Genomic DNA, 141,521 nt, shown 5'->3' with positions numbered 1-141,521 from the left:
CTGACCAACACGGTGAAATTTCTATTAAAAATAGAAACACTAGCCGGGCATGGTGACTTTTTTGTGCCTGTAATCACAGCTACTCGGAAGGCTGAAACAGTAGACTTGCTTGAACCCGGGAGGCGGAGGTTGCAGTGAGCTGAGATTACGCCAGTGCACTCCAGCCTGGGTGACAGAGTGAGACTGTCTCAGAGAGAGAGGAAAAAAAGCCAGACTAGTATGTATCATCACGCCATCCATATTTCCTGATAATTGATATGTAATAATTGTCTGAAAAGAGCTAGGAAAGAAAAATACAGGAAAGTATGGAAACATATAACTTGGAGTATTATATCCTAGAGCTGCAGTGACAAATTGCCCTCAACTGGGTGGCTTAAAGCAAGAGAATTTATTGTCTTCCAGTTCTAGATGGTAGAAGTCTGAAATCAAGGTGTCAGCAGGGCTGTGCTCTCTCTAAAGATCTAGGGGAGGATCCTTCTTTACCTCTGCCTAGCCTCTGGTGGCTACTGGCCATCCTTGGCCTTCCTCAGCTTGAAGATGCATCACTTTGGTCTCTGCCTCTGTTGTCACATGGTATTATCTCTGTGTGTCTGTGTCTCTGTCTCCAAGTTTCTCTCTTCCCATAAAGACACCAGCCATATTAGATTCAAGACTCACCCTAATCCAATGTGATCTTATGATCTCATATTAACTTGATTGTATTTGCAAAGACCCTGTTTCCAAATAAGGTCACATTCAGGGGTTCTGGGTGGACATGAATTTTTTGGGGGTGGTCACTATACAGCTTAGTAGATGAGAGGACCATCCTGGTCTGGGTCATCAGGGAAAGCTTCTTTGAGGTAATGATGTCTGAGGTCACACCTGCACAATGAATGGGAATTTATTAGAATGCTGGGCCTATATGAAGGAATGGTATTTCAGTCGGTGGAAACAGCAAAGAGGCTCTGAAGGGGCTCTTTCTCACTTGTTAATAAGAGAAACAAAAACTGGAGCTAGGCCAGGTGCAATGGCTCACGCCTGTAATTCCAACACTTTGGGAGGCTGAGGTGGGCGGATCACGAGGTCAGGAGATCGTGACTAACATCTGGCTAACACAGTGAAACCCCGTCTCTACTAAAAACACAAAAAATTAGCCGGGCATGGTGGTGGGTGCCTGTAGTCTCAGCTACTTGGGAGGCTGAGGCAGGAGAATGGCGAGAACCGGGGAGGCAGAGCTCGTGGTGAGCCGAGACCGCACCACTGCACTGTAGCCTGGGCCACAGAGCAAGACTCCATCTCAAAAAACCAAACCAAACCAAACCAAAACAAAACAAAACTGGGGCTAAAGGAGGGAACACTTACTAAGAACTTTATGTGCCAGGCATGGTTGTAAGAACATTAGAAAACACTGCATACTGAATAATAGTGAAACTACATCAAAATATGTGGAATGCAGTCAGAGCAGTCCTTAAAGAGAAATTTATAGCTTTAAAAGTTTATTTTAGTAAAGAAAAAAGGTTTGAAATCAATTGTCTTAAGTTTCCACCTTATGAAGTTAGAATAAGAAAGCAAATTAAAGCCGAAGTGAATAGGAGGAAAAAAAAATTAAAAATAATGTGAGACATTAACCAACTTACAAGTTGGTTCTTTGAAAATATTAACAAAATTGCTAAACTCCTAGTGAGACTGAACAGGAGAGAAAAACACTAATAACAAATATCAAGAATAAAAGAGGAACATCCCTACAGATATACAGAAATTGAAAATATAATAAGAAAACATTATGAATAACTTTATGCTGATGATTTCAATAATTTACATTCAATGGAAAAAGTCTTTGAAAAATACAGCTTCCCAAAACTGGCACAAGAAAAAATAGAACATTTGACTCACCCCATATCTTTAAGGTCCTAAAAAGAAAATTCCAGAGCAAGATGGTTTCACTAGTAAATGTTTATCAACCATTTAAGAAAGGTAATATTAATTTTATATAAACTCGTTTGAAAGAACAAAGGAAGAGAGAACACTTTTTAATTTATAAGTTCAGAATAATCCTGATACCAAGAAATAAAAAGGAAAGAAAATCACACACCTCTATTTCTTACATAGGTGCAAAAATTTTCAAGATGTCGGCAAATCAAGGTGGGGTGTAATGACTCATGCCTGTAATCCCAGCACTTTGGGAGGCTGAGGCAGGTGGATCACCTGAGGTCAGGAGTTTGAGACCAGCCTGGCCGACATGGTGAAACCCCGTCTCTACTAAAAATACAAAAATTAGCCGGGCAAGGTGGTGGGCACCTTTAATCCCAGCTACTCAGGAGGCTGAGGCAGGAGAATTGCTTGAACGTGGGAGGTGGAGGTGGCAGTGAGCTGAGATTGCGCCACTGCACCCAGCCTGGGTGACAGAGCCAGACTCCATCTCAAAAAAACAAAAACAAAAACAAAAACAAAATTGGCAAATCAAATCCAGCGACATCTGAAAAGAGCAAGAAGCATTACCAGGTGGGATTTTTTTCGAGGAATGCAAAGTTGGCTCAACATTTGAGTCAATCAGTGTCATTCACTACATAAACAGAATAAAGAAGAAAATTCATATGATTCATATGATCTCAGTCAATGTAAAAATAATTTGGCAAAATTCAACACCCATTCATGATTTTTTAAAGAAGCCTCTATCAACTGTAAAGGGAATGATTTTCCTCAGTTTGATGGAGCATCTACAAAAGAATACAGTTATCATGCTTGTAAAATCAAAGTAACTCATTACATGCATGGGACTTAAAAAGTGTTAAATGAAATACTGAAAAAATATGTGGAGATACGTGACCATTTTGCAACCATGGGACAACAGTCATGCTGGTAAGAGCCAACGATAAATACAATGGAACTGAAAGATAGAATTGCTTGGGTCCATGAAGGCATCATTAAGCCGCTGAACTAGTACCGGTGACTATGTCTACCCCCTGACTTCTTATTAGGAGAGAAAAATAAGCTCTTTATTTGTTTAAATTTCTTTTCGTTGGATATTCCATTACTTCTTCTTAGGTCTTTAAAAATGTTTATTGACTGGTTAGGTGACTTGCTCAAGGTCATAAAACTGAATGGGAGACAGGATGACTTAATGTAAAAAGTACCCAGTTGGGAGGCAGGAAACCTGAATCTTTATTCCGTTATGCTACCAATAGGCTGTGTAAGCTTGGAAACTTTAGTTTGCCTCACTGGTCCTCACCACCCATGTATAATTTTTAAAAGGAAAGGGGTTCGTGGAGATGGCTAGGCTGACCTTTAAGGTTCTTTCCAGGTCTAAAATCTATGATTTCTGAGAGGCAAAAGAGAAGACTAGAAGTAAGGTTTTCCGTTTCTCTCTTCTCCTTTCCCTCTCTGCTGTGGTCTGAATGTGCCCCCCAGTTTTCATGTGTTGAAACGTAATGGCCAACGTGATTAGTGTTAGGGGGTTCTGCCTCTCAGCATTAATTAAGTCATGAGGGTGGAGCCCTCAGGGGTAGGATTAGAGGCCTTATAAAAGGGCTTGAGGAAATGTGTTTACTCTCTTCTGCTCTTCTGCCTTGTAAGTACCTAGTACTGAATCCTTTCTGTCTTTCCATGCCTTCTATCAGATGAAGACATCTAGATGGCTCAGTCTTTGAGGAACAGGTTTTTACCAGATACAAAATGTGCTTTGGACTTCCCAGCCTCCAGAACTGTGAGAAAATAAATTTCTGTCCTTTATAAATTATCCATTCTATGGTACTTTGTTATAGTGGCACAAATGAACTAAGACAGTCTCTTCTTCTCTCTCTTCTTTCCCTTCCTTCTCTTTCTTCTTCTTCTTTTTTTTTCCTTTTCTCTTTTTTCTTTCTTTCTTTTTTTTTTTTTTTTGAGACAGAGTCTCACTCTGTCACCCAGGCTGGAGTGCAGTGGCGCCATCTCAGCTCACTGCAAGCTCTGCCTCCCAGGTTCACGACATTCTCCTATCTCAGCCTCCCAAGTAGCTGAGACTACAGGCGCCTGCCACCACGCCCAGCAATTTTTTTTTTTGTATTTTTAGTTGAGACGGGGTTTCACCGTTTTAACCAGGATGGTCTTGATCTCCTGACCTCGTGATCCACCTGCCTTGGCCTTGCAAAGTGCTAGGATTACAGGCGTGAGCCACTGCACCCGGCCTCTTTCTTCTTAAGAAATAAAACATAAGGGCCAGGCACAGGGGCTCATGCCTATAATTCCAGGGCTTTGGGAGGTGAAAGTGGGAGGATTGCTCGAGCCCAGGGGTTTGAAGCTGCAGTGAGCTGTGATTGCACCACTGCACTCCATCCTGGGTGACAGAGCAAGGTCCTGTCTCCAAAGAAAACTTAAAAAAAAAAATCAAACATAAGATAGAAGACCTCTTTCCTTCTTTTGTTGAACTTGAGATTTCTTTGTAACAGTGTATACGGGAATGTTGATGAATGGATTAGGGCAGATGAACAACAATCAATATCTAAAACTCAATTATGATTTCTCTTTAATTATCTTTCTAGAAAACCCTCCAACATGGCAATTGCTTGAAATTCTGCTCTCCAAATGTTTTAAACCATCATTCCAAGGAACCTAAATTGGCTCACCTGTCCCTCCTGGCTGTGTGTGGGTGTTGGGGGGAGGTAACCATGCTAGATGTCAGGAAACAAAGGAGTCCTGTGGCCCTTGGAAATGAGGAGTCCTCTTCCCTGGCCCTGTTTGCTTTCCAATACATTCATGCACAGGCTAGTCTTGAGTGACTTGGCTAATAATCCTATATATTTACACAGCCTTTGTCTTCAGGAGATCATGTCACTTTACAGGCGTGGTCTCATTTATGAGCCCAGCATTCCTAAGGCCAAGGGATTTTTATTTCATGGTGTTTTGTTGTGGAGAGAAATAGAAAGTGACTTGTTCAAAGCAACATCAAAATCCAGGGTTTCCTCTAAACTTTTCTCATCAAAGCAGAGTGATCAAACCATACCATAAAGGAGTCACATGGGAGACGAGTAACTGAACACACACACACACACACACACACACACGCGCGCGCACACGTAGGCAGCAGACATGGTTGCTTTTACTGCTCGGGACCCATGTCTCTAGTTTTGGTAACAGTACCTCAAATTTCTGAAGGAATATACTTAGGTCGTACTTGGTCCGTTTGCGTCAGAAATTATGACCCTGGCCTGGTTAATCAAGGTAATTTTGTCTCCTGGCACGATGATGGGCACATGAGTCAATGTTGTTCTGATCAGATATAAGCCCCATTTTTCAATATCAGCTTCATCTGTGATAAAGATGATACTTTGGTTTGTAAACCCAGAAAATCTGAGACAGGTCTCAGTTAATTTAGAAAATTTATTTTGCCAAGGTTGAGGATGTGTGCCCGTGACACACACTCAGAAAGTCCTGATGACATGTGCCCAAGGTGGTTGGGGTACTGCTTCGTTTTATACATTTTAGGGAGTCATGAGACATCAATCGATATATGTAAGAAGTACTTTGGTTCTGTCCAGAAAGGCGGGGACAACTCAAAGCAAGGAGGGAGCTTCCGATCACTGGTAGGTGAGAGGAAAATGGTTGCATTCTTTTGAGTTTCTGATAAACCTTTCTAAAGGAGGCAATCAGAATATGCATCTATGTCAGTGAGCAGAGGGATGACTTTGAGTAGATTGGGAGGCAGGTTTGCTCTGCGCAGTTTCCAGTTTGAATTTTCCCTTTGGCTTAGTGATTTTGGGGCCCCAAGATATTTTCCTTTCACAGGTTTTCGTACGGTTTTTGTTTCATTTCTAAAATTATTCAAACTTAAGCAGGAAGCAGTGATTAGTTTATTGGACCCCTTAAACCTCTAAACCTCTGTTCCTTCCTCACACCAGATAACATACCATTCTTCCTCTCAGCATCCTTCCCGAATGCACCATCATCTTTAGGTTAAGGTTGAAATTCCTGAGCAAATCAGCTGCAAATCAATGGGGTGATCAGCTGTCATGGACAGGATGGCTTCAGACTAGTCTCCTTAGCATGACATCCCAAGGCCATGGTTAAGTCGCTTTCAACTTTTAAGCCTGATGTCCAGACACTTCCCCGTATATATTTTCCCTGTGTTCTAACATATTTAGTGGACTATTTGCTTGTTTTCCGATTGTTCCCCTTCCCTTCCCTTCCCTTCCCTTCCCTTCCCTTCCCTTCCCTTCCCTTCCCTTCCCTTCCCTTCCCTTCCCTTCCCTTCCTTTCCCTTCCCTCCCCCCCCTCCCTCCCCTCCCTCCCCCTCCCCCTCCCCCTCCCTCCCCCTCCCTCCCCCTCCCCTCACCTACCCTCGCCTACCATCCCCTTCCCTTCCGTTGGAGTGCAGTGGCATGATCTTGGCTCACTGTAACCTCTGCCTCCCAGGTTCAAGCGATTCTTCTGCCTCAGCCTCCTGAGTAGCTGGGACTTCAGGCACGTGCCACTATGCCTGGCTAATTTTTGTATTTTTAGTAGCGATGGAGTTTCACCATGTTGGTCAGGCTGGTCTCAAACTCCTGACCTCATGTTCTGCCCAGTGAGCAGGGCTTTTCTAAGTGCCAGCCATCTGTGACTGACTGCACAGATCCCACGTCCTAGAAGCAGCTCTGTAGCTACCCCAGGAAAGTGTAGCCCTATGGCCTTGACTGTGGAAGCCTCTGCTGTTGCCCAAGGCTGTGGGCTGGCCTGAGCAGCTGGGAGGATGGGTGGGGAGTGTGGGGCTTCAGGGCAGAGCTTGAGCCTTGATACTTGCCTGACTTTCGGTCGTACAGAAACCACAGCATTACAGACTTTTCTATGTTGTTGTTACAAAGATATATAGATTTAATATATATATGTAAAAATAAATGCAAAAAAGTAAAAATTAAAGGGGCTGTAACATTTGATTTACTAGTTTATCTGAATTTATCATCTTAAACATCTTAAAACATGTGTGTGTCCTCTTAGCCTTGCCCCTCCAAATGTTTGTGGCAATCCCAGAGTGGAGAACGCAGAAGGAATGAATAAACCTCCTTGAAGAGGTGGCATGAGATGGGATTGAAGACACAAGGAGAACGATAAATGTGAAGAGGAGGAAGGATTCTTCTTTTGTGAAAAAGAATTGTGGTAAAATACACATAACATAAAATGTACCATCTTAAATTTATTTATTTATTTATTTACTTACTTACTTATTTATTTTTAGAGACAGTGTCTCTGTCACCCAGGCTGGAGTGCAGTGGCGCAATAGTAGCTCACTGTAACCTCAAACTCCTTGGCTCAAGTGATCCTCCTGCGTCAGCCTCCCAAAGTGCTGGGATTACAGGCATGAGCCACTGCACCCAGCCCATCTTGATCATTTTTAAGTGTACACTTCAGTAATGTTAAGTGTATTCATATTACTGTGCCACCAATCTCCAGAACTTTTTCATCTTGCACAACTGAAACTCTATACCTGTTAAACAACTCCCCATTCCTTTCTTTTCCATCCCCTGGCAACCCCCAGTCTGCTTTCTGCCTATAAATTTGACTACTCTAGACACCTCATATATGTGGAACCATACAGCATCGGTCTTTTTGTGACTGGCTTATTTCAGTTAGCATAAGGTTTTCAAGGTTCATCTGTGTTGCAGCATGTGTTGGAATGTCTCTCCTCTTTAAGACCAAATAATACTCCACTGTGTGGATATACTGCATTTTATTTATCCATTCATCTGTTGATGGACACGTGGGTAGCCTCCACCTTTGGGTATTGTAAATACTGCTGCTATGAACATGGGTATGCAAATGTGTCTTTGGGACTCTGCTTTTAATCCTTTGGATGTATACCCAGAAATGGGGGATGTCTTAGTCCATTTTGTGTTGCTCTAACAGAATACCACAAACTGGGTAATTTATAATGAAATTTAGATTTTAAAAGAAACAAATTTTTGGCCAGGCGAGGTGGCTCATACCTGTAATGTCAGCACTTTGGGAGGTTGAGGCGGGTGGATCACTTGAGGTCAGAGGTTCAAGACCAGCCTGGCCAACATGGTGAAACCCTGTCTCTACTAAAAATATAAAAATTAGCTGGGCGTGGCAGCATACATCTGTAGTCCCAGCTACTCAGGAGGCTGAGCCGGGAGAATCGCTGGAACCCAGGAGGTGGAGGTTGCAGTGAGCCAGATCGTACCACTGCACTCCAGCCTGGGTGACAGAGCAAGACTCTGTCTCAAAAAAAAAAAAAAAAAAAAAAAAAAAAAAGTATTATCTCATGGTCCCAGAGGCTGGGAGGTCCAAGACCAAGGGGCTGGCAGCAGGGACATCATGTGGGCAGCAATCACAGATCACAGAGACACAGATCACAGTAGGCTGGAGACTGGTTGGAGGTGGGGCAGTGGGAGGGCAGGGTGGCAGTTTCATGTGCTGGATTTGGAAGAACAAGTAGAAATAACCAGACACAAAGTTCCAATTGTAATGACAATACATGAAGTCCTCAATCTGGACTTCCAAGAACTGAACCGTTAGTCACTTATGAGACCTTGGGCAAGTTACTACTTTTTTTTTTTTTTTTGAGACAGAGTCTCATTCTGTCACCCAGCTGGAGTGCAGTGGCATAATCTTGGCTCACTGCAATCTCTGTCTCCCGTGTTTAAGCAATTCTCCTGCCTCAGCCTCCCAAGTAGCTGGGATTACAGGTGTGCACCACCACACTCAGCTAATGTTTGTATTTTTGGTAGAGATAGGGTTTCACCACATTGGCCAGGCTGGTCCCCAACTCCTGACCTCAAATGATCCATCCACCTTGGCCTCCCAAAGTGCTGGGATTACAGGTATGAGCCACTGTACCTGGCCACGTTATTACTTTTTTAAGCTCCCATTTTCTCAATGGTAAAATGGAGGTAACATTACCCAGCTGTTTAGATTGCTGTGAGAATTAAATGAAATAATCCAACTGAAGTGCTAAGTACAAAGCTTGACATATAATAATAATTGATACAAAGTCCACTGTGAATCATTATTAAATGGCACCTCCTAATTTGATAGTGGACGGTAAGTCAAGGGAGAAGAATACATCTCTATAAATGCCCTTCCTAATCAAACTATGCTACTTGTTGGAAAATTAATGTACATTGCTAACGAGTCTCTCTTTCACTCATATCATTTGCTCTGTAGTTGTTTGGTGATCCAAATGTTCTTCATGTCTGCACCATCCTAAAGGTGTCTTCAGATTAGAATCCAGTGGTCAGGGGCTCTGCCTACCTGGGTTTCCTCTTACTTGTCCTAGAGCCCCGGACAGCTCCCATAGCTGCAGTTTCAGAAGGCACTTTAGAAATGAACAAGCTCAGCCTGTAATCCCAGCACTTTGAGAGGCTGAGGCTGGTGGATCACCTGAGGTCAGGAGTTTAAGACCAGCCTGGTCAACGTGGTGAAACTCCGTCTCTACTAAAAAACACAGAAGTTAGCCAGGCGTGATGGTGGCTGCCTGTAATCCCAGCTACTTGAGAGGCTGAGATGGGAGAATCGCTTGAACCTGGGAGGCGGAGGTTGCAGGGAGCCAAGATCGTGCCACTGCACTGCAGCCTGGGCGACAGAGCGAGACTCTTGTCTCAAAAACAAAACCAACAAACAAAAAAGAAATGAACAAGCCCTGAGTCTCCTTGTCCACGAAGGGAGATGGAGGCCGGTGTATGTGACTTGCCCCACACCGACGGCAGCATAAAAACAGTGATGAGCAAAGCAACACATCTGCTTTCACAGTTCTCCTCTCAGCAGCTGGGGCACAGGTAGAGACAGGAGTTGCTGTCTTTCAGGGCCGTGCTTAGTCAGTCCTGTGAAAGTTTCCCAGATACGCATACACAGAGGGTGTCAGTTCAGGCTCAAAGGTGGCCTCCCAAAGCTGACCACCCTCCGGGAGTGACCTGTGTGTACAGCTGGCTTCCTGCTCCCCCGCTGGGGAAGAGGCTGTTGTTGTGTTTCTAAACAATGCTTTCAGGGCTGGCTTCCTCGGTGAGGAGTCCACTGCATCGGGACTTGGATCAAGAGGTCTACGTTTTCTTCCTGCCCTGTACTTTAATATAATTATCATAACTGAAAAGGTAATGTAAGAAGGTTAATCAGAATATTAACTATACTCTAACAAAACAACTTGCTTTTATTTTTTTTTTGGTGTGTCACCTGACACCTGATCACTTTACATTTTTGCCATCGTGGCATACTTCAATTTACAAGAGCAGTGACTACATTTATTTTGGTACCCTTTCATTACTTGGTGCTTGGTGCAATACTTGATACATAGCATGTGGCCAACAAATGATTTTTTTTTTTTTTTTTTTTTTTTTTTTTTGAGACGGAGTCTCGTTCTGTAGCCCAGGCTGGAGTGCAGTGGCCAGATCTCAGCTCACTGCAAGCTCCGCCTCCCGGGTTCACGCCATTCTCCGGCCTCAGCCTCCCGAGTAGCTGGGACTACAGGCGCTGCCACCTCGCCCGGCTATTTTTTGTATTTCTTAGTAGAGACGGGGTTTCACCGTGTTAGCCAGGATGGTCTCGATCTCCTGACCTCGTGATCCGCCCATCTCGGCCTCCCAAAGTGCTGGGATTACAGGCTTGAGCCACCGCGCCCGGCCAACAAATGATTATTGAATAAATACTTTTTTTTTTTTCGGGAGAGAGTCTCGCTCTGTTGCCCAGGCTGGAGTGCTGTGGCACGATCTTGGCTCACTGCAACCTTTGCTGCCTAGGGTTCAAGCGATTCTCATGCCTTGGCCTCCTGGAGTAGCTGGGCTTACAGGCACTTGACACCTTGCCTGGCTAATTTTTGTATTTTTAATAGAGACGGGGTTTCACCATGTTGGCCGGACTGGTCTTGAACTCCTGGCCTCAAGTGATCTACCCGCCTTGGCCTCCCAAAGTGCTGGGATTACAGGCGTGAGCCACCGCGCCTGGCCTGAATGCTGTTTTTTAATACACCGTTTTCATTGAGTGTAATAGGAACAATTCCCTATGCTTCTAGAGTATAAACAATTGTAATTTTTAATGTTTCCATACCAGCAGAGAATCATAATTTATTAAAGGTTTCATTTAGTTTGAATTTTGACTGTTTCCTTTGTTGTTTTTACTGTTGTACATATTATCATAAAAAGGTTCATGCACATTTTTTAGCACCTTTGGAATTAAATGCCTTAGAATCAATTCCCAAGAATGGAATTACTGCCTTTCGGAGGTGTGGACAATTTTATGGTTCAATGTGTGTTTCTTAAGGGTTTGCCCTCTCTACAGAACATATTCATGCATCTCTCTCTAAATATGTCCTAGTGAACCATGAAAGGCCCAGAGGCCATTTCCAAAAGCCCCTAACTGAGATCTCTTCGAAGGGTCTGAAGACATTCATTGGAGGCCAGGAGCACTAGGGGCCATCTCTGTTAGGTGGAACAGAGTAGATCTTCTGGTTTCTGAGTAATAACATGGATTATTAACAGAAATGATGCCGTTCCTCTTAGGTCCTGAAACAAAATCCAAAAATGTGCCCTACCGTAATGCAAACTCTCTGAGAGGCAGCATAGCTCCAGGCAGGTCTTGCTTTGATATTAAATGAAACTGTGTGATCATAAAGCCTACGTGAGAACTCTATTAATAGCTTTTATTGCTTCTCTAACAAACTGTCACAAACTTAGTGGCTAAAAACAATGCGAGTTTATTACCCTACAGTTAGGTTGACATGGGCCTACAAGGGTCTCACCAGCCACAAGGCTGCATGCTTTTCTGGAGGCTCTAGCGGGAATCTGCTTCCTTGCCACTTCCAACTTCCAGAGACCACCCTTGCCACTTCCAAATTCCAGAGATCTTTCCTTGGTTGCTGCTTGGGCCTCTTCCTCCATCTTCACAGTCAGCAACGATCAACTCTGTCTTCCCTAAGCCTGGAAAGTCTCTCTGATGTTAAAGGACTCATGTGATTACATTGGGCTCACCTGGGTAATCCAAGCTACTCTCCCATTTCAAGGTCCTTAATCAATCTGTAAAATCCCCTTTGTTATGTGAGGTAATGTATTATAGGTTCCAAGGATTAGATCAGGGACATGCGTGGGAGTGAGAGAGGTGGAGAGAGGGATTATTTTGGCTACTACAAGACCTAAAATGGGAATATATTTCTTTAATTAAAAATATATGCATCTTAAGAATGACATAATAGACTTCGGGGACTCAGGGGGAAAGGGTAGGAAGGGGGTGAGGGATAAAAGACTACAAATTGGGCTGAGTGTAGACTACTTGGGAAATGGGTGCACCAAAATTTCAAAAATCACCAATAAAGAACTTACTCATTTTACCAAGTACCACCTGTTCCCCCAAAACCTATGGAAATAAAAAAATTAAAAAAATATATATATATACGCATCCATGGAACATATAACATTATTTATCCACTTACATAACAAGTGACTAAATTGGGTGAGTCAAGCATAAAAATGAGCTCAGAGAACTCTTCATCCCCGGAGGCATTCAGAGAAAGCTCTCTGGGATACCACGCAGCCTGGCTGTCCATCGCCTGTGACCCCAGGGCGAGGCCTGCCTCCCTTCTTCAAGCTTGGCACAACTGCCTGCCATTGTGGGAAAGTGGGGCTAGGGCAGAGGCATGACCTGGCATGGCATCAGGCAGAGAGAGGGGGTGAGAGCAGGAGCGAGGCCCTCAAGGTGGACTTGCTGAGGATGTCTCCGGTTCCTAGGCTCTGTGTGCAGAGCTTCCTTTTGCAAGGACATCTTCCTCCTTGGTGGGCCTCATCCATCTGCTTCCCCAGGCTATTGGATTTTTCTCGCCTGGATCTTGTGTTTAGTAAAAGTTCCCCTAGAGAGGGTGCGTGATGAATGACTCTGCCACAGTTGTAGTGTGTGTGTGTGTGTGTGTGTGTGTGTGTGTGTGTGTGTGTGTGTGTGTCTTGGAGTTGCCAGACTTGAAAGCTGAGGCTTTTGTTTTTCACTTGTGACTAACATGAATGGAAGTGTAATACAAAGAAGGATAAGGAGAGCATCTTTCCCGGAAGCCTGGAAGTTGAGGGTATGGGTGGAGAGAAGCCACTGAGCTCCGGGATATGGAACTGAGCGCAAAACGGGCAGCAAGTGGCTTTCTTTTGGGATGCTATGATGTGTTCTGACCTGGGATTCAGGACCCACTGCATTTGACTCTGAATCCCAGCTCTTTGCGAATCCTGAACGCATGTTGGCACCAGATCCCCTTTGAGCCCTCCAGTGAAGCCTCGGATTTACCACTAGATGGCGTCCGAGCTCGCGCTCTCCACCGCGGCGCAGCAAGGCGGCAGGAAGCGATCCAGAGGTGCCTCAGTGGCCACGGACAGGGAGGTGACAAGAGTTCTATTCCATCAGACACAGCCACTCCTGCCCCTGGTTTTGCCTGATTCCCTAGGAGTATCCATCAAGACTAAACTAGGAAGTTTTTGCTCCTCCATTCCCTGGATCCAATCCTAGGGAAAATGTGGTCCTTTTGCTTCTGGGGACTCCCAAAATGAAACGTGCACCTTTTCCAGTAAAAACTAATTTGTTTTGTAATTTATTTTGTTTGTTTGTTTATAGGAAAAGGAGAGGCATACTAATTTGGGCTTGAGTTTTGGATCTTATTTTCTAGGCAAAGCCCTCTCCGGGCCTACATTTCTAGTTTATAAAATGAAACTAGAAATTCCTGCCTCATGAAACTGCCTGAGTAAAACACAATAATGCTGTGTCATGTGTGTGGCACAGTTTCTGGCACTCAGTAGGCGCTTTATATCTTACTTCTATTCCAGGTGGATTGGAGCTCTATTTATTCACCTTTACACGTTCTTGTCTATCACAGCGCCTGACATCCTCCATGCAGAGGAACAAACTCACAAATGGGATTTGCAAACATTGATCTTCATCAACTATTCTATTACTGAAACACTAAATTTTGTAGAGGATTCAGAAGATTATATTATGAAACTGTTGCCTACGGTGTCTAACAAAATGACCGGAGAAGACAAGATTAATGAAAACACATTTAACAGTGAACACAGAAGCTACTAAACGAAAAGTAATTAAAAATGTGTGATCGGCCATGTGTGGTGGCTCATGGTTGTAATCCCAGCACTTTGGGAGGCTGAGGCGGGCAGATCACTTGAGGTCAGGAGTTCAAGACCAGCCTGACCAACATGGTGGAACCCTGTCTCTACTAAAAATACAGAAATTAGCTGAGTGTGGTGGTGCATGCCTGTAATCCTAGCTACTCAGGAGGCTGAGGCTGGAGAATCACTTGAACCTGGAGGTGGAGGTTGCAGTGAGCCGAGATTGTACCATTGCACTCCAGCCTGGGCAACAGAGGGAGACTCTGTCTCAAAAAAATAAATTAATTAAATAAAAATGTATGATATTGGCTGTTTATAATTAAGTTTATAGCTCCTCAAACAGAGCTCAGTTTCTTGAATTCTGACATTCAAGAGGTGAGTTGACATCTGGATTATTTGTTGATTACAGGCTGTTTGTCAGATCCTAGAAATTTTATGGGAAGAAGACGACAAATTTTGCAACGGGGATATTGTTATGTCTAGAAGGCAACCCTGTGAGCAGGTAGACCTCATGAGAGCTTCAAGTTTCCAAGTATGAAATAGAGGTGCCTGGAGACAGGAAAAAGGAGCCCCAAAAGGGAAGTGAAAGGACACTGAAGACAACATTTAGCTACTGCACCATTTGGTGGATGATTTCTTCCTCATTCAGGGTGTGAATAACTCATGTAATTATAATCTGGAAGCTACCTTAAACGTGTTGTGGCTTGATCTTGCACCCAATATAGGAGATTTTATATCCTATCATTGACTAAAGACATCCCAATCACAGCTTAAATGCTTTCAGGGATGGGAATTCATTCCCTTGGAAGAAAGCCCACTTCTTCATTAGACAGTTCTAGTTGTCATCATTCACCCCAAATTTCCTGTAGCCCCCCTTAAGGGTACTAGTTCTGTGAGTTTCATCCCTCTCCCAGAGGTCAGTTCTTCAAATAGCCAAGAGCTGCCATTACATCTTCCCTAACTTTTTCTCTCCAAACGTCCCCCTGCCTTCGAATATTTGTCAAGCAGCTCCTTGCCCCTCGTAGACCACCCTGTTTGGAGCGAAAGGAACATCAAGGGGGCATCTAGCCCCTTGGCTTCCTGGCTACATCCTGACATGGCAGTAGATGGCGCTGTGACCACGGCCCCTCCTGGGTACTCCAGGTACTCAGGAGTGACTTGAGGGCTCCCCTAAGAAGCCAGTGCCAACCTCATCTTGCCTCATATCCCTGTCTTCCTCAGTGACCACTAGAAGTCCAAATCCAGCCTCTGGAGTGACTCAGTGTCACCTTCACTCTCGTTCCCGACCTCTGTGTCTGTCTGATGAGGGTATCTGAGGTTATGCCTATCCAGTACACTTCACTCCTTTCTTTTTGAAAAAGGGTCTCGCTCTGTCAACCAGATTGGAGTGCAGTGGCACAGTCACTGCAGCCTCGATCTCCCGGGCTCAAGAGAGCCTCCTGCCACAGGCATGTGCCACCACGCCCGGCTAATTAAAAAAATTGTTTTTTTGTAGAGACAGGGTCTCCCTATGTTGCCCAGGCTGGACTTCAACTCACAGGCTCAAGTGATCCTCTGCCTTGGACTTCCAAAGTGTTGGGATTACAGGCGTGAGCCACCATGCCTGGCCCTGCCCTCCTCCTGATGTCAGCAAAGCAGTTTTCCTTTGAAGGACCACTTCCCCACTTGCCAACATGTGATTCTCGTGGGTTCTGCCCTCTGAGTGGCTACTAGAGATGCAGCCTCACTAACCACCATGGATGGCTCAGGCTGAAATTTCCCTGGTGCCATAAGGGAGGTGCACACTTTCCAGGGTTGTTGGGCCACCATCTGCTGCTGCATGGGGAGAGGCTGCCTGGGAGCGTGGCCAACACAGAGGATGGCAGAGCAGGGAGACTGAAGGAGAGCCCCTCGAGGACGTGGCTTGGGTCCCTGTGATCAGCACTGAAGCCAGCAAGCAGCCCCACTACACTTCCAGTTATATGGATAAACACATTCTCTTCTCTTTTGCTGAATCTAGCTTGAGTTGGATTTCTGACATTTGAAAATGGAGAGTCCTAATATAATCCCTAACCTGACTCGAGCTCCCATGCCTCCTCTGGAGTGGAGGGTTGTACATTTTGTTACCCTCCCTTGGAGCACTTACGGAGTGATCAGCACATTGTCTGGTATTCTTTTTTTTCTTTAAAGAGACAAGGTCTCACCCTGTTGCCCAGGGGGCCGTGTGATCACAGCTCACTGCAGTGTCGACCTCCTGGACTCAAGCAATCCTTTTGTTTTAGCCTCCTGAGGAGCTGAGACAACAAGTGTGCACCCACCATGCCTGGCTAATTTTTAAATATTTTGTAGAGACAAGGGTTTCACTATGTTGCCTAAGTTGGTCTCGAACTCCTGGCCCTAAGCGATCCTCCCACCTCAGCCTCCCAAAGTACTGGGATGACAGGCATGAGTCACGTACCTGGCCTTGTAATCTCTCTTTCCTGCTACCTGCTTTTGTTACCTTAAATCTGGCTCCTTCCTTCAGGACACTGGTTCCCCTGTAACCCTCTCAGAGGGGTGGAGTTTTCCCCCTCACCTTCATGTACCTGAGGGCCAAGCTGCCGCCACCCGTCCTTGCTACTGTACCTAACAGTCTACTGGCAACTGCCCCGTGCTTACTGAAGACCTCAGCTCAAGACTCATTGACTTTCTCTCTGCCCAATCCTGCCACTGTACCCAGCTATTTCAACATCCACATGGATGATTCTTCCAATGCCCTGGTCTCCATCACTTTAGCCACCTTATACCTCATTATCACAGGTCACCACGTCACAATATCCAAAATCTCAAGTTCAAACATGCCACTTTGACCATCATCTTTTACGCTTACAGTTCACTGACTCTACCATCCACAGTGTCTTTGACCTTGAGACTGCCAATGTTATGGGGTCCCTGTATTCTTTTTTTTTTTTTTTTTTGAGATGGAGTCTTGCTCTGTCGCCCAGGCTGGAGTGCAGTGGCCCAATCTCGGCTCACTGCAAGCTCCGCCTCCCGGGTTCCCGCCATTCTCCTGCCTCAGCCTCCTGAGTAGCTGGGACTGCAGGTACCCGCCACTGCGCCCAGCTAATTTTTTGTATTTTTTTTAGTGGAGGCGGGGGTTTCACTTTGTTAGCTAGGATGGTCTCGATCTCCTGACCTCGTGTTCCGCCCACCTCGACCTCCCAAAGTGCTGGGATTACAGGCGTGAGCCATCGCGCCCGGCCTGGGTCCCTGTATTCTAGATTTTATGATCCCTTGTCATAATGTCACTCCCCTGAAAATACCCTGAATCCCTTTGTCTGTCTTTTCTTCCGTGATACTCACCATGCCATATTTTTCTATTGATGACTTCTTTACACTGGGAGCTGTTTCTCAGATCCCTTTCTCTGAAAGGTTCAGAGTGTTAGATTTGGCCAGCAGTGAAAATGTGCAAGATTTGGGAGTCAAGGTGAAACAGCAGCCATTATTCTGAAGGTTGTCATTGATTAGAGGTACACACCCAGGCTGGTGTTTGTCATTGGTTAGGGGTAGACACAGGGGTGCCAGAGATCCCAGCGTGCACTCCCTCTTTTCCTCGATGAGACTCTCTTCCCAACTGCTAGCTGTACTGACCAACAAGGACCTCAGGCCCATCTCCAGGTACTTTGATGGGAACTCACAGAGCAGCAGCACTCTTCTATGAACTTTGACACCATCCCCCTTTGCAGTCTGCTTTCAGCAACCGAATGTGGCTAGTTTCCACATAGCCTGCAGGTGCCCAGCCGTTCTCCGGTGCAGGCCTGGTTAGTGGCTTTTTTCCTGATCCTTCAGTTCCATATTTGGATTCTTACTTCCCTGGCTCCTCCTACAATTGTGTAAGTTCTCATTGCTAGAATAAGTTCCTTATTACACAATACTCACCTTGTTCAGTCTCACTGATTTGCTTTTCTTTGAGCTTGCCCCAGAGAGACTGAATATTGCTGGAGAAAACACACAACCCTAGTGACTGATTACACTTTAATTAATAACTGCATTGTAGTCATCCAGTTTTGTCTGTGTAGACCCTTTCCTTCTTCTGCAAGTAATAACAGCATGATGTTGCTGGAGGAAGTCTCCAGACCCCACTGAACACAGTCTGGGGGCTATTGCCCTTTGACTCAGTCTGGCCAATCAGTTGCTCTCTCCTTGGAATCAGGATGCAGAGCAATGGAACTCTTTCATCCCAACAGCTGCAATCCATGACTGCTGTCCATGAGTTCCTGCTACCGAGAACTCCGCTCCTTCAGCTTTTTCCTTGACCATGTGAACTACTCTTCATTCTTCCAATAGATTTGTTGTTGAACTTAGCCAGAGTCCGAGTCTAAGGCTTGCCTGCTTTATCCATTGTCATCCCAGTGCTGGACAGAATAGAGTCAAAGCTAGAGATCGGTGACACACCACGAAAGACCTTCCCTTTGCTCAGGCTGATACTGAATAAAAGATCAATCTTCTCCAGGCTCTCCTTACCATATCATCATGGTGTGCTTTCCTAGCTTTCACAATACTCAAGACCCAGAAATGTTTCAGAATAACAAGATCTCATTGAATCACCTGGGAAAGAGCCTTGGACCCAACACATTAGCTCTCCAGTTGTTTTCTTTGATACGTCCCAGATCTGTGAACTTGCACAAGCCACTCCCATTCTGCTTTTTTTTTTTTTTTGAGACAGAGTCTCACTCTGTCACCCAGGCTGGAGTGTGGTGGCGCAATCTCAGCTCACTGCAACCTTTGCCTCCCAGGTTCAAGCGGTTTTCCTGCCTCAGCTTCCTGAGTAGCTGGGATTACAGGCGCGTGCCACCACGCCCTGCTAATTTTTGTATTTTTAGTAGAGACAGGGTTTTGCCATGTTGGCCAGGCTGGTCTCAAACTCCTGACCTCTGGTGATTCGCCCGCCCAGGCCTCCCAAAGTGCTGGGGTTACAGGTGTGAGCCACCGTGCCCGGCCTCCACTCCCATTCTCTTAAGTGCAGGATACTACCTCTGTAAAATAAGTATATAGATACACTTGAGATTAGTTGCAGGGTCCTGGGTAAGCGAATTTCTCGAGGCGTACGAGTGCTCAAGATCTATAATTCTGACTTCCACTAAGGTCCTCATCATAAATGTGGTGACATTTTAGCATCTGCTTTAGTGTCATTTATAATACTGAAAAATTTGGGGAAAACACGAATAACCACCAATAAAGGATAAATTTGGATATACACACATAATGGGCCATTTGGTGGTAGCTAAAAATCATGTTTTAGAAGGATTCTTAATGATGTGGAGAAATAAGTTAAAATAAGAGAAAAATACAGTTTTTTATATACAAAGTGGTCCCAGAACAATGTGGGAAGAAGGGAATATATGAAAATATTAAGGTGATTATTTGGGAGTGGCAGGGTTGTTAATCATTTTTTCCATTACATATACTTGTCTCTGTGTTTTAACATTTTTACAATGAATATACTGTAAGAAAAAAACTGAAAAACATTTTGAGATACCTGATCTATATATTCTAAATTATGTGCCTTATACATGTTTATGCACTTTAACTATACAAATTTCATTTTGGAGATTTACTATCAGACAGTAATTCAAATTATAGAGTATGCTATAATATGCAGATGTTAATGTAACAGTCTGTGTAATAGTGTAAAATTGGAAACAGCCTAATAATGCAGGAATGCTCAGAAAAGGATACACCATCTAATTAAAATCAAAGGTGGACTTTTAAAATTGTGTATATGAAGTCTGTAATAACAAGGAAAGTTTATGAAGGAATGTTAAGTGAGAAACAATAAAATTATATTCTGATGATGTCTACGACATTTGAAACAAACAAAAATAATCCATTGAAATAATCTGGAATAAAGAAAGGTGATTATTTTGGGTGGTGAGACTTCAGGTAATTATAAAATATGACTTGGCTTTTCTACGTTTGCACCAACCTAATAAATAGTTACTTGTTATTTATGTAAACATGAAAAACGTGTAATTATTATTATTATTGTTTTTCTGCAGTGAAAACATTTATTTTACAACAGTAATCTTTATTTTAGGTCAACATTCAGACATACAAGACGGAGATCACCATGCAAAACCAGCCTGGCCCTTAGATGTGTGTGCTCGAGCCAGGATCAGTCAGAGTCTGACAGCACCTACACCCCAACACGGTTGGATTCCAGGATGCCAGTGACAAAACCAGAGAATGGACAACCAGCCTCCATGCATTTGCATTTAATTTTTTTTTTGAGACGGAGTCTCACTCTGTCGCCCAGCCTGGATTACAGTGGTCGGATCTCAGCTCACTGCAAGCTCCGCCTCCCGGGTTTACGCCATTCTCCTGCCTCAGCCTCCTGAGTAGCTGGGACTACAGGCGCCCACCACCTAGCCCGGCTAGTTTTTTGTATTTTTTAGTAGAGACGGGGTTTCACCGTGTTAGCCAGGATGGTCTCGATCTCCTGACCTCGTGATCTGCCTGCCTCAGCCTCCCAAAGTGCTGGGATTACAGGCTTGAGCCACCGCGCCCTGCCTGCATTTAATTTTTAAAAATACATATTTCAGTGTTAACTTCCTCCCCTCACCTGGCTTGAAACATTTTCCCCATTTTCCAGGGAAACAAAATCTACCAAAAGGTGCCGCCTGCAGGACCCTGGGCCCAGCCCCTTCTGGAGGGTGGAGATGTGTGGACTCCTCTGGGGCCAGGACAGGGCCCCTTTCTGGGCTGCCCTTCAGATGCAGCTTCGCCACTGATTGTATCTGTTGCCTAGAAAATCATCTTTAATATTTCAAGGGAGGAAAGGGTTTCCAGTCACCTCCTAGGTTTCACACCAAGACACATACCTGGGTCAGGTGAGCATGACACATAGCCCCCAGGATGGGCACCTGACCCTGCAGACCAGAGGCCAACGCCGTTGGGGGCCATGGCAGTGCCCTGGGCACACACACACTGCACACAGTAGGCTCAGCCGTTCCTTTTGTGCACCTGCCAGGAAAGCCTCCTGAAGGTCCCTGCCCCACTCGTCAAGAAACCAGAGGCTGTTTTAGAGCCACCTTTTATTGTACTTGTTGCTTCACTGATGGACAGCAGCATGACATGCTTGCTATGTCATATGTACACATATGTACACACACAGACATACCACAGCCCATACTCACAGCATGTGATGATGCGAATCGCTGCTGGTAAGGACAGTAAAAATGTAGCTTTTGCCAATTCCACAGTATAATTCACAACCTAAATAACAGACACAGGCCAGTCCTGTGCCACACAGGTTCGCAGCTCCAAATACTGGCAAAGGGTGAGATTAGTCACTTCGTGTCCCCTCACGAGATGTCCCCACAGTAGGATGCACTGAGCCAGAGCTAAGGGAGGGCGGACAAGCCCCACGTCGAACTCTGCCCTCAGCATCCGGACCCTCCAGTGGCAGTCTGCATGCTGATGCCCCTGCGGCACAAGGCTCTCCTGGAACAGAACGCTCTGGTCTCGGCAGGGCAATGGGTGCCACCACGGGCAACATGTGGCACCTGAGAGCAGCCTCGACTGTGTGAGGCTTCAGGGCTTTTCCTGGACGGCAGCAGCCAACGTGGAGCTGAAGCTTCCTGCTGGGCACATGCACATGCCAGTTTCTTTTTCTAATAGGTCCCCACTGGGTGCTGGCTGCATTAACTGAACATCAGAGAACTGGGAAAGTTCACAAACTCTGAGCAGTGGTATCTAAAGCAGTTTAAAAATAAAGCCAAAAGGAAGACAAATCCCACGTCACTGAGTGGAGACAAATCTACACACCAGCAGCTGCCATGAAAGGGCCCGCGGCGCTGCTCCTACGCCTCCTGCAGGTCGGAAGCAGTCAGTGCTGCCTGGACCCCCTTGTGAACCAGACAGGCCTCAAAGCACAAACGACCCCAGCAGGCCCCTGGCAGCACCCAGCAGCAGTGTCCAATGCGACATTCTGTGCCCACGGCCACAGTTGCTCACAGCATCGTCCACAGCCCAAGAGTGAGGAGTTGGGGTCCCGTCACTGTCACCAGCAGTCAGGGGTGCTGGGGGCGTCCCGATCTGTTTGCACATGGACAGGGAGGCGTGTAAGCTGCCCCAGGGGACTCACCACCTCTCTTAATTAATAGGGAAACATTCCACTCTGGAAAAAGAGAAAACCTGGGAGGTTCTCTTTCCTTGAATTAAGACAAGGCCTTAAAACCAATAGGGAGAAACACCAGAAACGGTTTTGCTTCCGGGTCAGGCAGTGGGAGGAACTCCAGGCCCCGAGTGTCTGGGCTTCCTGGGGGTCTTATAATCACAATGTGAGAATTGTCATGGCCATGATTTATTTAGGTTTTACAAATTCTGCAGGGACCGGGTTCCACAAACCTCCAGACCTGCTCCTCTTTCCCACTCTACCCCACCCTTTGCAGGGAGCTACATGGTTCTAAAAAATGGTCCACTGGACTCTGTAACTGAAAAGTCACCTGGCAAGGGACCCACTCTGATGGGTCTTGGAGTGTTCTAGCCACAGAGCTGTGTGCAGGCGCAACAGAGGGCCCGGTGGGGCTGAGCCAGGACCCCCGACGGGCGGCTTTCTAGTTTAGGTCCAAGGTTAGAACCTGGCTCTTTGGGAGTCTGGGGAAAAATAACTCACTTCCTAAGCTACATCTACAAAAATCGCAAAGACAGTACAGCCGGCATCTCAGGCTGAACTTGCTGCTGTGTTGAGCGGCGTGAAGGCACCCCACCGTCTCGCTGCCTAGCATTTCAGGACAGGCCAAACAATGAATTTCTTATTCTTTCAGGAGAGGTCTGATTTTGACAAATTCTTTCTAACTTAATATCACAGTGCATAGCTCTCCTCTCATCAAAGGTCTTCATGATCGTTTTAGGGAGAAAAACCAAAGAACAGTGGGACGAACAAAACTGCCCCAGGACCTGGTGCTGGCAGCCAGCTCATCACCCACATGGGGATCTGCAGTAGGGGTCAGCTGGGGGCCCTCAACCAGCAACCCGCTCCTAAGCACATCCAGATTTGTCCTCACATCCATGTCTTTTTTGGCAACTTCCTGGTGAACCTGAATCTACCCCTCTGCACAGCCTTGGGTGGGCCGCTGAGGGCAATGAGTGAGCTGGGGCCACGAGTCAGCAGGCAGGCAGGGAAAAGGAGCCTCAGGAGGCTCATCTGGTTGGTCCGAGCCACAGCCACCACACACAGCCTCTTCCTCAGCTTCACCTCCACTGAGAACTCTGCAGCTCTGCAGTGGCCACCATGGACGTTCTGCAGAAACCAGGCCCACTGCCAAAGGCAGGCCCAGTACATCAAGGGCTCAGAGCCACAGAGTGGGGGCAGATCTGAGCCCTCGGCCAGCACAGGCACATCAGGCTCGTTTCACCTGTTCCCCTACCCACAAGGTCTAGGACAGACAAGAGACTGACTTCCAATGGTCCACACATGGATTCTGCAATCTGGTTGCTGGCCTCCCAGGGATCCAACTCTCCTGAGCTAGAGGGTCCCTCTGGTCCAGTCAGTCCTTCCTCCAGGGACCTAACGAATCCGACTCTGCTTGAATAATCAATGACGGGGCAAAGGCAAGTGGGGCAGATGGGAGCTCTGGCAAACACGGGAGGAGGGGTCTTGGAAGAGCCCCTGTCTGCAGCGGCTGGGTGCTCACACATGGACAACCTACCCTCTGGCTGTGCTCATCGGGCTGGTGCTACCATCTGTGGTTGTAAAGGTCCAAAAAAGGCTATGGAAAGGACAGGCGGGCTGGAAGGAATGTGGAGAATGACCCCAGGATAGGGGAGGAGGAGACTGGTCCCATCAATCCAGCTCACAGCCGGGAAAAGTGCAGGAAGACAGACAAACAACTCCAACGTGGGCGAAAGACACACCTCCAAGGACTGAAGTTGCAGAGTCCATGTGACAAGGAGACCCAGGATAGAAACACTGTGTGGAGGATGCGATGTCAACCTCGGAAGGTCGGAAGGGGCCTCCTATGCTTTCCACACCAACTTCTCCCATGGGAGAAACCCTGCCACAAGGCCCAGGAAACCACAGACCCCAAGCCAGCTGTGCCCAGCACAGACACCGAGGAATGATGGTGATGCCGGTGACACCAGGAGGACGTGGCCCCTAGCGCATCATCAGCTGTAGGACGATTGGTGTGTCTGTGGCCTCCCTCTCATCAGACTGCAGCCTCAGGGGACACTTAGAACTCTGTCTCTGTCTCCTCGCCCTCAGGCGCCTTGAGCTTACATTTCCCGCAGCACAGCAGCCGTTGAAGCAGCACCACAGAAGTAGCAGTAGCAGCACCTGAGGAGGCTGCAGAAGACAAACAGGGCCTTGGCCCACCCGCTGGACAGCAGGAGGTAGGTGTTCACGTTCTCTTCCCCAAAATGTTCGGCCAGGTAGAGCCCCAGCGAGCCGTAATTGTCATAGATGTTCCTTTTTGTGGCGTCTGTCAGGATGGCATGGGCCTTGTTGATCTCCTTAAACTTGTCTGTGGCCTCCGGGTTGTCAGGGTTCTTGTCGAGGTGATATTTCGAGGCAAGTTTCTGATAGGACTTTTTAATGTCATCTGAGGTTGCGTTTTCATCCAGCCCAAGAACGTGGTACAATGATTCCCCAGAGGTAGACAGTGAGCACTGTCTCTGGTCTGCCATGTTAGGCTAATCTGCCCGTCGGCCAACCCTCCTGCAGGCTCCATGGCTCCTGCTCCCCGCTCTGCGGCGCTGCTGGGCAGCGGCCAATGCACTCCTCAGCCTGGAGACCCCGGTGGCAGCGGCAGCGGCGGCAGCAGAAGGTGCGGGTGCAGCACCGGCAGCGGCAGCAGAGATGCGGCAATTATTTTAAAATAAAAAAAATACCTGCTCTATGGAAGGGAGATTGATGAGTTGAGAGCTTCCTGGGGTTGGGTGGAGACAGGGCTGATAAACTGCTGTCCATATTCAAGGGCTTCAAGGCCCTACCCCCAAAGTAGGGGCTCCCAGCCCCGAGTTGTCACATAAAACAAACTCCCTCCAGCCAGATGCAGCCTGGGCCCCTGAAAGCCCAGCTCAGGATGTGGGTCTCTCCTAGGGTTGCTGGAGATCTTCAGGGAGATAGGGAATGTCCTTCTCTCAGCACTTTCTTCCCCAGGCTGCCCCGGCCACAAAAGTCCCTTGTCAGGTTCATTACCACCTTCTACTCCTTTCCGGTGAGTGCTTTTATCAGCAGTTTTTTTTGATAATGATGATGGGGATGGGTGATAATAGCTTCCTGAGTTCTTACGAGAGGTGACAACGTGCTAGCAGCCCTTGCTCTCCGCACCTCCTCCACCTTGGGGTCCACTCTGGCAGCGCTGAGGAGCTCTTCAGCCTGCTCTTGCACTGTGGGAGCTCCTCTCTGGGCTGGCCGAGGCCGGAACCGGCTCCTTCTGCTTTCGGGGAGGTGTGGAGGGAGAGGTGCAGGTGGGAACCGGGGCTGCGCGGCGCTCGTGGGCCAGCTCGAGTTCCCGGTGGGCGCGGGCTTGGCAGCCCCACACTGGTAGCTACTGGCTGGCGCTGCCCGCCCCAGGCAGTGAGGGGCTTAGCACCAGGGCCAGCAGCTGCGGAGGGTGTGCTAGGTCCCCCAACACTGCTGGCCAGCCTGTGCCATGCTCGAATTATTGCCAGGCCTCAGCTGCCTCCCTGCAGGGCAGGGCTCGAGACCTGCAGCCTGCTATGTCCAAGCCCCCCACCCCCAGGTGGGCTCCCACGCAGACCAAGCATCCCTGACAGGCCCCGCCCCCTGCTCCACGGTGCCGGGTTCCATCCACCACCCAAGGGCTGGGGAGTGCCTGCGTACGGTGCCAGGACTGACATGCAGCTGGGCCCCCGGCCCCCACTAAGGGAAGCCAGCTGGGCTCCTAAGTTGGGTGGGGACTTGGAGAACTTTTGTGTCTAGCTGGAGGATTGTATATGTGCCAATCAGCACTCTGTGTCTAGTTCAGGGTGTGTAGATGCACCAAACAGCACTCTATATCTAGCTAATCTGGTGGCGACTTGGAGAACTTTCATGTCTAGCTAGAGGATTGTAAATGCACCAATCTGTGTCTAGCTCAGGGTTTGTGGATGCACCAAACAGCACTATGTATCTAGCTAATGTGGTGGGGACTTGGAGAATTTTATGTCTTGCTAGAGGATTGTAAATGCACCAATCAGCACTCTGTGTCTAGCTTAGGGATTGTAAACACACCAATCAGCATGCTGTCAAAAACAGACCAATCAGCTCTCTGTAAAACGGACCAATCAGCTCTTTGTAAAATGGACCAATCAGCAGAATGTGGGTGGGACCAGATAAGGGAATAAATACAGGCTGCCGGAGCTAGCAGCGGCAACTGTCTCGTGTTCTTTTGTGCGTTGTAGTGGGTGGTGTTCTTTCGGTGTTTACAATAAATGTTGCTGCTGCTCACTCTTTGGGTCCGTGCTGCTGTCATGAGCTGTGACACTCACCGCTAAGGTCTCCAGTTTCACTCCTGAAGCCAGCGAGACCACGAACCCACCTGGAGGAGTGAACAACTCCAGACGCGCGGCCTTTAGGAGCTGTTAACATTCACCGCTACAGTCCGTGGCTTCATTGTTGAAGTCAGCAACACTAAGAACTCACCAATTCCGGACACAGTTATGACAGGCCAATCATGTTACACAGAAGATTTCCTTGAATCTTCACAACATTCAGTATGTTGACACTTTATGAGACGTACACACTTCTCTTCATTTTACGGAGGAGAAAGCTGAGATTTAGAGATAAATTGATTTCCTCTAGATCACATTGGCAGTTGTCAGATCTGACTGACTAGCTCTGAAGTCCTTGCTCTTAACCCTGTCTTGATGTAGGCTGGATGCTCCACTTGGACTCTAGCCTGTAATGCTGTCTTCTCCTCTGGAAGGAACCAGCCCACTATATGAAATGGACATGACTTTTTTTTTCACCCCCAGGTTGGAATGAAGTGGTATGATGGTGATACCGGGTCATTGCAATCTCTGTCTCCCGGGTTCAAGCAATTCTCCTCCCTCAGCCTCCTGAGTGCTGGGATTACAGGTGTGCGCCACCATGCCTGGCTATTTTTTTTTTTTTTTTTGGAAGTGGAGTCACGCTCTTGTGACCAGGCTGGAGTGCAGTGGTGCGATCTTGGCTCGCTGCAACCTCTGCCTCCTGGGCTCAAGCAGTTCTCCTGCCTCAGCTTCCCAAGTAGCTGGAATTACAGGCAAGCACCACCATGCCAAGCTGATTTTTGTATTTTTAGTAGAGACGGGGTTTCACCATGTTGGCCAGGATGGTCTCGATCTCTTAACCTCGTGATCAACCTGCCTCTGCCTCCCAAAGTGTTAGGATTACAGGCCTGAGGCACCACGCTGGGCCTAATTTTTTATTTTTAGTAGAGACGGGGTTTCGCCATGTTGGCCAGGCTGGTCTCAAACCCCTGACCTCAAGTGATCTGCCTGCCTTGGCCTCTTAAAGTGCTGGGATTACCAGCATGAGCCACTGAGCCCGGCTTGGACATGACCTTCTTACATCATTCTCCAGCCATCATTCTCCAGGTACCCTTCTTCCCATACCTCCCTGAGATCTGGGGCAGCAGTTTCAGTGGCGCGCGTGTGTGTGTGTGTGTGTACACCTCTGTATTTCATATACACACTCCAATCATAGCTTTCCATTATCCAGTGAATGGCATTTAAAGGGTGAAATTGAAGCGACATGGACAAAAGTCATAAAGCTTCTGTGCACAAAATACATGGGATATGTTCCATGTATTTGTTGTTGTCTGTATAGGTGTCTCATGTGGGTGGAAGATGCCCGACTTTTCCCTGTATCAGCCTGCGGCACCTCAAGGAGTGCCTGGCACATCACGTAGACTCAATAAAAATTTTCTAAATTAATGAAAGAAAAAACATGAATATTTCAATGATATCAGAATCTTAAAGTTTCAGTTTCTTCATCTGTAAAATAGTTATGATTATTTTCTTTTCTGCTAGACTGAAAGCTTCTTAAGGGTGGGGAATGGATTGTATTCTGGGTCCTGTCCCTAACACCAGGGGCACTGCTAGGCACATAGGATGTACTCAATCAAAGTCAACTGGCCAAAATGAATTCCCTGAAACTCCCAGGTGAGGTCTGAGAATGGAAGAAGCAAGGCCTAGAACATGCCCTGGACTGACCTTCCTCCCTCCCTCACTCCCTCCCTGCCTCCCTGTCTTTCTCTCTCTCTCTCCCTCTTTCTCTGTTTCTCTCTTTCTCTCTTTCTCTCGACAGAATCTTGCTCTGTTTCCCAGGCTGGAGTGCACTGGCGCAATCTCTGTTCACTGCAGCCTTCGCCACCTGGGTTCAAGCAATTCTCCTGCCTCAGCCTCCCGAGTAGCTGGGATTACAGGCATCTGCCACTACCCTTGGCTAATTTATATATATATATATTTTTTTAGTAGAGATGGCGTTTCACCATGTTGGCCAGGATGATCTTGAACTCCTGACCTCAGGTGATCCACCTGCCTCAGCCTCCCAAAGTGCTGGGATTACAGGCGTGAGCCACTGGGCCTGGTGCCCTGCACATTTTTTAGAGAAGAACATTTTGGTGTTAAATTATTGAAATAAATTGTATTATCTGCCCCCTTACTGCAGAGTCTCATGTGCAAAGTCCACGGAAAAGTGGTCCCTGGAACCCAAAACCAAGCCTTCTGGATCCCAATGCCAATTTCCTTACTCCTACTGGTTTCCTGTTTATTCCGTCTCCATTAAAATGTCAGATGCCTCCAGTGTGATCATTATCTCACTGCTTATTATTAGGGATAAGCAGAGGTTCACTGAGTGCAGGTATAAGGCACAGGATTGACACCTTGGAGAGGGCCTGCTTCAGGAGTTGGAAGAAACACCTGCCAAACCTCACCTGTCAGCCACAGCCACGTGGCCAGAAGCTGTTTTCTGAGCTCACCTAGGCATTAGCACCTCGGTTGTTGACCCCTGGGAGGGGATTTCTTAAAAGTACCTTTCTACCGTTTATCCCTCTGCCCCCATAGCTTGTCAACATCCCTTCAGCTTGGTGGCCTACCGAGTTTCCACCCAGCAGAGTGGCTTGCCCCACACCAGTGGCTCGCATGGGCCTTCTTATCTCCTTGGCCCAGCTGAATCTTGGTGAGCCGGTAGCGAGTTATGGTCTGGGCATTCTGGAGGAGCCAACTTCCAGGGTAGCATCAATTGCTGGGAGGGGTCTGTGGTCTGCAAGTCAAATCTAGAGGTATGCAGCAAAGCCAGGTGAAGGCAAACACTGACTATTGCCTTGGAGTTGCCTGAAGGGGTAATCTGCGGCAGGAGGGTGTGTGAGGAAATGGGAGTAGTGGCCCCGCCCATTTCACCTTGGTGCCAGGGTGGAGTTTGCAGACTAATTACAGGTAAAGGAGCTTAAAGCTTTCTGCATTGCTTTCTTCCTCCTCAGTCGGCCTCACCTTCTCCTCCAGAACCACCAGGACCTACAGCAGTCCCACGGTGCTCCCCAGTCTCAGGGGTGGTGTCCCTGTGCTTTACTATGTCTTTCCATTATGTTTTCATTGTTTCTTTTCCTGCCCCATCTTGGTGCCCAGTAAGCCTATCCCCCCATTACAGAAATAACTACAACAGAAACAATTTAATATTGATGAGGCATGTCAGGTATGCAGTATCTTATTAAACCGTCAAATCACGTGGATTGGGTATTGTCATGCCCATTTTATGGTTGGGGAAATTGAGCCTTGGAGAAATTGAGAAACTTGTCCAAGGCCACCCAGCTGGTAAGCGGCTAGCTAGAGCCCCCAGCCACACCTGCCCATGTGGGCCTGCTTCAAGGTCTGGATCACTCTGGCATCTTCCCAACTCAAATCCACCAGTTCTTCATTCCATCAGTCAGCCCTTGCAATCAGCAAGTGACCACAGAATCCCACCATGGGCCTGGGCACTTGGGGGGACATAAAAGAAGGCCAAGCCATGGCCTCTGCCCAAGGGGAGCTGAGGAGCTGGCTGAGGAGGTAAGACAAAGACCCATAGAATAGTGAGGGAAGAAGCCAGACTGTGCTGAGATGATTTGATTTGCATTTAATGGCTACAGAGCTGGAGTGAGAGACTTAGTTTCGCACACATCCCCTGTGTGAGCGCTGCCATGCCACTGCCCTTCTCTGGATTTCAGTTTCCCTGTCTGCAAAATGAGGGGGTTGTCCTAGAGGATTATACATATACAAATCATACTTCCCTGTGATCAAGTCAGCATACCCCTCTTAACGGGAAAGTGGAGAAACTGAGGCCCCGGGATTAAGACTGTCCCAGAAAGTAACTGGAGCAAAGCCAAAAAGTAAAACCAAACCGAGATTTGACCCATAGGAGAAAATCGTTGTGTTGCTAAGAATAGGACTCCACACCCAAGAGCGAGCCCTGGGAGCCCTGTGAGTGCGGAAGCTACTCACTGACTTCTCGACGCTTTTGTGCCTGACAAAGCCCTGAGGGCGTCATCCTGGTGTGGATTTCCCTTGGTTCTTGGGCACTCAAGGAAAAGCAAATTGGTTGATTCTGATCCTTTCACTGCCAGGGTGCTGTGGGGTAGCCTGGGAGTGAGCAGGCTCCCATGAGCCATTTCTAAGTCATTTTCCTTAGAAACAGGAAACAGTGTTCAGGTTTGGAGGAGTGACTGAAACAAGACACCGAGAGGTTGGGGGTTGGAGGATGGGCTTCATCTGTCTGGCTGTTTTTCCTTCGAGGCAGCTGGATGCAGACGCGCACACAGCTCGCAGTGTGTCCTGAAGAAGGAAGCATTTGTATTGGCTACACAGAGAGGAGATCTAGAGTGTTTTTTTTGCATTCTTTTGTTGCAAAGTCCTGTTCTTAGCTGTGTTGCCTGTTTCTTCCAGGCTGACACAGGCCTGCTGATCCAGGATGAGTGTGTTTTGAAATTGGGTGAATGTCACTGCCCCTCCTTGCCGTGTCTCATAACAATGATTAGTTATGGTGCCGGCTTAAATGTGCAGAGCATAAAACCACTTCCACAACACTTCACAAACAGTACCTCGACTTGTATATAATTGGAGCAAGATGGGATATGCTTCATAATGTCCATTTCACAGATAGGGACATTGAAATTCAAGATTTTTTTTTCCACTGAAAAAGGTCTGTTCATGATAAAAATCTTTACCTAAATTCTATGGGTGAAGACATTCTCTATCACTTGAGGAACAGACATCCATATAGTCCGGTATTGAGAGGTGAAGCCAGCTGGATTTCCTGGGTCAAGTGCAGACTTGGAGAACTTTTCTTTCAAGATGATTGTAAAACGTACCAATCAGTGCTCTGTAGCTAGCAAGAATATTGTAAAATGCACCAATCAGCCCTCTGTAAAACGCAGCAATCAGTGCTCTGTAGCTAGCAAGAGGATTGTAAAATGCACCAATCAGAGGGATTCTAAAAGTAGCCACTCACGGGGAGGATTGAGAAAAGAGCATTCTGATAGGACAGAAACGGAACATGGGAGGGGACAAATAAGAGAATAAAAGCTGGCCACTGCCCCCAGCCAGCAGTGGCAACTCGCTCAGGTCCCCTTCCACGCTGTGGAAGCTTTGTTCTTTTGCTCTTCACAATAAACCTTGCTACTGCTCACTCTTGGGTCTGTGCCATCTTTAAAAGCTGTAACACTCACCATGAAGGTCTGTGGCTCCATTCTTGAAGTCAGTGAGACCATGAACCCACTGTCAGGAACCAACTCCCGACACAGTATGACACCCAGGTGATAGAGGTGAACTCAAATGACCCTTCCTGTCTTCCTAAGTCCCATGATCCCATATTATCTCTTTTCTTTCATCTTCTTTTCCCTCTTTGATCCCTTTATACCCAAAGCCATTCTCTACATGAACTTTCACTCTCCACTCCAGCTAACGATCTGGTAGACCTAGGGCTTTATACACTCAAAACCCTGTTCTCCTCCCAGCTTAGGACAGAAACAATAGGAGAGCGGGCTACATGCACCTTGTCTCTTATAAAGGCATAAATTTGTATGGGTGAAATCCTGGCTAACACGGTGAAACCCTGTCTCTACTAAAAATACAAAAAATTAGCCGAGTGTGGTGGCGGACACCTGTAGTCCCAGCTACTCGGGAGGCTGAGGCAGGAGAATGGCATGAACCCGGGAGGCAGAGCTTGCAGTGAGCTGAGATGGCACTGCCACTGCACTCCAGCCTGGGCGACAGAGCGAGACTCCGTCTCGGAAAAAAAAAAAGCTGACAAACATGACTTCATACCTGAGAGGTGGGGTGGGGAAGGGCAGTCATTTTTTAAAACACTTACTGTGCCAGGTATTTTGCATAGAGTAACCCATTTATAATCTCAGGGACAGCCCCGCCCGGGAGGTTTTATTACTCCGCAGATGAGGAAAGCAACTTGCCCAAGGTCACTCAGTTAATAAGTCAGATCTGGGATTTCAAAACGGGTCCATGTATTCTTAACCACTACACCCTACAGCCATAGAAAAGCAGGACTCGAACTCTGGCTTCCTCACCATCCATCTAGCACCTTCACGATCAGGGCTCCCCACTCTGAAGTTTATCTTTGTGCTATCTCTAAAAGAAGGCCTTTGTCAGTGCACACTGCAAATCAGATCAGATGAGCACTGGGGCAGGCTGAATAATGCCTCCCTCCAAAGATGGTCTCATGCTAATCCCTGGAACCTGTGGCTGTTAGTGTATATGGCAATAAGGACTTGCAGGTGTGACTAAATTAAAAATCTTGAGATGGGGGACTATCCTGGATTATTTGGGTAGGTTCTAAAAGTAATCACAAGGGTCTTTGTAAGAGGGAGGCAAGAAGGTGAAGGAGGAAGTAAGAGGTGTGAGAATGAAAGTAAGAGGTTGCAGTGATGGCAGGTGGGGCTGGAGTCCAGGCGACTCCGGGAACTAGGAGAAAAAGGAAACACTCTTCCCCTGGAGTCCCAGGAAGCGATCATCTGGGTGGTTGATTTCAGTTCAGTGAAACTGATTTCAGACTTCCGGCCTCCAGAACTCCAGTAAGAGAATCAGTTTGTTATTTTAAACCCCCAATGTGCTAATTTGTTAGGATAGCCATAAGAAACCAATATAAGTACTGTTTACCTACCCAGGGGATTAAACTATTTAAAGCACTTAAATGTATCCTTTTATATGAAAATAAAGTGCAGTAATTCACTGTAAGCAGAAGCCATGATTGCTCTTAGGCTGGCCCTTGGGTGTTTGAATTAAAATGTATCTTTTTACTTATTAAAGCCAAAGATATATTAGGTCAGGCTCTGCAAGACTAATTTTTGTTTGTTTGTTTGTTTTTTGTTAAGACAGAATCTCCCTCTGCCACCCAGGCTGGAGGGCAGTGGTGTGATTTTGGCTCACTGCAACCTCTGCCTCCTGGGTTCAAACAATTCTCCTGCCTCAACCTTCTGAGTGCCTGGGACTACAGGCACGCACCAACGCCCGGCCAATTTTTTGTATTTTTAGTAGAGATGGGGTTTCACCATATTGGGCAAGCTGGTCTTGAACCCGTGACCTCAGGCCTCCCAAAGTTCTGGAATTACAGGCATGAACCACCTTGCCTGGTCTGCAAGCCTAATTTTTATTGGAGATATAAAAGTTTTTTCATGTACAGTATTTGAAAGTAAGAAATTTAAAATCTCTATACCAGACATCTACTAATATTCACTGTATCAGTGAAGGAAATATACTTTAATACATGCAGCAAACACTAATATTCTTAATAAAGTGGAAAAAATTCATATATTAATTGGTATCACCTTTGTGTTCAATTCCATTCTGTTGAAGAATTATTCAGTCATATATTTCTGTCTTGAGTAGAGATGTATGCGTAGAAATATATATATCTTTTGGGCACATAATATAATATATCGACTTCATATGCATTATATATATATATCGCTTATCATTCTAAATTTTATAACAAGGCAAACATTTTAGCTATGGGACCTGGTGTGTAGCTGGAAAGAAAGTTTTTCTCATTATTCTTCTCCCAAAAAGAGTTAGCATGTGGGTTTCGGCCTCAAAATATTTCTCGAATGTATTTGTGCTTTTTGGGTAATTTTTGTTCTTGAAGACAATGTTTATTATACATATTATTTTGTTGAAATTACCACTGACTACACAAATTACTCTTTATAATAATGACTGTTTTGATTATAAACTTTGTGCCCATGAACATGAGTTTGAACAATGTATTCCAAAAATCTAATTGACACAGGCTCAGGGGCAAGTCATGGCTATCACTAGGTATGGATCCATCTGCTTTCCAATATGCCTGTGAAAGTTTGCACCAGACTTCATTTAACAATTGGTTAAAAGGTGGAGCACAATCAGTAGATCCTGAGAATGGTGTTTACCCTTCTTTTGCTGATGACAGGACCACTGAGCTTTGCTGAGGCACCATGCTGAGACTTAAAGAAGTATCTTGGCCGGCCGAGGTGGCTCACGCCTATAATCCCAGAACTTTGGGAGGACGAGGCAGGAGGATCACTTGAGTCCAGGAGTTCAAGACCAGCCTGGGCAACAGAGTGAGACTCTGTCTCTACAACAGATTTTTAAAAAATTAGGTATGGTGGCAAGCACATATAGTCTCAGCTACTTGGGAGGCTGAAGTGGGAGAATCACTTGAGTTCGGGAGGTGGAGGTTGCAGTGAGCCATGATTGCGCCACTGCACTCTAATGTAGGTGACAGAATGAGACCCTGTCTCAAAAAACAAAATCAAACAAATAAAAAGAAGTATATCCGCTGCTACACCTCTGGAACGACAATATATGCAAAATACAAATGTAAATATAAAACATAGAATATAAATTATCAATGAGTGTTAGTTGAGTAACACTGACTTGGAATTGAAAGAACATTTGCAGACACCAGTAATGGGGGAGTAGAAAATGTGAAAAAGAAACCTTAAGTCAATTAAGAGAATACACTCTGCAAATTAGGGGTGGATCCTTGGGTTAATCTGCAGCCTGCAGTTGTACCCTGCTAGAAGCAGCTTGGATGCCACTGGAGTTAATTTTGGGTCCCAGTAAATATCTTCTCTGTATTATCCTGTGTAAGACATATGTAAATACTGCCAGATACATTTTTAAAAGGCCCAGGTACTATTGCCTATAGGTTGACATTAATGTACTCCCAGAATGCCCAGGCATGGTATGGGGTGGCCACCCCATGGTTCCTGTGTTCTTAGACTGAAGACCACTCCTGCGGAACATTTATTATTAGCCTAGGCCAGTGTGAACAGACGGGGTGCATTTTAGGATTCAGTTTACCTGTTTTTTGGGGGGTTGCTGCTAATTTGGAATAAGCATACTATTCATGATCTGTATCCCATAATTTGGTTTAAAATCTGTCACCTTACCACTTCTGGTCACTCCCTCTGAATTTGGGGACTCCAAGACCAATTTTTATTCTTCTGCTGTCTCCACCTCCAGTGCTAGGCCCAGAGGGGCGCACCTTAAATCTGAATCAATCTACAAAGCCCAACAGAAGCCAGTGGCAGGGTTTGGTGGGATTTTAATAGCAACCTACCAAAATCAGGAAGATAGGGAATAGGAGTAAATTATTCTTTCCTACTCTCCAAATTTTCAGTGTTGCTCTCATTCTACATTCTCATCTCGAAATCACTGCTAGAGATTTCCTGAGTCCAAAGGGTAAGAAACTACCTTGAAACCAACTTGGGAAATGTTTAGAGCTGCCAGGGTTGTATGTAAAATTTCCATGGCAATAAACAACGGATACTTTTTTGGTTCTATTCCACCTAGGAAAAACAAAGATCCCCAAAGTCCATTTTGCTCCGAGGTCAGTGGACACAGGTCTGTAACTGTCCTGTGCTGTATGGGTCTGTAGAAGGGCCAGTCATGGGTCATCGAGGTATTCACAGTCAACTGTACCCAAGTCCAAGCCTGGCTCTGTTCTCATACACAGAGACAGGATGGGGGCTGCTGGTCCAGCCTGAAGCCTTGCTCTGTGGCACTGATACGGGGGCTATTTCCTCACCTGAAGACCTGGAAGCAGTAAGTTGACAAGAGCACCAACTGCCCTGCCATCGCGTCCCAGTGGGCGTCAGTGGGAAGGCCTAACCAAGGCCTCCCTCCAGTGGCTATCAGGCAGACAGGCCAGCCGTTCCCCCTCCAGGAGCAAGGGACCCTTCTTACCCTTTTGATCACATTTCCCTCTTTTAAAGAGGCACTGCTCTGGGAAAGGGTCATGCCTTGGATCCTACAGTCATGGTCCGTGGGTGAAACAGGGACTCGTGACTCTTGACTTCCTAGCCATAGTTCTGCCCATTGGACCACCCACCCTCCCTGCTGCTGGCCTCCTGGCTCACCCATCAAATCCAACTGCTTTATCTAGGAAATATTTTTCTCTCATTCTCTTGTTGCCCTTGCTTTCCTCACTCACCTGTTTTTGTTTCTGTTTTATTTTGTTCCAGACACCCTTGTCAGGGAAGTAGATCAGGGAGGCCCAAAAGGTTTGGCCTGGGTGGGCTGCTATCGCTTAAGGACACGTCTGTCTCTGGGGCTCCTCCCTAACAGCTGGCCTCTGGAGCCAGGAGATGCAGCTGACTGGCAGTCTGCAGAGGCAGATTGTGTTGTTACGTGCTGGTCACCGCCTTGAGCTTTAAGCCACAGGCAGCAATGAATCTGGAGGCAGGGCATCTCTGGGGATGATCGACCATACCTGCTCAGGTTCTTGCAGGGCAGGGCAGGCAGAGGTGTGTGTTTGGAGCCAGAAAGCCTTCCTGCCCACCTACCGTGCCTCAGTTTCCCTATCTGAACCATCTTCATAAAAACAACTTATGGATCTCAGGGCAGCACATTTGTAAAAACCTGAAAAACATAAAGAAAAACATCACTCACATTTCTCCATTGAACATTTTCCTGTTTTATATATCTTTTATGTAACTGAATCACATTGCATATACAATTATGTGTTCTATTTTTAAACAATAACCTTTCCTTGTTTTAAAAGTAATAATACATATTTATTATGTGTTATTACATAGAAAATTCAGACACAAAGAAGAAAGGAAAAATGACTCCTTACTGCTCCATTGAGAAATAATAAATATGAATATTATTCTGATACATATCTTTCTGGTCTTTTTAACAAGCATAATATACCAAAAGGAAAAAAACTCAGTAGATTCATACTTTACTTACTTTTTTGTAACTTTCCTTTTTCATGTAACTCAGTAGGAACAATTTTTTTCTTTTTTTGAGATGGAGTCTCACTCTGTTGCCCAGGCAGGAGTGCATTGGCACAGTCTCAGCTCACTGCAACCTCTGTCTCCTGGGTTAAAGCGATTCTCCTGCCTCAGCCCTCTGAGTAGCTGGGATTACAGGCGTGTGTCACTACACCTGGCTAATTTTTGTATTTTTAGTAGAGATGGGGTTTCACATGTTGGCCAGGCTGGTCTTGAACTCCTGACCTCAGGTGATCCACCTGCCTTGGCCTCCCAAAGTAATTTTTATATCATTAAGTTTTCTCTTGCCTTAATTATGATGACAGTAACATACAGATGCGCCATGTCTTATTCAATCAACCTCCTATCGTTAGACCTTTGGTTTGGCTCTCATTTCCCCCCATCATACACAGGGCTTATTATAGCTAAATCTTTCCATTCCTCCTGTCCTGCTTCTGAATCCCCTGGGGCTGCTGCATACATAGATTATGACCAGACTGCCCCTGACACTGTGCATGAATGTGCTTTGAGAAATACCCACCATACTCTGCATATGTGAGGGGTTATCACTGTTTGTTACTTAATTCAGAGACTTAGTGGTATTGGTGGAAATGGTGTATATATTAAGCAAAAAATAATATTTTTTTTTTTTTTTGAGACGGAATCTCGCTCTGTCACCCAGGCTGGAGTGCCATGGTGTGATCTCAGCTCACTGCAAGCTCCGCCTCCCAGGTTCACGCCATTCTCCTGCCTCAGCCTCCCGAGTAGCTGGGACTACAGGCGGCTGCCACCACGCCCAGCTAAGTTTTTGTATTTTTAGTAGAGATGGGGTTTCACCGTGTTAGCCAGGATGGTGGTGTTGATCTCCTGACCTTGTGATCCACCCGCCTCGGCCTCCCAAAGTGCTGGGATTACAGGTGTGAGCCACCGCGCCTGGCCTGCAAGAATAATAATTTTAAAAACCACTTACATGGTACTTCCTATGTGCCAGGTGCTGTTCCAAGTGTCTCATGTTATAATATTTTAAATATACTTTATTTTTTAGAGCAGTTTTAGGTTCACAGCAAAATTGAGCAGAAAGCACAGGGTTGCTATTCACCCCTGACTCCTGCACAGGCATAGCCTCCCAAACTATCAACAGTCCCCTCCAGAATGGTGCATTTGTTACAATCAGTGAACCTATATCAACACATCATTATTACCCAGAATCCATAGTTTACATTAGAGTTCACCCTAGGTGCGCATGTTCAATGGGATTGGACAAATGCATAACATGTACCCACCATGGTCGTATCACACAGAGTAGTTTCAGTGCTATAAAAATCCTCCCTGATTCACCTCTTCATCCCTCCCTCCTTCTTAACCCCTGACAACCACTGATCTTTTCATTTGCCTTCAGAGTTTTGCCTTTTCTGGAATGTCATATAATTGGGATATACAGTATGTAGCCTTTTTAGTTTGGCTTCTTTCACCTAATTATATGCATTTCAGTTTCTTACATCCCTTTTCGTGGCTCGATAGCTCATTTAGTTTTGGCACCAGATAATATTCCATTGTCTGGATGTTCCACTGCTTCACATGATTTCAATGTATTTTAATCCTATGGCAACCCAATGAGTAAGCACTAATTAACTTAGCTTTTAGATGAGGGCACTGAAGCACAGAGAGGTGAAGCATCTTACTCAAGGTCACAGAGCTAGGAAGTGGTGGAGCTCAGATTCTGTCTACATCAGTCTGGCTTCAGAGTTTACACCTCTCTTAAGTAGCCAGTGCCCCTGAGAGCAAGGTACTGGAAAATCGGGGAAGGAGTGGAGCCGTAGGATGGGTAGGCGGGAAGCAAGATTTTGGTGTTCCTGTGGAGTGCTGTCGTATAGAGGGCTGACCATCATCTCAAAGGAGCTCAGCAGCTTCGAGTCTTTGTCTCAAAGATCCTGGCATGGAGGATTTAAAACTAAAGTTACTATCTTTTGGAGATGCACACTGTAGATTTAAGGATAAAATGACATGACCTGTTTTGTTTGCTTCAAAGTAATTCTTTTGGGGGGAGCAGTAATGAATGAATGAAGTACTAGGGATACCTAATCAGTCACGGGTTGAGTTTGTTGGAACCGAGTGGTGAGTATATGCAGGCTCACTCTTCTTTTGTATTTGGCTGCAATTTTCCATGCTAATATGTTAAAATAAAAAAAAAAAAAAAAGGAAGGGAGACGTATTGTACCACTGGATAGTTTCTGAATCTCTTTTGCAGGGATATTCCAATCCAGGGTGTAAAGATTCAGAGTAGAGTAGAAAGACACATCCAACTCTACTGCAGCATTTGAAAAAGCTTTGCTAGTTTCAGTTAGACTGGGGAAACATCCCTTAAGGGCCCAGCTTCTCCTAAGGAACTTGTGGAGTGAGCAGGATAGATGCATGCATTCATTCATTCATTCAAGAATGGTTGTTTTTCATCTTGAGCCACAGGGTGAGCCATGAGAGATGCTGCTGAGTTTTGAGAGGTGAGACAGGTATAGGTGAAAAGTTACCTAACAGTAAGGTAATTGCTCAGCAGTGCTCTCAAACCAAAGAGGAGGCTAAGCTGGGAAGGGAAGGGGGCTTGGACTATGACTGGTTCCCAACCCTGCCCCCTGCCCAGGGCTTCCTGGGGTTCAGGGAGGAAGGAGAGGTAAGATGCCCAGAGCAGATGTCTTCTCCCCAGTCACATATTTTCATGGGAGAGTCATGGGCTGAGGCCCACCCAGCTGAGCCTGGGTCCCAGGCAGGATGCAGGGTGCTGACACCCTTCCCACCTCACCCATCTATTTTTATAACCTTGGCCTTGTGCTCCACTGTACACTTTGCAAAAGGAGACCTTCCTTCTGGCTGGATGAACCAAAGAAAGAGAGAGAAAGCACCTCTCCAACACCTTCTTGCTGCCTTATCTGTGGGCAGAAGACAAAGCAGGCCATTTTGTATTTCTTTTGTGACTGAATTTACCAGGAAATATAGCAGTGTAAGGAGATATAGGCAATCAATGCCAAAATGGTTTTTACATTCTAAAAGAGAGATTATAGAAAACAAAGCCTCCCCAAAACGGGGGTTAGGCCCAATGACAATGAATGTGTTGAAGAGACTTCTGTGTGGCTGGGGAAGATCCTGGCACTCTTAGGATTCCCATGCTCCTCTCCTGCCAATGGAAGCTCCATGAGCTTCCACCCACCCCCTCCCCCTCCTCTCTCCCACCAAAGCCAGGGTTTAGTTCCTAAAGCAGCTCTCTGTGATCTATGCCAGCGATTGAGGGTAACAACAACAAGAACAACAATGAAATTGAGATGCGTGGCTCTGTAAGTAAGCCTCCTTCTGGATTTCAAGCAGGGCTGATTTGCTAATATTCCTGATCTTTCCAGTCTGGAGGTAGCAGGAGAGGACAGATCAGATGCAGCTAGGGAGGCTGCAATTTGCAATTTCTTAATCTGCCACCTCTGCTGTGGTCTACTCAGGCCTCTAGGTCTAACGGTGGACTCACCACAGCCTCCTGCCCACGTGCACAACCAGCCTGGATGCCGACAGCATTTGCTTTGTGGGGTAGGGAGGAGCACCCGGGGGTCAGGCTGTCTGTGCTGTGGACTAGAGAGAAGCTGCCAGGAGGGCCCTGGCAAAAGCTCTCCAGGACCCGAGGATACTAGGCGCACAGTAACTGGGGTCTTGAGTGTTAATTTCCAATTTGCATGGCTGAGCATGCACATTGGCATACACAAGACAGAAATGTAACTAGTTTAAGCTCTCACAGCTCCCAGTGAATCCTGAGAAACAGGAAGCAAGACTGACAAGTGGCTGAGGCACGATTATCACATGCTGTCTCCCAGTGCAGAGACTGGTGGCTGGAACAAGACACCCTAAGAGTGACACATCCATGGGTTTCTTCTTGATGGGCAGCCACCCGCCTTCCCTAGGCATGGAAACTTTCACAGCACTCATAATTGCACAACCCGGATTCTTCACTTTTACGTGGAAGGGGCTTTCCTTTTTTATCCTTGGCTTTGAAGTCTTCTCCCACTGAAACCCGTGGCTCACGCCTATAATCCCAGCACTTTGGGAAGCCGAGGTAGGCTTCTCACCACCATCATGGTGAAACCTCGCCTCTACTGGAAATACAAAAATTAGCCAGGCATGGTGGCGAGCGCCTGTAATGTCAGCTACTCTGGAGGCTGAGGCAGGAGAATCACTTAAGCCCGGGAGGTAGAGGTTGCAGTGAGCTGAGATCATGTCACTGCACTCCAGCATGGGCAACAGAACCAGACTCTGTCTCAAAAAAAAAAAAAAAAAAAAAAAATAAGTAGCTAGGATTTGGGATTACACGCACCCGTGACCATGCCCAGCTAATTTTTTTGTATCGTTAGTAGAGACAGGGTTTCATCATATTGCCAGGCTGGTTTCAAACTCCTGACCTCAGTGTTCCACCCGCCTCGGCCTCTCAAAGTGTTGGGATTACAGGCGTGAGCCACTGCGCCTGGCCAGGAGTTCATTTTTTACCTATGAAATTTGGTCTCTAGTTTATGTGAAAAAAGCAAAAGCTATTTCGTTGACAAGGCCAAATAATAGCTAAAGCCCAAGTCTTTCATCTCGGAGAGGAATGTAACCTTAGAAGCATTCATTTAAAAAATGCAAAGTAAGGGATGAGAGTCTCTCAATTTACTCCACAGCTCGGATGGAAACTTCTGAGTTTGCAAGGTTTTTTGCTATTTTGCAAGGTTTCCAGAGGAGACACCAGGGCGTTGAGAGGTCTAGAACTATGTCCTAAGAAAATAGTTTAAGGAATCGGGAGCAATAAGACTGGGAAAGATAAAACCGAACAGGGAAGATAAGAGTCACCCTCAAATGGGTGGAAGCCTCTGATGAGTCTAAAGGCACAATCAGGGCTAAAGTCAGGGGCAGGTGGAGGTGGGATCCTGGGAGGGAGAATCTGACTTTCTAAACTAGCAAAAACTTTCTAATAATTAGAGCTATTTAAACACAAAAAGAATTCAATGACATAGTGTCAGGGGGTCACCTGAGGCAGAGGCTGGACGGCCACCCCCAGGAGAATCGCTGCAGGGAGATTCCTGTGCTGGGAGGGAGATGAACTCTAAGAATCTGGTATTCTGTAGTTCTCTGAAATACAAGTTCTGTACACCATAGACTTATTTTAGAGGATATACTAAAAAAATGTCAGTGGCTTCTTAGAAACATTTAGAACTTTTGCTTGTTTTCAAAAGTGAAAAATGAGTAAAAGTGAACAAAAACCATGAATGATTCTTCTAGGTTCCTTCAGGCATTTTAATTTTATGTGTCTTTGTGTTGCTGTTAATTTCAGATCCTGTGTTTTCTTTCACCTTTACCCATATTTTCATTAGATCTCATCCATGCCTTTCACTTAGAAGGTTTTAATTTGTGCCTTGGGTGGTAGGGCTTTGGAATCCATCGGAGGAGTTTCAGGTCTGGCCGTTTGTAAAATGGCTAGAGCAAGAGTCCATTAGTATTTTACCTGTTTGGTACGTATTTCCTTATAGTTTTTTCTCCAACCGTCATCTTCTGGTCACGTTTGGCCTGACCATGTTTGAGTCTAAGAAAAAATTTTAAACTTGTTTTTGTTTTTTAAAAAATTATTTATTTACTTTTAGAGACAGGGTCTTGCTGTCTTGCCCAAGCTGCAGTGCAGTGGCTCCATCACAGCTCACTGCAGCCTTGAACTCCTGGGCTCAAGTGATCCTCCCGTCTCAGCATCCAGAGTAGCTGGGACTGCAGGTATGCACCACCACCCCTGGCTAAAAGAAAAAATATTAATTATATGAAAAATGTTCATAATAGTACAAGTAAAGAAAAAAAGTAGAATTGCTAGAATGATTCTGGAAGAATGAACATGCAGGTACAACCAAACTAATGTAGAAACCAAAAAAAAAAAAAAAAAAAAAAAAAAAACCAGAAAAGAAATAATGAGGACTTTCCATAATACTAGAAATGATATATACCATAATTCCAATAATTAACATAATGCTGGAAAAATAATATACATCAATTAAAACGGAAGAGGAAAGCCCACAAACGGACTCAATGCAACATAAAATTGAAAGTCTCTGCTGGGCGTGGTGGCTCATGCCTATAATCTTAGCACCTTGGGAAGCCAAGGCAGGAGGGTTGCTTGAGCTCACGAGTTTGAGATCAGCTTGGGCAACGTAGCAAAACTCCATCTCTACAAAAATTTCAAGAATTAGCCAGGTGTGTTGGCATGTGCCTGTAGTTCCAGCTACTTGGGAGACTAAGGTAGAAGTGGATTGCTTGCACCTGGGAGGTCAAAGCTGCCGTGAGCAGTGACCAGGCTGCTGACTCCAGCCTGGGCAACAGAGCAAAATCTTGTCCCAGAAGAAAAAAAAAGTCCCATTTAAAATCACTAAGAGAAAACATGACTTATTTATGAAATGGTGAAGTCTTTGGATTAAAAAAAGAGGTAGAGGCCCACCTTAGCCTTTAGACGAGAATAAATTTCAAAAATAACCATGGAAATATTGGGGAAAAGCACAGGTGAACATTTATGTCATCTTTGGGGAAAAGGCACTAAAAAAAAAACACTGAAGACAGAATCTGAAATGAAAAACATTGATTTTTAAACTAAAAATGTCTGTATATAAAAAACACAATAAATGTGAAGTCAACCGGCAAAGTAGAAAGGAAAATATTAATATTACCAACATACACAGAAAAGGGTTAGTATAATAGATAAGAGGCTCTTACTAATCATAAGAGAAAGAGGAATGCCTCAAAAGAAGACAGAAAAAACCAGGTATACAGCAAATCAATCAAGAAGAAATACGAATGTTGCCTGTAATCCCAGCACTTTGGGAGGCCCAGGCGGGTGGATCACTTGAGGCCAGGAGTTTGAGACCAGCCTGGCCAACATGGTGAAACCCCGTCTCTACTCAAAATACAAAAATTAGCCAGGCATGGTGGTGCTTTCCTGTAATCCCAGCTACTAGGGAAGCTGAGGCATGAGAATCGCTTGAGCCCGGGAGGTGGAGGTTGCAGTCATCTGGGGTTGTGCTACTGCACACTGCACGCCAGCCTGGGCGACAGAGTGAGACTGCATCTCAAAAAAAAAAAAAATAATAATAATAAATAAAAATAAAAAGAAATACAAATGTTCAGTGAACATACAGCAATTCAGCCTTGTTACTGATGACACATTAAAGCTATGAGAGACTATCTTCGGTCTCTACAATGGACAATGTATTTTTGTTTAATATAAGCATCTAGTATTGGCTTCAGTTTGAGGAAGCAGACGCTGTCATGTCCTGATGTGTATGTGTAAATTGACGCAATCTTTTTGGAGGTACATTTGGCAACATAGCTCAGAAACGGAAAACATTCAGACTCTTTCACAAATGAAGTCCACTTACGGGAAATGTTTTTCCAAAGAAATAATTAGGGCTGTGTGTCAGGGTTTAGCTATAAGAATATTTGTACAGCATCGCTTTTAATGAGTAGAAACTGGAACCACTCTAAATGTCTAAGAATATTGGTGGGTTCCATAAATATTGCCATGTCCATAAACTGTAGTACTATGCAGTATTAAAAATGTCATGGAGAAATATTTAATGGAACAATGTTTGTGGTATGTATTTCTGTGACTGTTGTTGGAATACTGTCATTTATTTATTTTGTTTCAGTTGATTTTTTTAATGGTATGAACTTTCAGTAAAAGAAATTGAGACTAAGTCTGGAATGTTAAAGAACTGAAGCAAATTTGGGGCTCCCGAGTGCCTTAGTTTCTCCTTGATCTAACCCCAAAGCATTCAGCTTTTGGCCTGGAGAACGGCTCTAGAGAAGCATTGGGTTTTGTGGACTCTGTGATAGTGTAAAGGCCCGCTAGGGCTGGGAGAATTGGTTGAGGTGTGCAGTATGGCAGCCGGTGGCATTCCTGGGAACTGATCACTATCAGATGGCTTCTGTTCCAGCTCCTCTAGACCTGGCACTATGCAAGGTACTGAACTGCGAATCAAGTCCAATACAACCGCGATCCCACCCTCTGGTTTCCAATAAACATAAGTTCCAGGCACAGGTGCCCAAGAACTGGCCAATAACACCATGGTATTGAGAAACTCTCAGTCTTTTGGAACAGGCTCTGTTTTCTTCTCCGCTTCTCTTCCCTATTTCCCTCCCCTCTTCTCCCCATCCCCCACCTACAGATAGGCCTGAAACTATTACAGTTTTCAAGAGGAGAGCGTTTTTTTTTTTTTAAGAAAAAAAATAGTTCAAAATTAAGAAATCAAAGGCTGGTCGTGGTGGCTCACACCTCTAATCCCAGCACTTTGGAAGGCCGAGGCGGGTGGATCAGAAGGTCAAGAGATTGAGACCATCCTGACCAACATGGTGTAACCCCATCTCTACTAAAAAAGAAATATGAAAAAATTAGCTGGGTGTGGTGGCGCACGCCTGTAGTCCCAGCTACTTGGGAGGCTGAGGCAGGAGAATTGTTTGAACTTGGGAGGCAGAGGTTGCAGTGAGCTGAGATTGCGCCACTGTGCTCCAGCCTGGGGTGACAGAGTGAGACTCTGTCTCAAAAAAAAAAAAAAAAAAAAAAAAATTAAGAAATCAAATTTAAGTATAGGACCTTGAAAGGGATCATGTATGTGAGGGGGGCTGAGCTTAAGCTTCATACGCTTCGTGGTAAATCTACCTCTAATTCTGACTTTGGTTTCTCTCATTTGCATGAATTTTCTTTTAGTTTTTTTTTTTCTTCATATTTCTTTCTCTCTTTTTTTCTTTTGAGACGGATTCTCACTCTGTTGCACAGGCTGGAGTGCAGGGGCATGATCTCGGCTCACTGCAACCTCTGCCTCCTGGGTTTAAGCAATTCTCCAGCCTCAGTCTCCCAACTAGCTGGGACTACAGGTGTGTGCCACCACACCCAGCTAATTTTGGAGACGGAGTCTCAATCTGTTGCCCAGGCTAGAGTGCAATGGCGTGATCTCAGCTCACTGCAACCTCCGCCTCCCGGGCTCAAGCGATGATCCTGCCTTAGCCTCCTGAGTAGCTGGGACTACAGGCGCCTGCCACCACACCAGACTAACTTTTGTATTTTTAGTAGAGGCGGGGTTTTACCATGTTGCCCATGCTGGTCTCAAACTTCTCAAGTGATCTGCCCACCTCAGCCTCCCAAAGTGCTGGGATTACAGGCATGAGCCACTGTGCCCGGCCTGCATAAATATTTCTAAGTGTGTGAAATATTGTCTTACAGATTTTAAAACCTTATATAAATGACACCCTCCATGACATTTTAACACAATTTGTTTTTCACACTCAAGGCTTTACTTGGGAAATGTATCCATGTTGATATACTAAGATTTGGTTTCTTTTCATTGCTATGTAGTATTCCATTGTGTGACTACCAGAATCGCTCTATTCTCCTGTTGCAGTTTTTCAATAAAAATAACAGGCTGTAACACAGAAGCAGGTTGTAAACACACACACACACACACACACACACACACACATTTTCTTGCTGCAGGGCAGTTAAATTAGTCCCATTTTGTTGTAATATTAGAATAGGATTAGGTGAATAAAACATTATTCTGAAAAAAAATCTGGAAACAATACTACAAAAATGGAATATGATGCAGGCAACGTTTCGAATCAGTGAGGGAATATGGACTATTTAATAAATGGTATTGGGCTGGTGTGGTGGCTCATGCCTATAATCCCAGCACTTTGGGAGACCCAGGTGGGTGGATTACCTGAGGTCAGGGGTTCAAGACCAACCTGGCCAACATGGTGAAACCCCGCCTCTACTAAAAATACAAAAGTTAGTCTGGTGTGGTGGAAGGCGCCTGTAGTCCCAGCTACTCAGGAGGCTGAGGCAGGATCATCGCTTGAGCCTGGGAGGCAGAGGTTGCAGTGAGCCGAGATCATGCCATTGCACTCCAGCCGTAACAGATTGAGACTCTGTCTCCAAAAAAATAAAAATAAAAAAATAAATAAGTGATATTGAGAGAATCAACTCTACATATACAAAATAAATAAAACTAAGTCGCTACCTTATGTGGTATACAAAATTATACTATAGATGAATTAAAAACCTAGCCCCTCGATATAAAAATTAAAAATTGTTAGCTTAAAATGTATAAGAAAATATTATGATCCCAAATAAACGGAGATCTTAAATAAGTCATAGAAAATAAAACTCATGTAAAAAAAGGCTGAACATTTTAATTAAGTCAGTGAATAAATGTCATCCAAATAGTAAAAAAGGAACCGTACAATAAGATACCCCAATGTTAAAGACAAGCTGAGGACTGGGAGAAAACTTTGCAAATTATGTAGCAAAGAATGAGTACAACAGATGAATTTTTTAAAAAGCCCTTTAGAAAAATGATCTAAGGGATGGGCACAGTGGCTCATGCCGGTAATCCCAGCACTTTGGGAGGCCGAGGCTGGTGGATCACCTGAGGTCAGGCGTTCGAGACTAGCCTGACCAACATGGTGAAACCCCGTCTCTACTAAAAATACAAAAATTAGCTGGGTGTGGTGGCGGGCGCCTGTAATCCCAGCTACTCGGGAGGCTGAGGCACAAGAATAGCATGAACCTGGGAGGCGGAGGTTGCAGTGAGCCGAGATCTCACCACTGCACTTCACCCTGGGCAAAGGATCAAGACTCTGTCTCAAAAAAAAAAAAAAAAAAAAAAAGAAAAAAAAAAAGAAAAAGAAGAAGAACAAGAAAGAAAAATGGTCCCAGGATATGCATAGACAATTCACAAAAGGGGAAATACACATGGCCACAAACAAATAAGAAGATGCTCAAACACATTTTTTATCAGGCAAATATCAATGAAAACAATGGCGAGATGCTGTTCACACTTACTCAGCTGGCCACCTTGAAAGATCTGGTAGGTGAAGGGTTGTCAAGATTGCAGGGAAACAGGAACGTTCATGCTCTGCTTTCATACTTAAAACGGCAAGGACAATTTGGGCATACCTCAGACCCACTATCTCCTCTCGCAGGAATTTAGAATAGAGAAAAGGAAAACACAGATGTTTACTGCAGTGCTGTTGGTAGTAGAGAAAAGTTGTTAATGATATTTAGTGTCTGCTAAAAGCTTAAGAGGTCAAATAAAATATGGTATATCCATATAATTGAATGCTATTCAACACAAAAAAACCTTATATGTATTTTTATATGTGAAATTATACATATGTATACATATATATATACATGAATGCATATGAAATTCTGGAAGGAAACACATCAAACTCCCAAGAGTGGTTGGGCGCCTGAGTAGCAGGGAAGGATTTGGAACTGTGGGAGGTGGTCAATGGGTAATTTAGTCTTGTATATGATGCCCACTTTTGTTTAAAAGGGGTCTGTATTTGTGTATCTCTTTTTTATTTAAAAATAATTTAAAATATAAAAGACTGGAAGGATGCATTGTACGTTCACAGTCCTATCTCTTGGGAATGAAATCATCAGTGACTTTTAGCTTGTTCTTTTTTCTTATCTGCACTTTCTAAAATTTCCACAATGTTTGTCTACCACGTCTGTAATAAGAAAACAGTTATTTTTTAAGGATTATGGAAAGTTTCAAAAATTCTCAAAAAGTTAGTTTTAAGTTAGCTTAAATATACGACCACTCTCTCCTCCATCATTTAGATAGACAGCACTATATTTGGGAGGGGTGGCAGGTTTTTTTTGTTGTTGTTGAAATTTGAGACAAGGTCTTGCTCTGTCACCCAGGCTGGAGTGCAGAGGCACAACCATGGCTCACTGCAGCATGGACCTCTCAGGCTTAAGAGATCCTCTCATCTCAGCCTCCCAAGTAGCTAGGACCACAGGCATGCACCACCACTCCCAGCTAATATTTATTTTTGTTTTTGGTAGAGATGGAGTCTCCCTCAGTAGCCCAGGCTGGGCTCAAACTTCTGAGCTCGAGCAGTCCTCCTGCCTGGGCCTCCCAAAGTGTTGGGATTATAGGCGGGAACCACTGTGTCTGGCTTGTGCGGCAGCTTTTATTGCAAAATTAGATAACTCTCCGAACTTTGGAAGTATTTTTTTTAAAAAGCTTCCAAGATTGACTTGGCCAAGACTGCTCAGGGCGTTTAAGTAAATGGCTCTTCCACTTTTCACTGATGTTCTATTAACCAGCCATACTCCAAGGGTTTGACTTACTGACAATAAATATTTAACTCCAGTTAAACATAGCTACTTTCTGGAAATGAGTCTTCTCAGATAGCTGAGGGTTTATCCTTTTAAATTCTTAAAAATTTTTACATGGTAATAATTTCTAGAATATGTTACCTACTTTCCTGCCTCTGAACACAGAGGATCTAGTTCTAGCCTTCTCAGCCTTGCCATTTCTGAAGGCTGCTATGTATCGATACTGTGGGTATCGGCCTTCAAGCACCCTTTTTTCTTCCAGTTCACCACGGGTTTAGAAATTAACTTTTTGGGTTTGTTTATACAATAATCAGCCTGAGGGCTCATACCAGAGGATTCCCTAAGATCAAAGAACACACAGACTTTATGAAATCTATTTTGGCTGTTTCCCAGCCCTTTTTGTTTGTTTGTTTTACCGCTTTCTGATTTTCAGTAGTGTTCTGAAGTGCTGGCTTCAAGTCTGGGAGGCGGTAGAGGATTGAGAGGAAAGAACAGCTTCATTCCTTGCTAAATCGTGATCTCTCTAAGGTCCAAAGTTGTGCCATGACCCCAAGGCTCTTGTTACAGAAATTAGATGCCAATAGATGAAATGTGAGAATAGCCCTATATTGAAACAGAAACTGGAGTCGTACAGTATCTTCTATAAGATTTTGTGATTTTATACAAGAATTTTCCAAGACAGATCAGGTGATTATTAATAACCCCTGAAAGTCACAACTCTATGCAGCTGAGAAGTGGGAGCCCAGGGAGGTGTGTGCAGAGCTGAGGCTGTCATCACAGACCTATTCTTTGCAAAATCTGAAGGGGAAGGGAAGGGAGAATGTAAAACTGGGCTGCAAAGCTCAAGTCTCACAAATAAGGACTTTTCTTATTTGCATGTCACTTCATACTGCGATAACCAGACAGTAACATCATGAGTGGTGATTCACAACGGAATTCCAAGCCTCTGAGTCCAGGAAGTCATGGCTCACTAGATGTTATCACTTCGCTGGGAGGGGATGATGATCAGATCTAATAAAAACACAAAGGATGAAGATTCCAAATTCCTTTAAGAAGGAGAGTTTTCCTTCTCAAGAGTGCAGGGCCTGTGCAAATTGCTCCTGTGACACGTACATGCAACAAAAGCTCAGAACAAAATAGTAAAGAAAAAGGGGTTGGCCTGTTTATAAGTCTCCTCCAGGGTCCGCCATTCATTCTGACAGATGACAGCTCCTCAGGAGTCAATGTTATGCAGCACGAAGCACAGGAGTTCGGGAGAGATGAGTTGTCCATGTCTCTGAGCTTTTCCATCTCTCTGTGCTTCAACGTCCCTTCAATAAAGCAAGTTTCACCCTTTGCTCTGCCGGAAGGCAAAAATAAATGACTGCTTGAGAAGTACTTAGAGTTAGCAGGGGGTTGTGTGAGATCAGAGTATAGCATTGTCTCCCCTAAAAGGCCTAATCCTGAATGGGAGAGTCGGTGACCGTCCTCCTTGGGGTATAGTCCATTCTGGTGCTTGACTTCCACAATAGGAGATTCAGAACACCCACAGGGAGGGCATTGGGAATGTGCTTGAACTCCTGGAATATTGGTCCTGGAAAGGACCTTAAGGATCAGTCCCCTCATTTTATAGACACAGAAATGGCGGCCCAGAGAGATGGAGGAATTTATTTAAGATCACACAGCTATTCCCAAATCTAAGCCTGCAGATCATAAGCCTGGTACTCTCTCTACAGACTTTCTCAAAGTGGGGTCCCCTGATACTTCCCCTCAGAATAACCTGGTGGGCGTATGTGCATAGGGGAGATGTTGGTAGTGGTGAAGAGAGTTGCTAAAATGCAGGCTCCTGGGTCCTACCTTAGACCTACAGAATCAGAATCTCTGGGAGTGGTCCCTGGGAATCTGTATTTTAGCATCAAGAGAATCTTATGCTGTCCTGCTTTGTTTCAGCAACACCTGGATGTGCTGGCTTCTAAATGATCTATGCAGCATAGCTCTCATTGATAAAATGTCTCCTAGAGAACATAAAAAGAACATATCCTATTAGTAGCCACTGGACAATGCCACATCCTCAATTGTTTACAGTGTATGATAATCAGTTTAATGTCCTTGAAGCCAAAATCATACCAGACAATGTTTTGAACAATCAAAGCAAGCTGGAGAAACAAACTTACCTCATATTGGCCCTTTAAGAGCCTCTGTTCCCCTGGGTTCTAACGAGGGTGTGTGCTGGGGACAGGTCACTCCCAGCTTATCCTATCGTACCCACCACCTCTCTGAGAGATCTCACTCGGTACATGTGGCTCTGGCCTGAGAGCAGATGGTTTCTGATATAGGACTGAACCACCCTCTCTCTAATCAACCAGAAGAGACCTGGCAAGTCAGTGGGAGATAAATATAGCTGAGCTCTCCCGGGAGGAGCCCCCAGGAGGGTTAAATATGGTGTGTGAGCAAATGATGAACAGATCAGCGGCTTCCTCCTACTGTCCCGCAAAGGCCATTTTCACAACAGGAGCAGCTGCACAACACTCACAAACAGAAATGGACTCAAAGATAGAACCTCCAAAACCAGCTGGATTCCTGTTCCTCCATAACAACTGGCCCCTTAGGGAGGACTTCACTCTTGGGTGCCTGTATACCTGATTCTCCCGCCTGCCTTGCAGCCTGTCCTTGCCTGTCTCCAGAGGCCCCTGCCGAGTCAGAGCCTTTGAGGCCCTCTCTTGCTCTTAACGTCCAGGTAACATGGAGCAAAGACAGAGCTGAATTTTGAGAACCACCCCGGCGGGGCGCGGTGGCTCAAGCCTGTAATCCCAGCACTTTGGGAGGCCAAGACGGGCGGATCACGAGGTCAGGAGATCGAGACAATCCTGGCTAACACGGTGAAACCCCGTCTCTACTAAAAAAATACAAAAAACTAGCCAGGCAAGGTGGCGGGCGCCTGTAGTCCCAGCTACTCGGGAGGCTGAGGCAGGAGAATGGCGTGAACCCGGGAGGCGGAGCTTGCAGTGAGCTGAGATCCGGCCACTGCACTCCAGCCTGGGCGACAGAGCGAGACTCTGTCTCAAAAAAAAAAAAAAAAAAAAAAAAAAAAAAAAAAAAAAAAAGAACCACTCCGTCAGGGGAAAGCACTCATTACAGTCAACCTCCTTGGCCACAAACCGCAGGGAGGGATAGAACAGGACCACTGAAGTTGCCTTCAGCCTGCATGTATTTACTCTTTTCAAAGGTCACCTTGTGGCTTGAGAAGAGACAGGAAGGGATGGTTATTTTAATTTCTCTAAAAGTTACGCTAGAAAGCAAAACCAGAGGCACCAAAAAACCAATTCCCAAAACTCAGATCAGTGCCCTCCAACACAAATTGTGCAGACAACATTTCTCCAATAAATAAGCCGCTCTGCGGGTGCAGCCACTGAGGCAGGGCCGCTTCCTGCTGGGTGGCGTGGGTGAACACCTTTCGTGACTGCCCACACATAATGCAGGGTGTGGACCAAACAGACTCAGAACTCTGCTTTTGTTGGTGCTCTGAGAGTACTTTGATGTCTCAGGGCCTGGTTCATATTTTTCAAACTCTCAAGACTAATGTATGGAACTAGACTGCCAACCTGTTCGTGAATTTACAGTGAAGAATAAATAACCCAGCTCCAGAGCGTGGACACATTCCCTCTGTGTAGGGAGAGCCTTGTAGAAACCAAAGGGTGTCCTGGATGCTTACCTGGTGAGCACAAAGCCACAGTCAGGGGAAACTAGATAAATCAGGCATTTCGCAGCATCAGTATAAACAGTAGGGCATTATACACCTGTCCAACCAAAGGCCACAGGATACTGGCATGCCACCTGTGCTCACAAGCCCTGTGTGTCCCAGTTCCAGGAGACTGTCAGCAGGTGGGACCTCCAGGCCTTACCAAGGCTGTGCCCTTTCCTATCTCTGTGGGGACAGGCACTACTGAGGTCTCTAGGTGTGACTCTCCTTTTACTCCCAGACTTCAAAACTCTTTTTCACGAACCCATTTTTTTTCCTTCTCTAATGGAAGCATTGCTACTTGCAATCCATTATCAGTCAGGTTTCATGTGCCTGAGCATCCTCCTCTCTTTCAGGTGGCTGTGCAGCTCTGATGTACTCTATGCAAACTCTCAGCTTTGACCGTTAGAGGAAAGCCAAATTTCCCTCATTGCCAGAGTTATGAGGGGCACCACCCCATGGCCCCCTAAGTACTAACTGATAGCAGTTATAAATCAGGTTTCCAGGAATGAAGACCGGATTGGGAATTTTTGTTGTGTTTGCCTTCTTCTCTCCTACGCTCCCAGTGCTGTGGCATATAGTTCAAAGAGCTCAGACGAATGTTGGCCAAAACCTCCAAATGGAAGCTAAGGAGGTCACCGTACTGAGAAAAGTCCTGAGTGGAAAAGTGCAGCGGGCACGGCTGTGGCCCATCCTGTCAGTGATCATTCCCTCTCTGGTATGGTTCGGCTCTGTGTCCCCACCCAAATCTCATCTTGAATTGTAATCCCCAGGTGTTGACAGAGAGACCTGGTGGGAGGTGATTGGATCATGGGGGCAAGTTCCCCCATGCTGTTCTCATGATAGTGAGGGAGTTCTCATGAGATCTGATGGTTTTATAAGGGGCTCTTCCCGCTTCGCTTCACACACATGCTCTCCTGCCTGCTGCCCTGTAAGACATACCTGCTTCCCAGCGCCATGATTGTAAGTTTCCTGAGGCCTTCCCAGCCATGTGAAACTGTGAGTCAATTAAACCTCTTTTCTTTCTAAATTACCCAGTCTCAGGTAGTATCTTTATAGCAGTGAAAGAATGGACTAATACACTCTCCTCCCTTTCTTGGTCACTAGCAGGGACTATCTGGGTTGCCTGAGGAGCCTCTGGTTTGGCTTGGGAACAGAAAATTCCAGCCTGGGAGATCCAGCACGTGGCAGCAGAGCGAGAGTTATCCAGGAGTCACAGGGAACACAAAGTAGAATCAGAGGGAGGTGACAATCAGAGAGCAGCTCGAACCTCGTGGGGGTGTTTATTAAGCGCTTAATACTTACAGAATGACTGACTGACTGACTGAATGAATGAATACCTGAATAGTTCGACCATCTCATTTTACTAAGGAGGAAGCTGGAGTCATACAAGGAAGCTGATTTGCTCCAAGTCCCGTAGTCTAGCAGTGGCACATGGGATGGGTTTGTAGGTGATATGAGTCCTAACTCTTTTGTTGTGATATCACAATGATGGCAATTGGGTAAATGGGGGGCAACAGGGTAGAGAGAAGGAAATAAGGGTGAAAACTAGAAATCCTATAAAAAGAGTAAAATGATTTTGAGTCCTCTTATAGAAGAGTTTCTATAGAGGTTGAGTTTCTTATAGAAGAAGAAGAACTTGATCAGCACTGGCCCCAAAGCTTGCCCTGTCTTGACCCTTGATAGCACACCTTCTGTACTCCTCCCGCCCCCATCCACCCCAGTCAAGCATCTTCCTGGAGAAGGCACCGTTACTTATTTCCTTTCTCTTCCACCTTTAGTCCCTCCCCTCTCTATCCCACATAGGTGACATGTATGATCAGCATCTCATCCTAAGTAAAATTTTCACTTGATCTAACTCCCTTATTTCTCTTTTATACTTCAAACTCCTTGAAAAAAGTGCCTAAGCTGGGCACAGTGTAATCCTAGCACTTTGAGAGTTCGAGGTGGGAGACTGCTTGAGCCCAGGAGTTTGAGACCAGCCTGAGCAACGTGGTGAAACCTCGTCTCTGCTGAAAAAAAAAAAAATATTAGCTGGGAGTGGTGGCACATGCCTCTAGTCCCAGCTACCTGGGAGGCAGAGGTGGGAGGATTGTTTAAGTCCAGGAGGTGGAGGCTTCAGTGAGCCATGATTGCACCACTCTGCACTGCAGCCTGGGCAACAGAGTGAGACCCTGTCTCAAAAAAAAGAGACTAGACTTGCACTGTTTTAATACGGTAGTCACAGGCTCCATGTAGCTATTAATCACTGGAAATATGGCTAGGCTGAATTGAGATGTGATGTAACTATATATAAAATATATACTGACTTCAAAGACAGCATGAAAGAAGAATGCAAAAATCTCATCAGTAATTATTTTGGATAAATTGGGTTAAATAAAATATATTATTATTAATTTCACCTTCTTCCTTTTACATTTTTAAGGTGGCTACTAGAAAGTGTAATATTGCATAATGTGGCTTGACTTCTATTTCTACTGTCTTGACTCTGCTTCAAAGCACCAACAGACCATATCCAACACAAAGCACGGTGCTTATCAAATTAAAATGGGCACTGGGTTTCTGGAACAGCCTGTGTTCTCAAACCATCATTTACAACTGCCTTTTAAATGAGGGGGCACTGAGGTTTTGACATGGGAAGTTGTGATGAAAATAACAAGGTAACTTACTTGTTAACCAGAAAATTGGACTCTGAAAGGACAGCGATGGTGCCACCAACGTTGGCCCAGTCTTTATGTCTCTCATGAGACATCCTGGCCCAGCAGTGTTCTCAGAGGCTGGGCACGTGACTTCCTGAGGACAGTTAGAGCCTTCTGTGACCAAATAGGATGTCCATATAAAGCATTTGATGCCCTGAGCAGAGGAGGAAGGAGTGGGGACGGAGCATAGAGTCATTGAGGAGCCCCAGACAGCAGGAAGGACTTGAGCCCTGATGCCGGCTCTGCATTAAGTACATTCATGTTGCTGTGCAACCACCACCACCACCATCTTTAGAACATTTTCATCTACCCAGACTAAAACTCTGCACCCATTAACACTAACTCCCCATTCTCCCACTCTTCCAGCCCCTGGTCACCCCTACTCTGTTTTCTGTCTCTATAAATGTGACTCTTCTAGGTAGCTCATGTGAGTGCAATCACACAGTATTTGTCCTTTTGTGACTGGCTTATTGCACTTAGCATCATGTTTTCAACGTTCGTCCATGTTGTAACATATGTCAGAATTTCATTAAGGCTGAATAAGATTTCATTGTATGTATAGAGCACATTGCGTTTATCCATTCATCTATTGCTAGGCCCTTGGGTTTTGAAATTTTGCGTATTTCTAACTACTAGTTCCTTCTTATAGGGAACTGAAATCTGCCTTTCTAGGACTTAACCCTCATCCCTCAGCTCTGCTCTCAGGCCCCACCACGCCAGATGAGTCCTCTTCCCACAGGAATCCCTGGATTTGAAGGGAGATCCTGATTTCCCACCCCAACTCTTCAAAGACTGAGAAGTTTCATGACTGTTCATAAATTCCAGACTCATTGCCTTTGTGGTTTAAGTCTTCAGACCCACTTCAGTTGACTAATGTCTTTTTGAAAACGAGTTATTGTAAACGGTGCTGACCTGTACCCTATGCTGGAGAAATTGGGATAAATAAAATATATTATTAACATGAATTTCACCAGTTTCCTTTTACATTTTTTAAGGCGGCTACTAGAAAATTTAAAATTATATATGTGGCTTATAACAGCCTCTCTTATCTTGACACTTTATTAATGCAGCTTAAGAATGCCTTCTTCTCTTTTTGGCAGCTACATTTCATGGATGTATTTATTAAACAATTTTTATTGAGCGTCCTGTGAAGATGAGGCACTTCAGTATAGTAGTTTAGAACTTGAGCTCTGGAGCCACATTTCCTAGGTCAGAATCCAAGATCCATCTCTTGCTATGTGCCACTGTGTACATTTCCTAACTTTTCAGGGCCTCAATTCCTTTATCTAGACAGTAGAGATAGCAGTAGTACCCACCTCATTGAATAGTTGTGAGGGTTAAATGAATTAGTGCCTGTAAAACACAGAAGAGTGCCTGGCACTTAATGCATGTGCTATTTCTCTCTACAGAGCACTGTCCCAAAGTGCTGGGGGTACTGCAGTCAGCCAGGCTGACCAGCTATGGGCTCTTTGTGGTTTGTAGTCTAGTGAAATGGTCAAACCATTACATGACAACTAGAATTTATTCATGGCCAAGGGTGTAATTAAAAAATAGGTTTATTTTATTTTTATTTTTTGAGATGGAGTTTCGCTCTTGTTGTCCAGGCTGGAGTGCAATGATGCAATCTCGGCTCACTGCAACCTCCACCTCCCAGGTTCAAGTGATTCTCCTGCCTCAGCCTCCTGAGTAGCTGGGATTACAGGCATCTGCCACCACGCCAGCTAATTTTGTATTTTTAGTAGAGACGAGGTTTCTCCATGTTGGTCAGGCTGGTCTCAAACTCCTGACCTCAGGTGATCCACCTGCCTTGGCCTCCCAAAGTGCTGGGAGCCACCACACCTGGCCAAAAGACAGGTTTTTATGTAGAAACAAACCTCTGTCAATCACACGGCAGGATACAAAGTCTTATGATGAGAGAATTCAGGGTGATCCAGGAGTGCCGAACATTTATCTGTTCATTTATAAAAAATAAATACTTTTGAGGTTTCTACCATGTCTTAGGGACTGCTGTAGATTCTGGGAAGCATGAGTAAACAGATTGGAGTTTTGTCTCTCTTGAGACACATTTTTCGGGGGGGAAACAGACAATAAACACAAACAAATAAGCACAATAAATAAAACCATAAATAATCCAGTTAGACATTTAAAAAGAATACATACAGCTCTACTGTATATTGGAAAGCAACATTTTGGAGGTAGAGCTGGCATGATTCTTGATTGATGGAATTTTCTGTGTGAAAGACATGGACTTAAGAATGACTCCAGGGTTTTTGGCTTGAGCAACTAGAAACAAACCTGTGAGGTTAGGATGGCTTCCCAGAGGAGGTGACATCTAAATGGGGACTGGAAGGACAAATAGCAACTATCCAGGTGAAGAGAGCCAGGGAAAATTGTTCTAGGAGCTGGAGTTTGTGCCAAGTTTGGGGGGCGAGGACAGTGCCATGTGAAGTTTTATCTGCTTAGGAGTGCTGAGTCCTGTCCAGTAAATCCCTAATGTTTAGGATTTAAGGGTAAAATTTTTGATTTTAAAAATAATTTTGAGGCCGGGCACAAGGGCTCACGTCTGTAATCCCAGCACTTTGAGAGGCTGAGGTGGGTGGATCACCTGAGGTTGGGAGTTCGAGAGCAATCTGACCAAGATGGAGAAGCCTTGTCTTACTAAAAATACAAAATCAGCTGAGCATGCTGGCAGATATCTGTAGTCCCAGCTACTCGGGAGGCTGAGGCAGGAGAATCGCTTGAACTTGGAAGGTAGAGGTTGCTGTGAGTCGAGATCGTGCCACTGCACTCTAGCCTGGGCAACAAGAGGGAAACCCTGTCTCAAAAAAAAAAAAAAAAAAAAAAAAATTGATTTTTAACGTTCTAAGAAGTGACTCCCCCTAGCTTTGTCTTCTAAGAGGTTGATAAATCTTCATCCTAGGACTTTTTCTAATAGGTGATTAAAAAAAAAATAGTTGAGTTGAACCTAAGTCAAGGACAGAGTCCTGTGTCCCACCCCCTTCCTGCTGATATTGTTACCATTAATCAACCCTCTTGGGGTACAGCAACAAATGGAGCCAACTATCATATAAAATTACACGGCCTGCATTTCTCCAGCTTGCTCCTTAATAACAGCCCTAAGAAGGAAAGGAGATAAGATATCTGAAAGTGCTGGAAAGTTATCAAGTTGCCATTTTTTAGGATGACTTGGCCACCAACTTCCGGGAATGGAGAGACACTGAAACTGAGCGAGCTCCTTGCTCTCCTAGGACAGGTACGGAAGGACAGAGGGGAATACAGCAAAGCTACAAGAAGGCACTCTGTGTTTCCACTGGTGTAAATGTGCTCGACTGTAACACCCTTGTGCCTAGGTGAGTGCACAAGCCTTTTAAGAGAAACATGGTTTACTTGTACCAAACTGATCAATTTTAAGAGACTGCTAATGCCCTTAAAGTAACTTTTTTTTTTTTTTACTGATGTGACACAGTTGATGAGAATTTGAATTGATCTATATCTTAAAATTAAGTTCATTAAACTGAGCAAATCATGTTTATGTCCTGATTTTATATACTTGCATTTATCAAAAAGATTTTGATTTTTGGGAAAAAAAAAAGGACACTTTTTTTTTTTTTTTTTTTTTTGAAATAGAGTCTCGCTCTTGTTGCCCAGGCTGGAGTACAGTGGCGTGATCTCAGCTCACTGCAACCTCCGCCTCCATGGTTCAAGTGATTCTTGTGCCTCAGCCTCCCTGAGTAGCTGGGATTACAGATGCCCGCCACCATGCCCAGCTAAATTTTTTTAGTAGAGATGGGGTTTTCCAATATTGGCCAGGCTGGTCTTGAACACATGACCTCAGCTGATCCGCCCACCTCGGCCTCCCAAAGTGCTGGGATTACAGGTGTGAGCCACCGCACCTGGCCAGAGGACACTTAAAAAGCAGAATTAACTGCCGATTAAGAGACAGATCTTTGGTGAACATAAACATGCTATGAAAAATCTCTATGGCAGGCCAGGCATGGTGGCTCATGCCCGTAATCCCAGCACTTGGGGAGGCCGAGGCGGGTGGATCACCTGAGGTCAGGAGTTCGAGATCAGCCTGGCCAACATGGTGAAATCCCATCTCTACTAAAAATACAAAAATTAGCCAGGCGTGGTAGTGGGTGCTTGTAATTCCAGCTTCTCAGGAGGCTGAGGAAGGAGAATTGCTTGAACCCAGGAGGCAGAGGTTGCAGTGAGCCAAGATCGTGCCATTGCACTCCAGCTTGGGTGACTGTCTATGGCTACAGTAAGTGCTGACAAATATTAGTGAAACACTAAGGGGAAATCGACAGTTTGGCATATATATATATATCACTATTATATGTATTATATGTTATATATATAGCAGTAGTCTATATATGTATAATAGCCTTAATATATATCAGGTGCCTTCTGTAATTTCTCGTTTAATTCTGTAATGTAGGAATTCTTCGTGTTCATTTTATAATTGAGAACCAGACTCAGAGATGGTAAGTAATTTTTCCAAGGACACACAGCCAGGTAGTAGGTGGTAAATGAGGAGTTCTGACTTCAAAGTTTACCTTTCCCATAAACTTTAAACTTTTCTACTATTCCCTGCTTCCTCCTCAATCAATTAAACAAATATTTACTATATTTTTTCTCCAGAATATATAAATATTTCTACATTTATAGTTATATATTGACTTATAACATATGTTATAAAAAGTGTAGAAGTCGTAAGTGTCCAGTTCAATGCATTTCCACAAAGTGAACACACCAAGTTAAAAAACCCAGAATATGACCAGAATCCCACAAGGTTTCTCACGCTTCCCTGCAGCCACAAGGGTAATGACTGTGCTGGTTTCTAACACTACCAATTAGCTTTTTTTGTTCTTGAACTGTATGTTAAATGAATCATATTGTCTGCTATTTTGTGTCTGGCTTCTTTTGCTCAACATTGTGTTTGTGATGTTGAACCATGTTGTTGTCCAAAGTTGAGAATCATTCCTGTTGGTTGCTGTGTCACATTGCATTATGTGAACATACCACCATGTATTTATCCATTCTGCTACTGATGAACAGTTGGGTTGTTTCCAGTTTGGGACTATTGTGAATTGTGCTGCTATGAGCATTTCTGTGAACGTCTTTGGGTGCACAAAGTAGGTGTTTCTGGGGTATATATTAGGAGTAGAACTGCTGAGTCATAGGTCATGTGTATATGCAGCTTTACTAGATATTGCCAGACCATTTTCCAAACTGGTTGCATCAGAGCTGGTTAGTTTTAAAAACTGGACTAAAAATACTCTTTCTGATTATGTTCACCAAATGTCCTGATTCTTGAAAATCTGTCCTGAGTAGGCAGATTTCTTGCAGCAAACTGCTACGTAGCATCTTGCTACATAGACAAATTTTATGAATTACCACATTTGGGCTCAAGTGAGAAGGATGTGTTTGTTACATCAAGTGGGACTATGGAAATTAACAAAGCAGAATTAAAAACTTCACAGTGTGCATGTGGCTGAATTTTCCCATAGCCTGGAGCTTTGATGTAGGGAAAAGGTACCATCCTGCCCATTCTAGCACAGCCACATTGGGAGTCTCAGATACTGGGGCTCCATCTACCAACACAGTAGCTGAACGGTTCAGCCTGGGAGCCTGAGAGGAGGGGGAAGATCTGGCTGCTCTCTGAGGACACTCCCAGGGTTCCTCTCTGCTACCCAATGTTTCTGAAGGACTATGGAGACAGGCCACCAAGTGGAGATCCTTCGTTAACCCTTCTCTCCCACCTGAGAGACTCTCAGTGCTAACTTCACCCCTGCTTTGGTAGGTGGCAACCTGGTCCCCTTTGCACATCTTTCTCCTGCAAATTCACAATCACTCTGCAATTGCCCCCCAACAGCAGCTGAAACAGAGGTCCAGACTTGAGAGACACATATGACTCAAGTCAGGAGAAACCAGCCAGGCATAATTAGATGCTGTGGACAGAGAAAACGCATGGAACGCAAATGGAAAACCACAGTGGTTGGTGCTTCCAACTGCAAACGAGCTGCTTCTCACAAGGGCAGCTCTTGGAAGCAGTGGGTTTTACTCAATCCTGATCTGTCTCCAAAGCACATGCTTGCTATTTTTATGAGATATCATCTCCATTCTCCTACAGAGGGGCCTCTTCTCTGCTCAGTCGTCTATTTGAGGCGGGGAAATACAGTGACTTTGCTGCCTGGAGGATCGTGGTCAATGAACTCTCTTATTCATTGCGCATAGAGCTCAGTACAAAACTGTGCAAATGTGGCCATGTGCTAATGTGCTGTGTCAGGTGAAGCTAATCAGAGTGGAGAATTGATGACTATTGATTTTTACAGAGCAGGCATCTGAGATACGACAAATGATAGCAATAAAGGAGTTTTTTTTTTTTTTTTTTTTTTTTTTTTTTTTTTTTTTTTGAGACGGAGTCTCGCTGTGTCTCCCAGGCTGGAGTGCAGTGGCGTGATCTCGGCTCACTGCAAGCTCCGCCTCCCGGGTTCACGCCATTCTCCCGCCTCAGCCTCCCAAGTAGCTGAGACTACAGGCGCCCGCCACCACGCCCGGCTAGTTTTTTGTATTTTTAGTAGAGACGGGGTTTCACCATGTTAGCCAGGATAGTCTCGATCTCCTGACCTTGTGATCCACCCGCCTCGGCCTCCCAAAGTGCTGGGATTACAGGCTTGAGCCACCGCGCCCGGCCAGCAATAAAGGAGTTTTATCAGGCTCTGAGTTTATTTCAAAGGTGAGTAAGTGTATTGAATGACACACCTGGGGTTTTATCTAAGCTCTGCTGCCAACCACTTTTGTGTCCTTGGACACGTTACTTTACCTTGGATCTCTTTTGTCCACCTGCAAAAAGGACTTATAGACTATATCACACTCTAGTTCTCTTCCAGGTCCCCAGCTTTGTAACTCCATGTTGTCCTAAGAAAGGTAGTCCCCTGGCTGGGCACGGTGGCTCACACCTGTAATCCCAGTACTTTGGGTGGATCATTTGAGGTCAGGAGTTTGAGACCAGCTTGGCCAACTTGGTGAAATCCAGCCTCTACTAAAAATACAAAAATTAGCCGGATGTGGTGGCACGTGCCTGTAATCCCAGCTACTTGGGAGGCTGGGGCGGGAGAATCACTTGAACCTGGGAGGCTAAGGTTGCAGTGAGCCAGAATCACACCATTGCACTCCAGCCTGAGCAGCAGAGCAAAACTCCATCTCAAAAAAATAAAAAGAAAAAGAAAAAAGAAAAAAGAAAAAAGAAAAGAAAGGTAGCTCCCTAATTTAGGACACAAACATGTCCCTATGTTTGTGACATACGCTTTGGAAGAAAAAAAAAGTCACCTTTTTCTCTCTACTCCACAAACTGCTCAGAAGCTCCAGTTCCGAGGTGCAACGTGTTCTTAACTCCCTGGGAATCATGGACGTCTGCAATATTTTCATGCTGTTATTTATATAGGAAGATGAAGCTCTTTTCCAAAGAAACTCTGACTCATTTAATAATATGTACTGTTTATTCGTTGTGTGTATTCAAGGAACTTAGAGTGTAATGGGAGTGCCAAGACATGGCTTCCAGAGTTGCAACGTAAAGTGCAAGGTTCTAAGAGCTGTGGAAGAGGCAAGGAAGAGCTCCAGGGTTCCTCTTACTTTTTAGGGGTCAGAGAAGACTTCATGGAAGTTGAGGTGTCTGAGTTGAGAAACGAATGTTGAGCATCATTTCAACAGTGGAGATGTGGAGAGTCTTCCCTTTCAACAGGATATAAGAAGAGACAAGGGCCATAGGTTGAGGGACATGGTTTTGGGGATGACAAGCAAGGTCTGGCTATAATTAGGTGACCCTATGTCGGGGTTTTCCCAGGATAGTCTCAGTTTATACCCTCTGTCCTGGTGGAATTGTTAACAGTGACCCTTTTCATTCTCAAAAAGTGTCCCAGTTTGGATGATAAATTACAGAGTCACCATAGCTATAGACGATGCTGTCTCAGAGGCTGGATCCAGATGTGGCTAATAGGATCTAAGAGTCAAAAAAAGAGAGAGATGACTCTATGCTTGGCTACAGCTTGCTAAAAAGGAGGTAAATGCAAGGGGAAAAAATGGCATTAGAAAGAGTTGGTGGCCTGGCACAGTGGTTCATGCCTGTAATCCCAGCACTTTGGGAGGCTAGGGTGGGCGGATCACTTGAGTTCAGGAGTTTGAGACTAGCCTGGCCAATATGGTGAAACTCTGTCCCTACTAAAAATACAAAAACTAGGCCAGATACAGTGGCTCACGCCTGTAAGCCCAGCACTTTGGGAGGCTGAGGCAGGTGGATCACCTGAGGTCAGGAGTTTGAGACCACCCTGGCCAACATAGTGAAACCCCATCTCTACCAAAATACAAAAATTAGCCAGGCGTGGTGGCAGGTGCCTGTAATCCTAGCTCCTCGGGAGGCTGAGGCATGAGAATCGCTTGAACCCAGGAGGCAGAGGTTGCAGTGAACTGAGATCGCACCACTGCACTCCAGCCTGAGCGACACAGTGAGACTTTGTGTCAAACCCGCCCCCCAAAACAAACAAACAAAATTAGCTGAGAGTGGTGGCGGGTGCCTGTAATCCCAGCTACTCGGGAGGCTGAGGCAGGAGAATTGCTGGAACCTGGGAGGCGGAGGTTACAGTGAGCTGAGATCACGCCACTGTGCTGGGTAACAGAGCGAGACTCCGTCTTAATAAGAAAGAAAGAAAAAAAAAAAAAAAAGGAGTTGGTGATTGTTAAAAAAGATTGGAAAGACAGAGCTGGAGGGGTCTGCACACCAGTGAGTCCAATCCAGATAATCATTTCACAGATGAAGGAAGGAGAAAAAGGGATGTTAGGACAGGAACGCAGGCCTCTTGGTGCTCTTGCCTCACTGGACTGAGTTGAATAGTGTCTGTCCCCCTGCCTCAATTCATGTCCACCCAGAACCTGTGAATGTGACCTTACTTATAAATACAGTCTTTGCAGATGTAATCAAGTTAAGACAAGGTCATACTGGATTAGGATAGGCCCTGAATCCAATATGACAGGTATCTTTATAAGAAAAGAGGAGTTGGACAGGCACAGAAACACACAGGGAGGGTGCCTCATGGCAACAGAGGCAGGGGTCTGAGTGATGCATTTACAAGCCAGACCAGAAGCTGGCAACTGGCAGGGGAGCATCCTCCAGGATAGCCTTCAGACAGAGCATAGCCCTGCTGACACCTCCATCTTAGACTGCTGGCCTCCAGAACTGCCAGACAATACATTTCTTTCTTTCTTTCTTTTTTTTTTTGAGACAGAGTATTGCTCTGTCGCCCAGACTGAAGTGAAGTGGTGCGATCTTGGCTCACTGCAACCTCCGCCTCCTGGGTTCAAGGGATTCTCCTGCCTCAGCCTTCCAAGTAGCTGCGATTACAGGCATGTGCCACCAGGCCCAGCTAATTTCTGTATTTTTAGTACAGACGGGGGCTTCACCATGTTAGTTTCAGGCTGGTCTCGAACCCCTGACCTCGTGATCCGCCTGCCTCGGCTTCCCAAAGTGCTGGGATTACAGGTGTCAGCCACCGCGCCCGACCACATTTCTGTTGTTTTAAGCCACCTAGTTTGTGGCATTTTGTTAGAGCACTCCTAGGACACAAATATTGTACATTTTCTGAGCTTTAGGTGCGGCAGAATATTCAGGTAGGGCTGCCGGAAGGCACATGAACACGTGGGACTGGAATGAGGAGGAGCTGGGGTTGGTAACTGGGGTGTGGGAATAGGAGAGATGACCAACGGGAGGACAGGACAGCAGCTGCCAGGACGGGAGTTGCAGGGAGGGAGAAAGGAGAGGGAGAGAAGGCAGAGGGCCCCAGGAAAGCGAGCGGAAGTGAGGAGGGGATTCCAGAGGAGGCGGAGGCTGAGAGGTTCGTACTGGGAGGAGCAGCCGATGTGGCTGGCACGCGAAAATTCCTGTAGAAAATTGCAACGGTTAGAAACTGCCACGCAATGGTGGCAGGCGCCTGTAATCCCAGCTGCTCGGGAGGCTGAGGCAGGATAATCACCTGAACCCGGGAGGTGGAGGTTGCCGTGAGCCGAGATTGTGCCACTGCACTCCAGCCAGGCGACAGAGTGAGACTCCGTCTAAAAAAAAAAAAAAAAGGAAAAGAAAAGAAACTGTCACTGCAAAGGGTTAAGTAAAGGGTTAAGGACTGAGTGCATTTTTAGCAGAGAGAGCAGGGAGATTCCTCTCCCCTCTCCGGAGGACTTCAGGATGGAGGAGAGACAGAGGGTACTAGCTTCAGATAAGGATCAGGGAAGAGAGGTTCTATTAGGTGATGGGGCACCAAGTATATTTGTGGAAATAGGCCAGGAGAGGGAAAAATGCAGATGTCAGCTCTTGTGGTGGCCCACCCACATCACGTGGCATGACGATTAGTAGAGTGAAGCAGCAGAGTTGGAGGACGCCAGGGCACAGGCAGGCTCCTGGGAAGCAGATCAACGCTTCTCTCTCAAGTTACTGATTACACCCCAGCTCTGACCCTTGCCAGGCACCACTGGTTGTACAAGGATGCCTGGTAAAGTGAGGCAGCCCTGTGTTCTCCCATCTGATGGCTCCTTCCCATCTCTTCTTTATTTGACTTGGGGTTTGAGAGGGGGGCTAGCTTTTGCCTCCATTTATTCGTCCATCTCATGGGGAGACTCATTTCTGTATGAATCTCAGATAGATTTAGAAACACAGCACTGTCCTAGGGAAAGCAAGGAATCTGAGGCTACAGGACAGGACCTGTATGAGGGAGGGAGGGAGGGACTGTGTGCCCAGAGTCCTTTGAGGCCCTCCCAACATATGTACTCTACTTAAAATTACGCAGGATGTGGATGAGAGTGTATTATAATAAACAGGCCAGGTGCAGTAGCTCACACCTGTAATCCAACGACTTTGGGAAGTTGAGGCAGGAGGATTGCTTGAGTCCAGAAGGTTGAGGTCAGCCAGGGCAATATACAGTGAGACCTCGTGTCTACAGAAAAATTAAAAAATTAGCTAGGTGTGCTGACAAATGCCTGTAGTTCCAGCTACTTGGGAGGCTGAGGCAGGAGGATCGCTTAAGCCCAGGAGTTCAAGGCTGCATGAGCGGTGATCGTACCACTGCACTCCAGCCAGGGTCACAGAGCGAGACTCTGTCTCAAAAACAAACACACAAACACAAACCAGAAAAACCCACAAAACACCAAAGATCAACAAAGCCTGAAAACACACCACACCACCCGGTGCCCTAGTTGACATAATGCTAGCTACAGTTGCTTCGTGGCCAGGAGTCTTCTCTCTGGCACAAAGCAGAGGAGTGCTGGGACCCAGGGAGAGACCCAGCACTGGCTAAATTACAACTAGGGTAGTAATGTACCTGTGTGTTGCACGGAGCAGATGGATGTCAGGGCTAGAGTAATTCTTATGAAAAAAAAACCAGGATTTGGGAGAAAGCCTGAACCTCTTCCTTCTGCACCCCTCATTTTCTGTCCTCTTTTCTCCCAACTCCCCACAATTATATCTAAACCTCACCATGAGCTTCCATGGTGAAGTATATATAATTCAGATACATCCTCTTCCAAATACTGAGTCTATTTTCTCTATATTTGGTTCACCATGTGGTAGGAATGACCAAAATCTACAGAGGAGGAAGCTTGCCAGAAACAGGCCAGAGCCACTCAGCTAGTGAACACTGGAAGCAGGGCTTGCACAGGTCCACACCTCCAAGTCAGGTGCTTCTTGCCCTGCACATTCTACAGCTTCCTCTTTCTAAGTGGAGCTTGGCTTCCAGTTAGACCAGGGCTGCATGAGGACATCTTCAGAACTACAACGTTCAGGAACTTTACGAAAGACTCTGATAGAAGTGACGAGTCATTCTGAGCTTCCTGGCCTGCCCCATGGGAGAGGACCAAATGAGCTGCCACTCCTCTGCTGCTGGTCACCATGTTCTTGCCTTTCAAAGACAGAGCTGCTCCCTTCCTGATGGCCGTGTGGCCCAAGCACTGGGTTATTCTGTCTGGGATGTTACCCTCTCCCAGCATGCCTTCCCTAGAGGTCTGGGAGCTGGACCGGTTACTGCCTTCTGACATCCGGGATGGCTCCTTCATTACTGTGCCCTTGCGCTGCTATACACAATACTGTGGGGAGGGGTTTAGGCACAGATCCACACTGCCAAACTGGCTTCCCAAGGGACTGGCTACCTCTGCCATGGCCTCAAAGGCAAGGAATCAGAAGGCCACCTACAAAGTCATGGTGCGGGGATCAGGAGGCTGCCACTATCACTGCTGCACCACCCACTTCCATAAATACCTCTCAGCATCCATGAATCCGGTGACCAAACACTGCCATGCTGTTGCAGTAGGGAACCCACAGCCCACCCCAACTGTTCCTGCCTCAAGTGTCTCCGACCTTACTAGGCAGTAGAAAACATCAAAGAGCAGGAAGGGAGCTTCATCTCACGTTCACTTTCCAGATCTTTCTAATTCATCTATTGGCAGAATATAATTCATGGCTAGACCCTTGGCTGAAAGAAAGTCTGAGAAACGTGGCTTTACATGTTCTGGCCACTGCAGTCCAAGGAGGAGTCTAAGATGCTAAGCGCCAAACCACCGTATCTACCATATATGGGGAGGATAAAATATTGAATTCTTTTAAATAATCAATATTCCAAAGATTTTCAACCATTTCTAATATTTATTTAATGAAATTAAACAAAAATCATGTCTGTGAAGATTATGGGCATATTCACATTTGCTAAGAATTCTCCTAACCATCAAAAGGCAACTTCTTTCCACTGGTTTTGCTATTGCAAAGTTCGGAGGGTTTCTCATCCATTAGGAGGCGTGTGTGTGTGTGTGTGCATATATATATTAAAAATATATCTTATACATATGTATTATATATAATATAGGTGTACATATATACATATATAATATAGGTGTACATATGTAGATAGATGTATATATGTATACATAGGTGTATATATCATATATAATAGGTATATATTAAATATGTATAAAATGTATAGATATGTGTATATATCTTATATATAAAATATAACATATTTTATATATGAAATGTATACACATATTTATACATAAAATGTACATATATTATATATACACATGGATACGAATGCTGAGAGGCTAAGTAAAAAATACATTTTATATATACACATGTCTATATATTTTATATACACGCATCAACATATTTGATATATGTACATATCTATATATTATATATCCTATTTATGTCTTATATATGTAAATATCTATATCCTATACGTATATACTTCTATATATAGATATGTATATGTATGTGTATATATGGTATATATATCCTAAAAAGAATGATTTTTTATTTTTAAATTACAGATATAAGTATCATTTAAAGTCTGAAAAATAAAGTCAAAGCAGTTGCCTATAATCCTCCATCACTAGCACAGTAACCATGCGACTCTTTTCCTGTGCACATTTACATTACATTGTGAATGTAATGGTTATAGAATTTTGTTGTTTTTCCATTTAACATTACATTATAATCATCATCCATGTTGTGTAACGTAAATTCCACTTTTAAAGGCTGCATAATATTTCATTAATATTATGCATGCATCATAATTTCCTTAGTCATTCCTTTCTGGTTGAACATTTAGGTTGTTTCCAATGATTAATAAGGAATGCTCTGAAGAAGAGCTTCATGTGTATTTGGGTTTTTGTCACATTCCCAGAAGTGGGGCAATGGGTTCTCAGAGACTTAATGCTTAAAGGGCATCCACTTAAAAATAAGGATCAACAGCTTCTGATCAGTATTTCTTAAAAATGACCTTTGACAAAAGTAGAGTTTTCTCTAGCCATTACAGAGATGGCTAAGTAAAAACACAAAGCCTGTTTTTAGTTATCACATTCTTAGCACTCATCTTGCCAGCTACTATCTGCAGCTACCAAAACTGGGGAAACAGTGCCCTTGGCCCTGACGCCTCTATTGATCTCTACCTATGCTCACATTACTGTATCTCAAATCCCTAAGAGCTGCTTGGGATGCTGATCATGGTGAGGGCAGAGAGCAGGCTCAGCATCTTCAGGGTCTTCCCCGCCCTTTCATATCTCAGGGTCCAGCCTTCCTGACGAGAAGCCTTGTATAGATAAGGCAGGGCCCCGGTGCCTAGAAGCTGATCAGGCCAAGTCATCTTAAGCCCTGGAACATGCAATTTAGATGGACACTTCCAGAGGCAGACAGGTCCCTCCCCTACTTTCTGATTTCTCCCTTTTCCCCCAAACTGGAGCAAAACAACGTTAAAACAGCCTGGGTTACACTTTACTGAAGAGGCCAGCTTAGGACGACTTGAAGAACTAGGTGACTACAGTCTTAAGACAGGCAGGGGCAAGGCTGTAAGATTTTACTCTCAGCCAGTTCGCACTTCTACTGTGAGATCAGGCCTCTACAGACTTTACGGGCATATCAGATCCAAAGAAAATTTCTTGGAAGTGCCAACTCAGAGGGGCTCCCTCCTGGTCACTCCTTATAGTCTTGCTTGGTCCAGGGCAGGGTGGGTTCGGCCTCTCGGTGAGAACAAGAGGAACAAATTTAGCTCTGCATTATGTATTTAGGTTGAGCGAAACAATTTCGAATGAGGGGCGGTCTCTCCAACAAAGCAATCTAGAATGGGACCCTGAGTTTTAACTTCAGGCCTTAGGAATGCCAAAGCTCGCTCAGCGATTCTGTTTGCAAACCCACCCGCCCCGGGGGCGGATTTTCCCCGCGACACTGTCACCCTTGCCTCCATCTCTGGGCATACCTCACTGCGGCCCCTCCCCAGTGACCTCCCCTGCCCCTCGCGGACCAGCCCCATCCTCAAGATAGTACAACTTTCCGGGACACCCCACGTCTCCTCTCGCCCCCGTCCGGTTGCTTGGAAATTTGCACGGGACGGTGACGTCACACAGGGAGGCGGGTCCCCACTGTCCCGCACACCAATGGCGCGGCGGCCCCCGGCCTCTTGGTTCCCGGCGATTGGTGTCTCGGGCCGCCGCGCTCCACCCCAGCCCGCCATGGCGTCAGGCGCCGCGGCCCCGGGGAGGTGGCTCCCACTTTAAGAAGTGAAGTTTTGCGCCCCCTCCCCCTCCCTGCCCACCTCCTGCAGCCTCCTGCGCCCCGCGGAGCTGGCGGATGGAGCTGCGCAGCGGGAGCGTGGGCAGCCAGGCGGTGGCGCGGAGGATGGATGGGGACAGCCGAGATGGCGGCGGCGGCAAGGACGCCACCGGGTCGGAGGACTACGAGAACCTGCCGACCAGCGCCTCCGTGTCCACCCACATGACAGCCGGAGCGATGGCCGGGATCCTGGAGCACTCGGTCATGTACCCGGTGGACTCGGTGAAGGTGAGGCGCTGGGGGACTTCGGGGACGCAAAGAACGGAGGAGGAGCGCGCGCGCGTTTGCATCCCGCGCGCCGACAGCCTGGGGGCAGAGTCCCGAAACCGCGCTCTCCCCAGGACCGCGGCGGGCCGGGGTATCCCCGGGAGCAGCTGTGCGCAGCCTGGGCGCCGCGCCTTCCGCCGACCCAGTGAGGGTGCCAGGTCCTTGCCCCGCACCGCCCGCTGCTCCCGCTGCGTGCCGGGCCCCGGCTGCTGGCGGGGGAGGCGGAGTGGCGAGCACCGCTGGCTTCGGCGACGACTGGGCTCCCGGGGGACGCGGTCGCTGCAGCTCTGCACAGTCTTACCACGCTGGCCGTTCGGGCTGGCTGGGGCCGCCCACACGTGCGCGGTTTCCGAGGGAGCTCCCCGCAGGGGAAGCCCTCACCACGCTGGCGCTGAGAAACGTGTGGCCCTGGCCGGGCCGCGCGCCCCAGGACTTGATGTGTGGCTGCTCCTCCCAGGTTATTTCGGGGACTTGGGGCCGGCAAGACTTCTCTCGACTCGTGGCAGCTCTTTACCGGTTCGGCATCGGCCCGTGGGATCCTCTTTCTGAGGGTTCCTGCACTTCTTGCCCCTGCTTTGGGTCCCCGAGCCGCCGGGAGGCAATGACGTTTGCCTTCTTTTGCTTGCGGGGAGGTGGATGGGCTTGTGCCTTACAGTCCTTGCTGTGGATTGTGTGATAGGCACTCAGTTTCCTTTAAACCCTGTCTGTCACTTGCCCCGGTAGTTTTAACTGCATTTCTGTGAACAGGCAGCGTTAGTAGGTGGGTTTTGCCTGGTAGACTGAGAGTTGCCCTCTGTCAGCCTGCCCAGAACACCCCAGGACCAGGATAGAGTGGTGCAGGAAGTAATGCCAGTATTGACTGTTACACATTGCACTTTTATAGGCATAACTCATCTAATTCATGCAACAGCCCCGGGGGTTAACAGATGAAGAAACTGAGGCGCAGAGGCGAACCGATTACCTTGCCCAGGCTCCTACACCACCTCCAGTCCTCTGGCTGCAGCTGCAGTGTGCTTTGGGGGATTCAGAGGCCTCTCTAGGTGGCAATTATTTTGCAAGGCAGGTCCCACAGAGGCACCCCCAGCAGCTGTATCTTGTTTCTGATGCTGGTTCTGCATGAGCAGGTATGAAGGCCAGAAAGTATAACTCAGAGGGTTTTCCCGGCTCCTGGAGCCGGCAGTCAGTGTCTGGACAGGCACAAATCCAGTGAGGAAGGACATGGGCTTCCAAGGTGCTGCTGGACCTAAACCTGAGCCATCACCCATCTGTCCCTCCAGTGTTCTAGTGGGGAGTTAGAGGAATGGTTCTCATCTCCAGGAAAGACACCGGACTGATACCAGGAGGCATTTGTGTAGGAAAGAATTCCTCAAATGTAATAAAATTCTCCATGATTGGAGCTGTTGTCTCAAGTGCCCTGGGCAGAGCCTGGGGAAAGTTAGGAGCAGGGAGGTGTTGTTTGAGCAGGCCTTAGTCCTGCTGGTGTCTTGAGATGACTGTTCTGTTCGGGAACCCCACTGTGAATTCACTTCAGAGCATCATTTTAGCTTATTTTTAGGATTAGAAATAATTAGTTGTGCCTTCTGAGCACCCTTTGACACTCTCAAGAGGCGTTTCTCACATGTTTAAATTGTGTAATCTGTGTTTAGTTTCTCCCTGCCCCATAGATGTTGATATGTTTTGGATTAGATGTCACCTGTGTACTTAGTATTACTTTCCATAGCAGTTTTCATCTGTGGACAGGTTAACATGGTGTGAGTGGTAGAAGGAGCCAGTCTGGTTTTCCTAGATAAGTCCGTAAAACAAGGCGTGGGTTAGCTAATCAGTAAAGTCTTTTAGGTTCTGGGATTCTAACTGACCCCAAAACATGACCCTTAGGGGCCCTTCCATGCTGAAGTGTGCAGGGTTGGTTTTGAGGCTGCCGCTGAGTGCCAGGATCTGCCAACATCAGCACAGCTGTCTGCCCAGCGTGAGGAGTCAGGGATGTATGCTCCATCATAGAAAGGCTTGGGGAGATCACCCTGTGTCACTCTTAAGTATTTTGGATGATGGCAGAGACCAGGAGTAACTGAGTCAGGAGACGTGGGTTGGGCTTCAAGCCGTGCTTCTCAGTGGCTTCACGCCTCGGGCATTGTTCTGTGCCTTAGTTTTGTCACCATAAAGTGGGGACAGTGGACCTATTCAGTCCCCCTCCACATTTTTAACCGATGCCCCGTTTCTCTGAACACACAACGCCCATCGTCCTCTTTTATGTTACTTGAAATAAGAAAAGAATTATTACAGCTGAAAACAAATCTATGTAAATAGGACCTTGAAAGAGAGAAAGCTTTCTCCAATTTTGAAAGGCACCATTTTTAACTTTGATCTTGTAATGACAAATAAGAATGTTGAATCGGCTGGTTTTTTTTCTATCCTAGGTAGTATGGACTGTGGAACTCTGTGCTGGTCACTTGCAACCCTGAACCTGATGCTACTTATTTTGCAGTTCTAAGTGCAAAGTCGGCCTGGTGGATACTTCCCATTATAATATTAAATTTGCTTGTTCATGAAGTCACACCTCACCTCCCCAGTGTCACTTTAATAACTGGTGTATTTTTCATGGTGGGCCATGACCCATTAGTGGGCTCTGCATTAAAAAAAAAAAAAATACGAGTGTGCCTGGCATGCAGTAGGAGAAATGTTGAAATTCTGTTTGGGTTGTGTGTGTGTGTCCCCGGATGCATTTTACAGAAGTGTAAAATGTACTTCTGGCTAGGAGTTCTGGTCAAAAAAATATGAAAACCACTGAACCTGAGGAAATGTCTCTGGAGCCCCAGCAGGTGACACTGAGATTATGAAGTGGGTATTTGGAAGACCTTTGGCAATTTTCCTGCTGCTTCCTGTGTCTTCCTCTTTCACTTGGTCCTCCCATGGTGAGGTGTGAGTGCTCCTTCATCCATAAAGGGCCGCTCTACTGGGACCTTTGGCTGCCCCCGTGATGATAGTGAGCAGCGAAGTGATACCCAGGGAGGGAGTATAGGGTCTCTGCAGGGCTCTCGCCAAATGGTGGCAATGACTGACTCCTCTCCGGCGGGGCCTGGTGGCACGTTTTCCATGAGCCTCTTTCTGGTGTTCCAGAGTGGCAAGGGGCACTTGGGGTGGATACAAGAACCCCTGGTCTGGTCAGGAGAGCTCAAGACTTGAGGAGCATGCCAGGTGGGTGGAGGAGGAAATTCCAACCAGATTAGGCACACCACTCGGAGACCATGCCGAGTCCCGAGTCCCGCCTGGGGAAAGCAGGGGCAGAAGGAAACAGGAAACATTTGAAGCCGGGGGACTTCCGCTGACCCTTTCACAGCCCTTCTTTTGCTTTGCTTGTTGGGGGAAACCCTGCCTGTGACTCTCCTAGGATGAGCCCTCCTTCCCAGGTGGGTGCACCACTGAGCGTTCACTCTAGGAGCCTCCTGGCTGACCTCATGGCGTGCACAGCCAGCCTGCCCAGCTCAGCACAGCATTACCTCAACTTCTGACTTCTCTCCTGAGTTTTCTCCTGGCTGCAGGAGGACTGGTAGGAAGGGTGGTGGGAGGCAGTGCAGCAGCTGCCAGAGTCCCCTCCCACCCACTTTAGCGCTTTCCAAACAAAGTGCACTTAGGTCCATGCCATTCAGCTTCAGAAGGGCGTGAAATCCCAAATTGCTCTAGTTCCTGGGACAAAATTATAATGATTTTTCTCTCTCCCTTCTTGTCTCCTCTCCTTCACATCCCCCTGCTCCCTTCTTTTCTGTCCTTTGATGAGAGGTGATTTTCTTAAAAGGTGAATTAGGAGTGAGGAGTCAAAAAAGGGGATTTGTGAACTGCGGTCCTGTTCCTTGTTTCATGAACTCCCAGGCTGCGTGCCGATACCCACAGCCATGGCCTGCACCCCTCAGGCCTACTCCGCCCGAGGAGGGTGAAAACCTCATCCCCTTTTCTCTGCCCTCAATTGGGGAGGGCCAGGCTGGAGCGTGGTTTGAGGGCCAGGCTGGGGTGTGGTTTGAGGGCCAGGCTGGGGTGTGGTTTGGAGGCGGGTGCCCAGGAGTACTGTGAACAGCAAAGGGGGCCTCAGCTTTTTAGTAGGGAGAGGTATTGGGGTTGAATGGGAGGATTTAATCAGCTGCTTTGCTTAAACTATACAAGGGTGTGCACCTGGGGTGGGGGATGTGTGTGTCACCTGGAAGGGAGGAATGTGCTTCCCAAACCTTTTTCTGGCTTCCACTTGGGCACATTTCAGCTGCATGTGGCCATCTCATTAAAGATGACTTTTGTCCCATCTTGGAGCAGTGACTAGTCTTGGGGAATCAGTCCCACTTTCTCCGTGTTTCAGTCTTGGGCTCCTGACCCCCTCTGACTTCAGGGAGTTTCCTTCCTCTGACTCATAGGATGAACCCACCTGCTGGTGTGGAAGCCCTTCAGCACCTTTCTTGAACCCTGTGGCTCTTTTGCTGTCTCCACTAGTACTGAACCTTTTCTTGTCAAAGAATTTGTGTTTTTGTTTTTGTTTTTAATCTGAAATAGCAGCTGTCATGTCCCATCCGTGCTGGCCACAGACATAACCCTGTGATCATGGTGTTGGTTGGCCCACGCCAGGAGGCATGGCTTTGCCACTCCCATGCCCACCTTGAATGTTTGTGTCTGACGTTTGTCATAGGAGGGGTATATCCAATCTCTTTCTCTTTTTTTCTTTCTCTCTTCTCTTTTTTTTTGAGACAGGGTCTCGTTCTGTCACCCAGGTTGGAGTGCAATGGTATGATCGCAGCTCACTGTAGCCTTGACCTCCCAGGGCTTGAGTGATCCTCCCAGCTCAGCCTCCTGAGTAGCTGGGACTACAGGCACATGCCACCATGCCTGGCTAATTTTTTGTACTTTTTATAGAGCTGGGGGTCTCAATTTCTTGCCAAGACTGGTCTTGAACTCCTGGGCTCAAGCGATCCTCCCACCTTGGCCTCCCAAAGTGCTGGGATTACAGGCATGAACCACCATGCCCAGCCTCTTTCTTTTTGTTGAACTGGAAATCCTCCCCCAAGTTCCCTTAACCTTCCCTCAAGTTCCCGCTGAGATGGATTTCCCACCCTTAGAGAACTATCTTGGGGTTCAAATTCTAGTCTTTGACTTACTGGTTGGGCAGGACACTTAGCTTCTTCATGTCCTTACCTGTAAAATGGGGATCCTATTTTCTTCCTGCTTTCTCTTTCCTGACCCAGCTTTCCATTGCTTCTTTCCCTCTTCTCTCATTTTTCCAGTGGGCCTTGTGGAAGTTCCTTGTTAACAAGGTCCCTTACATCTTCCCCTTTTACCGAATGTTTCTTCCACTTCCCCCTTCTGATGGAAATCCAGCTCGTCTTGCTAAGGGTTGGGCACATGGACCCGTGAGTCCAAATCCCTGGGACCGGGTCCCATTTCCCAGTTAGGTGTGACCTTGGGCAAGTTTCTTAACCTCTCTGTGCTATTTCCCTATCTGTAAAAAGGAGAAGAGATGGTACTGATCTCCCAGGGTGGTTGTGAGGGTTAAGCCCTCGCTGCACTTCACGTACCTGGTACACGCACAGAACAGTGGATACTCTCTGATGTCTGCTCTCATCTTTATCTTCATCATTATCAGCATGCTTGCTGTCACTTTCCCTCATTCCCTGAGGACTTTGGCATCTGATGCACAGACTTCACCTCCACAGATCCTGTCCTCACCCTGAGGATGGCCCCTCTTTGTCCCCACCCGACTCAAGTCCAAATCACTCTATTCCTTACACCTCTGAGTCAGTGGCCTTCACCTCCATGGTGTCTTGACTTAACTCAGAACCGTCCGCCTCTGAGATCTTAAATTCAGATGTCTGATAGCCTGGACCCCAAGATTGACTACTGCAGCTGCTGGGGCGTTCAGTTTCTCTGCCTATGGTTTTTCCAACACTAGCTTGCCCCATCTGGGTCCTGGACAGCCCATCTGTCCCTTGGGCAGCCAAGCCCTTCAGGAACATTCACACTGCCTCCAATGCGCATGCTCCCTGGCCTCAGTTCCACGTGTCTGGGTAGCTGCTTGCATCCTTCACAGGGGTCCTGTTGCTCCTCAGCCCCCACCCTATTGTTGTCAGCCTCAGCCTGGCATCTTGCTTCCATGTCATAGGGAAACCAGTACCTCGATCAAACCCATCTTCCTGTCACCGTCCTTCCAAACTCTCTTGCCTTCCACCCCCACTGTAAGGGAACAGGTGTCTTCATTCCTTTAAGGTACATCAATGTGGCAGAGAAGGGAGATGTATACAAACCACTCTGACACTTGGATTTGAATCCTGGCTGCACACCTGGGCACATTACCTAACCTCTCTAAGCTCAGGTTCCTTCTCTGCAAAGTGGGGATATGAATACTGTATTAGTCTGTTTTCATGCTGCTGATAAAGACATACCCGAGACTGGGTAATTTATACAGAAAGAGAGGTTTAACGGACTCACAGTTCCATGTGGCTGGGGAGGCGTCACAATCATGGTGGAAGGCAAAAGGCACATCTTACATGGTAACAGACGAGAGGGAATGAGAGAACCCAGTGAAAGGGGGTTTTCCCCTTATAAAATCTTCAGATCTCGTGAGACTTATCACTACCATGAGAACAGCGTGGAGGTAACCGCCCCCATGATTCAATTACCTCCTGCTGGGTCTCTCCCACAACACGTGGGGATTATGGGAGCTACAATTCAAGATGAGATTTAGGTGAGGACACAGCCAAACCATATCAAATACCAAGAACTGTTTTATAGGGTTGTTGTAAGAATTAAGAAGGAATGCCCTGAAGAGGGACACTGATTTCCTCAACTGAATTTAAAATTATTACATGTAGACGTTTTTAAAGGACATCCTTAAACTTCCACCACAAGAGGAATATAAAGAGGTCCCTCCTGCACCAGAAAGATCTGCAGATCTTTTTCAGTGTTCTTGGAGGTATGGGGTGTGAGAACCTGATCAGTGTGTGTCAGCCACCTTGTTCTCTAAAGGGAAAGCCCCTCAAACCATTTTGTATTCTGTATTACACTTCAGAAAGTGTGGAAGCAAAGGCCATTTAATCTTTCAAAGCTCTTAATGTGATCCTGAAGGCTTTAGTTCTACAAAATGTGAACTTCTTATGGACCATGAAATTGGGGGAGCAATCTCCTGATTTTTGTCTAACAACCCTACCTCTGATGCAGGATAATTTTTTTGTCTTTTCAAAGCTGTTGTTCTTCCTATATCTCTATAATAAAAGATATTAAAGAGGAAAAATAAAAAAGAATTAAATGAGGCAACATATGTAAAGTTCTTGCCGCAGTACGTGGTGCGTACGTTGTCAATAAATGGTGATGGTGATGTCATTTTTGTCCCCTCACTCTTGAGTGACTCAGTTCCGGGATCTTTAGCCTTCCTTCTCCATTGAGTTTTTCTCAAAAATGTTTCTACAGATCCAAGCCCATCCTGTCTTAAACAAACCCGAGACTTCTCACCTTGACCCCAAATTTCTTCCCATAAACAAACTGTTGCCCCTTTTTTTGCTCCTTAAAACAACAAATGTTGTGAAAGAACTATTGACACCGGTCTCTGCTTCCTCACCTGCCACCCCTGCTTCCTGGCTTTTGCACTGGCCAGCTGCAGCCTCACCGAGGCTCCTGGCTACCCACCATCTTCCTCGCCCATCCTGCTGCCTCTGTCCCTGCCAACGGCACCTCCGAGAGGGGTTGGCCCTGTGATACTCAGCTTTCCTCTTTGGGCATGGCTTTTCCTCAGGAATGTGCCCTTCCACCTCATTTCTCCCCAGCACACATGCCTCAGTTTCCTCCTGGGACCTGATGGCTCCCAGATCACTATCTTGGGCCCAGACTTTCTGGAGCTGAATCTCCAGCTACCTCAGAGCCTCCTCAGACTCAGTGTGGCCAGAATGGTGGTCCTGGCTTCCCCTCGGGCCCTCCTTCTGCACCCTGGAGTGATCGTCAGCTTTTCTCCCGCCGCTACCCTCTATGCAGGGAAGGCCTGCCCGTGGCTGTATCTGTAATACTTCTTGAATGTGTTTCCTTTTCTCCCTCCCCACAGCTACTTACTGCCTTGGTTCAGGGACCTGGATGTCTCCTCTTCTTTGAGATCCCAGACTGCCCAAGTTAAAAGTGAGTTTAGGCCGAGCTCAGTGGCTCATGCCTGTAATCCCAATACCTTGAGAGGCCGAGGTGGGAGGATCACTTGAGGCCAGGAGTTGGAGACCAGCCTGGGCAACGTAGCGAGACCCCATATGTACAAAAAATAAAAACATTAGCTTGGCATAGTGGCATATGCCAGTGGTCTCAGCTTCTTGGTCTTGCTTGAGCCTGGGAGGTCGAGGCTGTAGTGAGCTATGATTGGACCACTGCACTCCAGCCTGGGCAACACAGCAAGACCCTGTCTCAAAAAGAAAAAAAAAAAAAAGTGAGTTTACTCTCCCCTGCCTCACATTTCCCTTTTGCCCATCTCTACTTTGTTTTTCTCCCCAGCAGTTGTTACTTCCTAACACACAACATTGTTTATTTATATTGTTTACATATTTTACTTATATTTATAATATTATTTTATTGTTTATGGTCTCTCTTCCCTCATCAGAATGTAGGCTCCAAGTGGGCAGGGATGTATGCTCCTCTGTTCACCACTGTATTCCCATTGCCAGAAGCACAGTAGGTGCTCAGTAAGTATTTGATGGAGGAGCTTCTGCAGTTCATACTGCACGTCAGTCATGGCGGGTCCTGCTCTTCAGTCTCCAAGCCCAGCAGCTTCCTGGTGGGCTGCAGTTTTCTCATCGGAAATAGAGAAGAGTAGCAGTGCCGATTGTGCCTCCCTTGTAGGTCTTTTTAGTGCATCTAGTTGGAAAATACAGGCAGGTTTGCAGGGAACACAGTTTTCAAAGTATAAAGCTCAGTGCAGGTGCTAGGTCATGGTGTTTATTGTCACACTGGGATCCTGCGGGAGAGATAAGGTTAGCTGATGGGAGTGGAAGATCCAGCCCATTCTTCATGGTGCCGCAGAGCCTGCAAGCCTGCAGAAAGATGGGGAGTAGCCACGTCTTTCTGTAGTTCACGCCTGTGTCTCTTCCCACCTGATAATCCCTTAGCACTTCTGTTTGCCTCGCATGTAAAGCCCGACCTTTGCATGGCGGGCACACAGACTGAAACTCTTCCCTCCTCCAGCCTTTCTCGGACTCATCCACAGAATGACACAGAAGTATTCTGTGAATATTGGTTGAATGAAGGAAGGCACAGCTTTTTAAAAGAGATGCAAAAAAAAAAATTATGAAAATCTTTAAAACTTGTTAATGGCTGGGTGTGGTGGCTCACTCCTGTAATTTCGGCACTTTGGGAGGCCGAGGCGGGCAGATCACCTGAGGTCAGGAGATTGAGACCAGCCTGGCCAACATGGTGAAACCCCGTCTCTACTAAAAATACAAAAATTAGCTGGGCACAGTGGCAGGCGCCTGTAATCCCAGCTGCTTGGGAGGCTGAGGCAGGAGAGAATCACTTGAACCTGGGAGGCGGAGGGTGCAGTGAGCCGAGATTGCGCCACTGCACTCCACCCTGGATGACAGAGCGAGACTTTGTCTCAAAGGAAAAAATAAAAGAGAGAGAAAAAACTTGCTGTTAAATGAATTCCAGTTTTGATTTTTTGTTTTGCATTGGTTTTGAATCCATGCATATTATGGCCACAAAGAAGACTTTCTTGGCTCCGTTGTTTGTGGTGTGTGTGGGTGTGTGTGTGTGTGTGTGTGTGTGTGTGTGTGTGTGTGTGTAAGTAACCCAGCAAGCAGCAGCTGTACCCCGATGAGGCAATGTCTTCATTTGGCCACTCATGTCATTCCACGTTTCCTGAGTGCCCTCTTGGCTAGGCACTGTGCTAGACACTGGGCCACAAAAATAAGAATGCCTGGTCCGCCATTCTCAAAGTAAGCATGCTTCCTATAATTAGACCCTGAGCTAAGGCGACAGAAACAGCGCCCTTTCAAGAGAAGAGTTGCCTGTCTTGACGGACTTTCAAATGGGCTGGGAGAACAAGGTCTGGGGTATTTGGACTCTGGACTGCTCAAGCTGCTGTCGTCTTGCAGGTCTAGAGCCTACAGGGTAGCATGGTTCTAGTTTATTTGCTGGGCGCTTCTGAAATTGGTTCCTTCTCCTGTGAGAGACAGTGGTCCTCAGTTGTGTTCCCTCCCCACCATCCTCGCCCTCCCTCCCTCCCACGGTGGTTAGTCATTCTGGAGGCTCAAGTTGGCTCACAGGAGGTACTCTTGAAAACATCCCCCACCCTCCTCGTAACCCCAGACAGTCAGGAAGGGCCGTTGTCGGGTACTAAGAGGTGTTATGGTTTCACATTCGTGCTTTCTCTCTGAAGAGAAAACGAAACATGTTGAAATAGGGAGAAATCCCAGCAGCAGCTTGCTTGAAGCAAAGGTTGCATAACAGGTCTAGGAAACGTCTGGCCATGTGGGTCAAGTTGAGGGACTCCAGCCTTGTGTCAGTGAGGGAACTCCTTCGGGTCCACCGAGCCTCTGGATCCATCAGGTCCATCCGGAGAGCCACTTGGAAGGCTCTGGGACCCTGAGGTCTGGCTGGCCACGTGGTCTGTGATGGCTGTCGCTGGTGAAAGAGAGACCCTGGCTATTATTTAGCCAACAGTGTTTATTCCCTGGCGTGACCAGAAAGGGTGCATTTGAGACACTGCTGTGGGTGGGGGACCCAGAGGAGCGTTTGTGTGTCTGACTTATGCTGGTGTTGAGGCCCTAGAACGGTCACCAAACTGGGGCGGGGTGCAGGCCCCATGAATTTAAGTCCTGGTCCTGCTGTTAACCAGCTTGGAAACCTTGGGCTAACCGTTTCTCTGGGCTGGTTTTCTCCTTGTGAACCTAGACTAGTGTCATCTACTTTACCTTTTTGACAGGGCTGTTGGGAAGCTTAGGTGAGGTAGATTTGTGAATGGCTCTTGCAAACCTTAACGTGCAAAGCTAATGACAGATTGTATCAGAGGCAATGTGCTTAATAATTAGAGCTGTTTATGTTAACAGCACAACCTCAGAGGCCAGACTGCCTGGAGTGGCACCTGGTCAAGTTCCTGATACCTCTCTCTGCCTTATTTTTCTCATCTATAAAATGGGGCTAATAACAGTACCCATTTCAGTGTTGCTGTGAGAATTGAGATGATACACCTAGAATGTTAAGAATAGTTCCAGGCACAGGGCAAACGTTCCATTAATATCAGCTCCTCTTGTTATTTCTAAAAGCATTACTTGAATGCCTGGATATGTTTGTATATTGCTGTTGCAATTGTTAATTATATTATTTTTGTATTGTTTTAACTTTTATTTGGTCATTTGGTCCTCTTAGCTCTCCTTTGAAGGTGAGAAAAGGCAGGTGTTCTTTCTCATTTCATATTCGAGAAAACTGAACTTCAGAAAAATTACATGCCCTAGAACTCGGGCTTTTTTCTGCTCCAGAGCAAAGAGCGAGAGGAGAGAGGAAGGGAATCAGGCTGGAGCAAGCCAGTGTAGGGTGTTGGATGCAGACTCAGCTGTTAATGGCAGCAGAGCCCTTGAGCTGGGTTCTGGAATATGAGAAAGGGCTGGGATTGATGATGGGACCCAGCTGCATTGTTGGGACGGAGGAGCCAGAGTTGAGTCGAGAGACTAACTCCAGGAAATCACGGCACCCAGAAAGTGTGGCACAGAAAGCAGGGCTCTAATGTATAGTTAGGAGTTTTTTGGCCAAATACTCCAGCAAGCAAGGAAAAAGGATGATGACATATGGTTATTGCCACAGGATATTTTTGGCTGTGTCTGGCTTCTCTCTCTGGAACAAATTGCAGCTGCTGTGACACCTTCTCATTTCAGCAGCGAGTCGAAGTTGCACTCACTGTAGTGTTTTGAATTCGGACTCGTCTTGAGGAGTCCTTGCCAGATCACAGTATATGTATATAAGTGACTTACTGGGAAGAGCACTACATCATAGTTCCGTGGTCCACTAGGGCTGCAGTTTTCTTATCTGAAATAAGGAACGCTAACGGTGCCCATCCTGCCTCCCCTGGCCGATCTGCCTATTCATGTAGTGAGAAAATAGAGGCAGGCTGGCAGGGAACTCCACTTTAAAACTCTGTGCAGGTGCTAGGTCATGGTATTTATTATCACACTGGGATCCTGTGGGAGGGGTAAGGTTAGCTCATTGGCATGGAAAATCCAGGCTCTCATTCCAGCACTAGGACTCATGCAGCTGCTTGGCCTTGGGCACTTCACCTCTCTCCTTACAGTGTCTCCCATCTGTTGAGCCAAGACAGGGTGGCTGTCTGCTGCCGACCCTTTGGCTGGCTAATGAGGAAGAGCCAGTGCTGCTCAGAGCATGCTCATTTCGTGGTAATGTAGACAGGGAATAGTAGTGGCTGCGCGTAGCAGAAACCGGCAGGGTAGGACAGGATGAGCCCACCTTCCGGGAGGTGTACTCAGGGTGTTAGGGTGAGGACGTCTGTGGTATTCTCATTTTATATCCTTACTCTTATTTTCCAAGAAAGTCTGTCCCTTTGAGCAGCAGGCAGATGAGTCTGGGGACACTGTGGGGAGGGGTCCCCCAGGAGCAGGAAGGTGACTAATGATCCCGGAAGAATGACTGTGTGTGTTTGCAGATGCCTGGGCTCTTCCCCACTTTGGCCTTTCCCGTCACTGTTTTCCTCACTTGCTTAAGAGGAGAAGGAGGTAACACACAAGTGCCTTTGTCTCAGGGTCCCCATGGTGCCCATGTTGAGGGTTTTGTGGACGCCTTGCATTGCCCAAGGCCTGGCTTTAGAAGCAGAACGTGGAGAGAGAGGTTGCAGCCTGCAGGAAGCTGGCCAGCCAGACCTGCTGGGCAGCGGGACCCGCGGGCACTGCCTCTGACTCACAGCGTGTCCTTGATGCGCAGTGCTCCTCTCCACACTTTCTCTGCCCTCCTGTGGATCACGGGTGTCCTAGCGCTGTTGGGAGCCTGGGTTAAAGTTGGCTGAGTGGCCGGCTGATAATCAGATCCAGGGAGTCAGACCAGAGATGGGGGGACATCTTTTCAAAGGCAAGAAGATGCTGCCAGTGCGTGTATATACATATGCGGGTGGAAGGGGTAAACCCAGGGTGTGTCTTTAACTGAAGAATCAAGAAAGCTGCTTTCCTTAGTCACCCATCTTTGTGGTTCATTTGCTAAACATTGGCTTGCGTTAGCCTGATTCACAGTAATGTGGCTCCCTAGGAAGATTCAAGTGGCGTTTGTGAAAATGTAGCTTCATCCACGGCCCTTCGTTGAATGGCTGCGTTACAGTCAGCACCACATAATGATGTTTTGGTCAACTATGGACTCCATATGTGACGACAGTGATCCCATAGATTATAATGGAGCTGAAAAATTCCTATTACCCAGGGGCATCACAACACACTGCATTTCGCCCGTGTTTGGGCTGATGCTGGTGTAAACCTACTATGCTGCCAGTCATGTAAGAGCATAGCACACACAATTAGTAGGTAATGCTTGCAAATAATAATGAAAGACTCTACTACTAGTTTATGTATTTACTATACTATACTTTTTGTTATTACTTTAGAGTGTACTCCTACTTTTTTTATTTTTTGAGGTGGAGTTTTGCTCTTGGCGCGTAGGCTGGAGTGCGGTGGCGCGATCTCGGCTCACTGCAACCTCCACCTCCTGGGTTCAAGCGATTCTCCTGCCTCAGCCTCCCGAGTAGCTGAGATTACAAACATGCACCACCATGCCCGGCTAATTTTGTATTTTTGGTAGAGACAGGGTTTCACCGTGTTGGCCAGGCTGGTCACCAACTCCTGACCTCAGGTGACCCACACTCCTCAGCCTCCCAGAGTGCTGGGATTACAGGTGTGAGCCACCGCCCCTGGCCTTTTTTTTTTTTTTTAAGTTAACTGTAAAACAGGCTCAGGCAGGTCCTTCAGGAGGGATTCCAGAAGAAGGCATTGTGATCACAGGAGGTGCCAACTGTATTGGGACAAGATGTAGAGGTGGAAGACAGTGATATTGATGATCCTGACCCTCTGTAAGCCTAGGCTAATGTGTGTGTTTAAGAAAAAAGTTTAAAAAGTAAAAAAAAAAAAAAAAAGTTAAAAGGAAAAGCTTATAGAATAAGGATATAGAGAAAAAATATTTTTGTACAGCTGTACAATGTGTTTTGTGTTTTAAGCCAAGTGTTATTATAAGAGTCAAAAAGTCAAAAAATTGAAATTTATAAAATAAAAACATTACAGTAAACTAAATTTAATTAATTAATTAATTTATGTATGTATGTATGTATTTATTTATTTTTAGAGACAGGGCCTTGCTTTGTCGCCTAGGCTGGAGTGCAGTGTTGCGATCATAGTTTACTGCAGCCTCGAACTCCTGGGTACGAGGAATCCTCCCTCCTCAGTCTCCTGAGTAGCTGGGATTACAGGTGTGCACGACCACACAGCTAATTTTTAAATGTTGTAGAGATGGAGTTTCACAATGTTGGCCAGGTGGTCTCAAGCTCTTGGCCTCAATCAGTCCTCCTGCCTCGACCTCCCAAAGTGCTAGGATTACAGATATGAGTCACCATGCCCAACCTTGAAATTTAATTTATTATTGAAGAAAGCAAAAGTTTAAAAAATAAATTTAGTGTAGCCTAAGTGAACAGTGTTTATAAAGTCTACAGTAGTGCACAGTAATGTCCTAGGCCTTCATATTCACTCACCACCACTCACTCAAACTCACCCAGAGCAACTTCCAGTTCTGTAAGCTCCATTCATGGTAAATGCCCTACACAGGTGTACCATTAAAAAAATCTTTTGGCTGGGTGCAGTGGCTCACGCCTGTAATCCCAGCACTTTGGGAGGCCAGGGCGGGCAGATCCCCTGAGGTCAGGAGTTCAAGACCAGCCTGGCCAACACGGAGAAACCCCATCTCTACTAAAAATACAAAATTAGCTGGGCATGGTGGCACATGCCTGTAATCCTAGCTACTCGGGAGGCTGAGGCAGGAGAATCACTTGAACCTGGGAGTTGGAGGTTGCGGTGAGCCGAGATCATGCCACTGCATTCCAACCTGGTCAATAAGAGTGAGACTCCGTCTCAAAAAAAAAAAAAATCGTCTCGGCTTCCCAAGGTGCTGGGGTTACAGGCGTGAGCCACCGTGCCTGGCAAAGAACAAACTTTTATATGGTATTTTCACTGTACCTTTTTTTTGAGATGGAGTTTCGCTTTTGTTGCCCAGGCTGGAGTGCAGTGGTGTAGTCTTGGCTCACTGCAGCCTCTGCCTTCTGGGTTCAAGCAATTCTCCTGCCTCAGCCTCCCGAGTAGCTGGGATTACAGGTGTGCGCCACCACGCCCGGCTAGTTTTGTATTTTTAGTAGAGACTGGGTTTCACCATGTTGGCCAGGCTGGACTCAAACTCCCAACTTCAGGTGATCCACCCGCCCCGGCCTCCCAAAGTGCTGGGATTATAGGCGTGAGCCACCACGCCCAGCCTTCACTGTACTTTTGCTATATTTAGATTGATTTAGATAACACATACCCATGGTATTCCAGTCGCCTGCAGTATTCAGTACAGAGCATACTGTACAGGTTTGTCACCTAGAAGCAACACACTATAGTGTACAGCCTAGGTGTAAGTACAGTTTGTGTAAGTACACTCTGTGATGTTCACACAAGGAAGAAGTCACCTAACAATGCATATCTCAGAACATATCCCCATCATTTGCGATGCGTGACTGTAATTAAGGAATGGGGCTTATGGGGTATGACCATAGGTGCTGGGCACTAGGGAGGCGGAGGCTTGACTCAACCCAGGCATTCCCCATGGGAGCCCCGATGTGGCAGGAAGGACAGATGTCCAATGAATCATTCCTTTCAGGAGTGATGAACTGTCTTCAGGGATCCTGAACCTCATGGGGAGGAAAGTCCCCCCGAGGAAGGAATATCTCAGTATCTCTATGTGGACCTGAAGGAGATGTGGATGTTACAACTAAACTGTATGATTCTCTCTGTCCCTAAGAACGTCACGGCCTGTTCCCAAGGTGTCTGGCCATCCCCAGGATGCCTACATCCCTCTGACACTCTAATCTGGGGTTCTGCTCTGAGCTGAGAAAGTGTCTGTGGTTTGGGGTCATCAGGGGGCAGCTCTTCTCCTTGCTGTTCTGAAATCTTAATTCCCTGTTTGACTGCCTGGTGGCTTTCAGAGAAGCCCTGCTTCCTCCCGGGTGGGAACTTTCACTGCTGAACTAAGGACCCGAGGAGGATGGAAACGGGAGGAAGGAAGGCTAAGCGGTCACATTAGAGGCATTTCTGCTCATCGTTGGCTCATAATGGGTGGCAGTAGTGGCTGGTGGAGCAGTGGCCAGGTAAGTTGCTAAAAATAAAACATGCTCATGTGATGTGTGCAGGTTTAGGGTTAGCCTGAGTGACCTTTCCTGGTCCAGGTCACAACTTGTAGGGCAGAGAGAGACTTGAGGATGGTGTAGGCGACAGCTGTGCCTTCCAAAGGTCAGAGATGGACCTGGGATCTTGTAGTGCCAGGGCCTGCTCTGGAAGCTCAGACTCGTGTGTCACTTCTTCTCTCTTTTGAAAGGTAACTAGAGAGCTGGACACTTTCCTGTCCTCTCTCTTTCCTTGTGGCCTTCCTCTGTCAGAGGTGGCCTGCTATCAAATGCCAAGGGCACAGTCAGCTGGGCTTGGTAAAGGGCCTGAGATGAGAGCTTGGGGACTTTCCCCCTGGAGTCCATGATAGTCCAGGGTGTAGACGGAAGCTCTTGAATCTTGCAGCTTTGGAAACCGAGTCCTGTTTCTCCAACAGGCCGGTGCGGTGACAGGGGTACAGACCTGCTATCCTCTCTATTTGTGTCCACAGATTCCCCGGCACAGGGGTCTTTGTTACAAAATCTCTTTGCTGGGTGCTTTGAAGGAGCACGTGTGTGGGCCATTTTCAGAGTCGTTAGACAATGCCAAGCTGTCACTCAGAAGAAATGGTCAGGATAGAAGCATAGAAAATGCCCTGTGGAAATGTAGATGAGTGTACTGGCTCACACCTGTAATCCCAGCTACTCAGGAGGCTGAGGCCAGGGGCATTGCTGGCAGACAGCAGTTCAAGACCAGTCTCAGCAACAGAGCAAGACCCTGCCTCTAAAAATAAAAATAAAGAAATGGGCCAGGCGTGGTGGCCCACGCCTGTAATTCTAGCACTTTGTGAGGCCGAGATGTGCGGATCATGAGGTCAGGAGTTCGAGACCAGCCTGTCCAACATGGTGAAACCCCCGTCTCTACTAAAAATACAAAAATTAGCCAGGTGTGGTGGCGGATGCCCGTAATCTCAGCTACTCGGGAGGCTGAGGCAGGAGAATCGCTTGAACCCGGGAGGCAGAGGTTGCATTGAGCTAAGATCGTGCCATTGCACTCCAGGCTGGGCAATAAGAGCAAGACTCTGTCTCAAAAAAAAAAAAAAAAAAAAAAAAAAAAAATTGGCTTTGCGTGGTGGTGCACACCTGTAGTCCCAGCTACTCAGGAGGCTGAGGTGAGAAGATCGCTTGAGCCCAGGAGTTTGAGGCTGCAGTGAGCCGTGATCATGCCACTGTACTCTAGCCTGGGTGACAGAGCAAGACCCTGTCTCTAAAAAAAATTAAAATAAATAAATAAAAGAACAGAAAATGCCCTGTGTGGGGAGAAGGGTTGTCTGTGAAAGGAGTTAGAAACCTCAAGTGTATGTAAGATTGGAGATCTCTCTGTTAATGAAATTGTGCTTAAAATGTTTTTTTCTTGAACCTTGGCTTCTCAGGCAATAACTGAATTTTAATGTGTGTGTATATATATATGTGTGTGGATATATATGTTTGTGTGTATATATATGTATGTGTATATATATTTGTGTATATTTATATATTTGGGCCAGGAAGGGTGAAGTGTTAAATTGCCTTACTTATAAAATTAAGGTAGATTTGTATTTAGCACTTAGAGCTTCAAAAATATCAGCTCAGAAATGACTTTTAATTGTGCAGGTGATAAAATCACAAGAAAAAAATTCATCTACAAGTTGGAATGACTCTTAGCTACTTATTTGTTTTAATTTTTATTTTTTTTCAAATTTCGGAAGGAAGTAGAGAAGGAGTTAGAACTGCAGTTTGCAATTATGGGGGTTGGGGTGCGGTGTGTATTAGTACAATGTTAGGTTCCGGCAGGTTCCATTTATCCTTGGAATTAGCACTGCTCGCCCCACAGACTTCTAGGAGTTGGGAGCCGGCTGGTTGGTGACGCTTTGCCTGACCTTGGATAAGAATTCTTGTTTTCAAATTCCCTTGAGGTCTCTTCTAAGAATCTTTTGCACTTTTTCTGATAAATCAATCATAAGGAAGTTTCTGAAATTCTCTTTCAGATCCTACAACCCAAAAGTTACTGCAAAACTGGGTTTCTACCAGAAGTGACTTGAAATTGAAAACAGATTTCAGATCTCACCTGAGCAGCTCGAGTGTAAGGAAGGGACTGGGAGAGCCACGGAGAACATTTGTCAGTCCAGAACCGGCCATTCATGGTGTTGCTTGACTGGAGGGCAAGGAAGGCAAGGACTAGAAGCAAGGCAAAAGCAGATCTTTCTGTAGATATACACACAGAAGACTTGGATTTGCATTTTAGGGTGAATTGTAATTAGCTTGAGATGACCAGGGGCCCACCAATCAAGCGACTCTGGGAAAAACACCTGTCTACGTCTTAATTTCTTTGTCTATAAAATGGCAAGATTGAACTAACACTACATGGTTCTCTTGGAAACTCACCAGTTCTAAAATTTCCACTCCTTATTTTCACCGGGCAGTATAACTTTAACTCCCTGTTTCAACTTTGGGTGTAAAATATAGGCTCACAAGCACTTTTGCTTTGCAGCGGAAGCTGGGAAGACCCTCCCATGGAATTTTGCAGGGGGGCTGAGCAGTGGTGGGAAGGACCAGCGGCCCATGTACCATGTTGGGCCCCTGCATTCCAAATTGCCTGCCTAGAAATAAATGATAGTTTATTTAACCTACTTGAAACTTCCAACGACAACACTTCAAGACTGCAAATCATCCATCCGGGCAATTACAGAAATGCTGAATGGCCACAGCCCCGCCCTGGAATCAAGGGGAGAAGTGTGGCAGATGCTTCTGGAAGGCTCTGTTTACAGCTCTCTGACTCCTTCCTGCCAGAACCTTTCACAAGTTCACTACCAGGAAGCTGAGTCATCCAGGGGTCAGCCAGCATGGCCAAGGTCACCCCGCACTGCCAGCAGCACAGATGGGGTTAGCCCATCATTCCAGGGGAGCATCCGTGGAATGACGGGGCTGGGGAGCTGGGGAGCCTCCCTGCGGGATCTCCCTGCCATGGTGTTTTGAACTTCCTGTAGATTTTGCAGTGAGGAACTGCCTCCTCTTATGTTCACTTCATTTCTTCTTCTCTCTTTCTTTCTTTTTCAAAGTTTTTTGAGATGGAGTCTTTGTCACCAGGCTGGACTGCAGTGGCGTGATCTAGGCTCACTGCAACCTCCCTGCCTCCTGGGTTCAAGTGATTCTTCTGCCTCAGCCTCCCGAGTAGCTGGGACCACAGGCATGCGCCATCACACCCAGCTAAGTTTTTGTATTCTTAGTAGAGATTGGGTTTTACCACGTTGGTCAGGATGGTCTTGATCTCCTAACCTCGTGATCCACCTGCCTCGGCCTCCCAAAGTGCTGGGATTATAGGCATGAGCCACCATGCCTGGCCTTTTTTTTTTTTTTTTGAGACGGAGTCTTGCTCTGTCACCCAGGCTGGAGTGCAGTGGCCGGATCTCCGCTCACTGCAAGCTCCGCCTCCCGGGTTTACGCCATTCTCCTGCCTCAGCCTCCCGAGCAGCTGGGACTACAGGCGCCTGCCACCACGCCCGGCTAATTTTTTATATTTTTAGTAGAGACGGGGTTTCACCATGTCAGCCAGATGGTCTCGATCTCCTGACCTCGTGATCCACCCACCTCGGCCTCCCAAAGTGCTGGGATTACAGGCGTGAGCCACCGCGCCCGGCGCAGCTTTTTCTTTTTAGATGGAGGTTTGCTCTTGTTGCCCCTCCAGGCTGGAGTGCAGTGGCGCAATCTTGACTCACTGCAACCTCCACCTTCTGGGTTCAAGCGATTCTCCTGCCTCGGCCTCCCAAGTAGCTGGGATTCCAGGCATGCACCACCACACCCGGCTGATTTTGTATTTTTAGTAGAGATGGGGTTTCTCCATGTTGGTCAGGCTGGTCTCAAACTCCCGACCTCAGGTGATCCGCCCGCCTCAGCCTCCCAAAGTGCTGGGATTATAGGCGTGAGCCACCGCGCCTGGCCAAAGGCAAGAGACGAGGACCACATAGATGGAAACACAGCATTAAGGGTAAAATACCCTCCCCCTGCTCTGTCTGGTGTTCAGGGCCCAGCATGGGCTGTATATCCTACACTTCGTTCCAGGCTCATCTCCTGGTACTCAGCAGGCTTCAGGTGACACCAGCCTTCTCGGAGCCTCTGTTCACTTTCTACCTGTTGCTCCTTCTACCCTAGCTTCACCTTCAGTGGTCACTGCCAGGACCCCTCCCCAAACCTAAATGAAGTCCCCCTGCATTTGCCCTCATTGCACCATCTGCTTTTGCTTCATGCCATTTAGAGTTTGGGATTTTTTATCGATAGGATTTTTAGTACTTTTTCTCTCCTCTACTAGACTATAAACTCCTTGAAGGCAGAGATGACACCTGCCCCCTCAGGTCCAGCAGTCCCTAGCACTGCGCTGACATTTAGGTAGTGGCATCGTTTTCTTGCAGAACGATCCTGTAGTTTTACCAGCTGAGACTTCTGTGGTCCGAGGAGTCATTCATGTCTGGTCCCTGCTTCCTCCTCTCACTTTTGGAAACCCTTCTGGTCAGACGGCTTTGGTTTAAATTATATGCCGGAGCTCTTGGTTTCCAGGGAGAGGGTTTTAGCGTAAGAATCTCACCCATGAAGGTTCCTGCTATTACCTTTTGCATCCAGTACAACTTGAAGTGACTCCTCCAAAAGCTTCGGAAGTAATTTGTTCATATTGTCTGGCATAAATTCAGCAAGTGAGTCCCGGAGGTTGAAAGTCGAGTCTTGCGGTTGTTTCCTCTGGTGTTTCTCCCTGAGACCCTTCGAACAGCGAGCCTGGTACATCTGCTGTCCTGCCATCTTTCTCTGTGATTGTCATCAGTGTGAAAGGTGTGTGGAGAAAGAACATCCCTTCGAGCTGTGGCTTAGAGCCGTGACTTGCACCATGTGGTTAGTCGCTATCAAGTTAGTAGCCTTTGTGTGAAATCTGGCTTTGGTAGGATCTGGGAAATTTGGACCCCTCATTTGCCCCCTGGCACCCCTAAATTTCCAGAGCCCAGCTTTGATGGGGCTTACATCCCCAGCTGTTAACCAGTGGGGTGGGCCCCAGACTGTGGCCAGGTGTGTTGTGCTAGGGGAGACAGATCCACAGTAGGCAGAATTTGAGGAGGACTTAAAATACCTGCTTTGGGAGGCCGAGGCGGGCAGATCACCTAAGTTCGGGAGTTTGAGACCAGCCTGACCAACATGGAGAAACCCTGTCTCTACTAAAAATACAAAATTAGTCGGGTGTGGTGGTGCATGCCTGTAATCCTAGCTACTCGGGAGGCCGAGGCAGGAGGATCTCTTGAACCTGGGAGGCGGAGGTTGCGGTGAGCCGAGATCGAGCCATTGCCCTCTAGCCTGGGCAACAAGAGTGAAACTCCGTCTCAAAAAAAAAAAAAAAAACCCCACAAACCACAAAAAGCGAGAAAACCAAAACCTGCTTTGTTACCTGCCTGTAGGTGGAATTGAGTTCATCTCTGCATCCTTGGTCATCATTTATTGAGCGTGTGTTTTAGCAAGCATGGCACTGGCTCAGAGATGACACTGCTGCCGCCCTCCTTCACGTTTCTCTGCACCTTTCCTGGGAGTCACGCAGACGCATCACTTGGCGTAATTATACATGAAGGAATGAGCAAGAGGAGACTGGCGACAGGGCTGCTTTAAAAATCCTTTTTTTCTGTGGATAATAGGCTAATAGCGGGGTGTGCTTTAGAAGGTGTGGCCTCCGCCAAGGGTGTGGGAACTGGATTTGTAGAAGCTGGAAGCTGGCAGGACCACACCCGGCTTGGAAGACAGCATGGGCTTCTGAGGTGCCTGGCTCCCTGGCCTGTGCAGTGTGGACAACTGACGCCCAACTAGGTGAAATGATTGCGTAGTTGCTCAGGGATTGGGTGGCAGAGTGGGACAGAATTTAGATCTTCTAACTTGGAACAGGGCTCTGTCCATCTTACCTAGGTGTACAGTTTGGGGAGCACTGATGTTTGATCTAGTGAGACACACTCGGTGTAAATATCTGTGCCCTGTAGCACCCAGATTCCAAGGGACCAGAGAGCGTGCCCGCACCCACGGGCTGGGGGGAGCCCAGGTCCTCGAGGGCTACTGTCGAGCATGGGCTTCTTGGTGCCCAGTCCTGTAGCTGAACTTGGCTGTTGCCCCCAGGGCTGGTCTCCCTATAGTTCAGAGGCTAGCAAGCTCTCAGCAACAGGGAGGGCCTTTTCCCTAGTATGAACTTGGCCACACCAGACCAGTCAGCAGTGTTGGGAATCTTGGCCCTCAAGGTCCCTGCCTAGCCCTGGCCCTGGACTTCAGCACTGGTCAAAGGTCCCCAGAGCTGCCCTTGGCTCTGAGCAGGTGAGTGAGCTTCCCAGAGCACTTTTGTCTGGGCCTCTGTGCCAGTGTAAACTGATACTAGTGATTTCCCTCCCCCACCTCTCTGCCAGCTATCTAAGTTTTCTTTGTTATGTAATCAGGCTAGTCCATCCATTTAGAAATGATTAGTGAAGAAAGGTGAATGGGGAGGGATCAGAGTCCCTTAGGTGGCCACCGTGTGCGAGTCCCCTCCCCTCGCTCTTTGGGGTCTTGGTCTCCCTTCCGTGAGTTGGGGCAGCTGCAGGGAAGGGCTGCTCAGGTGGTCCTGCCACATCCTAGTGTCGTGTGTAGTGAGTACAGGTGAGAGTGCTCCCAACCAGGGCGGATCCTGCTCCTAGGCAGTGTGTCTTAGGAAGGAATTGGTAAAAATGATGTCATTGCTAAGAATGACGTCTTTTTTGCTGTTTATCCAAAGGGGGAAAAAAAAGGCAGAAATAAAAGCAGCAGGCAGCTGTCCACCAGACCCCATGCAAAGGGCTTTTCCTCGAATCCTCACAGAGACTTTAGGCAGTAGGTGCCATTAGGAGCCTCACTTACAGATAAAAAAAGGGGGCGGAGAACTGAAGTGAGTTGCCCAAGGACACACATGGAAGAGGAAGCCGCAGAGCTAGGATTTAGATACAGAGGGGTCTCCAAGCCTGTCCCTCCAGGTTTGAGGTCCTGGGGCTGTAGATTCCATCGAAACTGAAAGGTGTGCGGGGGGGACCTAGGGTCAGGATGGGGTTTTATTTCTGTCCCTTCCTCATGATGCTGCAGGGACTGTGACCTGGATTTCCCAACGCCAGTGCCCTATGGCTGGTAGCCTCCACCTGGGACTCCAGGATCTATTGTTTGATTCAGTCATTTTCTTCTGTAGTCTGATAGGAGTGATTCAGTTCAAACCTGCAGTGCTGTTCTTTGGGCCAAATGGCCATTTATCAGCAAGTAGAGAAAAACACCCACGCCTTCTAGCAAGATTAAGCTAAGTGCTGTGGTTCTTAATGACAATTCAAGCCATTTTGATTAACCTAGGTGGTGGTTTTCTCCTTACCAGGTAGGGAATATACTGGAGTCTTTCTAAAAATAGTTCCGGTGAAGATAAACATTTATTGAGTACCTACTGTACTCCACTAGGTGAATAAATGGATTTCTCGTTTATCTCAGGAAGCATGGTTAGGGGATTTTACAGATGAGGGAACTGAAGTTCAAAGAAGTTAAGTTACTTATCCAAGTTCATATAGCTGAAAAATAGAAAAGGATTTCTACCTTGTGGTAGGTGGGGATGGGGTCGTCTTTGTGCTGTCAGGAATGTGGCTGGAGTGGAGTAGAAACTCTCTATATAATGGTTGAGTGACTGGATGAACTTCAAAGCTGGTCCTTCTGGCTTTTCCTGCTGCCCAGGCCACGTGCCCAGAAGGAACGCTGTCTTACCTGGGAGGTCTTTATTGACTGTTTGACACCCTTCCCATCCTATCCCAACCCTGTCCCCATGGCACCTAGTATCCCCAACCAGAACATATGTTTCTTATGGGCAGAGACGGTCTTTGAGCATTGGGTGGGTGGTTGAACTCGGTTTCTTTGAGATTTTGTGATTGGGATTTTCAGCAAAATATGGTAGCAGGCTGGTCAGAGGGGCGAGTCTGGCAGTGGGAGCCTGGGCAAGTCTAACTGTTTGCTCACTGGCAGAACGAAGTTGGGGAGGTTGGAGGGGTAGGGGAACTCTGAAAGCAAAAGAAAGCTCACAGGGAGCCCCATCGTGTAAAACCGATGACGGCAGAGCTGCCGGGCTGCAGCGGGGAGCCGGGCGGGAGCCTTGTGTGGAGTCTGTGAACATACTCTAGGTGCCTGGATACTCCTCTTATCTCTCCGCACATGGGTTGATGTGCATCTATGGTGTTTTGATGTGGACATTGTGTTAAATTTGTTTTTCTGTGCAGCCTTGTGACGCTTCAGTGAGTGTGTCTATATACAAAAGGAAAACAATTTTGGCTGGGTGCGGTGGCTCACGCCTGTAATCCCAGCACTTTGGGAGGCCAAGGTGGGTGGATCACCTGAGGTCAGGAGTTTGAGACCAACCTGGGCAACATGGTAAAACCCAGTCTCCACCAAAAAACACAAAAATTAGCTGTGCGTGGTGGCATGCGCCTGTAATCCCAGCTACTCAGGAGGCTGAGGCAGGAGATCGCTTGAACGCGGGAGGTGGAGGTTGCAGTGAGCCGAGATCAGGCCATTGCACTCCAGCCTGGGCAACAGAGTGAGACTCCATCTCACAAAAGAAAAAAACCCAAAAAACAAAAAAAAGTAAACAATTTTGAGGATGAGGCATTTCTTCCTTACTTATGAGTGGGATGTTTATGGACCAGTGACATTGACAAGGCTGGCAGCGTCAAGGAGAGGCCCTGGTTAGTCCAACTTCCTAGCAGTGAATTCAATTCTCTCTTGAAAGCAACCTAACTGTTGGAATATTTCAACCTTAGCCTTTGAATACTGACGGAGTGCCAGGCTTTCATCTGTCAAGATGCCCTCTGTGACCTCAGCTGGTTAATGTCTCAGGCGCTTCTTTAGGAGACAGAATGGGTTTGTATTGAACCAACCACTATTGCCCAGTCTCGTGATGACTAGGGTTGTGGAACAGATAAGTTGTGTGACCTCCGTGGGTCAGGGCTGTTGACTTTGCCTGTAAGTTACACTCTTGCAGCTGGGCATAGACAGAGCCACCAGGGGCTTTGTGGACATGAACAGGTGAGGATTTAGGTGACTCCGACACAGGGTCTTCCCCAAGGTCAGGCACATAGGAGGTTTCCCCAAGGTCAGGCACATAGGAGGTTTCCCCAAGGTCAGGCACATAGGAGGTGACATCCGTGGGACTTAGCGTGTTGCAGAAACAGAGCATATTGGGACAGAGGGGAAGTTGAAGATCACCTGGGATCCTTTAGCGTCCATCCCTTTGTGAGAGGTAGGATAGCCTAGTGGTTAACAGCATGACTCTGGCCGACCGCCTGGCTTCTTTCTAACCTTGCTTCTGTACTTTGTGACCTTAAGGCAAGTCATTTGGTCTCTCTGTGCCTCAGTTTCCCCATTTGTAGAATGGGGATAACTGGTTGCTAATATTGCTGTTTTTATTGTTATAATTATTTTGTACATAGAAGGGTTGGAGGCTCAGAGAAGCAAGTTCATTGACCTGAGGCCATACAGTGTATCAGTGCCAGATGCAGGATGAGAAAGAACTGTGACTCAGGCCCTGTCCCTCTTACCAGGGCAGGGCAGGGCAGCTGGGCAGGAGAGACTGGCAGCTCTGTTCCTCCTCCAATCCAAGGTTGTCCCTTCCCTTTCCGTCTCCCAAGGAGGTCACCAGTTGCACCCATGAAATCTTAGTCCTGTTATCTGGCATCTTTGGAATTTGCCCCACCTGTAGGGCAGAGATAACTTAATCCTTTTGGGTGGGTCACATATGGGATATTCTGAGTGTGTTCTCGGTACACTGGGCTTGGGCCAGGCACAGACCCTTCCGTCCCACCCTCCTTCCATTGGAGGCTTTTCTAGAGAAGGGGCGAAGATCAGATTGGGCTCCTAGGGTCAGGGGATGTGGGATTGGCACCCTCGGAACCACAGGCAAGGCCAGGAGCTGCTGCCCATGGGCGGATAGGGAAATCTAACTGGTATGTGATGTTAATGGTGACCTGGCAAGCAGCTGCAGCTTTGGAGAGGGCGGCCAGCCCATCCAGGGCCCCAGTAGAGAGGGCTTCTGTTGCATGGCTTGTTGCTTTCTCTAAGATATTGAAGAGCCCATCTGTCTTGCTTCCCGCATGACTTTTCATAGCTCCCATCATATTGCTGTTGGGTGCGATGCGTAGCCATGGAAGACACCTGATCATAAAGTAAATTCCACACACTCCAGCAAGGTATTCAGGGCCTTGCATGGTCTAGCCCCATCCTGCCTTTCTTCTAGCAAACATTAATTGATCATCTAGGGTTGCAGCTGCTCTCCTAAGTCTGAGGCTGCCTCTCAACCCTTACCTGACTGCTGTCTTCTCTGCACACCAGACCCTCCAGCCACAGGTCCTCATTGCCCAGATGTACCGGCATGTTCACATCCTCCTGCAGCGAGAATTGTTTTCTTCCTCTCCATGCCAAATCTGCCCTTTTCTTTTCCAGTCAAAGTAACATATGTACATAGTCACAAAATGAAATAGTGTAGGAGAGATTGTAACGACAGCTCTGATTCTTACAGCTTGACATACTCTGCCTTTTTTCTAGGTGGCTGTTCAAATGGCTTCCTTTTGGCCACCTTCTCCAGGTTGGATGTGATCTGGAGTCTGGCTCTCTACCCTATAGCACGCCCTGCTGTGACCTATTCCAAGGAGAAGGGGGGTTTGGTGCTGTGGCTTCTCTCCTGGGAGGCTGAGGAACTTGGTTATTGCTGTCTTAGCAGAATTGTTATTTTCTACCAAATGTGCAACAAAAACTCTTCACTGAGTCTTTTGTCCCTAGCAATAGCAGTGCCTCCTGAAGCCCCAGTACACCCCGAGTGTTTCAGGACTGTGTCTGGAGAGCATCAGTGACAGGTGGCGTGAATCCTCTGTGGTCCACTTCAGAGGCGGCAGATGTCCAGGAGGTCAGACTGTGGCTGGTCTTTTCAGAGGGACAAATGTGACCCTTCTGAAAACTGGGATCATTCGGGGACATAGGTGGAAAGACAGAGGAGCCTTTATGGTTTGTTCTCACACATATGAACCCACTTTCTCCCCTCTCCAACATCAGGGTGACCTGAACGCTAAAGGAAGTCTAGGCCTTCCTGTAGGTGAGGGAGGGAAAGCCACGTAGACCTGATGTAGTTGGACAAGTGTTTGCCACCAGGTCTCAACTCTTCATTTTGTCTTGGTATAGCTTTTCTGGCTGACTTTCTAGCAAGCTGGTTGGGCTCTTTGCTTGTTCCAAAATGGTGGTTTTCACCAGAGACTCTTCAGATGAGCAGGAAGCGTTTTTCGGAATGTATGTTCCTCTAACTTTGCTTGAGTCCCCCGCCATGTGATTCTGATAGGTAATTGTTTTCCCACCCCACTCCCCCTTTTTTGAGGTGGGGGCAATGACTACTTTGAGGGGAATCATTTTTCTCTTGCTGGTTTCAAAACATTAAGAGCACCTTTTTTTTTTTTTTTTTTTTTTGGCGACAGTCTTTTTCTCTCACTCATGCTGAAGTGTGGTGACATGATCATAGCTCACTGCGGCCTCAGTCTCCTGGGCTCAAGTGATCCTCCCACTTTAGCCTCCCAAGTAGCTAAAGTGGCACCCACCATGCCTGGCTAATTTTTTTAAAAAATTATTTTTTGAAGAGATAGGGTCTTGCTATGTTGTCCAGACTGGCCTTGAATTCCTGGCAGCAAGTGATCCATCCGCCTCGACCTTCCAAAGTGAAAGTGCTGGGATTACAGGTGTGAGCCACTGCACCCAGCTCAAATTTTCCTTTTCATTAAAAACATACATATGTGTATATGTATGTATGTATGTATATACATATATATTCATGTATATATATGTGTGTCTATGTATATATGTGTATATATATGTGTGTTTATTTGTGTGTGTATATGTATATGCATTATATGTATATTCTCTTTGTGTATTTATTTTTGCCAGTTTGGGAGATGTTAGAAAAAGACATGATTTGGAATCTTGAAATTAGGCATATTTCTAATTTGTGCTCTGAGACCTGCAGTTAAAGGATTGTTTGTGCTGCTCTGCTCTTGCCTGCGGTGTGTGGGAATGATGCTGAGTGATGTCCTCCTGCTTTATTTTGCATGATTTTTTTTTTTTTTGAGACAGAGTCTCGCTCTGTCACTCAGGCTAGAGTACAATGGTGCGATCTTGGCTCACTGCAACCTCTGCCTCCCGAGTTCAAGCGATTCTCCTGCCTCAGCCTCCTGAGTAGCTGGGATTACAGGTGTGTGCCACGACACCTGGCTAATTTTTATGTTTTTAGTAGAGATGGGGTTTTGCCATGTTGGCTAGGCTGGTCTCGAACTCCTGACCTCAGGTAATCCGCCTGCGTTGGCCTCCCGAAGTGCTGGAATTACAGGTGTGAGCCACCACACCTGGCCAGTTTTGCAGGATTTTACATGACTTTTCAAAGGGCCAGGGTGTGACCATCCAAAGCCCTGTGAAGAGTCCCTCTTCTGTAAAGGAGCCTAGGAAGGGAGGAGGTTCGAGTGAGGAAGGCTGCTGGTTTTGGACGAGGAGCAGGTGGTTTTGGATGGGGAGCGCCGGTGGTTTTAGTGTGCGTGGTGCTCTTTGATGTGGTTTGGGTTTCTGCATTTGTAGTGTGTGCCTCCTAAGGATGCTGGAAGGTGAGACAGGGCTTTCCAAGGCATAGATGGGGTTTGTGGCTTTACTTAGGAAGACAATCCTTTCCATAAAGCACAATGCCAAAAAGGCCTTTTCCTCCTGGGCCTCGCATTGTGATTGATTTGTGGTGTGGAGTTTCAGTGAGGGAGGGCTCTGCAGGAACCAGCTCCTTGGTCTGATCCTTTCTGGACAGTTGTGGATGGGAGTTGGCTTCTTGGTGTCTTGAGAGTGTCCTCCGCAGACCCCAGTGAAGCAGGAGCATGGAGCTCGGCTCATGGTGGACATGGGAGAGCTGCTGGCCAGGGGACTGCAGGGTGAGGCTTGGAAAACAGGGAGGGGGCTGGGCTTGGCCCCACATTTTACTGTGGTTCATTTAGTGAATGTCAGTGCTAGCTGGGAACAGTTGACAGACAAGAGAAAAAACTTACCGGTTTGATTTTGAATTCTGAAGCAGACATTGGGCAGCAGAGGCTAACATTTGGCATTTATCCTAACACTTTCGAGGTGCCCGAGCCTTGTTTCGTTTCTCTGGAAGAAAGTCTGCAATAGAAATGGTGCAGAGCAGCCTCTAGGGCTCAGCCCTGCCCCCCCTCGCCAGAGTTGTGCTGCTCATGGTATCACAGTGCTTGTTTGTTTCCTGTCTGTATCCCCATTGCACCTGGCTCAAGGGAGGTGTGAAGCAAATGCTTTAGAACGGGCCAGTGAGTAGATTTCACATGATTATTTCCTCAGTCCTAGAAATGCCACGTGAACTTCGAACATGGAAAGTTTTTTATTTTTGAGAAATTGGAGAGGTGGGAGTCACAGGCTGTCACCAGGTCAGGCAGGGAGTCAGTGGCTGCGTTTCTGATGCTACAGGGGACTGGCTTGGGTGGCATGACCTCTGCAGGACCCACAGAAGGGCCTGAGGCCCCCTACCAGGCTCAACTTGCCCCCTTCTCTTTTCTCTTTTGTCTTTTGGTCCTGGGCCTGGATCAGAGGCTCCTTACCCACAGGATCTTGGACAAGTCATTTTCCTTCTTGGGCTCCAGTTTCCCATCTGAAAAGGTGGGGGCTGGGCTGGATGCGGTCTCCCAAGGGCATTGTAGCTCCTGTTACATGATTCCGCCAGCTCACCTGGGACAGAATGTGCATTTTCCACTCTCCCTCCTCCCCGCAGTGAGAGAACAGGCCAGTGAGACAGGCCTTTCCTGTTTTGTCATCTTAGGGGAGAATTGGTGTCAGGGGCTGACCCTTCACTTCGTTCTAGCCTTGCTAGGAGTTTGTGGAGCCAGTGGATGCAGACACAGAGTTCACATCACTGGGAGTTTCACTGCCCTGGAGCAGTTAGTTCTGGGGCTGGAGGGGACTTGCTCAGGTCACACTGGGAGTGGCAGTGTCAGGCCAGAGACCCTTGTCTCTTGATTCCCCGGGCAGGACACATTTCTTCATCCTGCAGGCAGGTGCAGAGGAGGAATGCATGTTCACAGGCAGCACGCGAGGGCTCCTCTCAGCTGCTTATTTGGCACTCCCTGTCCCCTCCAGGGGCCAGCCACACAACCGCCTGCCTCGGCCCGCTCCCCACACAGTTGCCAGTGGGGTCTTTCTGACTCTCTCTGACACCTGGATGTTCTCCGTACTTGCTGCTTCAAGGGCTTAGGTTCCCATTGGCTACAGTTATGTTTTCACACGTGTGTTCGGTCAGGTGTCTCTGGTTATTAAATGAGACAAGGCTTGCATTGCTAAAGACAGAGGTTTAGGAAGTGCCTCGGAAAACCAGGAGAAATGGGTTTCTTTCCCGAAGGATTTCCCAGGGGCTTTAGTATGCTAATGTGCTTATGAATTTCCAAGAGAGGAGAACTGAAATGCTAACATGGAAACTGATTTTACTGAACGGGAGACTGGCAGCTAGGTCTTGGGCAGGAACTGAAACCTGGACAGGAAAAGAGATTTGTGAAATTCTCTGTCTCCGGTGTGTGTGTGTGTGTGTGTGTGCGTGTGTGTGTGTGTTTATTTTTAATCTCTGCCCTGTCTCTATGCATCCTGATTCATTCATTTCCTTTTTCCTCCTCTCCACCCTCACTTCCTTTTTTTGTATTTTTAAAAATTGTAGTAAAATATACATAACAAAATTTCTCATCTTACCCATTTTTAAGCATACAGTTAGTTCAGTGCCATTAAGTACATTCCATAGTATTACGCAACCATCGTCATCATCCATCCACAGAACTCTCCTCGTCCTGCAAAACTCAAACTCCTGTGCCCATAAAACAAGACCTCTCTGTCCTGTTCCCTCCTCACCCCAGCCCCTGGCTACCCCCATTCCACTTTTAGTCAACACATTTGACTACTCTAGGCACCTCATATCAGTGGAATCATACAGTATTTGTCTTTTCGTGACTGGCTCATTTCACTTAGCATGTTGTTGTCAAGAACTATCTATGTTGTAGCCTGTGTCAGAATTTTCTTTCCTTTTTTAAGGCTGAATAATATTCCACTGTATGGATCTATTACATTGTGTTTATGCTTTCATCTGATGATGGACACTTGAGTTGCTTCCACTCACTCCCAGACTTTTTTTTTACCCCTCTCTGATCCTCAGGGAATAGAAAATGCCCAGCCTTCATTTTTACGTTTTACGGGTAGTGGAGCTTTAAAAAAGAGAGTACTTTGGGAGGCCCAGATAGGAGCATCACTTGAGCCTGAGAGTTTGAGACCAGCCTGGGCAACATAGTAAGACCCAGTCTCTACAAAAATCAGCTGGGCGTGGTGGTGCGCACCTCTAGTCTGAGCTACTCAGGAGGCTGAGGTGGGAGGATTGCTTGAGCCCAGGAGGCTGAGGCTGCAGTGAGCTGTGATCGCACCACTGCACTCTAGCTTGGGTGACAGGGTGAGACCCTGTCTTAAAAAAATAAAAATAAAAAATAAAAAAGAGACTAAATTGATTATTGTCTCTCTGGCTGTGGCCACTGTGGCCTGCCTTCCTAGCCGCCTGCCTTCTGCCTCTCTTGCCCCTCCTGAGGCTGCTGCAGGGTTGATCCCTCCTGGCCTCTTGCCCTACACTACTTTGAGGCATCCTTGTGGTTCGTTTCCTCCTCCTCTTATCACACACTTTCCTTGTTTTTCCCCATCGTTTTTTCTCCTCTGTATCCTGGTGTCAAGCTCAGTGGGTGCTCCCTGCAGGCAGGTGGAAGAAATGATGGTGCTGCAGGATGAATGAGGCTCTGGCCCTAAACTTGGCTGCTGTGGCTGCAGTGGTCCCAGCGGGGGCCTGACCAGGCCCATCTCTGCACTCGTGGACCACTTGCCTCTGTCTGGGGCTTGTGTCATTAACTGTGGCCTGCCCTTGAGTAAACGACTCTGAGGGCAGAGAAGTCCACTGAGGTGTGGTGACTGAGGCAGATCTCAATCTTTTGGAGGTTTATTCTGTCAAGGTGGAGGATGCACCAGGAAAAAGAAACACAAGTTACAGTAGGATCTGTGTCCTGTGCTTTTTCCAAAGAGGGCTTTGGGAACATCAGTATTTAAAGGGGAAAAAGCAAGCAGGAGGGAGAGAAGAAAAATAAAAGGAGGAAGGGTAGGCATTGAGGCAAGTGGTACCATTCTTGTGAGGCTCTGATTAGCACTCAGTGAATCTGCATTTTACGTGTGAAAAGAAGGAAGTTAGGGAAAGTCAATCATGGTCTTGCACTGAGTAAATCTATGTTTTACATAAGATAAAGTAAGCTTATGAAATTACAGCTGTCTGTTTGGGAACAAAAAGAAGGTCAGGTTTGCATGACTCACTTCCCAAGCTTAACTTTCTTTTCCTTTGACATAGTGAGTTTGGGGCCCTGAGGTTTTATTTTTCTTTCACAGCACAAAGATACCCAGTTGACCTTTTTGTTTCATAAGAGAATGATGCATTTTGGTTCAGTAGTGTTTACTCCAACTGCCCTACCCCTAATTTAAAAAGGGGAGGGGGTGAGAAATCAGTTCCAAATGTCCCTGTAAGTCTTGGTGTGATGCCAGCCTCTAACTGGCTGACATGAGCAGTTTTTTAAAGGGGAGACCCTCTTGATGGCTTCACGTTATCACGGGGTGGGATGGGGACAGTCACTGTTGACAGCCAGCCTGTGCCGGGTGTTTCCCAGCAGCTCTGTGGGAGATTATTCCAGCCAAGGATGGCCGTGCCCTAAGGTTAAGGAACCTGCTTGAGGTCCCAGAGCTGGAATTGAGATTGACAACCTCGAACTGGGTGACTGTAAAGCCCGGGCACCCTCTGTGCCCCCTGCCTTCTCTCAGCCACTCCCTCCAGAGGTAACCAGAGGTAATTCCCTACTGCCCAGGCAGAGGGCTGGGGCTGGAAGGGGTCTAGATGGTCACTTAGTGGTTCCCCAAGCTGAGTGCTGATCGAAATCGTCTGGGAGAACTTTAAAAAGAAAAAGAAGACTTGAATCAGTGCGTGCTGGGGTGTTGTCTACGGATGGGTATTTTCAAACATTTCCTGGGTGATTCTGATCATCAGTCCCTGCTCTGATCCTCCCTTTCATTTTCCAGCCAAGGACACTGGGGACTAGAGAGATGAGATGCCATGGCCAAGGCCACTGGGCTGTAGCCAGAGCCAGCATCAGGTCCAAAGTGCAATCTCAGTAGCCAGTTCTCCGTGCTCTGTGTTTGCTCAGACTGCCACCCCTGCTCAGCAGGGCTCTGGAACCCAAGGAAGGCCTTTGACCATAGGCTGGGCTTGCAAAACCTTGGTAGGACCTTGCCCTAGGCTGGAAACCTCAGGGCTCCAGTCAGGGCTCATCCCCAAGAAGATACACTGCCATTCCCAAGGTATGGGAGCCTCTCCCCTGAAGGGCGCTGCCTGGAGCCACCTCTTGTTCACAGGCCCACGTTAGTCCCCCCGGGACAGGTTGCCTCTGCTCCACATGTGGTTCTGCAGATCACACCTAGGTTTGAGAAATGCAGTGACACGTGAGGTCCAAATTAAAGGTGATGGCAAGGATGGCTAAGTCCAAGAAATTGTGGCTCCTATTTAGGGGCGGTGGGCTAAGAGACAAGACACAGTACCCTTTCACCCTGGTGGGAATGAGAGACAAGACACAGTACCCTTTCACCCCGGTGGGTATTCTAAGTTGAGTTTGTTTGTTCATCATTCATTCAACAGATATTTATTGGGCTCCCAATAAATCATCTTACTGGTCCTTGGAGATCTGCTGTGAACAAGACAAACACAACCCACCTCTGTGGCCTGCACAACCCTGGAAGGTCACACACTAGAACCCTATCACTTGGCCTCTCCATGAATCCCATCATGTAGCCCCTCGACAGGGGACTCTTGTGTTATTACTGACAATAATGATGGTTTTAGACACGTATTATCCCATTTAATTTTCCCAACCTTTCTCTCAAGTGGGGAAACTCAAACTTAGAGAGTTTAATGACCTTGCCCAGGGTCACACCATGAGTGATGGAATCTGAATTCAGCCCCAGTTCTCTCTGATTCAAAGCTGGGGTTCTTGACAGCCACATTGTACCACCTGGTACCCTCGCTTTGTGTCAGGGGCAAGTACAAGAAGAAGCCAAGTGACATGCGAAGCTTTATTTGCTCTAAAACTTGAGCGATTTCATGTGTCCTAAAGGAGGAGTTTTGTCTCTTCCTTCCCAGCATGAGCACTTGGCATGGTGTGTACTTCATTTGGTCTGGCCAACAGGCCACTCGGGAGCTGAATGAGGGGTTGTGACCGTGACCTGGGTATTCTCTTGGTTCAGATACCTTCTTGGTTGGCACATTCACTTGCTTGTCCTTCCCTTGGTCTTTCTTGCTTATAATGTATCCCTTTTTTAATTCTTATTTTTTTTTTTTTAAGACAGGATCTTGTCTGTCACCCAGGCTAGAGTGCAGTGGCACAAACATAGCTTACTGCAGCCTCAAACTCCCGGGCTCAAGCACTTCTCCCACCTTAGCCTCCCAAATAGCCAAGACTACAGAGGTGTGCTACCATACCTGGCTAATTTCTCTTTTTTTTTGTTGAAATGAGGTCTCATTATATTGCCCAGGTTGGTCTCAAACTCTTGGCCTCAAGCGATCCTCCTGCCGTGGCCTCCCAAAGTGCCAGGATTACAGGTGTGAGCCATCACACCTAGCCTAATGTATCATCTTATTAAATCAGATCAAATGCTTTTTGAAACAACTTAAAATTGAAATCACTTTTAAAAACCAAAGGGTGCAGGGCCACCCTCCCCAGGACCCTGGGGCCCAGGTGTCTTGGCAGCTGCCTTGGACTGGGCCAGAAGTTGTTTTCACCACTCTGTGGTAGGAAAAAGGGAGCAGAGTAGCGAGTTTTCAATAAAGCTAAATATGGCCGGGTGCAGAGGCTCACGCCTGTAATCCCAGCACTTTGGGAGGCCGAGGCAAGTGGATCTCGAGGTCACGAGTTTGAGACCAGCCTGGCCAACATAGTGAAAACCCATCTCTACTAAAAATATAAAAAATTAGCTGGGCATGGTGGAGGGTGCCTGTAATCCTAGCTACTCAGGAGCTGAGGCAGGAGAATCGCTTGAACCTGGGAGGTGGAGGTTGCAGTGAGCTAAGATGGCACCACTGCGCTCCAGCCTGGGCAACAGTGTGAGACTCCGTATCAAAGAAAAAAATAAAAAATAAAGCTAAATCTAATTTAAGGTATCATTTTATAATCAGAGGTAGTCTTCCTTTTTTTTTTTTTTGAGACAGACTTTCGCTCCGTCGCCCAGGTTGAAGTGCAGTGGCGCAATCTCGGCTCATTGCAAGCTCTGCCTCCCGGGTTCACGCCATTCTCCTGCCTCAGCCTCCCGACTACAGGTGCCCACCACCACGCCCAGCTAATTTTTTTTTTTTTTTTTTTTTTTTGTATTTTTAGTAGAGACGGGGTTTCACCGTGTTAGCCAGGATGGTCTCAATCTCCTGACCTTGTGATCCACCTGCCTCGGCCTCCCAAAGTGCTGGGATTACAGGCGTGAGCCACCGGGCCCGGCCCCTTACTTTTTTTCAAGCATTAAAAATGCCCTTTTAGGAAATGATGTTTGCGGTAGAGGGCGGTGGTGATTGTTGCTTATATTGTTATTGTTTTTGTGTCCTTTCTGGGCAAAATAAAAAGTTGGCCTTGGTGTGTCCATTTCCTTTGTGATTTTAATAGCTGGTGAAATCTGAACTCTGAAAATGACCACTAATTCAGGTGATTGGTTTTCACTGTTCCTCCGAGCTCTGGGGTACCTGGGGCTGTCTGTCCTGGGTAGTGACAGGGAGCCCCAGAGAGTCCTTTGCCCATCTTCAATCAGAGACGCCCTCCTTTTTTATATATAGGATTAGATTTTTTGTATGATTTTGTTTGGAGATAAAAGGATACCCCTGCCAAAAGTTGAAAAGCTTCTCCTCTAGGATGTGTGTGTGGGCGGGGAGTGGGGAGGGAAGGAGTGGGGGAGGGAGGGAGGAAGGAAGGGTGGGAGGAAGGAAAGGAGGGAGGCAGGAAAGAAGGAAGGGAGGAAGGGAGGGAGGGAGGAAGAGAGGGAGCGGGGAGGAAGAGAGGGAGGGTGGAAGAACGAAGGAAGGAATGTGGTTACTTTGGTGGGACTGAGCCATGGTGATCTTCCACTTGGCGAGTATTTCTTACCTACTGTACTAGTCAGAGTTCTCCAGAGAAACAGATACTAGGATGTGTAAAGTCTACTTGGGTTTATAAGACCAGCCTTTGGTTGAAGACCTTCCCTAGGTCCTAGCAGACAGAAACCAGGAGAGACAGAGACGTCTATATCCGGCTACATAGAGAGGTTATCTAACTCTCTGCCTATTCTCTGTCTATCTCTGTCTGTCTGTCTGTCTGTCTATCTATCTATCTATCTGTCTGACTACCTACCTATCTAATCTCCCTACCTACCTACCTATCTAATCCACCTACCTACCTACCTACCTAATCTACCTACCTACCTACCTACCTACCTACCTAGAAATCGAGAGATTTACTTTGAGGATTGGCTCACATGATTGTGGGGACTAGCAAGTCCAAAATCTGCAGGCTGTAGATTTAGGGAGAGCTGATGTTACAGTTTGAGTCTGAAGGCAGTCTGGAGGCAGAATTTCTTCCTTGAGAGAGACCCAGTTTTTTTCTCATGAGCCCTTCAGCTGATTAAATGGGGTGTATGTACCCATGGTATACAGGTTAATCTACTTTATTCAGTGTCTACTGATTTAAATGTTAATCTCATTTAGAAAATCTCTTCATACATACATCTAAACTAGTGTTAGAGCAAATATCTGGGTACTGTGGCTCATTCAGGCTGACCCATAAAATTAACCATCACACCAGTGCAAGCGCCTTTCCCTCCTGGGTGGTGTCCTAGGGATGACAGAGGAGGGGAAAGCCAGGTCTCTGCTTCAAGGACACAAAATTGTGTATGCAAAAAAATTAAGAATGCTGCTCTGTCTGGAGTAGCCGTTCTTTTATTCCTTTACTTTCTTAACAAACTTGCTTTCACTTAAGAAATTAAGAACAAGACCATTTATATTTAAATGCCAACTTATAAAAATGAAATGTAAAAAGGTATTTAGAGGTGACAAGGTAAGTGAGGGCTGGAGGATTCGGAGAGATTTCATGGTGTAGGGACTGAATAGAAGCTTCCAGAACACGGAGGTTTCAGATAAGTGAGGACACAGACGTCTTCACAACCAGAGTGGGCACCACAGGACAATTCTACATCTATCTAGGACTCTGAGTTTTTGAAGGGTTTCCATATGCATTGTTTGGTTTGCTGCTTGCAACAACTCTGTTATTTTAATTGAAGGTCTTAAAGCCCAGAGAAGTTAAGGGATTCCCCAGAGGCCACACAACTTGCCAGTGGCAGGGGAAGGTCTTCCTCTTCCACAGCCTTCTCTCTCTTTCTCCCTTTGTGGGGCATGATGAAATCTACATGCACACATTCATGTAGATTTCATTATGTCCATGTAGAATTCATTTTAATTTCAAACGTTTCCTTCCCAGAGAAATCCGGTGATACTATGAACATTGTTTTCTCCCTCTCTCCTTCTCCAGGTCTTATTTTCCTTCTTTACCATCCTGATTAACTCTATTTTTTGTTTGTTTTCTCTTCTTGCCTACTCCCAGACACGAATGCAGAGTTTGAGTCCAGATCCCAAAGCCCGGTACACAAGTATCTACGGAGCCCTCCAGAAAATCATGCGGACTGAAGGCTTCTGGAGGCCCTTGCGGGGCGTCAACGTCATGGTCATGGGTGCAGGGCCGGCCCACGCCATGTATTTTGCCTGCTATGAAAACATGAAAAGGACTTTAAATGACGTTTTCCACCACCAAGGAAACAGCCACCTAGCCAACGGTATTTTGAAAGCGTTTGTCTGGAGTTAGAAAGTTCTCTTCTTCAACACGTCCCTCCCCAGGGTGTTCCTCCTTGTGACCCAGCCGCCTCGACTTCGGCCCGCTTGCTCATGAATAAAGAACTCAGAGTTGTGTGTGCAACGCACACCCAGACACACGCACACACACGCGCGCGCGCACACACATGCTTTTTTCTGTTCCCCTCCGCTTTCTGAAGCCTGGGGAGAAATCAGTGACAGAGGGGGTTTTGGTTTTATTGTTATGTGGGTTTTCTTTTTTTGTTATTTTTTTGTTTTGTTTTGTTTTTAAACATTCAAAAGCAATTAATGATCAGACATAGGAGAAACCCTGAATAGAAACAAAACTTTTGAATGCTGGATTCAAAAAAAAAAAAAAAATTATCTGGACAGCTTCTTTGAGACTATTTAAAAACTGGTACAACAGGTCTCTACAACGCCAAGATCTAACTAAGCTTTAAAAGGTCAAGAAGTTTTATGGCTGACAAAGGACTCGCAACGCAGAAGGCCTTTCCCACCTTAAGCTTCCGGGGATTTGCGAATTTTACCCCCATTCTCTTCTGTTTGTCTGAGTCTCGTCTCTCTGCAAGCAAGGGCTGAAATCATTTTGTTTGGTTGTTTTGAGGGAGAGAGGCGGGGTGGGGGGTGCAAATCTGTCAGCAGCTCTTACATAAGGCATGTTTTATTGGGGAGGGCTGAGCTTTTATTTTCCTCTCTCTGGTGGGGTTGGCTTTTGTTGTTTTCTGTTTGGGTTTGGAATGGAAATATGGATAGCAGCATAAAGTACCTTTATTTTGACAAAATTCATTTTTTTCAACAATGGAGACATAGATATGACCAGCAATAACTTCTCCCCCTCTCTTTTTACTCTGCTCAAAAAGCATCTCTCCTCCCATTAGCCAACCTTGGTCATAAGCGTGCCTGGCTGATTTGCAGATACTTGTTTTGCTTTGTAAAAATTGGCCATTAGTGCATTTATTGAGACGGTCACTAAAGAGCCATGCCCTGACCTACCCCTGATTCTATGACATTGGGGCCCTTTTGCTGAAACTGCCTTCTGTAAGGGTTTCTCTCCTTGAAAGAGATTTGACGGAATCCATTTGATGCCAAGTGCTGCCCTGCGCTGTTTCTGCAATGTGTGGTGTATGCTGTGGTGATCTGGCTAGGAATGATTATAAGTGTGTGTGTGGTGGGGGAGTGGGTATTACATGCATTGCTGAAGAGTCATCCTGGTGTTCCTCATTCCTCCCACCTTCCCGTGGTCATTTTAATTACGGGGCAGTGTCACCGCAAAGGGAGGAAACTCAAAGCCAAAAGCAAAATTCCAGGCCTGATTCTGGCTTTTGAGGTTCCTGGTTCTTGAAGCCAGGCCTGACCTGACTCTCAGATAGGGTCAGTCCCATTGCTTTGCAGACCGACCCTGGAAGTCTACCAAATGCAGATTCTCCTGATTTCCACTTCTCTTGCCCAGTTTTCTTCTTCTTTTTTTTTTTTTTAAAGCCTGGATTTTAACCAGATTTGCTTTTTTCCCCCTTCTCAGCTGTATATATGATATTATCTCCTTTCAGGGCCCCAGCTTAAGGGCAAAGTGAGTTAATGTGTAGACAAAGGCAAGGGACAAGAGAGAGTTAACATCTAGACAGTGGAAAAAGCCGTGATGTGTGGTTTCTGGGAACCACTAACACTTGCAGGTTTCGCTTTTTCCCAGGGTTGACTACAAGAAAGAAAACGAGGTTTTTGCAAGATTAAAATGTGGGTGAATGTGCCTAAATTAACCACCCCCATTTTTATCATATTTCCACCATCACTTTAGGGTTTTAAGAGTCAATGCTCACCTGGGTGGAGCTGGTAGTACATTTTGCTTCTTAGAAAGCTAAGTCCTGGGTTCCGTCTGATTTTAGGTTCCGGGAACTTCCTGAGAACACCCGATCGCAGAGGGTAATTTTCTGGAGTTTGTTTTGCAGGGATAGCTGGGAGTATGGCCACCCTGCTCCACGATGCGGTAATGAATCCAGCAGAAGGTAATGTCATGGTCCCAGGGAGGGGCAGTAGGGGATGCGCAAAGGGGCACAAAAAATGGTGGGGGAGTGGAGAGGACTGAAGGTGGGCAGGGAGGCTCCTAGTCTCCAGTCAGAGCAGACAGGAGAATTGAATTTTTTACTGCGTTATCAAAGGCCTCAAGAAGGGACACGAACATTTGAGTTTTATGGTATTCCTGTGCTCAGAGCTACTCAAAGTGTGTTCTACAGACCAGCAGCATCAGACCTCTTGAGGGTGTTGGAAATGCTAATTCTGAGGCTGGGTGCAGTGGCTCATGCCTGTAATCCCAGCACTTTGGGAGGTCAAGGTGGGCAGATCACTTGAGGTCAGGAGTTCGAGACCAGCCTGGCCAACATGGAGAAACCCCGTCTCTACTAAAAATACAAAAATTAGCCAAGTGTGGTGTGTGCACCTGTAATCTCAGCTACTGGGGTGGCCGAGGCAGGAGAATCGCTTGAACTCAGCAGGCAGAGGTTGCAGTGCGCTGAGAGCACGCCACTGTACTCCAGCCTGGGTGACAGAGCCAGACCCCATCTCAAAAGGAAAAAAAAAAAAAAAAAAAAAGAAATGCTAATTCTGGCTGGCATGGTGGTTTAAAACTAATCCCAGCACTTTGAGAGGCCAAGGAAGGCAGATCTCTTGAACCCAGGAGTTCAAGACCAGCGTGGGCAGCATAATGAGACCCTGTCTCTACGAAAAATACAAAAATTAGCCAGGTGTGGTGGTGTGTGCCTGTAGTCCCAGCTGTTTGGGAGGCTGAGGCGGAAGAATTGCTTGAGTCTGGGAGGTTGAGGCTGCAGTGAGTCCACGATTGCACCACTGCACTCAGCCAGGATGACAGAGCAAGACTGCCTCAAAACAAAAAAAAAACAAATGCTAATTCTCAGGCTCTACACAGCGCCTACTGGATCAGAATCCCTGGAGCTAGGTACCAGAATCTGTTTCCTGGTGACTCTGTTGCATGCTTTTGCACTATTCTAAAACCTATGTGTGCATACACACACACACACACACACTCTCTTAGCCCTTTTTAACACTTATTGATCCTAGACAAATGTATGGGGAACCCATCAGAGGCTATTAGGGCTAGTGTTCAATTTGACTGTTTTTAATATGAAAGATTATGGATTACATTTCAAACAGATGCGAACGTGGAGAGAATAGTATGATGAACCCCAATGTGTCCATCACCGTGCTTCAGAAATTAACATTGGGTCATTTTGTTTTAGCCATCTCTTTCCACATTATCTTCTTTTTGTTCTTTTATATTTGGGGGGTATTATGAAGCGAGCCTCAGCTGGGCAGACCAGAGTCTGTTCCCTTTTTATATATCCTGCTGTCTTAGCCAGCTCGGGTCTGAATAGTGACCATGTTTTGGGCCTGGCACCGGGCAGACCTTCCGCTGGGTCATTCTCTACCTGGTGATGGCTTTGGGTGAGCTGTGGAGCTCTTTTCACCTTTTTGCCTCATCTGAAAATAGTTTCTGGCCAGAAGGGAGAATTGGAGAGAAAAGTTTCAACATTTTAAGTCTTATGCTATAAGTTTGCCTATCTTTTGTCTTTTAAGGTGAAGCTATTAAATTTGCTCTCAGCTACCCGCCATGTCCTAGCAGATAGAGGACTTGGTCTGACCTTCAGAGTTGTGATGGGGCAGGTTGGGAGGTGGGCGGGGAGTCTCCGTGGTCTGGGTACTGAGGTTGAGCCAATGGGCAGGTGAAGAAAATCACCTTCTCCATTCCCATTGATTTCTTTATCGTGTGCTGCACGAGGCATGCTGGAGGGACACACACCTTTTCCCCTTTTTATTTACGAAGTAGACAGCTGAGAAAGACAGCTTGTGTTCTGTTTTGTTCTATACACATTATCTTTCTCAAGAGATGGGATGCCCTTAAGTAAACTGACCTGCCTTCATGGCTCGTCCTGTAATGAATGTGTTCAAGACAGAGTGTTTTCGGGGCAGGACAGAGGCATTCTTAGGTAAGCGGCGGTGGGGGGAGGAGACCCTTCCAGGAAGTAGTTCAATGAAAAACCTAAAAATGCCCAAATCAATATTCGCTTACATATTGTATATCTTGGGCTGCTTTTTAGGGCAGTTCATTCAGGGACCCGGTCAGTAAACAGGTAGTTAACTTAGTGTAACCAAGCAAGGGTTTTGTTTATCTTTTTTAAAGGAGAAAAAAGTGAGGTTCAAACTGTCTCTTTCTCCTTGTCATAACTATTGATTTACAGTCTTTATTTCTTTAAAAGTACAGAAAAGCACATTGTGTGTATTTATTTGGCAATACATGAGGCCATTAAAACCCTGAGCCTAAGGTACCACAGTTAGTCTCATTTGCCTCTTGTCCTGTGAACTCCAGTTAGAATGTCATTGAACTTGGGCAGACATAATTCTAGTGTCTGTTTCAAACGCACTGTGTCACAGAAGCTAGAATTACCGTTAGAGGCACAAACCCTTGTGAATACACGAGGGGACACGCTTCCAGCAGATGTGTTGGGGAAGGAGGAGGGCAGGGGGTAGGGGACAGGGTTCAGCTTTGTGGTGGGTCCTGAGGGTTCCTACCAGGGGCAGCCAGGATCTGGGAAATAGATCAACGACTCTAGTCTGAAGTGGCTGCCTGGTTTGAGGGCTGCCTTCAGCAAGATTCAGGCAGGAGAAACTTAAGGAAATAGCCACCTTCCAGGCATGAGTCCTGGAGATAGAAATGGATTGTAACCCAGGACTGCCAGGGGCTGGCCCTCCGCGGCTGCTCAGACTAGGACTGTGTGTGCTGGCTCTCACCTGTTTCCGGTGTCTAACTGGCTTGTTTCTCTTTATGGCTTGGCTTCATTCCGACCTGGGGTGGGGCCACCTCCAACCCACTGCCCACTGGCTGTCCGTCTGGCCTGCCCCGCGGTTCCAACCACAGTGGTGAAGCAGCGCTTGCAGATGTACAACTCGCAGCACCGGTCAGCTCTCAGCTGCATCCGGACGGTGTGGAGGACCGAGGGGTTGGGGGCCTTCTACCGGAGCTACACCACGCAGCTGACCATGAACATCCCCTTCCAGTCCATCCACTTCATCACCTACGAGTTCCTGCAGGAGCAGGTCAACCCCCACCGGACCTACAACCCGCAGTCCCACATCATCTCAGGCGGGCTGGCCGGGGCCCTCGCCGCGGCCGCCACGACCCCCCTGGACGTCTGTAAGACCCTTCTCAACACTCAGGAGAACGTGGCCCTCTCGCTGGCCAACATCAGCGGCCGGCTGTCGGGCATGGCCAATGCCTTCCGGACGGTGTACCAGCTCAACGGCCTGGCCGGCTACTTCAAAGGCATCCAGGCGCGTGTGGTCTACCAGATGCCCTCCACCGCCATTTCTTGGTCTGTCTATGAGTTCTTCAAGTACTTCCTCACCAAGCGCCAGCTGGAAAATCGAGCTCCATACTAAAGGAACAGGCTGTGGGAAGGGATCATAGAATCTTTTCTTCTTAAAGTCATTCTCTGCCTGCATCCAGCCCCTTGCCCTCTCTTCACAGCTAGATCTTTTTTTTTTTTTTCCGCAGGGTGCTGCCTATGGGCCCTCTGCTCCCCAATGCCTTACAGAGAGGAGGGGACGGGACAGCCGCTCACCGGAAGGCTGTCTGCAGGGACATCCGAGGCGGTGGTGGACAGGAAATACTTTGGAAGGGGAGCGAGAAATTGCTTTTTCTCTTCCTCCCCGGGCAGAATGTAGCTTTTCTGCTTCACTGTGGCAGCCTCCTCCCTGGATCCTTAGATCCCAGAGGAGGGAAGAAAATTTGCAGTGACTGAAAACAGTAAACAAAAAAAATTTTTTATGTATATAAAAGTTCCATTACACAGTACAAAATAGATGGATAATGTTTATCCTTTATTTTTCTATGTAGAAGTTTTTGAATTTGTGTGTGTGCTTGTGCGTGTCTACACCTAGTATTGCAGCTGGGACTCTCCAGCTGTTTTTGTTGTTCTTGTTTTGTTTTTAAATGAGAGGGTTGAATTCTTCCATCAGGTGAACGAAAAAGGCACCAAAGTAATAAATCACTGAATGTGACCTGCAGCTGTGTTTAGCCCCGCCAGATGGAAGTTTCACTTGAATGTAAAATAATAAAGTTTATATTTTGAATTTCTCTTTTCATGGGGGAAAAAAAGGTACGTTAAAAAAAATCAAAATAATGATATGTCACTTGAAGCTACCTTTTTTTTTTCTTTTAAATTCAATCAGCCACCTTCATGTGCCTTTTTCCTTTGTCTTTCCCCAAAATTTCAGGACCAGAGATCTGGCCCTGGCCCATTTTCTCTTGCTGTGTATACACCTGCATACATGCCGGGTGGCAGGATCTCGCCCGCTGGAGGGTGGTGGAGCCCAGCAGAATTAGGGTGACTGGACATAAACCTGCTGAGACCGCTTCCTCCCCTTGTGAGTGATGTGAATGCCTGCCTTCCCGGGCCAGCACTTAGAAGCCCTTGATAGGCAGCATTTGGCGGCTTGTGGCGCAGGTGTTTGGGGTAAATCCTGCCTTCATCTTAGGACTTATTTCTGCATCAGCCTTTTAACTCAGTCACTTCAGGTAACGTGATCTGTGTGTGTTTTGACTGAATCTCATCTCCTGTGTTTCCCTGTGCAGTCTAGGGAAACATGTCTCTGGTCTTTGTCCCCCTGTCTTGTCCCAACCATTAATTCCAATGTCACAGCTTCTCATCGCATGTGACAAGAGCCAGGCCTATCTGCTAGGCCCCTGTGGCTGAGGTCTCACCTAGACCCTCATGCCCGAGTCAGAAGACCTCTCCAGAAGCCATTCTGCATCCTCGTCCGCTCTGTGTCACCCGAGAACACAGGCCTCGCAGCCTCGCTTTCTGAAATGGTGTGTGCCGAGTCAGATTGCCGCCCAGAGAAAATACAAGCCCGTTTTCCCTAGCTGTGCCATTTGTTGCTCTGCCAGGCTGCCGTGCAAGGGGATACTGATGAGACGAGCTGCACTGTCTCCGATTTGGAGCCCGCACCAGAGCTTGTCTTTGAAAATGAGCAGGAAGCTCATGTGTGTTTGCATTTCAGTGAGCCGGGTCCTGACCTGCCGCCACCCACCACGGTCAGTGTGGTGCATCTCACTGAGGAGGTGCAGGCCTGGATTCTTTTGAGTGGTGCTGCTGCCTAGGAAGTAACTGCCTAGGAAGTAACGTGGAGAATTTCCATCTTGGGACCATGCACACAGTGCCTTGGGGAGTAGATTTTGCCCTAATAGCGATGAGGAATTTTATCAGTCAGTTGACTGACTTTTTCAGATCAGGGATGGGAAAGAGCCAAACTGGGTACCTCCCAGGTGTGCCCCATCAACACTCCCTTGCAACTGGGTTGTGGGGCTTGGCTGTTGTCCGGGCCCATTTGGGGGTTAACACCTCCTCTCTGCTCTGCCCCCTATACCCCAAAACCAGTTGCAGCCTCAGTCCACATGAGGATGCAGAAAACCGTGGAGTCCACGATGCTTCTGAAAATGTTTACATCTGCGCTTTCAACCTGCCTTGGGTTCGTGTTAAATGGTGTTAAATTCTGCAAATGGAGGGGAAAAAATCAAATTCTAAATTTCAAAGTGGAATTTAAAGCAAATTGTAAAAAGTTTATCCTACCACCTCTTTTGGTCCACTTAAGATATGCCACACTGAAGCAAGGTATTTCCTACTGGATTTTGGTTTCACTGGTGTTCAGAAAAGAAACTTGATTTCTCTAGGAGCACTCCTTTGGTTAGGGGGATGCAAGAAGGAGAGGTGAAGGCCGGGTGCAGTGGCTCACGCCTGTAATCCCAGCACTTTGGGGAGGCCGAGGCAGGCGGATCATTTGAGGCCAGCAGTTTGAGACCAGCCTGGCCAACATGGTGAAACCTCATCTGTACTAAAAATACAAAAATACAAAAAATTAGCTGGGCATGGTGGCAGGCATCTGTAATCCCAGTTACTTGGGAGACTGAGGCAGGAGAATTGCTTGAACCCAGGAGCTGAAGGTTGCAGTGAGCTGAGATTGTGCCACTGCACTTCAGCCTGGGCGACAGAGTGAGACTCTGTCTCAAAAAAATAAATGAATAAATTAAAAAAAAAATAGAAGGCGAAAACCGGAACCTGGAGCTCTGTGGGCCCCGGTTGCAGGCCCCTCCCTGTGTGATGAGGGATGGGTCAGCTGGGGTAACCACATGGCCAGCCTGCATGCCTGGTCATCAGGAGGTTGAGGAAAGCCTTGAAAGTTGTGAAGCACTAAGCAGATACAAGTGTTCATTAATTTTGTAGAAATGAACTTTCCTCTCTGGCCTTTATCTCCAAAGTCGGTATTGTTGCCCCGTGCAGACTGCAGTTTGGTTTTTGATTGTGACTTTGACATTGCAAAGTGTGAAATAGTAAGTGGTCTCCCCACCCCGCCATCCCACCCTGGTGACCAGCTCAGTATAATCATGGCACGTACTCAGTCATTGGTGTCTTTGGAGTGACCTCTGCAGCCAGTCAGTGTCACCTGGGTACAGCACCGGTACTTTTATGTGGTGTGTGTGTGAGTAGCTCTTCTGCCCAAATCATGATTTGAGGTTCAACTACCTGTAGATTAAAGCTTTATACAATAAACTGATTTTTTCCAGATGGGTGAAATCGTTCCCCTTGATATGTTTTCTTAACTTTGCATTGAATCTATTTACTGGGTTACATTCTATGTGTAGTTTGTTTTTTTCAGTTTTTTTCTTTTAAAATGCTCATGTCTTATTCTAAGCATCTTCCTCTAAAGTCTCCATAAAGCTGCATCTCCAACACATTGTTATGCCAGTAAGGTTTTATTTAACTTTATTTAAGGATGATTGTGTCTTCGAATGACAAATGTACTGCTGCTTGCTCCCTGCAAGACGCACAATGTATGTTTTTAAGGGTGAGCAAGTGTTATTTCTTAAATTTCTCAAATGCCTGTAGTAACTATTGTTTCTGCCTCTCAATTGTTGCCAGCTCTTTGAAGAAGGGGAGAATTGTGTGTTTTTGTGTGGGGATGTTTCTGATATGCTGCTACAGTTGCAACACTGGAGCTAGAGAAAATAAAGTACTGATCTTCGAAGTGTTGTGGGCTCTGTGGTGGGAATCCTGAAATGAGAGGGGAGTGGATGGCAAGAGGGGATGTCCTTCACGGGGTCTGTGCCTGTTCCTCTTGAGCACTAAGGACCAAGGTCTGCAGCTTTGGTAGGAACTGCCCCTGCAACCCCGTTTCCTCAGGGCAAGCAGATTGATGGTGGTGTTTGTGTTGTCTTGCTGGGCAGGAGCGGGAGCCCTCCCACTGGCGTGGCTCACCATGCTGGGGAGGGTGGCAACTTTCTTTCTCATTGTGAGAGCCTGGATGTGGCAGGCTGCAAGTGGTTCTTTGGAACATGCTGTGCTCATGCCTATTTTCTCTGTCTTAAACCTCAGCTTAAGCCAGAGAACGTGACCTCTTTTGGAGGTGGGAGGAGGGAAGGTTTGGACCCCCTTGAGAAGCCAGGGATGACTCTGACTCTTCCCACAATTTTGAAAGTCTGAGCACCCACCTTCAGTATGACCACTGGAGCCCTTGGCCTGCCAGAATGCAGGGTCAGAATTGAGGTCAGGCCTGAGAACTGGCCAATGCAGGGGTGCCCAGAGGTGGGAAGCGGTGATGGTTAGTGGATGGTGAGCACTGGGATAAACTCCCTGTTTTGTAATTTACCTATGGCCAATGCTGTGCTACTCCAACTTGTGGTTGCTTCCCATCCTCTGGGGTGGGCGGCACAGATGATCTGCTTCCAGTAGATACGGATTCATTCAACAGATATCCTCCCTTTCCCTCCACCACAGAATCAATCAGCCAACAAATTGGCTGTGCCTCCCGTGAGCAAAGCCTCATGCAGGTGCTGGGGACAGAGTGAAGTGTAAGATGTGGTCCCTGTCCTCGAAGGCCTTACAGCCTAGTAGAAGAGTACAAGGGGAGATGCAAACTCCTTAAGACAATCAGATCTTGACCTACCAACATGGTAGCAAAGTCAGCCATGGAAGCAAAACAGTAGCTTTGTGCCCATTAGACCAAGCTCCATGAGACAGTGGCCTTGTCTGTCTGATTTGCTTCTTTATCCCCAGCCAGTGGTGTGCTGGTGCTGGCACTGCACCAGCTCTCTAGGTTGTACAGCGCACATTCCTTCCCAGCTTCACATTCCATATTACCACGTTGGTAGCTTGAAATCGGCAACAGTGGGAATATTTACACCACAGAAATTGTCAAACGCTGCTTATCAAGGCCTTTGCTTTTCTAAGGGCTAGTTTACCAGCATACCACTGCTGGTACATAGCACAGTGCTTGGTATGTGCTAGGTGTCTGGTGAAGATTTGCTGAGAGGAAGATAAGAAAAGTAGAACCCAGCGTCAACCTGGGGGTCCCTTCTGTGGTGCCCCTCTTAGTTTGCCACCTGCCTCCTCATGGGGGCATCTTTCTATCAGGAGCCCTCTCCAGCATGACCACATTCAAATTCCAGCCCTAAAAAGACCATGCAAGGAAGGTATACCCTTTCCTCTGGGGACAAGGTCTCCTTACTGAGTCCCATGTTTTCTAGTTTTCAGCGACCTCTTCCAGGAGAGACCTCTGCTCCTATCCAAGGAGGGGCCTTAGTGTGACAAACATCTCAGAGAAGAAGTAATGAGCCTAGTCTTGTACAAGAGAGACACACAGCCAACTGGGCAGATGTGGAGGTGGGTTATGATTGCTTGCAAGGGAACAAAGCATTGCGTCTGGTCTAAGTCTGAACGCAGTGAGTGGCCTAAGAGAAATAAGAGCAATTAGGGAGAAAAGAGCTTGGTTTGCATCCATAAGGGCTTTGTAGGAGACACCCTCATGGTAAGTAAGCTGCACATAAGAGCTTTGACTGCCATTGTAAGAAGTTTGACCTTTAAGCAGTAGGTAATGGGGAGTCACCAAGAGTCTTTGAGCAGGGGACACCATGATTGGAGCTTGGTTCTAGGGAAACTCATCTGGCTAAAGTGTACAGGACTGAGTTAAGAACAAATATGGAGGGCACCAGGAGATGGTCAGTTCTGTGTCACAGTGAAATTGTCCAGAAGAGGGATGACTAAGAGAAAGGTGAGGAAGACTGTAATAGAATGAGTGGGACTGGATTGATGAGAGTGTAGAGGTGAAATCAACAGAGGCCTGGGGGTGCAGGACTCTAGGTCATGCTGGGAACAGGCTGGGCTATCTGAGAGGAGTAGGAAGACCTGGCGGAGAGGACTAATACATGGCAGAGAAGATCCCTCATCTCAAGTCCATGGGTCTCTCCTTAGTCCTCCTCCTCTTTGGGGATGTAAAACTCATCTCAAGTCCATGGGTTTTCTCCTTAGTCCTACTCCTTCTTGGCGTAGATGCCTGGTCTCCAAGTCCATGAGTCTGTCTTTAGTCCTCCTCCTTCTTAGGCATAGACGCCACATCTCTAAGTTCATGGGTCCCTCCCTAGTCTTTCTCCTTGAGCATGCACAACACCTGAGGGTTCTCTTTTTAGCTCCCCAACTTGACTTCCATTTCCCTGCTTCCTCCTGATCTCCCACCTCTGTGAGTACCTTCTCTGGCCCCTTACCAGCTTCAGCTCCTTTCTGGGCCACCTAAGTGTGGCTGCTTGGAAAGGTTCTGCTGCTGGGGATCCTGTCTCTGCACACCCCCTTGGTGCTGATCTGCCCTCCTCTGGGAAGATAATTCTTAGATGTGGGGCTGTAGCACCCCGATTCTTCTCCTGAACTCCAGATTTAAATGTCTAGTGGCCTGCTGGAGATCTCTTGGATCTCAACTTGTCCCCCATTCTCAAGAGACTGTCCCCCCTTGCTGCCAGAGGCTCACCATGTTACTCAGTTGCTCAAGACCTTCAAGGGCTCCTCATTGCTGATTGAATTTAATAGGCTTTCCTGCATATGGCAGTTCCCAGTTTAGCTTCGTGTTTAAGGTAATGACCAGAGAAAAACAGAATAGGTCAGCAGGATGGTTGTGTAAGACCCTGAGGTCTTAATCTCCTTAACAGGCTGGTGCTGTGCTCTTTCCAGAACTTTCTTCCCATTGGAATGTCTTCCTCCCTCTCCTGCCACCTCCTCTCTGCTCATTCAAGTCCCATTTTTCAGGCTGCCTTGAAGATAGCATTTACTACCTCATTGTGGAGCTCCTACTAATTTGCCTATCTATGTGATCTCTCTCTCCTCTTTGTCAGTATCTACAGCTTCTTTGACAAACCTCCAACCTTCCATGGCTGATCTCACTTTGTGTTTTTGTTGCCTTCTGCCCAGAATTATGTGCCCAGTGAGGGCAGAGACTGATTTATTCACTCCTGTTTTCTCCATAGCCCTCCAGCCTACTGTTTCCCACATTCTGTATAAGAGTGACAGTCATTGTTCATTATATGTAACAAACTTTTGACATCCTGTTGAGTTTGAAACTGCTGTGGACATCCAGATGGAGACCCCCAGAGGGAAATGCAATATTGGTGGTCAGGAGAAAGACTGGAACTGGAACAAAGGACCTGGCAGATAGGCCAAGGGATGTAATGGCCAAAGCCATGGGCAGAGGAGAGTCCCTAGGGAGAAAAAGAATATTATGGAAGGCTTACATGTAATAGCAAAGAGAGAAATGGGAACCAGGAGAGGCTGGAGTGGTCAGAGAGTTATGAAGTAACCAAGAGCTCTGTGAGGCTTTTACAAAGGAGGGGTAGTCATCAGTTCTACAAGCTTAGGTGTGAAATATAAGCAACTAAAGCCATTTAAACAACAACAGCAACAACAACAACAACAACAACGACCCTACTTTGTCTCTCCTTGCTCTTGTCTTCTTTGTTCCTGGTTTGTTTTTCCCTACCCTTACTCTCTTGCCTTTTTGGATTCCCCTTTAAACGTCACCTTCACCAAGTTCAGCTGCTTCCACCCCTGCCCCTCCCCTGACCCCCTGCACCTAGCACCATTCCTACTGTATCTAGCATAATATTTCAGAGGCTACCTAAAGGCAATAATTAGACAAACACTCAAAACTGCACATCCCAGGCTTGTTCATGAAAGTGAAAAGTTGGAAAACAAACTAGATATCTATCAAGAAGTGAAATGATTTATAGACCATCCTGGCTGTCCTGGTATTTTTGTAGAAAAGAAATTTCATTAAGGGTTCCCAGCAGTCTTGGAATCTGTATTCCCAATACATTTATCAAATTTAGGATGCTTCTGAGCTTCCCCATTTCTCTGGCCTTGTCTCCTAAAGGTAATGTTACTTTGGTAAACACGTGACCTCTCTTTTGTGAAGCCACGGATATAACAATTCTAGACTTCCAGGTTCCTGTTGCCATATTTTCTCTAAGAAGCTCTTCTTTGCTTATGCTCATATTTACCTATGGTAGCTTTGATGTTTCATTTTCCATAGTAAGTGAGACTCTGGGCAGAGCCCCCAGCACTACTGCTAAGAGGACACGAGGGCCACTTTAGCAGAGACAGACAGCCCAACCCCTGTCCACTGTCATCAGAAACTCGTCTGTGACAAGAAAAAGTATAAATCAAAATCATACCAGCGATGTTTTAGTCTTCAACCTGAGGCAGTTGAAGCTTGGGTATCGCCTTGAAGTCCTTGTGTATTGTGTATTGTTGAGTACTCTCGACAATAATACAACAAGTCCTTGAAGTATTGTGTATTGTTGTCGAGTACTCTCAGTGTTGAAAGGGCACCCGACTGCAACCTCATGAAGCCCAGAGCTACAGAAAGAGGGATTGTGGACGTCTGACTTCTTCATTATTGTCATGCTGGCCCTTGGGGTGGCTGCCTTTAAGGGAAGAGGGGGTTTAAAAAGAACAAAGAGAGATATGTACCAGGGGTGTTTGTCTTCATCAGTATGTGAGTTCGTGGAAGGAGTTCTTGCTGCTTGCTGAACAGTGAAAATATTCTCTTGATAGACACCTTTAGCTTGGGTTGACAGGTGACAAATATGTATCCCAAGATTTCTATGTTGAGCCTAATGCAACTAGCTGGTGAAATATACCAGCACATCCTCAATCTTTCCCTGATTGTGTCTGCATAAAGTTTAGAATAAATATAATGTGTGTATTAGTTCATTCTTGCACTGCTATAAAGAAATACCTGAGACTGGTAACTTATAAAGAAAAGAGGTTTAATTGGCTCACAGTTCCACAGGCTGTACAGGAAGCATAGCCAGGGAGGCCTCAGGAAAGCTATAATCATGGCAAAAGGTGAAGGGGAAACAGGCTTGTCTTACATGGCCAGAGCAGGTGGAAGAAAGAACGAGGTGGGAGGCACTACGCACTTTTAATCAACCAGATCTCGTGATATCTCACTATCATGAGAACAGCACCAAAAGGGAAATCTTCCCCTATGATCCAGTCATCTACCACCAGGCCCCACTTCCAACATTGAGGATTACAATTTGACATGATATTTGGATGGGAACACAAATCCAAACCAAGTCTTTTTTTTTTCTCTTTTTTGTTGTTTTTGAGATGGAGTCTCACTCTGTTGCCTAGGCGGGAGTACAGTGGCATGATCTCGGCTCACTGCAACCTCCGCCTCCCAGGTTCAAGCGATTCTTCTGCCTCAGCCTCCCAAGTAGCTGGGACTACAGGTATGTGCCACCATGCCCGGCTAATTTTTGTATTTTTAGTAGAGACGGGGTTTCACCGTGTTGGTCAGGTTGCTCTGGAACTCCTGACCTCAAATGATCCTCCCGCCTCAGCCTCCCAAAGTGCTGGGATTACAGGTATGAGCCACCCCACCCAGTCCCAAATCATATCAATGAGCAAATTTTAATGTTAATAATTATGGATATTCATAATGTCTTCTGTCTGTAGCTCTGGGCTTCATGAGACTTCAATGGGTGCTGCTTTCTATTAGCACTGTCAACATTAAGAGTCCTTGACTGCAGCAGAAAAACCTGAGGACTCAAGGCCAATGCCCAAGCTTCAGCGGCTTTGGTCTAAGACTACAAAAACATCACCAGCCTGGAAACTGGTAATACCTACGTGCTAGGAGCTTCCTTGGGATTTTGTGTAGTCTCTAGCACATCCAGTGATCCATTCAGGGTTTCATGTATATCCATAACAACGGAACTCCATGGTCATTTCACAATTTTTAGGTAGGGTCCAAGGTCTGAGGGGAAATTGTCCTGCATGAATCCCTCTCACATTTCCCCTCAAGCTCACGAATGAGTAAAATCTGGATAAAGTACACACGAAGGCGGTCATGATTAATGAGACTGAGAGGCAGTCACAGTGGGAAGAGCAGCCAGGAGAAAAGAATGTTCTAGATGGAAAGAATGAACCAAACCCTGGGCCTATTATTCATCATGGTAGAAAAAATTCCTTTACACAGAATGGAACATGAAGTTCTAAGCCTCCTAGTGTTCCAACGAGCTTGGGTTGCCAAGAGCAGTCATTTAACAAATATCCTTAGACTCCTACTGTCACACTTAATCTGATCCAGCTTCCTATTTTGAAGAGATGATTTTTGCTGATTTTGACTTCCATCAAAATCTTTGTTTCTTGATGCTCTCTTGAATGTCCACCTTGGCTTCTATGACTCGTTTGTTTTTAAGATCAGCAAGTTTCTCAAAGCCACATTTGAAAAGCATACAGTTACCTTTGAGAGGATTCCAATGCAAGGATAATTTTCTTATTCGTTCATACAATGAAGTAATTTGTTTGCTCTGGTCCATTGTAATCATTGAGTATATAACAGATGGGTCAGTAGGTCCAGAGGCCTAGACACTAGCCCTGCAGGTCACTAAACTGGTTGAGTGATTTTGGGTGATTTTGGGCATATCACTTAATCTCTCTGGTCTGCAGTTTCCTCAGCTGCAAAATGAAAGGGTTGGGCCAGATGACGTGTAATAATAGCTCCTCTTGCTTCACTAGCCTGTAATAATGTCCACAGAGTACAGGCTCTATCTCGCCTCTAAGTCTATGATTAAAATATGATTACAAGCTTTTTAGATGAAATTAGAAGGAAATTCTCACAGGACTTTTAACTTACCCACCATAAAGAATCATTCATTATCATTTTGCTTTACTTCTTCTCACTTTCCACTTCCTAAACTACTCTACAAATAAAGACTAAAATCCAGGAACTTGATATAGGAGAATGATGGATGTGACTATTTCACGTCCTTTTCTTTAATATGTTTTTTAATTGCTACATTTCTGTGCCCTTGCAAGGAAATAATTTATTTGCCTATATGTCTATCTGAACTCTGAGTGAGTACTGTTGGTCTCTGGTGCAGTCCAAGCCCTCCAGCCCAGTGCTTGAAACAAAATGGGTCTTATTGTGTGCCAGCAGCTCATGGAATGTGATGCCCTTATTTTCCCACAGTCCTTTACTATAGGAAGGCACATTGTATATTTTCCTTTTTTTTTTTTTTGAGACAGAATCTCGTTCTATTGCCAGGCTGGAGTGCAGTGGCGCAATCTTGGTTCACTGCAAATCTTCTGCCTCAGCCTCCTGAGTAGCTGGGACTACAGGTGCACGCCACCATGTCCAGCTAATTAGTAGAGACGGGGTTTCACCATGTTGGCCAGGATGGTCTCGATCTCTTGACCTCGTGATCCGACTGCCTTGGCCTCCCAAAGTGCTGGGATTACAGGCGTGAGCCACGGCGCCCGGCCTCCAAGATGTTTTTTATTGTAGGGTCTATATGTCTCAAACTTACTAAAAAAATAGACTTTATTGGCCTGCAATCTTTCTTTCCTCCTTCCCGGTTGCCCCTGGTAACTACTGATTGTTTTATTGTTTCGATTGTTTGGCCTTTTCCAGACTGTCAGGTAGTTGGAAACATACAGTATGTATGTAGCCTTTTCAGATTGGCTTAACTTAGTAACATGCATTTAAAATTCCTCCATGTCCTTTCATGGCTTGATAGCTTATTTCTTTTTGGTGTTGAATAATGTTCCCTGGTTTGGATGTACTCCAGGTATTCATTCGCCTACTGAAGGACATCTTGGTTGCTTTCGAGTTTTGACAATTACAAATGAAGCTGCTATAAACATCCATGTGTAGCTCATGTGTGAGCATAGATTCTCAACTCCTTTGGGAAATACTAAGGAGGACAATTGCTGGATCATAGGTAAGAGTGTGCTTAGCTTTGTAAGAAACTGCCAGGCTGGGTACAGTGGCTCATGCATGTAATCCTAGCACTTTGGGAGGCCATGGCAGGCGAATTGCCTGAGCGCATGAGTTCGAGACCAGCCTGGGCAACATGGCCAAACCCTGTCTCTATTAAAAATATTAAAAATTAGCTGGGCATGGTGGTGCACACCTGTAATCCCAGCTACTTGGGAGACTGAAGCATGAGAATTGCTTGAACCCGGGAGGCGGGGGTTGCAGTGAGCCGAGATTGCACCACTGCACTCCAGCCTGGGTGATAGAGTGAGACTCTGTCTCAAACAACAAAAAAAAACAAAACCTGCCAAAACTGTCTTCCAAAATGACCGTGTCATTTTGTTTTCCCATCAACAGTGAATGGGAGTTCCTGTTGTTCCACATCCTCGCCAGCATTTGGTATCATCAGTATTCTGGATTGTGGCCATCTAATAGGTTTGTACTGGGATCTCATTATTCTATTTGTATTTCCCTGAGGACATATGATGTGCAGCGTCTGTTCATATGTGTATTTGCCACGTGTACATCTTCATCATGAGGTGTCTGCTAAAGTCTTTGGCCCATTTTTTAATTGGGTTGTTTGTTTTCTTACTGTTGAGTTTTAAAGGTTCTTTGTATATTTTGGATAGTAGTCCTTTATCAAATATGTTTTTGCAAATATTTTCTCCCAGTCTATGGCTTGGTTTTCATTCTCTTAACAGTGTCTTTTTCAGAACAGAAATTTTTATTTTAATAAAGTCCAGCTTATCATTTCTTTCTTGGATCCTGCCTTTGGTTTTTATCTAAAAAGGCATTGCCAACCCCAAGGTCATCTACATTTTCTTCTATGTCATCTTCTAGGAATGTTGTAGTTTTTCGTATTACGTTTAGGACTGTGATCCATTTTGAGTTAATTTTTGTAAAGGGCGTAAGGTCTGTGACTAGAATGATTTTTTTTTTTTTTTTTTTTAGCTTGTGGATGTCCAGTTGTTCCAGCACCATTTGTTGACAACACTATATTTTTTTCTATTATATTGCCTTTGCTCCTTTGTCTGAGATCAGTTGGCTATAGAGTCATACCTCAAAGATATGGCAGGTTTGATTCCAGGCCACCATAATCAAGCAAATATTGCAATAAAGTGAGTCAAACAAATTTTTTGGTTTCCCAATACATATAAAAGGTATATTTATACTATACTGCAGTCTATTAGGTGTACAATAGCATGATGTCTAAAAACAATGTACACCCCTTAATTAAAAATGTTTTATTGCTAAAAGTGTTGGTAATCATCTGAGTGTTCAGGGAGTCACAATCTTTTTGGAGGTGGAAAGTCTTGCTTTCATACCGATGGCTGCTGATTAATCAGGGTGGTGGTTGCTGAGGATTGGGATGGCTGTGTCAATTTCTTAAAAAAAAAATAAGACAACAATAGAGTTTGCTGCATCAATTGACTCTTCCTTTTATGAAAGATTTCTCTGTAGTAGGCAATGCTGTTTGATAGCATTTACCCACAAGCAGAACTTCTTTCACAATTGGGGTCAGTTCTCTCAAATCCTGCTGCTGCCTTATCAACTAAGTTTGTGTAAGATATCTAAATTCTTTGTTTTTATTTCAACAATGTTCACAGCATCTTTAATAGGAGTAGATTATTCCATATCAAGAAACCACTTCCTTTGCTCATCCATAAGAAGCAACTTCTTGGCCGGGCATGGTGGCTCACACCTGTAATCCCAGAACTTTGGGAGGCTGAGGTGGGTGGATCATGAGGTCAGGAGATGGAGACCCATCCTGGCTAACATGGTGAAACCCTGTCTCTACTAAAAATACAAAAAATTAGCTGGATGTGGTGGCACACGCCTGTAGTCCCAGCTACTCAGGAGGCTGAGCCAGGAGAATCTCTCAAACCTGGGAGGCAGAGGTTGCAGTGAGCTGAGATCACACCATTGCACTCCAGCCTGGGTGACAGAGTGAGACTCCGTCTTAAAAAACAAAACAAAACAAACAAACAAACAAAAAAAACCCAGAAGCAACTTCTCATCCAGTGAAGTTTTATCATGAGGTTGCTGCAATTCAGTTACATCTTTAGGCTCCACTTCCAATTCTAGCTGTCTTGCTGTTTCCATTATATCTGCAGTGACTTCCTCCACTGAAGTCTTGAACCCCTGAAGGTCATCCCTGGGAGTGGAATCAACTTCTTCCAAACTCCTGTTCATACTGACATTTCAAACTCTTTTCATGAATCCTAAATGTTCTCAATGGTATTTATAATGGTGAATCCTTTCCAGAAGGCTTTCAATTTACTTTGCCCAGATCCATCAGAGGAATTACTATCTACAGCAATTGTAGCCTTATGAAATGTATTTCTTAAATAATTAGACTTGAAAAAATGAAATTACACCTTAACCCATGGGCTGCAGAATGGATGTTGTATTAGCAGGCATAAAATATTAATATCCTTGTACACCTCCATCAGAGCTTTTGGGTGACTAGGTGCATTGTCAATGAGCAGTAATAGTTTGAAATAAATCTTTTTTTCCTGAGCAGTAGGTCTCAACAGTGGGCTTAAAACCTTCAGTAAACCATGCTATAAACAGATGTGTTATCATTCAGGTTTTATTGTCCCATTTATAGAGCACAGGCAGAGTAGATGTAGCATAATTCTTAAGGACCCTAGAATTTTTGGAATTATAAATGAGCACTGACTTCAACTTAAAGACACCAGCTGCGTTAGCTCCTAACAAGAAAGTCAGGCTGTCTTTTGAAGGCTTTGAAGGCAGGCATTGACTCCTCTCTAGCTTTGAAAGTCCTAGGTGGCATCTTCTTCCACAAGAAGGCTGTTTCATCTACATTGAAAATCTGCTGTGTAGTGTAGCGACCTTCATCAATTATCTTAGCTAGATCTTCCGGATAACTTGCTGCAGCTTCTACATCAACACTGGTTGCTTTATCTTGCCCTTTTATGTTATGAAGATGGCTTCTTCTCTAAACCCCAGGAATCAACCTCTGCTAGCTTTAAGCTTTTCTTCTGCAGCTTCCCCACAATTTTAAGTCTTCATAAAATGGAAGAGAGTTACAGCCTTGCTCTGGATTAAGCTTTGATTTACGGGAATGGTGTTGCTGGTTTGATCTATCCAGACCACTAAAACTTCCTTCGCATCAGCAATAAGGCTGTTTTGCTTTCTTATCATTCGTGTGTTCACTTGAACAGCACTTTAAATTTCCTTCGAGGACTTTTCCTTTGCATTCACAACTTGGCTAACTGCTGGACACAAGAGGCCTAACTTTGGGCTTATCTTGGCGTTTGACATTCCTTTCTCACTAAGCTTAATCATTTCTATGTTTTGACTTAAAGTGGGAGATGTGCAACTCTTCTTTTCACTTCAACACTTATAGGCCTTTGTAGAGTTACTAACTGGTCTAATTTCAATATTGGTATATTTCAGGGAATAGGGAGGCCTGAGGAGAGGGAGAGAGATTGGGGAACGGCTGGTCAGTGAAGCAGTCAGAACACATGTAACATTTCTTAATTAAGTTTGCCGTCTTATATGGACATAGTTCAATAATTACAATAGTAATAGCAAAGATTGCTGATCACAGCTCACCATAACAGCTATGATAATAACGAAAAAGTTTGAAATATTGTGAGAATTACCAAAATGTGACACGGAGACATAACTGTTGGGAAAATGACACTGGTAGACTTGCTTCATGCAAGGTTGCCACAAACCTTCAGTTATAAAAAACACAACCTCTGCAAAGCACAGTAAAGTGAAGTACAATAAGACAGGGTCTGCCTGTATTTATGTGGATCTGTTTCTGGGCTCTATTCTGTTCCATTGATCTATTTGTTTATTCTTTCACTAATACCACTTGGTCAAAGAGTGCTTTTACTGCCCCTTTTTTTCTCTTTGAGACGGAGTCTCACTCTGTCACCCAGGCTGGAGTACAGTGGTGCGATCTCAGCTCACTGCAAGCTCCACCTCCCAGGTTCATGCCATTCTCCTGCCTCAGCCTCCCGAGTAGGTGGAACTACAGGCGCTCACCACCATGCCTGGCTAATTTTTTTTTTTTTTTTTTTGTATTTTTAGTAGAGACGGGGTTTCACCATGTTAGCCAGGATGGTCTCGATCTCCTGAACTTGTGATTCACCTGTCTCGGCCTCCCAAAGTGCTGGGATTACAGGCGTGAGCCACCGTGCCCAGCTGCTTTCATTCTCTTGATGACTGTAGCTTATTAATGACACTAGAATTCGGGTCATGTCAGTCCTCTGACTTTGTTCTTTTCCTTCAATATTTCATTTTATTTTTTAACTTAATTTAACTTAATTTAATTTTTTTGAGACAAAGTGTCACACACAAAATTTAAAAATTAAATTTAACTTAATTTAATTTTTTTGAGACAAGCTGGAGTGCAGTGGCACAATCTCGGCTCACTGCAACCTCCACCTCCTGGGTTCAAGCAGTTCTCCTGCCTCAGCCTCCCGAGTAGCTAGAACTACCAGCATGTGCCACCACGCCCAGCTAATTTTTGTATTTTTAGTAGATATGGGGTTTCACCATGTTGGCCACAATGGTCTTGATCTCCGGACCTCGTGATCTGCCTGCCTTGGCTTCCCTAAGTGCTGAGATTACAGGCGTGAGCCACTGCGCCCCGCCTTTTTCCTTCAATATTTCAATATTGAGTTGGCTATTCTGGATCTTTATTCTCTCCACATACACTTTAGAATCAGTTTGTTGACATCCACAAAATAACTTGCTGAGATTTTAATTGGAATTACACTGAATTTATAGATCAATTTGGGGAGAACTAACATCTTGACAATATAAAACATTCCTATCCAAGAACTTGAAATATGTCTTCATTTATATAGTTCCTTTTACATTTCTTTCATCAGAGTTTTGTAGTTCTCATTTAGATTTTGTATGTGTTTTGTTCGATTTATATCTAAGTATTTTATTTTGGCAGGTGCTAATGTAATGGTTTTGTGTTTTCAATTTCACGTTTTATTTGTTCGTTGCTGCTATACAGGAATATGCTTGACTTTTGTATATTAACCTTATGTCCTGCAACCTTGCTTTAATAACTTATTTATTCCAAGGTGTTTTTTTGTTGATTTTTTTAGATTTTCTACATCAACAATTATGTCATCTTTGAACAGAGACAGTTTTATTTTTTCCTTCCCGATCAGTATAGTCTTTAGTTTTCTATTCTTTTCTTGTCTTATTGCATTCACTAGGACTTCCAGCCAACACAATGTTGAAAAGGAGTGGTAGGAGGGGACAGCCTTGCCTTGTTCCTGAATTTATTGGGAAAGCTTCTAGTTTCTCATCATTAAATATGATGTTAGCTGTAGGTTTTTTGTTGATTTTCTTTATCAAGTTGAGGAAGTTTTCCTCTATTACTAGTTTATTTAGAATGTTGATCATGAATGGGTATAATTTTGTTAAATGCTGTTTCTGTATCTATTGATATGATTATGTGATTTTTCTTCTTTAGCCTTTAATGTGCTGGATTACGTTAACTAACTTGTGAATGTTGAGCCAGCCTTGCATACCTGGGGTAAATCCCACTTGTTTATGGCGCATATTCTTTTCATGTTGTTGGATTTGATTTGTTAGTATTTTGTTGAGGATTTTTGCATCTATATTCATGAGAGTATTGGTCTGTAGTTTCAAAAAAGTTTAGATATCTGCAATAAGGCATGATTATGTTTATTTTGATATTTTCTTTCTTTTTTTTGAGACGGAGTCTCACTCTGTCACCCAGGTTGGAGTACAGTGGCACGGTCTTGGCTCACTGCAACCTCCGCCTCCCAGGTTCACACCATTCTCCTGCCTCAGCCTCTGGAGTAGCTGGGACTACAGGCGCCCATCACCATGCCCGGCTAGTTTTTTGTATTTTCAGTAGAGACGGGGTTTCACTGTGTTAGCCGGAATGGTCTCGATCTCCTGACCTTGTGACCCACCCGCCTCGGCCTCCCAAAGTGCTGGGATTACAGGTGTGAGCCACTGTGCCCGGCCTATTTTGATCTTTTCTATTCAGTAGCTGTTTGTGAGAAATCCTAAACTGCCCAGTACTGTCAGAATTGGTCACTTATATACGCCTATAAAATATCGGTTAAAAATGATTTCATATAGCCAACTTTTTGCAAAATATTCATTCCCTTGTCGCTGAGAGTTTATTTGCTCTTGAAAGAAAATTGTGTTTCACCCAATTTCCCTGAAAATATCTGTGATGTCATCTTTACTCTTTCAGGGATCAATATTTCCCTGAGAGTTTGTTGGGATAAATCAACACTGCATTGTAGCTGAGGTGACAGCCCGTCCTATCAATTAGAGCAGGGGCTTTTGGAGGTTTTTGAGTGTAGTACGTGTTTGACTTAAGGATTATGGCTATAAGGAGGTCATAGATTACAGCAAAGAAGTTTTTTGAGGGGGGTAAATGTGGGTATATAGTTTCCTCACTGGGAAAATCTGTGTTCCTTGTGGAATGCAATTTTTTATTTGATAATCACAGCACTCAATTCTTTTCTCCAGTGAAATACCTGAATTTTGATTTCTGGCCACAAGGTGGCATCTGATTTTCATTAATACGGGAGCCACACCCCTTCATCTCCCACCTCTCAAGCTGGAAACTTCCATCTGTCTCAGCTTCTGGACTCTTACTGTAACAGATTTTTTGCCCCCATGGCCAGCAAAGGATCTAATGGAAATTACATTAACTTGTGTAAAGGAAATTACATTAACTTGTGTTTGTCTAGGGGCCTAGAACTAAACCTTCTTGTATTTGGTTAAGTCATGCTTGTGTCAAGGCATGCTCCTACTTTTTTTTTTTTTTTTTTTTTTTTTTTTTTTTTTTGAGATGGAGTCTCGCTGCGTTGCCCAGGCTGGAGTGCAGTGGCACGATCTCGGCTCACCCCAACCTCCGCCGCCCGGGTTCACGCCATTCTCCTGCCTCAGCCTCCTGAGTAGCTGGGACTACAGACGTCCGCCACCATGTCCGGCTAATTTTTTGTATTTTTAGTAGAGACGGGGTTTCATCGTGTTAGCCAGGATGGTCTCAATCTCCTGACCTCGTGATCCGCCCACCTCCGCCTCCCAAAGTGCTGGGATTACGGGCGTGAGCCCCCGCGCCCGGCCCAAGGCATGCTCCTACATTTTTAATCGTTTTAATTGATCATTGTGTGGAAAATTTATCATAGTCTGCGTTTCCCATGTATTTCTTTGCCCGATAGCTAATAAGAGTGGGGTCATGCAATTTTTTTTACATATGCCTATCCTATGCTGCATGTTGTTTTGCTCGTGAGTAGGAAGGTGCAAAGGAGCCCTTTTCAAAGATCTAGCTTTTAAGTGGGGTAGACGCAAAGTGCATGCTTGAAATAGCCACAAAGGAAAAACTCACAGGCACATTGTCTAAGTCCCAGACTGGTATTATGAGTAAGGTATCTAGATCTGTGAGAAAAGGGATTAAGAGAGATAGGTTCACCATTGTGCTCCTGCACCTTGCACAGCACTGGCACATACTAGGTACTCAAATATATATATATGTCAGGCACAGTGGCTTGCATCTGTAATCGCAGCACTTTGGGAGGCCGAGGCAGGAGGGTGGCTTGAAGCCAGAAGTTTGAGACCAGTTTGGGCAATATAGTGAGACCCTGTCCCTACAAAAATAAAAAATATAATCAGCCAGGTGTGGTGATGCATGCCTGTAGTCCTAGCTACTCAGGAGGCTGAGGTGAGAGGATTGCGTGAGCCCAGGAGGTCGAGGCTACAGTGAGCTATGATTGTGCCACTGCATTCCAACCTGGGTGACAGAGGGAGACCCTGTCTCTAAAACAAAAACTTAAAAACAAACAAACAAACAAAAACCTACAGAATGAGTGTATGAAGAGGCCTAAGAAGGGTTTCATGGAAGAATGGGGTGAAACTAACTCTAAAATGATGAGTGTGAGTTGGATGGAGGAAGTCAAGGAAGAGGTGTTGCAACTTGGAGAGAGAGGGTGCAGGAGGCACAGGAGCAGTGTGAGGCGGCCAGAGTGTAGGAGGAGGAGAGTGGTCTGGCCTGCACTGGGGTAGCCAGGTCTCCACCTGGGCAGGGCCCCGAGGTCATGCTGAGGTGCCTGTACTTTCCCCAGGGGAAGTTGAGAACCATTCTCATGGATTTTTTTTTTAAAAGTGTGAGTCTAAAATTCAGCTGGAAAAAAAAAAAAAAGTGAAGCACAAAGCCCTGTGGTCGGTGGGGGACACTGAAAAACACACAAGGCACCTACATCAATAATAACCTGGGCAGCATAGGACATGTGTCCTTAGGTGTTGTAAAACTTGAGCTGAATTTTTCAGAGAAGGAAGCAAGATCCTGTCCAGCTGGCACAGCATGGATTGCTGCAGGGCAAGTATCTGGGACCCAAACCTGCTATAATAATAGCTGACATTTGAATGTCTGTTTACAGTTTGCAAAGTCTTTTCAAACATTACCGTACGTGATGCTCACATTATCCCTGTGGTGTCAGCACAGTTACTGTCCCTGCTTTACACATGGGGACATTGAGGCTCAGAGAGGTTAAATGACTTGACTTCCCCAGGGTCAGTCTGGTCATTTGGGTCTGACCCTACTTCTTGAAGGACTGGCAAGATGGGGGCCAGCAAAGGATCTAATGGAAAAAGATGAGATTTCTCTCACTTTTCTTCTGAATTAAAGATGGTGATAGACACAGTTGCTGCTACAATGAACGAAGGCACAGCTTTTTCTGTATTATTTCCTTATATGATTTTGCCATATAATGTGCTATGATTTTGCCATATAATGTTACAATTTTGCCATATAATGCTTTGGTTTTGCCATATAATGCTATGGTTTTATTTCTCAGTGAGAACATAGGGGAAAGGGACTGATAAAATGCCATCAATTGAAAACAACCAAGAGAAAACTATCTCAAGGTTTTAGCCAAAATGATATCAGTCTACAGTTGAAGCCATCTGCCTGGTTTTCTTTCTCCTTTTATGATCTTTGTACTCTAGGAGCTTATGATCTGGTTGGCAAGAGAAAGCAGGTGTGTGCTCACTGCGGCAGATCTTGGGGTGACTTGTGGTGCACCAAACTGATTCCTGTGGATTTGCAGCTTCAGGGCTTTTTCTGAAACCCAAGAAGGTATGTCACACCAAAGAGGTGACATACTCCATTGTGTGAGTTGTGACCTGAAAGCACAAAAAGAGGGGCAAGATAAAGCCTCCAAGGGCATCACCAGCAATGAAGGCAAGACCATGGCCATATGCTCAGCTGTCCGTCTTCAGTTAGGACAATTCCAAGGCACGTTCTACTCAGTGGTTACTCAGAGGATTCCAATGGGGTTGAGGCCCAGTCGCTCAAGATGTAGACTGTTAATAATGCATCCTTGGTTGGTTCCTTCTTCCCTGTCTCACATCATATACTCTTCTGCTTTCTGGCATCGTCTTCCAAATAAATAATCTGTACTCAAGTCCTTGACTCATGTCCTTGACTCAGGCTCTGATTTTTGGGGAACTCAAACTAGAAACACAAGCACATTTACTCACTTGTGTTTCTAGAAAAGCTTGCTCTACAGCAGATGCATGCACCAAGTCTTCTATGATCTCAGTGGAGTGGGGCCTTCCAAGGTACTGGGGTGGATGCAGTAGGCTTTGTGCAGGAGGAGAGACTTGCCCAGTTGTCAAGTGCAGCCATACTGGCTTTGAGTGGGATATACCAAGGGGGGCCATTCTAGGTAAGATGGATGGACTGTTGTAAATAAAATCTAGGGGCTTTGGAAAGAGCTGAGAGAATGAAGAGGCCTGCTGGCCACAGTGGGTATTAGACTACGGGACAGGGAGATATGTTTTAGACTTGGACTGGTGGGCTAGCCTTGGTGATGTTACCTTGACAGCCCAGGTGTCTTTCTTTGCTTGCAATGTATTACAAGTGGTGGCTTTGCTTCTATTTTGAGCTATACTGTGGAAGGCATTCCTTTTCCACAGCAAGCATTTCCCCAGTGAATTGTTAAGCCCAGACTTACTAGGTGAAGCATCTGATTTTTCCCTTCCTGCCCCTTATCCTGGGCTTGGAGCCTCCTTCCCTCTCAGTCTCTCCCCAGCCTCAGCTTCCTCTAGAACTATTCATTGTGCTTTAGCCCATTCTACTCTCACAGCTTCTTCACCTTGACAATTTGGGGCTTTAAGAAAAGATTTGGCAAAGTGCCTTCTCCTTGTACCGGCATCTGTGCTTGCACCTTTGATGTTTTGTTAAGGTGAGTGCTGAGAGTAGTGTGCATATTTGAGTGCTGGCAATAGCTCTTGGTATATTCTAGATGTCCAGTGATCCAATGGTACCACTCGGGGTTGAGTTTTTTGAAGGGACCAGGAGATTTGCTGGCTCACAAGAGTGTCACTGCCTGATAATTTTTCCTTGCTCTCCTAGAAGGTTGACTGCCAAATCATCTGTCACATCAAATCTGACCCATTGCTTCAGGCACCTGCTGTGATCTTGAGAAGCCGAGTGCAGTATTGGTCCCTGTCATAGTTTATAAACTCCTTTGTTTGACAGGAGACCCCAGTGACCTACTCCTCCCAATATCACTTAGCAATATTTTAGGCTAATAACCCTGTATAATTGCACAATATTACTAGATTGCAAAGCACTTACATGGACGTTGACTTGCTGTCTCATCTCTGTAATAACCCTGTGAGGTAAGCAGGACAACTATTGTTTCCATCTCATGAATAAAGAGACTGAGATGTTGGGTGACTTGCCCAAGATCACATAACTGGCTAGCATCAGAGGGGGATCCAGAAACCAGGACCCATTTACTATTAGACCACAGTGCTAAGGGAGACAGCAAGAAGCGTAAGATCCAACCTTTGCTTGGAGGGTCCCAGAGTGCTGTTTGAGAGAGACCAGATCAGCAGGAATGAAAAGGAGACATTGGGTTCCAAGTGCCAAGTGAATTCTACAGACAGCATGTGATCTAGGCGTAAAAAACAGAGATTGCTCGTGATAGGCAAGGCTAAGAAGGAACACAGAAAGTAGTTCAAAAAAAAAAAAAAAAAAAAAAAAAAAGCAAAATAAACAGCACTTACATGGGAGTACCTTTCCAGCTTAAATAAGGGCCATTTTGGGCAAGAAGACACAGACATAAAAAGAATGAGTATCTCCTAAATTATACAAACAAATCTAAGAAAGGCAGAACATTAAGTAATCATTGAAACTGGCCAATATTTATCTAACTTTAATGTCAGGAAAGAGAGCTATGACTTTCTGCTGTACCTGCAGGAGTCATGACTAAGCTGAAGATGGTGGAATTCGGAGCCGTGAGACCTGAGTTCAAAAGCCCACTTTCTAGAGATGGGACATTGGGCAAATTGCTGAGATCTTTTGTGGTTATATCCCATTTGGAACATAAGGATACTAATTTCAAGCTCAAAAAGTGGTTGTGAATATGGAATGACTAATACAAGTGAAACTGACTGATGGTGTTAGAACTCTGGGTTCCTCCTCTCTTCAAATATTTTGGGCCATGCTTAGTAAAAGCATCTTGAGTTTGATGTACCATGGATTTGGCCCAGAGGTGCCATTCCTGTTTCCCTCTGTGCAAGGCCATTGTATCCATTAAGCACAAGAGAATCAACTCCTTACGTGTACCAGCTTTATAGGGGACAATGGGAATGTTTGAAAACCCAAAAGAAATGCATTGATCTCAAAACATGAAAGGAAAACAAAAGAAAACAAAAATTAATGAACACCCAGTTAGATGTCTACAAAACTGTATCAACTAGTTAATTGCTTCTAAGGCTTATATAGCCATGTATAAATTATATTTAATGTGACATGCTGGCAAATTTTATTTATTTTATTTTTTAGTGAGAATACAGAGATTTTTTGCAAAGTAAAAAGTACACACTTAAGAAAGTGGAGTGCAGATGTACTCAAGACAGAGTCTTGCAATGGGGTTTCTATCTTTATGGTTTTTTTAAACCAAGGGGTGGAATATTCATGAAAATTCCTGAAAGAAGATGAGGATTTGTTGAAACTGCGGTGACACCCATTTTTACGCCAAATATGGGTGTTCCTGGAACTGTCATGGTGCTAATGTGTGCAGGATTTTGTGTGTTAATGAGCATATAAAAAAGGTCCTATGTGAAACCTGGGTCAAATTCAGCACCATGTTGGGTCTAGTTGCTGCTCTTAGTCAGCTTGATCCACACCCTGGTTTTCAGGGTTTTATTAGCCTATAGCCTTTAATCATACAGGTGTGACCACCCTATATTATTTCTGTCTCATTTTCCCTCCCCACTTGCAGAGATTTCCATACCTTATTCTTAGGAATTGTTGAGGGAGGAAGTCAGTCTTCTGAATCTACTTCCTGTTGATCAGGGGCATTGACCCTGCATAGTGAGGACATAGAAATTTCTGGCTGCCTGTCTAAGAGTCCCAAGGGTGGATCATCAGTCTGAATCCAAGGCAGGGACTGGCTGGAATCCTAGCATAACCATAGTTTTGACATGAAACTGTTGCAACCTGGAAGACACACACTTTGCAAGGAGGTTAAACAAAGACCAAAGAGTAGCCATAATACAATAGCTATTAAAGGTCCTAGGAAAGGTGGATACCGTGTCACACTTGGCAGATATCCTTTGATGGAATCCAGATACTTTGAGCAGTGGGGTTATTGAAATTATGAGGCCAGTAGCCTGTTGGTAAGTCTTTTGAACTAGCAGTTCAACTAATCCTGAATTGTTAATGTAAGAACACCATGTGTGGTTTATTACTATGCAAACCCCTCTGAGAGGTTCATGATCTAACCCTGTCAGGGTCTCATACAGTGACTTAGAAATGAACCCAAATCCTAGGATTCAAATCCTGCAAAATCCTGTCATACCCAGGAAGGCTCTGAATTATTTCTTTTTTTGTGGAGGTGTCACCTTTTAGAAAACCTCCTTTCGTTTGATGGACAAGGTCTGATTTTCTGGGCTTAGGATGTACCTCAGATATTTTACCTCAGGTTTGGAAATCTGGGCCTTGGATGGAGAGATCCAATACTCTTTCTCCCAGGAACTCTAAGACTTGAATGCCATTCTTACGTGAGTCCTCTTTAGTGGCATTGCATACCAGGATGTCATCTACATATTGGAGTATTGGCTCCCCTGTCTCACTCTAGCTCCCTTAATTCTCATGCCAAGATGTTTCAGAACAAATGAGGGGTATCCATAAAGCCCTGAGGCAGTACCGTTCAAGTGTACTGCTGGGAAATACTAGTTTCAGAATAGGGTCACTCAAAAGCAAACAATTGAGAAAATATTGAGAGTTGGGGTGCGAAGGGATACAAAAGAAAGCATCCTTAAGATCTAATATCGTGAACCAAATGGTGTCTCCCAGTATTTGGGTAATTATAAGTATTAGACACTATATGATGTAAGGGAATTATGGTCTCATTAATGGCTTGTAAGTCTGGAACTAGATGATATTCTTTGGTTTCTGGACAGAGAAGACAGGAATATTGCAAGGAGACTGACATGGAACCAGGAGGCCGTATTTTAAAAACTTCTCAGTTGGGGCCTGGCTTTTGGTTTGAGGGGATATTGATGCTTCTATGGGAAATCATTTTTGTCTTTTAAAGAGGGGCTCACTGGCTGAACATGGGTTGCTTTCCCAGGGGTTTTTTGATCCCGTGCTTGTGGGGCTGTTTGAGACCTTATTTCGAGGAGGTGGATCTCCTGCTTTTCTCAGGCTGGCTTAGAAACAACAGTCATCGCCAATAAGGCTCCCCAGGGCCTAATAAATGTAAAGTGGCTCCAAGGGTGGCTAGGAAACCTCATCCCAATAAAGGAGCTGGACATTCTGGCATAACTAGAAACACATGAGTAACCATATAGTTTTCTAGCCTGCAGCTCAAGAGTAAAGCAAAGCATTTTGATTTTGGTGTACTGGCAAATATTAAAATTTTGATTTGATATGGGATGAGAACTCCAAAAGTAGGAAAACCCCAGTCCTAAGACGTTCCTGAAATAATTCTGCTCCTTTGGCTGGTACGGTCATGGAATCCTTAAGAAATGAGCCACAGCTTGGCATGCCAGGTGAGGCAGGGTCCGAGGGGTATTCATTGGTCCCCCTGACCTGTTACTCTCCTTTGATAGGTAGAAAATCAGATAGCATAGGATGAGTGTCTTTTTGGGCTGCTATAACAAAATGCCATAAACCGAGCAACTTATAAACAGTAGAAATTTATTTCTCACAGTTCTGGAGGTGGGCAAGTCCAAGAACAAGACACTTGCAGATTCAATGTCTGATGGAGGCCAACTTTCTGGTTCATAGATGGTGCCTTCTTGCTGTGTCCTCACATGGTGGAAGAGGCAATAGGTCTCTTTCAGGCCTTTGTTATAAGGGCACTAATCCCATTCAAGAGGATTCCACCCTCATGACCTAATCAGCCCAGAGGCTGCACCTCCTAATATCATCAGGGTTAGGATTTTAACATAGGCAGTTTGGGGAGATACAAACATTCAGGCCAGAGAAGGGAGCCTGGCAGAGACTGAGGGATGAACTGGACCAGGAGTCCATGAACTCTTTCTTGTTAGTGGATGCTCTTTGGTTTTTCAATAGTAAGACAATTAATGATTTAACTTTGATTTATGCTTAACTTTATTTTAAAAATTTAGCAGTATTCACTGATCCCCTCCAGTTGCAGCAAGAGCCCTAGAGAAAGAAAATGAACTCTTGTAGTGTTTTGGCAATAGGAGAGGACATTTGTATTACAA

The 141,521-nt window shown here is 46.1% G+C and overlaps 1 protein-coding gene and 2 pseudogenes across 3 annotated transcripts; 1 reads left to right on the top strand and 2 right to left on the bottom strand.

Annotated features, from left to right (window-relative positions):
• Positions 1 to 24,144: 24,144 nt before the first annotated feature.
• On the bottom strand, positions 24,145 to 24,674 carry LOC126960715 (dnaJ homolog subfamily C member 5-like; annotated as a pseudogene).
• A 46,120-nt stretch (positions 24,675 to 70,794) lies between these two features.
• SLC25A37 (solute carrier family 25 member 37) lies at positions 70,795 to 118,721 on the top strand. 3 transcript variants are annotated; one of them, XM_050800221.1, is made up of 4 exons: positions 70,795 to 71,166; positions 109,366 to 109,594; positions 111,575 to 111,631; positions 114,556 to 118,721. In XM_050800221.1, exons 1-4 carry the CDS (start codon positions 70,957 to 70,959, stop codon positions 115,074 to 115,076), a joined length of 1,017 nt encoding a protein of 338 aa, XP_050656178.1. In that variant the 5' UTR covers positions 70,795 to 70,956; the 3' UTR covers positions 115,077 to 118,721. The 3 variants fall into 3 exon arrangements, with proteins under 3 accessions (XP_050656178.1, XP_050656179.1, XP_050656180.1); XM_050800222.1 differs by lacking the exon at positions 70,795 to 71,166 and adding an exon at positions 78,464 to 79,335; XM_050800223.1 differs by lacking the exons at positions 70,795 to 71,166; positions 109,366 to 109,594 and adding an exon at positions 109,912 to 110,074.
• A 9,308-nt stretch (positions 118,722 to 128,029) lies between these two features.
• On the bottom strand, positions 128,030 to 136,987 carry LOC126960714 (tigger transposable element-derived protein 1-like; annotated as a pseudogene).
• Positions 136,988 to 141,521: the final 4,534 nt, after the last annotated feature.

This window comes from Macaca thibetana, chromosome 8 (assembly GCF_024542745.1).
Source record: "Macaca thibetana thibetana isolate TM-01 chromosome 8, ASM2454274v1, whole genome shotgun sequence".
NCBI lineage: Eukaryota > Metazoa > Chordata > Mammalia > Primates > Cercopithecidae > Macaca > Macaca thibetana.
The sequence above is the reverse complement of the archived record's forward strand: the minus strand, read 5'-3'. Positions and strand labels throughout refer to the sequence as shown.

Bases quoted from the DNA above. Each gene is read 5' to 3' on its own strand.
- SLC25A37 (XM_050800221.1), top strand. From the start codon at position 70,957: ATGGAGCTGCGCAGCGGGAGCGTGGGCAGCCAGGCGGTGGCGCGGAGG. The intron at 71,167-109,365 runs GTGAGGCGCTGG...GCCTACTCCCAG, and splicing joins ACCCGGTGGACTCGGTGAAG to ACACGAATGCAGAGTTTGAG. The intron at 111,632-114,555 runs GTAATGTCATGG...TTCCAACCACAG, and splicing joins GGTAATGAATCCAGCAGAAG to TGGTGAAGCAGCGCTTGCAG.